The 144179-nt window shown below is 41.3% G+C and overlaps 4 protein-coding genes across 5 annotated transcripts in view; 3 read left to right on the top strand and 1 right to left on the bottom strand.

Annotated features, from left to right (window-relative positions):
* The first annotated feature begins 32956 nt into the window (after positions 1 to 32956).
* On the top strand, positions 32957 to 73724 carry ERR (estrogen-related receptor). Of its 2 annotated transcripts, none has more exons than XM_080275691.1 (9): positions 32957 to 33096; positions 60815 to 60958; positions 64903 to 65025; positions 67353 to 67477; positions 69634 to 69728; positions 69944 to 70105; positions 70820 to 71004; positions 71907 to 72079; positions 72649 to 73724. In XM_080275691.1, the coding sequence occupies exons 2-9, from the start codon at positions 60863 to 60865 to the stop codon at positions 72809 to 72811; spliced, it is 1122 nt and encodes a 373-aa protein (XP_080131817.1). In that variant the 5' UTR covers positions 32957 to 33096; positions 60815 to 60862; the 3' UTR covers positions 72812 to 73724. The 2 variants fall into 2 exon arrangements, with proteins under 2 accessions (XP_080131817.1, XP_080131816.1); XM_080275690.1 differs by lacking the exon at positions 32957 to 33096 and adding an exon at positions 33288 to 33434.
* Positions 73725 to 93178: 19454 nt separating this feature from the next.
* LOC145403970 (solute carrier family 33 member 2-like) lies at positions 93179 to 96934 on the bottom strand. Its single transcript, XM_080275568.1, has 4 exons — positions 96778 to 96934; positions 95694 to 95827; positions 94707 to 94855; positions 93179 to 94207 (listed from the first exon to the last, which is right to left on the bottom strand). Exons 1-4 carry the CDS (start codon positions 96915 to 96917, stop codon positions 93179 to 93181), a joined length of 1452 nt encoding a protein of 483 aa, XP_080131694.1. The 5' UTR covers positions 96918 to 96934.
* A 1748-nt stretch (positions 96935 to 98682) lies between these two features.
* Mvd (mevalonate diphosphate decarboxylase) lies at positions 98683 to 108235 on the top strand. The gene is made up of 9 exons (XM_080275530.1): positions 98683 to 98745; positions 99653 to 99791; positions 102202 to 102248; positions 104642 to 104779; positions 105033 to 105232; positions 105965 to 106087; positions 106837 to 107022; positions 107463 to 107627; positions 108059 to 108235. Exons 1-9 carry the CDS (start codon positions 98694 to 98696, stop codon positions 108233 to 108235), a joined length of 1227 nt encoding a protein of 408 aa, XP_080131656.1. The 5' UTR covers positions 98683 to 98693.
* A 25515-nt stretch (positions 108236 to 133750) lies between these two features.
* hzg (CTD small phosphatase herzog) overlaps positions 133751 to 144179 on the top strand; it is an 86826-nt gene continuing 76397 nt past the window's right edge. The window contains exon 1 of the mRNA XM_080275689.1: positions 133751 to 133898. Coding sequence (XP_080131815.1) covers positions 133823 to 133898 — 76 coding nt within the window. The 5' untranslated portion in view covers positions 133751 to 133822. The remainder of the gene's footprint in view (positions 133899 to 144179) is intronic.

Raw genomic sequence — 144179 nt, 5'->3', positions numbered from 1 at the left:
TCATCAACGGTTCCCTAAGGAGCGTAACGAGAGGGTGGGTAAGCACACCATGCCTCTCTCTCTCTCTCTCTCTCTCTCTCTCTCTCTCTCTCTCTCTCTCTCTCTCTCTCTCTCCCCCTAAGGCACAGAACCTCCCCAGATGCTTGAGTCTGGTGCTAACTTTCAGGCAGGGCGAGGGCTAACTTTCCTCCCCGCTATTTGTCTTGCTGGCGGAGGCAGGCGAGAGACATGATGCTACTGAACAAAGGCGCTGCAGGACAGGTGGAATGCACAGTTACAACTTAGTCTGCCCAGCACGCCTTTGACGCTAATGGAGCAAGAATGTGACAATACTGGTTACGAGTGTTGCAGCGTCATTACTCAAACCACCCACACTCACGATACACTTATTTAATCCATGACGTACTGTAGACGAGGGAGCATCTCTAGGAGCGGTCTGTTCGTCTGTCATTAACTAACATTTTTCGGATACCAGGTGTTTCATTCCTGTATACTTCAGCGACTTCTGCGAGGTTCCAAACTCGGACCCTCAAGCTCCTGTTTTTGTGTGCTTGGTCAGGTTCATTGTTGCTACTCAGACAGCTTTATTCGGCTCAGGAGAGGCTTTTCGAACCGGATGAGCTAGATCTACCGTTGACAATACATCCTTCAGTACCAGAGGCCTTTCCTAAGCTGAATAAAATCGTCGGGAGGTAGCAGGAAAAAAACTGAAATCACCTCCCTGAACTGAAGGAGTAAAATCTTAACCTCATGATTAAATACAGAATTACTACTTATAACAGTTACACATAATCCTATACGAACACTGAAAACGCTTAAACCCTTTGTAATCTGGAGGACACAAGAATGAGGAAGAATTAGATGCTTTCCTTGTTTTGTGCGTCAAGTGTAGGTACAAATTTACTGGTGCAAAAAAGTAATGTTCAGCAATACCTACACGCCTAAATAAATTTTGCAAAGCTGATCAAGTGGATAGAATGAGAGACTGACTAGGAGAGTGTACGTGCGTGAGATGGAGTGGGAGACCAAGGGCGTTATGCAGGGATGGGGTGAAGAGCTACATGACTGAAGGGGAGAATGAGAGACTGACCAGGAGAGTGTACGTGCGTGAAATGGGTTGGGAGACCAAGGACGAGATGGAGGGATGGGATGAAGAGCTATATGACCGAAAAAGGTTGCGAGATCCAGAAAGACCAGCCTGATAGTGGAGGATCGAATGAAGTGAAGGCAATTCATTTCGTTTATAGCTATCTCTTCCGCATCTGGCTAAAGATAAATGGATAGAAAATAAATCAACAACAATCATACGGTCGTGCGATTTGCTTCTTTAGTTTGGAACCCCTGTAGTGTAGCGAAATCACTGAAAATATTTTATGGTTTATGGTCAAGTATAAGACCTCAAGGAAATAAAAACGTCATCTTGAGAGACACGAACTTTCGCAGTTGTGAGTTTTATGGTCATATATAAGAAACTCAAAAATACAATAAGCTTAGTATCTTGAAAAACACTAACTTTTCCAGTCTGGAGTTAATCCTTATCACCCTTACCTGTTCCTCTGAGTTATTCCTAGCATATACACACCGTTACAGATGCATGAATTTTACACATCTAACAAGCTGTCTGGCTTTCTCCTGTACAAGAAACTCAAATAAATAAATGGATAAATAAATACTAACACTGATAATCCTGTAAACATATGAACCATCACCACACTTACCTATTCCACGTTTAGTCCCAGTTATTAGGTGTAAATACGTAAGTTATCAGTATATAAAATTTGCAAATAATCTTAACTCCCCGAATCCGATGACCTCTAATCTTTAAAATATAGTCTTGCCACCTAGAAATAAAATTCAAGATTAGTTCTCTATTGTAGAAGAGGTTAATGAAGGCTAGATCTAACCTTCCCAGTTCGTAGTCCGGATATTATTATGAAGCAAAAAAAATGTCATCGGACTGAAGGGGTTAAGAATATCATATGCAGCCAAAAAAAAAAAAAAACGCTAATCCTGAACAAAATCAAAAATACCCAGAAAAAAATGAAAAAAAAAATCCAGACAAAAACACAAACCCCGAAAAACACACACACACACACACACACACACACACACACACACACAAAATCATGGACGAAACGCAAAAATACTAAAAAAAAAAAAACACTAATCCCCCCAAAAAAAACACTACCGGTAATTCCGAAAATAAAGCACAAATCCCGAACAAAACAAAAACACACAAATAAAAAAAAGCACCAATACCGAATTAAAAAAAAAAAAAAAAAAAAAACGCTGATCCCGGAAAAAAAACTCATCCCAAACAAAAAACACCTAAAACGCTAATCCTCCCCTCAAAAAAACACTAATTCCGACAAAAAACACACAAGAAAAACACACACACTTACCGAGGCCTTCTGGTGGACACAATCAGGAGGATATCGTTGTTTTCAGTCCCTTCTTTCTGAACATGTGTCCCTGTTAGAGAGAGAGAGAGAGAGAGAGAGAGAGAGAGAGAGAGAGAGAGAGAGATGGATGCCATTAACGGGGTGAATTTCATAAGGCGTGAGGGTATTAACAACAATTGTTTACACTATATACACAATGCCTTGAAATAACTGGGAAAATAGCGAGGAACTAGTGAGGCGGAAGTATGTGTGTGTGTGTGTGTGTGTGTGTGTGTGTGTGTGTGTGTGTGTGTGTGTGTGTGTGTGTGTGTGTGTGTGTGTGTGTGTGTGTGTGAGAGAGAGAGAGAGAGAGAGAGAGTCATCGAGTGGCAGAGACAGCGAGGGGAGTATGGTAAAGTGGAGTAAAGATGAGTATGAGGGTGGAGGGGGGGAGTAGGGGAGGGGAAGGGAGGGGTGTAAAAGTGTGTGTGAGTGGGGGGGGGGAGGGGTTCAAGTCAGGCCACACACCAGTTTTGGCCACAACCATCGTGTTCCCGCCTGCCAACACCACACCAGCTAACACCAACCACACCAGACACCTCTACACCAAACATACACCATCCACACCAAAAATTAATACAAGTACAGTAATACCACCTACACCCCAACAAACCACACCAATCACACCAGACACACACCACTACATCAAACATACAGCATCCAGAACGCCAAACACTAACAAATAACAGTACTACCACCTACAACACCAGCTCACCTCACCAGCCAAAGACAATCACACCAGACACACACCACTACATCAAACATACAGCATCCAGAACACCAAACACTAACAAATACAGTACTACCACCTACAACACCAGCTCACCGCACCAGCCACAGACAATCACACCAGACACACACCACTAAGCCATCTGTAGCGCCAGTTATTAACACCAACACATATATAAAACAATATAAAACAACAGCCGCCTTACCAACAACACACCACCACACCACACCATACACATCTCGCTATACCACACACACACACACACACACACACACACACACACACACACACACACACACACACACACACACACACACACACACACCACGTACGTTGAAACAGTGATCTATCAACCTATCTGTCTATCGATCGATCGCCAGATGCCTTATCTCGGAAGGGGTGGCCGTAAACGAATCGACTCCATGTCACTCTGTCCTCCGCCATCAGTCATCACGCTGCACTCTCCCCAGCTCACACACACTTTTTCCCATATACCTCCACTCCTTATGCCACCCCTCTACCTCGTCCTCCCCCTCCCTCTCCCCCTCACTCACACACGCTCCTAGTCAGCCTCTCATTCTCCCTCCTCTCCACATGGTCGAGCAGTGATAAGCAAGATGCCAGACAGGTGTGGACGAAGCAGGTGGCTATGACCGGAATCTCAGACTCAGGTAGGGCAAGTTCAACAGGTGACCGCACAATAAGCCTACCTCAAGTTATACTGTACACCTTTACCGAATGTGCAGGTGGAGCAACGGAGAGCATGGTATATATGTGTGTGTGTATGTATGAAGGAATGAATGTAGGTAGGTAGGGGAAGAAAGTAATTATGTTTATGCATTGATGTGGAGAGGAAGAAAGGCGTGTACGTCTGTATTTATGAATGTATGTGCTACAGAGCAAAGGAGGGTATGGATGTATGTAGGTAAGCACTGTATCGGAAAGGAACGTTTGGATGTATGTACTGTACGAGCTGCCACACACAGGAGGGTATGTATGTATGCCTGTACTGTGTGTGTGTGTGTGTGTGTGTGTGTGTGTGTGTGTGTGTGTGTGTGTGTATTCTCTCTGCCACCAGACGATTTATTCAGCAATTAAGGGGTTGGAAATACACCATCAAATCCTCGCAGAAATATGAAAGTTTTTGTTATATTCTCTCTCTCTCTCTCTCTCTCTCTCTCTCTCTCTCTCTCTCTCTCTCTCTCTCTCTCTCTCTCCCTCAGTGACCTTTATTCAGTTCTACCTAGGAAACCATATGTGGCGATGGTGTTAAAGGACCTGTAACCTAGCTGGGATCTGAGACTACCTCCTCGACATCAAAATAGCAATAGACTTCCCGGAAACCATCCCATCTAACCCACCTCCACGGAAGCTTTTTAATCCTTTCAGAACGATGACGCCTGATCCATTTCTGCTTCCGGCATGCTTTAGTCAACATAGGGATGAGAACCATATTAACCCCATCATTATACATTTTAATCAGTCTCTTTTCGCCTGACAGAACTGGGTCACTCTCACAACTTTAATACTAAATCAAAGTTGCAGAAAATTCGATGTCTTAGTTATGAGGTGTGAATGAGTCTCCTTGGTTACTAATCGACCCTCCAATCTGACTACACTTGACCATACAGTGGAAATGTTGGGTGGGAGAGAGACACAGGTGAGAGCTTGAATTCTTTATCTTTTGTAATGTTTTGGGCTGCACAGAACTCTCTTAAGATGTGTTCTGTGTAGTCCCAGTGGTTAGGGAAAATAAAAAATTCAAGCTCTACCAGTGTCTCTCCCACCCTACATTTACACTTGACCACCTTCAGAACTGAAAAGGAAATATCTGCAAGGTTAAGTCAATGCGATATAATACTGCATCTCTATCATAAGGAGTAGCAGTTGTCTCTAGGTCAATAAACCCTAACCAAATATCACTCAGCGTGCTCTGGTCCCCTAGTCAGCCTCATCGGGCCTGCCACAAAGCCATAACCTGTATCGGTCTGGGCTGGCATCATGGGAAGGTCACATGATGGGGTCCCGAACCTCAAAATACTGTCATGCACCGCCGCCGCCGCCTCGCCTCATATCTCCCTCCTCTGGCTCGAGCTTCGGTCAATAAGGCTGGTCGTGTGACAGTAACGTTAGGGTCGTATGTGTAACCCCCTTCAACCTCATGACGTACCTTTTAAATTACATTCTTTTATTAAACAGACGCTTTATTTTCAACTTGGAACAGACTTCTAGTGGTGAAAGGGTTTTAATGAAGGCTGTGTCCAACTGCTGACGATAATTTTTCAAGTATGTGACAAACAAAGGAACGAGTCAGGTGCCTTCTCTATCACTGCAAACTGCATTCTGTAATGTGGATTGGAGGCTGATCAAAAACAACACCTACACGCGCCACAAACATGCTCTTGAGGAGACTGGGGATTACTTTCTTCGCAATTCAACCCATTCACGGCGATGACGTATTATTTCCATTATTCTGCCTACCACTGGGCGATTCGATGCATTTTGGAAGAGACGCCTTTCAATTAATGGTCATATCTAACTCCTCACGCCAGAAAAGTCTCTCGTAATATAAATATGACCGTCTGGAGGTGCTAGATTAACGTGAACAAGTGCTATAAAATACTGAAAAGAGACAGCCAGAAAAAAACTGAAGAGACTGCTAGAAAAATGGCAAGAGATAGTGCGCATAAACTGAAAAGAGTTAGATGGAAAAAATGAAAAGAGATAGCGAGGATAAACTGAAAAGAGAGAGCTAGAATAAACTAAGAAAAATATATCCACTGGTTTTGAAGGAGTTAAGGTTTTATATAAGGTAGTAAATCTGTTGAGGCATCTGGATGGGGCACAGCCGGCTACCACATCGGATGCTTCACTCCACATAAAGTATTTGGATACTACTATTACTACTACTGCTGCTACTACTACTACTACTACTACTAACTACTACTACCACCAGTATATTATTATTATTATTATTATTATTATTATTATTATTGCTGTTGTTGTTGTCCTTGCACATGCCAATACCTTATGCTCATGACTTCTGCTATAGGGTATTTGAAGTCAGTGTGCACTAGGACACGACTAAGCCTCACACACACACACACACACACACACGCACACACACACACACACACACACACACACACACACACACACACACACACACACACACCTCATCTAAAGTGGAAGTGGTGAGACAGTGACAAGAGCATGGTTGACAGTAACGATGACTATATAACGATGAAGATAACGGTGAGGAAAGGCGAGCAGAAGTAAAGAGACACTGTATATTATGCTGAGATTTAAGATGACTTTATAATGATGATAATGATGATACTAATGATGACGAGAGAGTTGACGATGATTGTATTATGATTATAGTAATGGTGATGAAACGCTTGACTGTTATTTGATGTAAAGAGGTGTTGCACAGTTCATTGGGCTGTATTTAGCAAAGTCAAAGTGATGTTATATCCAAATTAGATATAGCAACAAAAGCTAATGATATAATATTTTAGACAATTTTTTTACTGTCTCAGCTAAAAAAAAATAAATCGTCAAAATATCACCCTGCATAAATACTCAAGTAGGAAAGTTTTTAATGGAAATAAAAAAGACTGGTTGGAGAGTAGACAATAAATAGATAGACAGACAGACAGATACATATATAGACAGATAGATAGATAGATAGACAGACAGATAGATAAAACAATAAAATGAAAGTAAGACCGTCTGGGTAGCTAGGGAATCATCTCTCCTCTCGCAGGCTTGAATACGTAACTTTCCCCACTATTAGTCAAATGGGTGGGGTAGAGGGGGGGGACGAGTGAAGGGTGGGATGGAAGGTAGGGGGGGGATGGGCGAAGGTTGGAGTAGAGGGGGGAAGGGTGAAGGGTAGGGGAAGAAGGTAGTTGGAGTGAAGGGTGGGGTAGAAGGTAGGGGGACTGAAGGGTGGGGTAGAAGGAGGGGGAATGGGTGAAGGGTGGGGTAGGGGGTTGTTCCGGTCCTGACAGCTGGGATAAACAACAGGGACCTTAAACACGCTCTTACCTTCCTTATCCACCCATCACCTAAGGGCGGAAATCCCGTGTGATGCCCCAGACAGAAAGTTTTATTTTAATTTTGGGCGAGTCACAAGGGCGATTTTTTTACCTTGACCTTGTGCCATGTAAGAATTCTTAGGTAATTTTTCTTCCCTTCCCTTCCGCTCACATTTGCTAACAGGCATCACACCCCTCCTGACTTGGCGACAGACGGCGAGACACACCAGAAAGTGAGACTGACGAGGAAGAAGGAAATGAGGGAGGAGCGAGAGAGTGCGATGACACCTTTTCTTTCTTAACGACGACGAAAAGTTAGCTATTGTGGCCAAGGAGGTTTTTAATCAACGCCAAAATATATCATCAAAGCCAGACCCAATCTGAATCTAAACTGGCACACAAATTATCTGTGCGTCTGGAAATTAGTGATTCTACATCGGCGCAGGTCGATAATATGTCAAAGATCATGGGTCAGGGTTAAATTTTAAGGTGATGTATCTTTTAAATGAGTGATCAGATGTGGATCAAATTTCGCACAAACATTGCGTGTGGGTGGGGAAGAACTATTTCGAATTAGGAGCGGATCAATCAAAGCAGGGTTTAGGATATGGTGTCAGAGTTCAGGGTGTGGTGTCAGTTCAGGGTGTGGAGTCAGTTCAGGACGTGGTGTCAGAGAGCAAGATGTGGTGTCAGAGTTCAGGATGTGGTGTCAGAGCTCAGGGTGTGGTGTCAAAGATCAGGGCCTGGTGTCAGAGATCGAGGTATGGTGTCAGAGTTCAGGGTGTGGAGTCAGAGTTCAGGACGTGGTGTCAGAGATCAAGATGTGGTGTCAGAGTTCAGGTTGTGGTGTCAGAGTTCAGGTTGTGGTGTCAGAGCTCAGGAAGTGGTGTCAGAGCTCAGAGTGTGGTGTCAAAGTTCAAGGTGCGGTCTTTGTTCACGAATGACCTACCCAATTCAGATTTTTAGTCGCACAAATTATGTTTATGAGACTGGGAAAAATTCTATGATTTTTTGCTGCGTTGTGCCCTCTCATTACCCACTTAAATTCTCGTTATTCTGGCTATCAAGACCACCACATGATTTGGTTCGCATAGAGACAGACCCTTGGTGGTTACAAATAAGCTCTATAAACCCCATTAACTACCATGATGTGTTTTTATTCTCCGCGTAGCTGGCAGGGAAAGACTTTGGTCGCCTCTCTCTCTCTCTCTCTCTCTCTCTCTCTCTCTCTCTCTCTCTCTCCACATGGCAGTCTCTGTATACTTCCCTTTGACACAGTCTTGAGCAGTCTTGTTTCTCTCTCTCTCTCTCTCTCTCTCCTTTAGTAAACCTGTACAGTACATTCATAAGTAAACACCAATAAATTCTCACCAACTATAATTAACCTAAACCTGCCTAAACCCAGCTACCATCATCAGTAACCACCACAACCAACTACGGAAGGAGTTACGTAAACCAGAAATGTATAAACAAACAGCAAAACACACATACACACACACACACACACACACACACACACACACACACACACACACACACACACACAATAAATTCAGTTAAGCTTTTTCTCTACCGCAACGGCGTCTTTTTTTTTTATGTAATTATTGCTACAAACAGACGGCTTTATTTACGTTAAAAGATCCCCCTTGTACTGAAGATAGTGCAGACTATTTTTCTCCCCTCTAGTTCAAGAAATCAGAATAGCATAAAGCCGATCAGAATTAGCAAAAATATAATAATAATAATAATAATAATAAAGCGTTATGGTAGTGAAGAGGATTTTAAATAATGAGTTTCTCTGAAAATCTAAAAAATGAAAAACCTGTTACCAAAGAAACGGCAAAAAAATATATATATATTATTCACTTCAGCCAGAGGACGATTTTGTTCATATTACAGGTGTTCTCCATACCCTTGACGATTTAATTCTGATGATTCTCGCTACCAACATACATTTTTTTTATTTAACCTCGGAAGGCTCTTTAACACTGGAGGGGTTGATTACTAGAGGGGTTAATTAAGGGTTATATCAAGACCTGCCACTTCAAGCAGACCCTCTTAACTAAATAAAATCGTCTGGAAATAGCTAGAATAATAAAATGTCAGGGAATAAGGGGGTTAATACTCAGTCAATATTTTCAGCTCTGGAAAGAAGTAAACACATGACACCGTAGCCTAAGTACGGGTCACTAAGCATAAAAGGGCACGGGGGTTGAGGTGTGTGTGTGTGTGTGTGTGTGTGTGTGTGTGTGTGTGTGTGTGTGTGTGAAAGTGTGGTTGTGTAACAGTACTATACAGCCAGACACAAAAAAATTCACCCAATATTTCACCTCATCTCTTCAACTTTTTTCCTTCCCTCTGCTGCCCAATATTCCTAAGCTGAGAGAGGCTTCGTATGTTTCTCCCCCCAATCATTCCCTCTGATACAATACAGGAAAGTGACGGATTCCTCCCCCCCACCCCCCTCTCTCTCTCTCTCTCTCTCTCTCTCTCTCTAAGTGTTAAGTGGGAGCACCAGAATACCAGGCAGAACTTTTTTGTCTCTTAAGTGTACCTCGTTTCATTCACTGTCCCAGAATTCGAGGAGTGAGGGTGTGCGATGCGGCTAACATGGTACACAACCCTTTCACTACGAGTACTGTAATCTTATTCGTGCAATCTCCAGACGATTTTATCCAGCTTAAAGGGGATTTGTCGAACTGGAGGGGTTATATCTAGCCTTCATTAACCCCTTCGCCACTAAGGGTCTTTTCCAAGTTTAAAATCGTCTTGAGAGAGAGAGACAGACAGACAGAGACAGAGACAGACAGAGACAGACAGAGAGACAGAAATAGACAGACAGAATTAAAATAAAACTGTGTCGTCGGACTGAAGGAGTTAACCAGTTTCTATGACCAACGCCAGACGATTTTATTCAGCCGAGGGACAATTTTTTTTTATTTTTTTAAGCATGGAAGAAGGAACTGCGGCTAAACGGTGGAAAACTATCTCTTTTAAACTTTTTTTTTTCCTTTTCCGTGATAACAGATTTAACCCTTTCAATTCGGCGGGGTATTTTTTTATGCATTCGTGCTGGAGAGCAGATTTGACTAGTAACCAAGGAGACTCATTTCCATCTCTTAACTTAAGCCCACTGAATTTCGCGCAACCACGACTTAGCATTCTCTTTGTGGGAGTGGCCTGGTTCCGTCAGATGAAAACAGACTATACCAACAACAAGAATTAAAAAAAAAGAAAAACACCACCAGGATTCAGTGAGTAAACCCGGGAAGATCTCATTCAGTAGCAGGAAATTCGCACGTGTAGTAACAACGTGACTGATTCTGGCACCTCCCCGGACTCCCAGATACGATAGGATCACGTCTTTTCTGTTTTTTTTCTCGCTGGGCAGAACAGCGCGAGGTGGAGGGGTGCTGTCATGTGAACCCGTCAGACCTACGCTGAATACTGTACGTGGTTAGAAAGTCTCCATCAACCCCTTCTATTTGCAAGCGTTTTTCAGTGTCGGTATATCGACCAGAAAGTCTCTATTAACCCCTTGTATATGCAAACGTTATTCTCCAGTCTTTCAAAAGCAGTGTGTCCAGGCATCTCGAAATGAACGGATCTTGAATTTGGCTCTCTTTTGTACTTTTTTTTTTCTTGGAAGGAACGGTTTGTGGGCTCCTGACCTTTGGTTCCTTCTTCCTTGCATAAAAAAAAATTGGTTAGAAGGCCTCCATTAATCCCTTCTATACACAAACGTTTTTCGGTATATTCTTATCACCCAAACGTTTTTATTCATCTTAGACCAGGCCTCTTCTAACCTGTCTTCGAGTACTAAAGTGAGACACCTGACTCTAGGAAAGGGTGGCTACAAATATATCATCTCCAGGTCATTCTATCCTTTGCCATCCCGCTTCCTTCTCTCCTGTTTACACCCTCCTCACTCATCTATCTCTCCACCCGATCCCTCCATCTCATCCTCGGTTTCTCCCTCACCCCCTCCACCTTCACCCCACTCACATACTCTCCTAGTCAATCTCGCATTCTCCATTCTCTCTAAAAACACCAGCACATCCACAGCGCCACCACAACGTTCCATATCTTCTTTTTTGTGCCACTCAGTCTGCAGTAGTGAAGGAAATAATGCTCAGACTGATGGGATTAAGGCCTGTATTCTCGTCGGTTAAGTTGGCTCCCTGACACCTTATCCATAGCGAATTATTTTCCATAGTGTGCCTTACTGCTCTCCTGTATGTTGCGTATATCTTTTAAACACCATCATGGAAGGCAAAAATAACATGCAAGGAATTATTAATGAGATGCAAGCAAAAATAAACCGGTAAGGAAAAGGTGTTAGGGAGCTTACTTACCTGACGAGAATACGCGACTAAAAACATTATTCCGAATCCTAACTGAAGCCAAACTTGAGGATGCACCGATGAACCCTCTGACCGCGACATGTTCCCTCCGCTAAATAAAACCCTATGTTGTTTGCCTCAATGGAATACGTAGGTGAGTCAATGGCAGCGAAACACACACACACACACACACACACACACACACACACACACACACACACACACACACACACACACACACACACACACACACACACACACACACACACACACACACACACACACACACACACACACCGCTCGCTGGCTCAGTGGTAGCGTTCTCGCTTGCCATCTGGCAGACGGGAGTTCGCGCCTCGCTCAGGTTGCGAAAAGTTTCACTGATGAAGTGGGCGGTTACTGTCCCCCTTGAGCAAGGGGACGGGTGTGTGCGTGTGTGAAGGTCACAGCCTTGCCCTTAGATCGGACTATATGAGCTCTCAGCTCCCTTCCGGGAGGGTAAAAGCTGACGATCACGACCATCAAGTGATCCTGACCGACCCGGTGAATTACACTTAGGTCCGCCTGATCAACCCTCTGACCCCGGGGATGCTTTCTTCATTCCTTAATATTTTCTTCCAGTTTTATTCAGCACAGGACAGACTTTTAGAACAGGAAGAGATGACCCCTTCAGTACGAGAGACCTTTCCAATGCTGAATAAAATCGTCTGGTAGCAACAAGAACAAATAGAACGTCACCTGGATGCTGCAGCCAGGATTCAGTATTAAAACTGAAAGCGCAAATGTTAAGACAGGCTCCTTATTGGTTACGACAATTTTTGAAATACCTGATGAGGACAGGACATGTCTCACCTTTCCATACCTGCAAAGTGGGATGTGGGCTAATCACCTTTAATTACAGGTGTCCCTTTAATTACCGTCAAATCTTAGGACAGTACTTGACTTCCCCTTCGCGTTCCCAATTACAATACAATGGTCATGATCCTCTTTAACCAGAATTTACGTTGCTTTATTTTCTAAAATAAAGCCTCTCCTACTGAAAGGATTATTCCAGCTGAAAAAAGCGAGAAACAAACAACAACTTTCCTAATAACATCCAGTAAGAGGCCGAGGTGCAATACACACAATAAATCGCTGAGAAGAGGGAGCTCCGAAGTCTACACTGCAACCTGTAATATGGAACAAAAGGCGACATCACACTTACAAGCACACCAGGGAAATATACCGTAACAAGGGCTATACTGTAGACTAATGATGGTGGATTTTGGCTCGTACGCTACCACTGTCATTCAGAGTACCGTGACCTGGAATGTAGGTGACCGCGAAAAGCTTCAATTCGAGGTCATCCTTCCTAAGCTGAATAAAATCGTCCGGCGGTAACAAGAAGGAAAACTGAAGTAATGTTCTCGGAATGGCTATGACGGAGACTATATTGCTCTAGGGTAGAAGGGGCAAACTAATCTTCTTTGCTCATCTATCTATCTTTCTATCTATCTAGGGTATAAGGAGAGATAGAGATTACCTTCCACTTTACGATGTGAGATATGGAGCCCTCTCTCTCTCTCTCTCTCTCTCTCTCTCTCCACCAGCCAGATAATATGATGTACTCGTCCGTGCCAAGTAAAGACAAACAGCCGGGAGAAGGCCGGCCACCTGCACCACTAGGGTACTTTTTACGAGTTATTTTTAGAAGTTTAATTTATAGTTACCTTAAATCTCTCTGCTTCAAATATTTAACCTTTTCCTCAGGTTGTTTTTTTCTTGGGGGATTATTCTTGCTGGCTCCAGACGATTTTACTTGGCTTAAATTAGAGCCTTCGAACTGGAGGGGTTTGATCCAGTCTTCATTAACCCCTGCAGTACACACACACACACACACACACACACACACACACACACACACACACACACACACGAGAGAAGAACAATGATACAGTCTTCATTAACCCTTGCAATACACACACACACACACACACACACACACACACACACACACACGAAAGAAAAAAGGGACAAGAAAAAGACAAAAAGGAAAGACAGAAAGAAAAGTAAATCCCTCTTACATCCCTACTTCTTCACGGTCAGGGGGGGAAGAGACGAGAAACAGGAAGAGTACCGCCGCTGGCACACGAAGACAAAATGTTCAAGGAGAGACAAGGAAGACTAATAGTACTGTACAAGGGCAGCAGCTATCATCCCTTAGCTTTTAGAAGTATAATAATTAGCTTAGGTCATAAATTTAGGCTGAAAAATTAACTATGGGCCAAGTCAATTTAGTGAGGTCTTGGCTACAGAGAGTGGCACTAAAAAACAGAACTCTGACTCAGAATAGGAATAATTTATGTGAAGAATCGACCAGGAGATGTGTGTGTGTGTGTGTGTGTGTGTGTGTGTGTGTGTGTGTGTGAGAGAGAGATAGATAGAGAGAGAAATGCATCAAAAGTACAGACAAAACAACCCCTCATCAAACAGACTTGGAAATAAGCGGACAGAAAAAACACAAGAAATAACAATAATTCACCATAGCAGTCATAAACGCTTTCAAATCAATACAGCAAACCCAGGAAGTAAAATCACAGAGGAATCCACCATCAAGTTACAATCAAAGAGGAATACATCACGGGCGAAGTTACAATCACAAAGGACGCCAACATGAGTGAAGTTACAATCACAAAGGCGATTCGTCAGGGAGTCCATCGCTGCTTCTGTCCGCGTCCGCATTCACGACTGACAGAACCCGTCCATCCTCCAACCAATAATTCTTTGCACCTCCGACTGCCTGGCGGGGAATGAGTCATGCCTGATACATTATTTTTTGTTCTCACATACCTAAGAGGTGGAGGAGGTGTCAAGGTGTCGTGCAAGGTGTGACACGAAGGAAAGTGTCATGTCACAAGCTAAGTACCATGGGGTTGAAATATACGGCATTTCCATAGTGACTGATATTCACATTAACTCTACTCTTTCTCAATGACCGTGAACTGTGGCAAATGCTAGATAAACTCTGCTCTTTTTGTCTTTATCAGTGGCTGTGGACTACCAAAAACACTACATGAAATCTGCTTGAAATTTATTCGTTCTGAGTGGCCGTCATCCTTTGCTAATACAGGCTGATAACTACTTTTCAGTGGTCATGAACCATGGAAAATATTGCTTTGAAATATGCACAGTCTTGGCTGAAATCTACTCCATCTACTCTTCCCAATGGCCATGAACTAAAGGCAAATATCGGTGGGTGGGTGTGGGCCAAAGATGCTGCAGGCAAGTCAAGTAGTGGGTCTTGGCATGGCCGGGGCATGGCACGGGGCCACAGTTGCTCAGCTGATCTGTCCAGATGCTTGGTGTTCTTACAAGAGTTTTCAGAAATATTCGCGGCGCTGCTTCTTTCTACCCCTAGGTGAATCACTCCCTCTGTTCCTTCACTGAGGGTATTTGTTTGACTCAATTAGCACTGACAGCTGAGGTTTGTTGTCGTAGCTACGGCTTTATTCTCTCTCATCCGTTGTTTACCATCAGGCCAATTCAACAGGCTAATTATAATGGCATCCGAGCAAGACAGTCACACCGGAAGTACGCCAACCATGAACGCTTCTTGGCACATACCATCATTATTACCTTGTTCGGTAATAATAAAATTTAAAAGCACTGAATTTAACACACACACACACAATCAAAGAGAGAGAGAGAGAGCATTCCAATATACCCTTGCAGGCAGTGTAGCATTCAGCAACCACGACCATTCGAAGTCCAGCAAAAACAAAAACATAAAAAAAACACGAACTAATATGACGGGCTTAAATCAAATGAATTTTACTGTAGCAGCCGACCAAACGTCTTCAATTATACCGTATCAGTAAACTTAGGAATTAGTATATATAATTAGGCATAAAGGTCAATCATGATCAATAACGTTAAGTGCGAGTCGGAAGAAATAACGCTAAACAATTTATCTACCATAAAAAAAATAAATACAGTAGCTTTTAATATACTGATCTATACTAAAGTTTTTTTTTATTTTTCCACCAGACCCCATTATCACTGCGGTTTACCCCGACCGCTTTGCTTCGTGTCACACCAGACTCATATTCTCGCCGGTTAAGGAAGTTCCCTAACACCTTTTCCTAAGCAACTTATTGTGCCTACTGCGCCTTACTGACCATCTCCGTATTACATAAATCATGCTAATATCGCCATAGTCTGCATAATAACGTACGAAGATATATTAATCAGTCATATCCAAAAATAAATCGCTAAGGAGGAATTGTTAGGGAGCTTCCTTATCCGACGAGAATACGGGCCTGAGTCCAGTCAAGACACATGACTCTCTCTCTCTCTCTCTCTCTCAAACCATATCACCTAACACACAGACCTCAGATACTCCATTTCCAACACCCTTTCCTAGTTTCCAGCGTACACACCCCACGCCTCGCATCCATACAGCATACTTGGCATCGATATTACTTCTTAATTATCCGTCTTCTAATCAGACATTGAACTTCTCTTCCACATACTTCTCGACGCCCCGGATGCTTGTGCCTTCTGTTCACACCACACCATACTACACCACACTATACCACACCACACCACACAACAGCATACCACACTACACCACACCACAGCATACCACACTACACCACACCACAGCATACCACACCACACCACACCACACCATACCACACCACACCACACCACACCACACCATGCTCTATCCTCCCTAAATACTGTACCATAAATACTTCCCATCTTCCCGATCTTCTCCAGTTGGACTTATTCTCAAATCCTTGCGTCTTTTCACGCATATTATCACCTTGCTTTTTCTCATATTTCCTTTCAGTTTCCTCTTCTCACATAACGCTTCTAAGTCATAAATACATACATACATACATACAAGCATACAAATATATCGTATCTCTGAGTACTATGGAGAGAGAGAGAGAGAGAGAGAGAGAATGCAGAGGAGGAGGAGGAGGACACACTGGGAAGAGAAAGAGAGAAACGAATAAAAGCAGACATAAGGGAAAGTGTGTGTCAGCGGGTGGAGATCACGAGTTGAGCAGAGATGGGAGTGAGGCTGGCCCTGTGCCACCGTATGCCCCGCAGCAACGACACGGGGAACACCACCACAGGGGATCGTGCCCCGGAAGAGAAAGACTCGCCACGTGCTTGCCATTAAGTCACACGCCTGCCTTTTAATGCCCTCCTATAAAGCCCTCCTAGTTTATTTTTCTACATAACGAGGTGGAAGAACGCCAAGCATGATTATAATGATGATGATGAAAATGATCCGCTTTGGTAATGGGTCTAAGTCGAGGTCCTTAGGAAGGTCAAACTAATTATCTTCAGCTTGTGGAAGATCACGGCCGATCATTTTCCACAGATAAAAGACCGACCACGTGCCACTTGCTTCTCACTGATTCACATACCTGGATTTTGGCTCGTATTCTCGCCGTTTAAGGAAGCTCCCTAACACCTCTTCCTTAGCCATTTATTTTTGGATATGGCTGGTCAATGTCCTTCTGTACGTTATCTATGCAGAGTATGAAGGTATTGGAAGAATTTATGTAATACAGAAGGGGACAGCAAGGTGTAACAGACAAAATGAATCGCCTAGGAAAAAATGTTAGGGAGTTTCCTCAATCGCCGAGAAACAGGCCTTACTCTCCTAATCGTAGGTTGTGTAAGACTATCTGTGTATACGTTTGTCTTCACGTATACAGCTACTGACTCACTCTTAATCAAATATGGAGTTAATGAAGAGTGATGACGGCGATGACGCTGACACCGATGCATTTTTATCAGTATCCCGGGGACATAACTGGTAAATTCTTCCGTGGTAGTTTCAATATATCTTGAACTAAAACCATGAGAAACAGAGAATAATAATAATTTTAAAAAATGGGTTATTTAGATTAGGCTCCCCTTTATTTCTAATGTAGTGAAAAAAAAAAACCTAAGATATTATAATAATGATGATGATAATGATGATGATGATAAAAGGAAAATCTGTGACGACATAACTGGCCAGTACTTAGAAATGAACTGGAAAGTCTTCAACACTGGTCACTGGAATTAACACCTACTCGTAAATTAATAAACACTGAGGGAAAACAGTATAAACATGGAAACAAAACATTTAAAGCGTACTGAGCCGGATGGGTGAGGTGCCAAAACAAAAACAGAAATAATATAATTGTGAATAGTTTATGGACAAAAAATAATAAATAGATAAATAAAATAAATAGATATCATTCACATCTCCTCCCTACACCCTTTCTACCACCCAAGTAAAGGAAGAAGTAAAAATAACTCTTTAATTACACGTAATAATTCCAGGACAATGTATGATGAAGGGAAGAATTTGGGAGCTACCTTGCTTCAGAAGTTTCAGGTACCAAGTCACACCTGTAAGAATAATGAAGATAGTACGATTAATCCTACTAACGCCAGACGATTTTTTTCCAGGTGAGTGAGGCATAGGAGCCCGAGTGTTAACCCCTTCATCCAGAGTAAGTACTTTTTCATTTTTTTATTTTTTTCCGTTGCTCTCTCTCTCTCTCTCTCTCTCTCTCTCTCTCTCTCTCTCTCTCTCTCTCTCTCAACCTGATGCTTTTATTCAAATTAAGAGAACCCCCATTAGCGAACGATTTAATAATACAATGTATACAAACTCTCACGGGATTTTCCGAATGCAGTTTACGATTCATTCATTATTTGCGGAAGTAAAGACTTAAGCCAAATACCTTCCTTATCTCCGCCAGCGTTTTATTTAAGATTTCACCAATCAGCAGCGTTGTTGAATCAGCTGGAGAACAAATCCTACATTCACCCAACACAGCCTCAAGCGATTGTATCCGACGTCAGCGAATTCAACTGCTGATGAGGGGATTTGATGTGCCAAGATCCACTTTTTGCCTGAACCATTATGAAACTCAAGCACAAATTCTGAAAAGTTAATTGGATTCTAATGATCGCAATACAGGGTTTCGAAAGTCATCGCTCAGTCTCGTTACTTATCGTACGAATGTGGATCAATTCACAACACACCCTCAAGTGACTGCATTTAGTCATAATGAATTCCGTTGCTGATGAAAGGATGTGAAAAATATCTCAATCAATCTCTTCAGTACAGAGGCTTATTTTATGCTATGTTTGGACGATTTGCACACGATTTTATTCAGCATAGGCGAGACTTAAATTAAGAAAGGGCAAACTCATTAATCCCAGGGAAGTCTCCGGGACGAAATAAAATCGTCTCACGGTAACAATTAAAAAAACAAAAAACAAAAAAATCCCCTGGAAGAAATGATCGCGATTTCCCTTCCCTCTTTGACTGCCTGAGTGCGGTATCTCAACACTCCAGGCATTCTTTGATCTTCTTCCAGCCTTACAGCACTCTGTTTTGCATTTCGAGACGCGCCATGTTGTTTACCAGTGATACAGAAGATGAATGCTTTGCACTTTTAATTTCGATTATTTATCGCTCAACGTATAATATTCTGTGCTGAGAATGTAAAAGTTTAAATAAATATTATTGGGTATGAGCCCTGGAACGCTTTTCTAACACGTGAGGGAAACAACATGGCGAGTACATTGACGGAATTGTCGCAACTCTATACAAGGCGCTGAGAGCATGGTATTAACGCCTTCACAGTTAAGTATTTTTCTGTATATTCAGCTTAAGAGAGAGTTTCCGAACTGGAGGGGGTTAGATATAGCCTTTACCCGTTAAGCTGATTTATTCCCCTCCAAATTACGTAAAATCGTCTGGAAGTAGCAAGAATATATAAAAAAAAATGCACAGTACGATGAAACAGACTGAAAATGCAATGAAGGCTCTAGACAGAATTCCTCTTGTTTTATCTGCCGATGAAAGAAGGTGACTCAACACTTAACCACCCCATCAATTGCATGCAACATACTAATTGAGGACCATGCAGCCTTCCCCTTCCCTCTGCCTCGTCTCTTTAACCCCTTCAACCCCTTGCTGTATATATTCTTGCTACATAACCCTTTACCCTTATCTCATGAAGTATTTTTTTTTTACTTTACTCTTGCAACATGACGATTTATCAGACCCATGCCGTATTTCTCCATTTTAGTCTCGCTACTACCAGACGATTTTTTCTCTTCATTTTAGGCAAACTCTCTAGTAGCGAAAAGGTTAATGAAGGCCACAGGAAAATGAACAACAGGAAAAAGACAGTATAAAAGGGAAGATGGAAAGGAGGAATGGATGAGGGACGAGGCAGATAAGATGGAGAAGAGAGGGGAAGAATGAAGGGAAGTCAAGGTGAAACAGGAAAAACACAGTATCAACAGGAGGATAGAAAGGCAGAAACAGAGGTGAGGAAGGAATGATAAAGAGAGAAACACGAAGAGGATATAAAGACAGGAAGAGAGGTGAGGAAGGAAAGATGAAATTAGGAAGAAAGGATGGAAATCAAGGCGAAACAGAAAAAAATACAATATCAAAGCAAGGACATCAAGAAGGCATGGAGGAGATGAGATAAAAGGAGAGATGCAACATTAAGATGGAAGACAGAAGATATAAAGAGAGAAGTAAAGATAGCAGAATGGAGGAAGGAGACAGTGATGATGCTGAAGCTGCCAGAGAGAGAGAGAGAGAGAGAGAGAGAGAGAGAGAGAGAGAGAGAGAGAGCTGAGAGAACACTGAGAGAGGGGAGTAGAAATGAATGAGATAATCAGATTGAGGGAGAGTTGAAAGACTAGGATAAATGAGCTAAAAATAGGGGAAGTGAGTGCAGTGGTGGGGTAAGCAGACAGTGATGAGGCTGAGACAAACTGAGATCGAGAGAGCATGAGACACAAACGAGATAGCAAGAGGGGAAGGAGGAGAGGAGGGGGAAGGAGAGAGGAAGTCGTGGATTGGAGGGGGGTGGCTGGGGGAGATTGAGAGATGGAAGGAGAAAGGGGAACTCGTGGATTGGAATGGGGTGGTTGGGGTGGAGGGTGGAGGGGAGGGGGGAAGGATAGAGGGGAGGTCGTCCAGTGAAGGGGATGGTTGGGGTGCAGGGGGCAGGGAGAGTCTTAGGGACGTATTCTAAGTAGTTTTGGAGTTTCCGTAACACCTCTTCCTTAGCGATTTATTTTGTACTCTAATTTACACCTTCACATTCTCTTCTATGTTACTTACTGAGCACCATTTCAATACTGAGGTGGATTTCATAAGCAATATTCAAGAAAGAAATAAGGTGTAACATGCATAACAAATCGCTAAGGTAAGGTTGCTAGGAAGCCTCTTAAGACGCCTGGAAACCCGCACTTACGCTCTTCCTTCCAATGGCGTACTTTCTCTTATTCTAGCTACCTCCAGACGATTTTATTCAATTTAGGAGAGAGATTTGTACTGACGATGTAAACGAAGACTTCACCTCTCCAGTGTGAAAAATAAAATTTCCCATGAGTAAAATCGTCTGGTGGTAGCAAGCGTAATTAGAGAGAGAGAGAGAGGGAGGGAGGGGGGGACGTGAATCAGGCAATAGGGGGGTAAATCCCAGGTGATAGAGAGATGGGATGGGTAGGGGGGATGTGGGAAAGAGGGGGTGCAGATCCCTACTACCCATCAAGCCAAGTGTGCCCTGACCTTGATGCTGAGGAGGTAGTTACTGTCACTTGTTCACTGGAGATTCATGCATATATAAGCGAGCAGAAATAGACGCATTGGATGGGTACGAAGATATAGGGATCCTTCTCGAGACATTAAAATATTAGCTAATCTTTATACACACACACACACACACACACACACACACACACACACACACACACACACACACACACACACACACACACACAAGGTATACTCGTAAAATCACACTGGCATAAATCCACGTAGCCACACACTGCCAACAACAATAAACATACACAAGCACACACACACATGCATACACTGACACAATAAACATACATGGCATACACGCATTCAGGCACATAAAACCACACATGCAAACGCTAAATCATCAAACACACATGCACATAAACTTACAAATGAGATAAACACCGAAAAAGTTACAGACACAATGAGATATAAAGCACACACACGCACACACACAGACACAGACACACACACACACACACACACACACACACACACACACACACACACACACCAATAATGTCATAAATATTGGGACAAAAGCGAGGAGAGCGTCAGTCTGTCACCGAAACTGGAATAAACTTTCCAAAACTACCACTGTGGGTGTTTTTCTCTGGCAGACTCGTACATTTACATACATGCATAAATAATTCAACGCACACACCCACTACATCAACGTACACACACACACACACACACACACACACACACACACCAGCCACCATTTTTCGCGGGGTTCAGCTTGGCATGAATAAAATTAATATCAAATTCAGTTAAGCTTATTAGGCAGTCGGTGGAGGGGAGAGGATTCAGAGGAGAGAGGGGAGGATGGGAGAGAATATGATAGGTTAGGAGGGGGAAGAGGCAGGAAGAATGGGGGGAAGAAGGGAGGAGGGAAGGACAAGGAAGAAGCAGGGTGGAGGGAAGGATTGTGAAAATTAAGAGGGAGGTGGAAGAGGAAGGGAGAGGGAGGAGGAAACAAAGGGAGGATGTGAGAGAAGGTACGACAGGGAGGGAGAGGGGAGCAAGAGGCAGGGAGAAAGGGGAAACTAAACTCCTTTTACCTCAACTTGATCCAGATTATCGTTCTTTTCCAGGTTATTTCATGTACCTCAATGACAGAAAACGGTGGTGATGGTTTGGGGATGGATAGTGTGGGTAGGAGCGGGGGGATGGGTCGAGGGATGTTACGTTGGGGATATGGGGGGGGATGGGAACTGACGGGAGGGATGGGAAGGTCTGTGGTGACGTAATATGCTGGGTCAACATAAGTACTGTATAGTGAGTGTGGAAGAAGTTAGTATCCCCCGTATTTTCAGTACCCCATCAATCACTTTTCTTTCTTTCTCATATTTCTTTCGTTCTTTTTATCTCTTTCTTTCCTTCATTTTTTTTTTCTACCTCCGGCCAACTTCATTCAGCTTGAGATATTTCCCCCTCCCAGAATTAGACTCCACTGTCCCTAATCAGTAATGAATCGACGAAGGGGGTCATTGCTAAGTAGGGATAGAAACGCCTGGGTCTTTCTACTGAGGATGCGGTGTCATCAGTAGTTAAAAAGACAAAATTTAAAAGAGGACAGTTTCTAATCCCGTCACTACCAGGTGTCTCCTATACAAAGTGGATTTGTCTGGCAGTAAACAATCAAAAATATATCTCCCTTTCTAAATTATCCATGGAAACAAGGCTATAAATCAAACTTGACACGAGCATGCATGTGTGTGTGTGTGTGTGTGTGTGTGTGTGTGTGTAATTCACCGGGTCGGTTAGGATCACTTGATGTTCGTGGTGGTCGTGATCGTCAGCTTTTACCCTCCCGGAAGGGAGCTGAGAGCTCATATAGTCCGATCCAAGGGCAAGGCTGTGACCTTCACACACGTACACACCCGTCCCCTTGCTCAAGGGGAACAGTAACCACCCACTTCGTCAGTGAAACTTTTCGCAACCTGAGCGAGGCGCGAACTCCCGTCTACCAGATGGCAAGCGAGAACGCTACCACTGAGCCAGCGAGCGGTGCTCTATCACACACACACACACACACACACACACACACACACACACACACACACATGTACGTACGTCCCATAACTACAAACTTTTTTGACCTTAAACTGCATATAAGACTGCTTGTCATACCGGTATATTTTTCTTGCATCCTTACTCCTACAATTACCAAACAACTCCCAATCAAACTCAAATGAATATTAAAAACACGATACACGAAACTCTCCGACATTATTAAACTATTATGGAAACTTCTTTATCTTGAAAACTGCTTAACCCACTCATACTAAAGACAACTCTAGTGGCTACCCTATTCAAGCTGATAACATAAAGCTTATATATATAACTGATAATGAGGTAATTTTAATACTGTTATCATTAACCCTCTCACGAACGGGACAGCGCTAGCATTCAAGATAACGCATGACGATCATAGTTGCTATCGAGTCTTAACCTCTTCAAACCGGTGACGTCTTTTACTGATTACCTTTCATGTCCACCTAAGTTTATACAGAGCAAGTGATGACCTCTTAAAGTGTAAATGAAGTCTATACCTAACCTTCGAAGATAGCAAAGTCTCTAAGATTATGTTTCTTTCCAGATCATAAATTCTCAGATTAAATTATGTCGTCTGGAGATAAAGTGAATTAAATGACAAATCCACCATCGGAGTGGAGGGTTAAAGAGTCTGAGTGTTAAAATTCTTGCCAAACACGAACCCAGGTCTGCCACTGATCCGATATAACGGTAGTGTCAAGTTTAACATGAGGCAGCCAACATTCACCCCCTACCCCTAACCCCTCTCCCCTCCATCTTCACCCCACCAGGCAAGGCACAGCCACAACCGAGATTCTAGAGATAGCTTTAATGGCAGACCTACTCTCTCTCTCTCTCTCTCTCTCTCTCTCTCTCTCTCACACACACACACACACACACACACATTTCATAAGTTACGGGAAATACACTAGATTAGATGTACAGCTATGAATTGATATTACTGAGAGAGAGAGAGAGAGAGAGAGAGAGAGAGAGAAAAAAAAATACCTGTCATAACAGCCTGAGACAATGAAGGGTGGCAGAATAAGAACTTACACAGGGTGGCCACGACAATGAAAGAACGTAACTAACCGAGAAAATAACCAGGGGAAACAAAGTGTGTGTGTGTGTGTGTGTGTGTGTGTGTGTGTGTGTGTGTGTGTGTGTGTGTGTGTGTGTGTGTGTGTGTGTGTGTGTAAAGAAATAAACTGTTACAATTACGAAAGTCACGTAAAATTATAAGGATTAGGAAAAAGAAGTCACGTGGAATGCAGAAATCAACAGCTTAAAATTAGGAACCAGGGAGTCGGCTAAGTCCACGAATATGTAGTCCCGTGACTGTAAACACAAGCTGCAGCTGGCATATACCGACACACTTCTTTACCCCAGCCTGTTCGTGCCTAGACACCGAAATAAGGACCTGGACTCTATGGCTGCGTCCATACCATATGCTTGCTGGTGAGGGCGGGCGTTGTCGTGAGTTCCGCATTACTGTAACCGATACAAGTGGCCCCACCAGACGCGGCCGGGTACAGACGGGAGCTTCGAAGGGTTAGTGTGATGCAGAATTCCAACCTCCGACTGACCGCGCCTGCATGCTTTAGGTGTGGACGCGACCTAAATTCAATGACTGCGACGTCGTCCGAGCGAACGATTCCTTCCAGTGTGTGCCATCAAACGGGTAAAAATGTAGCACTAACAGAAATACCTTAGATTTTATTTAACCCCGCCCTAGGGTATCACTTCGTGCTTGTGATAAGGTATGGCTGATACAACACAAACACTGAAATATTAGCTATACAGGCAACCCCAGCTCTGCGTATCACCGTGTTCTAGCGTGACCAATATAACACAAACATTAAGATATTAGCTACAAATACGCCCTCATCCTTGCGTATCACAGTGTCGAGTGATAAGGTATGGCCGCGTGAAGGATGGACGGCAAACGAAGCAAAAAAGGTATGCAATGACGTCTTCTCGCGTTTTACTCCCGCTACCGTCAATTTCAGCAAGGTATGTGGATATAAATCATCAACGGAGGAATGTGTCAGTGTGCAGGGAGTGAGTAAGAAGGGAGGTGGATAAGAAAAATAAGCGAGAAAGTGGGAGAAATGGGAAATAAAAGAAAAAAAAAACAAGAAGGGGAAATAAGAGAGAAAACAGAAAAGAAAGGAAAATAAGAGAAAGTGGAAAAGCAGGAAAAACAAGAGAAGCTGCGGAAGAAGGGAAACTAAACGAGAAAGTGTGTAAGAAAGAAAATTAAGAGAAAGTGGGGAAGAAGGGAAAATGAGCAAGAAGATGAATAAGTCAAGAGAAAACAGGCGAGAAAGTGAGGAAGATAATAAGATAAAATGAGAAAGAGGTGGAGGGGAAAATTGGTTTGGGCAGAATGACAGGTGAAGTGTGAAAGAAGAAAAGTCAACAGTTACAGAAGGAACAGATGTGAGGACAGAGCATGCATAATTAACAGACAGGTGTGGGTGCAAAAGGTAACGCCAACAATTAGGGAGTGAAGAGGTGGGCGATAAAGTAACAAGGTAGGAGGATTTAAAGAGACAGGTGTGGGGAAAGAAGCTGAAATTAGCCAGGCAGGTGTGGGGAAAGAGAGTAAAGTTAACGAGTCAGGTGTGGAATATCGAAGGTAAAATCAGCAAGACAAGTGTGGGGTCAGGACTGCAAAGTCAGTAACTGTGGAATCTGCAGGTGTGGCGTATGGGAACAAAGCAAGCAGATTAGCGGACAGGTGAGGGGCAAAGCAGGTAAACAGTTGTGGAATTAGCAGGTGTGGAACGAAATGAGATCAACAAAGATGAAGTAGGTATGGAGTATAAGGACAAAATCATCAGAAACAGCGACAGGTACGGACTGAAGGGGAAAAATGGTAGCATGCAAAGTCAACAGGTATGGACTCAGCAGGTTTAGGGTAAGCAGAGAACAACAAAGCAAAATTAGGGACAGTTATGGTGTGCAGAGGAAAAAATAAACAGAAATAGCAGAACCAGGTGTAAGGTACAGCAAGCAAAGTCAACAACCAAGGCATCTGCAGGTGTGCATGGAAAACAAGCAGAAAAGAGAAACAGGTGTGGGATGAAGATGGCGATGGAGTGGGAAGAGAGATAAAGAGGAGCAGAATATACAGACAGGTGTGAGATGAAGATGGAGATGGAGTGGGAGGGGAGATGAAAAAAAAAGCACAGTTTAGTTACAGGAGTGAGATGAAGATTGAGATGGAGAGGGAGAAGTGATGAGGATGAGCAGAATAGTGACAGGAGCTAGATGAAGATGTAGCGGGATGAGAGGTGAAGAACAAAATATAGTGACAGGAGTGAGATGAAGATGGAGTGGGAGGAGAAATGAAGAAGAGTTAGATGAAGATGGAGATGGGGTGGGAGAAGAAATGAAGACGAGCACAATATAGTGACAGGCGTGAGATGGAGATGCAGTGGGAGGTGAGATGAAGAGCAGAATACTGAGACAAGGAGATGAAGATGGAGATGGAGAGGAGAAATGATGAAAAGCTAGATGAAGGTGGAGGTGGAGTGGGAGAAGAGATGAAGAAGAGAAGAATGCAGAGACAAGGAGATGAAGATGGAGATGAAATGAGAGGAGAGATGAAGAAGAGCAGAATATGGTGACAGGTGTGAGATAATTATGGAGACGGAGCGCTAGGAGATAAGGTAAAATGAGACGAAGTGTGAGAACAAAGGCATGCAAAATTAGCTGGGACGGGAATGGGTGGAAGGTGAGAGAGCGGCTATAAGGCAGGTCAGGAACGCCGTCTATCCACAAAACTAGACAGGTAGAAGGAAAGGTAGTCGCTCTGCCAAAATGATACGGACCTACCTGGTGGGGATTGGCTGAGCGTAAAATCTGTGTCACGTGACTATGATTATGACTCTCTCTCTCTCTCTCTCTCTCTCCCCTTGTAATTCAGTGCCACACTCCATATCCCTCTCCTCCCCAACTTACATCCTCTTTAATTTTCTCTCTTCTGCAGTTACACTCAATCTTCCTAAGGCATCACAATATTTCAGCTTCATCCCCTTGTATAGTCATCATCCACGCTCCAGTCTCTCTCTCTCTCTCTCTCTCTCCCTCTCTCTCTCTCTCCCTCTCTCTCTCTCTCTCTCTCTCTCTCTCTCTCACACACACACACACACACACACACAACATCCCTTTTATTCCATTCAGTTCACTATATTCCCCCACACTATCTCCATTCCCCCCTCACTCCTCTCCTGCCCAAGTCACTATCCCCCCCCCTCGATTACCCACTCCCTCCCCTTCCACCACATCCCCTCCATCTTACTCACCTTACTATCTTTCTCCCTCCCCCTCCCATTTCCTCCTCACTTCACTCTGCCCCCCCACACCCCTTATAATCTTATCAGTTCAACATCCCCCCCCCCCTCTCTCTCTCTCTCTCTCCTATTCACCTTATTCTTATCCTACCCCCTACGATCCTCCAATTTCCCTCTCCTCCCTCTCCCTCCGATCCCCCAGTTCACTCTTCGTGCCCTCTCCCTTCCCCAGTACATTCTTCTGCCCATGCCCCTCCTCCTCTATGCACGTGCCCCTTCATTCTGGCTATCTGCCCCACTCCACCCCCTACCGCACCTCCCTCCCTTCCCCCCCCGGAATAGCACGGGTCTGGGACGTGATCGGAAGCTGTGAAGTAGTGCTGCTTCTGAGTCACACCAACTATATATAGATTCATACACAAAAACACGCCATAGTCAGTGGTACACATATACTCCTCCACCACTTGTCCTTCATCCCTTCCACACCTAACTGTTCAGTATTTCTGTATGCTTATATGCCACACTAAATATATACATACATTCATATACATAAATACATTATAAGATCAGTCTTCCTCTTACACTCCTCCACCCCGTCGTTCATTCCTTCTGCATCTCACTGATCTGTATTCTTATAGGTCTAAGAAGCACCCTAGCGCCTCTTAATTCCCTGCCTCATTTTTAGTACACACACCATTATATAAACCGGTATATATATATATATATATATATATATATATATATATATATATATATATATATATATATATATATTCTTCTCTACCACTCGCCCTTGATCCCTTCTACACTTCATTGTTCCGTATTCTTATGGGCTTAGTTGACATCCAGCACCTCTTCTCTACACGCTGTATCTTAGTATATGGTATGTTTTCCCTTGAGAGGCCAGGTATCCATTTACGTATTTTATCCTGGCTACTGACGGGCAATTTTATGCACCTGAGGGAAGCTTCTAAGACTGCTTCTTCTCTTCCTCCTTTCTTAACTTCATAACCACTAGCAACAGGATCTCTGTCACTCTTAATCAAAACATTTCAAACTCCTTATCCTCGAACCTATCTTTTCTCATTGATGGTACCACCAGATGATCGTATTCACCTGGATATGAAACAGCCTCCATTAAAGGTTCCAGTCATTAAAATACACCAGATTTTATTCAGCTTGAGACCCCTCGTAGTCAAGAATTTAAAAACATTCACCACTAACCCTTTGAACACCATGACGTCTTTTCTGTCATATTCTTGCTACTGCCAAACTATTTTACCCAGCTTAAAGGGACTAGACCGGGAAAGAGGACACCTTGTTGCTGTTGCCCCAGTCCCATTTGGACCCAGTGCAAGAGATAGGTTGATTCAAGTACAAAATAGACACGTTCCCCCTTCCAGGTTTACCTTTCCCTAAATTAATCCGTGAACTAAACTTTCTCCACACACACACACACACACACACACACACACACACACACACACACACACACACACACAGAAAATATAACCAAGTGTCTCCTTTCAAATATACGTCGTCGCCTTGATAATATACTCCATGTCTCATCATTTTCTCCTTGCTTTGAATCTGATGTATTTAGGAAACTCGTGACGATTTCCCCTGCAGTAAGGACAAAACACACAGGTCTCCCCTGGCCAAATGTCCCCATCAGCTTTAGAGTTATGACGAGTAAATGTTGAATTTCCCCCATTAGGAGTAATATAAGGTGCATCTTCCTCTTTCCAACACACTCGGAGTTTCTCTCTCTCTCTCTCTCTCGCTCTCTCTCTCTCTCTCTCTCTCTGTTTCTTGTCCTTTCCGTCAAATCTAAGCTACAAGAGGAAAATTACTGCTTGTCATTTGGATGCCTTGTAGTTTAGTGGCTGGAACGTCCCAGATGGAAGGAAGGCAGAGGTGACTGGAGGCTAATGGATCACGTAACGTCAAGGAGAGAAGCAGGCTGGTCTTTACCCTTAAATGCACTGAATTACGGTTAGCCTTGGGACCCTACACGTCGCAAAGGGTATGATGATGAGAGTGGCCGTCAATGTATTTATTTTGTGGAACTCTGGGTTCTGGCACGCGTCCGGCATTTCCCTTCACTATCAGGCTCATCACTTCACTGCACCTGGCCAAGGCGAACCGCACTTCCCATTCACGTCTACAGCAAAAAGCACTTTAAAGCCTGGGATGCCTTTTAAATTTATTCTGCCAACACCGGCGATTTTGTTCAGCTTAGGAGAGACTTCCAACTGGAGGGCTTCATGGTGGTGGTGGTGGTGGTGGTGGTGGTGGTGTGGTGGTGGTGTGGTGGTGGTGATGATAATAGTAGTAGTAGTACAAGTAGTAGTAGTAGTAATAGCAGTCCTAAGTTCATCTCAAATGTGAACCCAGTGGACTGCAGACAAGTTGCCTTCCTCTTGCAGTCTTCCATCCCCCTGTTGGGGATGCTGAGAGGGAGTTGAGGGAATCTGTATAACCGGGCGGCTCCACAACCCAGTTATATCAGTGCCACCACAAGAAGGCGTCCCTCACTAGCACAGGAGGGGTTGGATAGAAAAATAATACAACCCCCTCAATGCGGGAGAGGTTTCTCAAGCTGAAAAAAGTCGTCTGGTAGTAGAGACTGATACTGTATTAACAAAGACGTCGCCCGAAATCAGTGTTAAATTTAGAAAACAAACCGGAATAAGCACCTGCACTGAAGTTAATTAAACCACTGGACAAAAATGTGTGCTTTATGACCGTGGACTTGTGTCAAAACATGTGTCTTAAGTCTCTGTGTGCAGTAGCCTCGACTTTATTGTATTATATATTCACGACGGCAAAACTAAGATAAAAGTATGGGGACTTTGGCCTTGAAAATCTGGCCATGATTAGAAGAATGTGAGGATTGTTGTCTCCAGTGAAGTGCAAGGCGACAAAACACTGTACAATAGAAATATGGGAACATAAATGCTGATGCGTTCCATTAATATCAATGGTGGTGCTGGAGAGGTAGCTTCCCTGCGATGGCACCGATAACCTGCTGGCTCCGTTGCCCAGCTACAAGACTGTCCCTCACTTTCCTCCCCATCGCCTGAAAAGAGGATGGTGGACGGTAGCCGAAGGATAACTTTACTATATGGCCCATTGAGTTCACGTTCGACAGAACCTGAGGCCACAACAACAACGATAAGCAGTAACAGTGAGTAAAGTTTTTGGAAACTCAGCAAGGGACTTTCCGTAGCTCAAGAAACTAAACTGTTCAGAGTATCACATACAAGTTACATGATACTTCAACTATGAAGAGGCTCGAAATTATTGTTTGTAAATGAACAATGGGTCAGATGTTCCTTAACAACCTTGAAAGTGTCTAAGCCTTGGAATCTACCTAAACGAGTGGTCCGTGTTCTAGTCAGCTTAGGCGGCTTTCTAGCAAACCTTCCTAGACGATTTACTTACCATATTTCTGCTTCATGTATGTTATTTATACGGTATTATTCTTTTACATCGACACAGGCGACATGAATTACATACAAAAAAATAGTAACGTGGTAGATACAGAAATATACTAGTAGGGAAGATGTACTAGGGAGTCTCCGTAACCATCAAGAATAAGGGCTAATAATTATCCATCAAACGGGTTATAATATCATCTCGTTTATCAGGAACAACAATGTGTGTGAGGAAAATACTGGCACAGAATATGCAAACGTGTAAAGCAGGAAGGGAGGATAGCTTACGTGTGAGAGATGCCGGGTGTGTGTGTGATCCCTTGCCCAATACACACACACAAACACACACACATACACACACACACACACACACACACACACACACACACACACACACACACACACACACACACACTTGCCTCTCCCCATATCCGTCCTCATACAACCAATACAAACACACGAACACACATACTTTCTCCTCCCCTCCCTCCACATCGCCATCCCTCCCCCGTCCAAACACACACCTGCCTCTCCCCGTATACGTCCTCATACAACCAATACAAACACACGAACACACATACTGCCTCCTCCCCTCCCTCCACATCCTCATCACCCCCTCCCACACACACAATTTTCCCTCCCCTTCCCCTCACACGGTCCCCTCTCCCCATAACACACACACACACACACACACACACACACACACACACACACACACACACACACAGTCCCACCTCCCTCTCCCCCTTCCCCTACTCACATCCCCACTTGGCCCGGGGGTGTGTGCCAGCAGTAGAGAGCAGTCGTGCCCCAGACTCTCTCAGTGCCACACATACACACACTCGCCTCTCGCTCTCCCAGTTTCCAGCCAGCCACACCTCCTCGCTCTCTCACTCGCCCCACCTCACGCGCACATCCACTCACCCACCCACCTTCACACTTCGCCACCGAAAACATACCAATTCCAATTCGAGTCAGCTTAAAATCGAAACTAACCGCAGTGATACCTTGTAAAGAAAAACGCCAAGAACACTAATTCCACTCTCTGCCTGTTTATAATCGGTCCATACCTCAGTGATAACAGTACAAGAAATAGGTCTGTTATCCACCCACTAACCCACCCTCACCTCGCCGTCAAAATCTACCAGTCCCAATCAGTGTATGCAACAAACCACAGCGACCTAAGTTCCAGAAGCAGATCTCCCACTCACACCTCGTCATCAGAATATATTAACCCCAACTAGTGTCTGTCTATACTCGTAACAAACCCAAGTGCTTAGCGTTCAAGCAGCAGGTCTGTTAGCAAGGGAAGTGTGGTGAGGTGAGGTGAGGGGAGGGGCGGAGAAACCTACCTGCAGGGGGAACTCTTGGGGGGTTGACTGGCTACCTGAAGTGCAGTGGGGTTTAGAGGGTGTCTATAAGTGCAACAGACAACCTACAGTCCTTAAAGTGCCACAGACAGCCTACAGTCCTTAAAGTGCCACAGACAGCCTACAGTCCTTAAAGTGCCACAGACAGCCTAAAGAATACCATATACGTGCCACCTCAAGTCCCTAAATGAAGCAGACAGCCTAAAGGGGTCCCTAAAGTGAAACAGACAGCCTAGAAAATCCCTAAAGTGACACAGACTGCCTAAAGGGTCCCAGCCACAGACAGTCCACAGAATCCCTGTAAGTGCCACAGCCAGACTTCCTCGTCCATATAAAAAACAAAACTCTTAATAGCACAGTACCACTCATAAAAACAAGGTGACTGTCAAAACAAACAAGTGACATCGGTAAACCTTTTTGCTCGTCTCTGCGAAAAGTGAAGCCAAATTCTTCCCATCGTTCGAACTAATTTGGTGACCTACGATTACAACTGTTGCTACTGTGCGTGAACTTGGTGAGCAAAGGATTATTTTCCGGTACTTCGTGTGGACCGAGTGAGCATAGCACTGAACAAAAATAGTACTGAGTGAGCAAGACTACCTTTTGCCACTACGCCTGTGGACTTATTGAGCAAAGGACTACCTCCGGCTGCCTAGACTGAACTGAGAGCTCAGACCACAGCTACTATATATTCTTGTGGACAGACTGAGCAGAGACTACCTACTGCTACCTATTGGTAACCGAGGGAGACTGTTACCGCGTCTGGTACTAAGTGAGCACAGGCTACCTACCGCTGCTTCGTGTAATCTGACTAAATAAAAAACTGCTACAACCTATTCGCGTGGACATTATTAACAAAAAATTACCTACAACAACCACTTAATTCGTGTAAACTAAGAAAACACCAAACAACCTACCAGTCCTGCGCGTGGTGGGGTGGTGGTGGTGAGGTGCAGGTGTGGGGTGGCGGTGGTGATATAGGGGGTGGCTGGGTGGATGAAGCACATGAGGATGAAGCAGGAACTGGAGGACTTCCTTTCCTTCACCTCCGACTCGCAGGACACACTGGTGAGGGAGGATGTTATGATCGTCTCGTCCTCGCAATGCTTGGTACGTCACATGACAAACCTAACTCTACAATCAGTGCTAATCTAAGTCTTTAATCACTTCTTTAATATCTAATTCTCTCAATACACACAGACAAGATATCAATACACCAGTACTGCTTTTAAACCATCAGACAGCAAATAACCACTTCGGAGTTCTGATTCTGGTGGCCAAAAGAAGATTTTAATATGCTCATGGAAACCCGTGTATTCTAAAAAGTTACCTTAATCTTCATCTCCAAACACTGATACGGTAGCTCATTCATCCATGTATTGACTCCTCATTCATTCATTCATTAACATATGTCATCACGTCACAATATTAACGTCTTCATGTCGAGACATGGAGGCGACTTGTACGTAGCCAACCCTTACGGATTAAGGCCTCTAGCTACAGACAGATAACTAGATAGATAGACAGAGAGATAAACGGATATATTTCTGATGTGTGTGGCAGCAGAAAGAACGAACGAAACGTCATCGTACTAAAGAAGCTAATACAGAGAGCTTACAACCTATTCATTACGTAAGGTCTCTCCATAAAAACATCAGACGGTAGCACGAACGTAATAATAAAGGCGTCAGAGTACTGTGCTGTAGGATGAACCCTGTGTAGCAACGCCGTCACCATAGCAACACGCTGACTTGGCTGGAGTACCGACACACGCAGTCATAATCGTTAATCATTTCTACCCAGCATCATTGGTGCTCCAGAAGGACGCCTTCACGTGATGGCACTGGTATGAGCAGGTGGTTCCACTGTTGGTCATACAGACGTCCCTCAATTCCCTATCCCCCAGAAGGAGGATGGTGAACTGCAGAACAAGGGTAATTTCAGCCTGCGGTCCACTGCGTTCACATTCAGATGAGCCCGGGATTGCAACTACTACCCAACCTCATTCATCCATTTCATTACCAAAGCGTACATTGTTCTTGATTTTACTCAGGTTACAGGAGACGTTTCTGAACTGAAGGGCTGAGAAAATATACTTTACTCTTTTAACTCCAACTTGGCCTAAAATTGCCATCTCTCCATCTTCAGTACAGAATTATCACACTAGATTAACGCTAGAATGTACGGCAGGTCATGAACAAGTGTTATGGAAAGAAAGTAGGGCCACAGCACTACCATCGAACTTAGTGAAATGAGGAGCAAAAGGATGAAAATCTGGGCCATGTTAGCGTGAAAGAACGATAGTAACCGTAATTAATCACTTTCTTACTAGCGGTCAATCCTCAGTTGAATAACGGTCTGGAAACAGCAAGAAGACAATGCTAAAGACTAAATGGCATAAAAGGTGCTAAGTTGCTTCTAAAGTCCTTGAAAATACGAGCTTAGGTCAATGCACGGATTTACTAAAGACGCCATAAATATAAGGCGATTCACTAAAGGCGCTTTAAATATTAGGCATTACACACCGCCTCTTGCTGATGAAAATTATTGACAAAAGAGAGTAACAGATTGTCACAGTATTAGGAAGGGACATACGGTAAAGAAAAGGTATTTTGAACCTCTAAAGCCCAAGAGAACACGTCCTTAGAAGATCAAAGCATGGATTGACCGTAAAGAAGCCACAACACCCTTCACCCTTCCTGTTACACAATATCAAGACACAGAAAACAACAACAGTAAGTCAGAAAAAGAAAAGAGGTGCTACTGATCATCTTAACTTCACAAGAATACGATCCATGTTGCTGCTGTAGATCAATACATGGATTAACTCCCAAAACGTTAAAAATAAAACCCAGTACACTAAATTCTCGTTGCATAAAATTAAGATAGACAAGAAAACGATGTGTCAAAAATAGAATAATAAAAAAAATTGCTATGGAGACTTTAAAAGCCTACAAGATCAAAGCAAACGGACTGACACCTGACGTCGAAAATACGTCGCTAAATTACCCTCTTGTTGCTACCTGTCCATCTCGTTAACCTTGTTAGTGTGGTTACCAGCGAGGCCAGACCATGCCAGAGAGAGAGAAAGAGAGAGAGACAGACAGACAGAGAGAGAGGGGGGGATGGCCCAAATATCACTGTGGAGAAAATGCAGCAGAAGGGGGGATGTTACATAAGGACGCTAAAAACAGTCAAGTGGAATCGCAGTTACGGTGATAAGGAGAGCACCCCCAACCCTATCCCATGCTTATGTAAGAGGATGGTGTGGCACTCTATTTACTGTAGTGTGTGTGTGTGTGTGTGTGTGTGTGTGTGTGTGTGTGTGTGTGTGTGTGTGTGTGTGTGTATCTATCTATCTATATGTCTATCTTTAACATACTCTTCTTACGCAAAACGACTTTACTCAAACCGGAAGGGATCCCTCAGTCAGACGAACAACCAAACGCACAAAAACGTCAACACAAACGAGGGAAGGAAAGGTGTGAGGATGAGGGAGCCAGCAAACTGACGGAAACTAAGCCAACCCACAGCTAACCCCCTAAGCCAACCCTCCTCTCTCTTAGCTAACCCCTTCTTAGCCAACCCCCCTTCTCTCTGCAAAACCTTAGCAAAAACCCCTCTCACGTAAGTTTCCCTTGGCCAATCTCCCCCAACACAGCTAACCCTTCCTCATCGAACCCCATAAACCAACCCCTCTTCAACTAATCCTACTATAGCCAACCCTACTTGAGCTAAACCCCCTAAATCAACTTAACCAACCCCTTCCCCCTTTCTCAACCCTCCCTTAGCTAGCCCCTTCCCCCTAAGTCAATCCTCCCTCAGCCAAACCCCCCCTTAGGTAACCCTCCAGCAGCCAACATTTATTCCTTCCGCCTTGGACGTTTTGTTCGGTCTTGGCCTTCACTGCAGGTGGCCGGGGGAGTGGGAGGTGGGAAGGGGAAGGTTAAGGGGTAGGGAGAATCGAGAGGAATGGGGAAACGGGGATGAGAGGAAGGGGGAGGGGGCGGAGGGGTAGAAGAGTGTCTAGTGGATGGAGGGAGGGGGTCTGGCAGATGGGGAAGGGGGGCCGATGGTTAAGACGGAGGAGGTCTAGGGGTAAGAGGGAGGGGGGCCGAGGGCTAGGAGAGATGGGGGTCCAACGGTAAAGGGGAGGGGAGTTGAGGGGTGCAAGGGGGGACTGAATCTAGGGGTAGGGAGGGGATGGGTAGAGGGAGGGGGAAGTCTAGCGGTAGGGAGGGGTAGGGGGAATGGGTTGGGAGTAGGTGTAGGAGAGAGGGGAGAAGAGGGGAGGGGGGTGATATTGGCAACAAGGGAGTGTGTGGGTGTACTGTGTCTAAGCTGGTGGTGAACTTAGTGCCAGATGGTAGGCGAGAGCACTTTCACTTAAACTGTTCCCTTTTTACCCTCCTTAACTTACATTTCAACAACTTCTTGAGAAAAGTGAACGAATACATAGCACTTTATTTTTCTTACCAACAGACGATTTCATGCTCGAGAAAAAAAACGTATGGTAAGGAAAACGATCATAAATGGAAACGTATGGAAGGGTAAACGTTCATTACTGGAAATGTCTGGTAGGGAAAACATTCATTACTCGAAGTCTGGTAGGGAAAACGTTCATAGCCGGAAACGTCTATTGGGGAAAATGTTCATAACTGGAAACGTCTGCTAGGGAAAACGTTTATTACTGGAAACGTTTGGTGGGGAAAACGTTCATTACTGGAAACGTCTGATAGGAAAAACATACATTACTGGAAACGTCTGGTAAGGAAAACATACATTACTGGAAACGTTTGGGAGGGAAAACGTCCATCACTGAAAACATCTGGCAGGGAAACGTTAACTACTATGCATGGCACGTTACGAAGAGCAATCAATTGAGAGGTAATGAGGCCAAATACCTGCTGACACTCTTCAAAGGTTTAACGAGAGTGTTAGTAATTAAGGGTTTACCTAATCATTCGTTCTCGCTGGTTTAATAATATGATCAACAGCTATCTCTCTCATTCACCCAGCAGCAGCAGTACTAAAAATGTAATGGTCCCCCCTGACTCATTACTGTTAGGCTACCCCATTGGCACTGTTCTTACTCTCTCTCTCTCTCTCTCTCTCTCTCACACACACACACACACACACCAACACAATGGCCTCCTCTCATTATTTACCCTCTCCGGCCACCCCAGACGCGCTGTTGTTAAGCTACCAACACCTGATCAAAGCCACACAGTGCTTACGTTGGCTCACCCCCTGGCAATCATGAACAGTTGTCCATCACCTACTGTGCACTCAATCACCTCTTTACACAACTCACCTAGGTCGCTTTCTTCCTCTCTCTCTCTCTCTCTGTTCCTTTGATCTCTTCCTCTTACAGCCTATTTCTCTACTCGATTTCTGCAACCCTCCTAAATGATCCCTATTCTCCAACACTCAAATTTCCAACTGAGCACTTCCATATTTCGATAATTCAACCTTCAGACTTTCAGTAACTAACGTTAATTCACCGATGGCGTAAAAAAAAAAAAAAAAAAGGTATTTATCATTAGCTGAATAAGTCGCATGGGAGTACTAAGGTTATAATAATAATAATAATAATAATAATAGTAATAATAATAATAATAATAGTTTTGAGAGTAATCGTACTAAAGATACTACGAGATCTTTACTGAGCTGAGCGGGTATCATCCAGCAGTTTCCGGAATTAGAAACCAGCACAGCAAAACTATTCAGCAACATTTCGCAGCAGGCCATTCTGTGAAACTTAGAGGTCCACAGCAAACGCATATAATACCATAAGTAGACCTAAAACTGTGGCCGTAACGATAGCATGGTCAGCACTTAAAAACGCCCTCTGTAACAAGACGCTCCCAGTCGCTAGGCAACGCTTTCTCCTAAGTATCCTCTCCCCCCCAAAAAAAGAGAGGGGGGGAGGGTAAAAAAAAAAAAAAAGAAAAACCGGTGCACCTTGTCCCATTCCTCGAGCACGTTGTTGAGTAGGAAATATTTAGACCACACTAGCTAACATTTCTCACTCATGTTCCTTACCTAACTCACCTTCACACATCCCGTAACTCATCTTTTAACTTTCCACCTAACTGGCTCCTATGATTCATCCCTGACTCACAACCAAAACTCGCATCCAAAATTCCCGAACATTAATTTGATTCCGTGCGTGCCAGGTAGAGCGAGATGATATCGGCACACCTGCAGCTGCAACATTCCTGCAATATAGCCCGACTGCTGCTCACTCCAGACTCAAAAGCACAATTAAACTGTCGCCCGTGCTGCTGCAATTGTACCATCACTGTCACCCAATTACAGGTGCAAGGACAGGTGCCAAATATTCAGCTGAGGATCCACCCCTTCATGATTCCAGCAGTGCAAAAATATTCAACCTATTATTTATTTGCACTTTCACGGTCGGTACAACTCTAGCAATTAATTCCAGCAGTGTCAGACATTCGACTAATTAATTAACTCCCATGATCGGAAAAGTTCTAGTCTATTATTCAAGTTAATGTTTGATTATATCATTCCAGTGCAACTGTTAGAGATTTTTTATGAATGGAGGACACCTGTAATCTGGTGTACGAGTTATTTTTCTGTTTAATTTATTTTTCCTTCCACTGTTCAACAAATGTGCAAAAAAAAAAAAAAGTGAGTCAAAAAAAACTGAGAGTGGTAATTCTGTCACCATAAATTCTCAGAATGGAGATATCAATAGTATTTCATTCCAGCTTATGTCCATTTTTCATGAGCCTGAATATTGACGTACCAACAACTCTCTCATGAACGTGACAGCTCTAATACAGTACTTTATTCCATCTTAAGTTAGACGATTTTATTCAGCTAATAGAGATTTATAAGTCTGGGTGCATGAAAAATCGTTCTGTGTTAATTTTTATTCCCCAAATGTACGACACGTTTTGATAATATGATGCCAAACCACGATTAACCCTTTCAGAACAAGTTTTTTTCTAAGCTAAATAAAATCCTCCATAAGAAGCAATGATGTGGTAAAAAAAAAAAATCTTGTCGCAAAATTATGAGTAATGGGCAAAGGTCTCTCTCTCTCTCTCTCTCTCTCTCTCTCTCTCTCTCTCTCTCTCTCTGTGCATACCTATCATCACTGTTAGATCTGCCAAGGTTGCAACACGGGTCGTTAGTCTTGCAACACTCGGGAACAGCCTTGCAAGACTAGGGGAATTCCGATGTGTAGTTAAACTGAAGGCAAATAATCGCCAGAGTGTATTTTAATCTTGTTGCTGTGTGTGTGTGTGTGTGTGTGTGTGTGTGTGTGTGTGTGTGTGTGTGTGTGTGTGTGTGTGTGTGTGTGTGTGTGTGTGTGTGTGTGAGAGAGAGAGAGAGAGAGAGAGAGAATCAAAGAGCGAATCACATACTAGGCTTGGGAATCTGCCCACACTAGACTCTATAATTATTTACAGCCCTTGGAGGTGCCACAGCCGACACACTCTCACCTGCACTCAGCCTCACTCCCTGCCTCTTTTTTTTTTTTTTTTCCCATACCCTGACCATGACCTTGCCCCTGACTCTATTTCCGGATCATCTCTAACCCTGACCTTGATCTAGCTTATGTTCCGGCCTTTACTTTAACCTCTTCACTACGAGGACGTGCTCTATCTTCCATTCTCCGGGTGTTTTCATGGAGTGTGACCTTGATCTCGGCTCTATTACTGGATCCAAACCTTGACCTTGATCCTAGCTTCTATTCTGGTCTTTAGTTTAACTCCTTCACTACGAGAACGTGCTCTATATCCTATGCTACTTATCTCCAGGCGTGTTCATAGAGCGTGACTTTAATCTTGGCTCTAAATCAGGATCATCTCTAACCCCGACCTGCTTAAAACCCTGACCCCGCTTCTAGTAAGGCTTTATCTTAACCTTTTCACTAAAATTACGTCTTGTTACATTCTAGTTATCTCCAGACGTCATTATTGGCCTTGACCTTGATTTGGCTCTATTTCTGGACGTTTTTATTGACCGTGACCTTGATCTTGGCTCTACGCCTGGACAAACTCTAACCCTGACCCTCGCTTCAATTCTGACTTCAACCTTAATTGCTCTTTATTTTTAGTTTTCCTTTACAAATTATGACAGAGTAAAATATATCTACCCAAACACAGACAGACAGACAGACAGACACACACACACACACACACACACACACACACACACACACACACACACACACACACACACACACACACACACACACAAACCCATGGAAATTGTTCGCAATGCTCTATCTCTGTAATTCATTTCCTTGCATACTTAGTTTCCATTAACCATTTCACAACGATGAGGTCCTTCCTCTCACCGTCAGTTTTATTTCATTTTATTTTTTATTAGCTTAGGAGAGAGTTTTCGAGCAGGAGGTGATAGATATTAAGAGAGACCTTCCTAAAGTTAAACAAAATTGCATGGAAGTAGAAAGACTAAATCAAATAAATGCATAGCCTAACTCAAGGGATTAACCCGATTCGTCCACTAAGGCAGAGTAAATCAGTCTTGCGTGTGACTTGTAGCGGAGTCTGGCCTTGAGAATGGGCTGCCTGGCACTCCATCATTTGATCACTCACACACACACACACACACACACACACACACACACACACCAAAAAAAAGAGCAGGTTAAAGCGTCAAAGTAGTGGCCACTGTAGTTCAACTCACACACACACACACACACACACACACACACACAAATGAAGTCAACATGTAGCAAACTGTAGCATTACTTTACAGGCTACTGGCAGGCGACGAGTTTTAAATCAGCTAAAGCTCAATACAGACACAAATGAAAGTAACATGCTTCTAAAATGAATATACTCCGCTGCTGTTTCGCTTAACCTGAATATTAATTAGTTTTAGACCTTCTGATGAATTCGTACAAAAAACAATGCCTGCTGCTAGTGACGGTATTTCGTGGGAACTGAGCGTCGAGAAAAGTCCCTGTAATCAATGTTAGTATTTCAAAGTATGAAATTTTCACGCTATGACGACGTTCAGTCACGCTATCAATAAGTGCTTTAAAAAAAAAAACCATAGCGTTGAGAGGCCGCTGTCATAGTTCTACCAATATAACACTGGTACTGACAAGGTTAACACACACACACACACACACACACACACACTGCGGGCTCATGGAGAAGTGGAACAGGAGAGGACCCCACACTTTCTCACGGCCATCCGGTGCGACGCGGGGAGCATAGAAAGACATCATTTTACTTATTTACTCTCAATTCAGTGCCGTCACACCACCAATCACCGCTTAAACTACAATTAAAAGGGACAGGGAGGAAGAGTGCGATGAGGAGAAAGAGTGAAAGAGTCTCCCAAGGTGGTATTTTCCAGGGCTAAAAAGAAATCGCTTGCTGGTGACAAGAATATAATGATGTAATTATATCTGAAGAGGTTAATGGGAACTTTCTGAACCCTTCACTTCCAAAGGTCCTTCCCAAAGAAAATAAAAATAAAATTATAAAATAATACCGGTAATAAGAAAAAATCATCATCATCATCATCATCATCATCATCATTAGAAGGTGAAAGGATTAAGAGCCTCCCGTAAACCTTTTCCTTAACACTGTATTTGTCCAAGATGGCATGTTGATGTCCTCTGGCACCACATGTAAAAAAAAAAATGATTATACGAAAGATTAAGCTTACTGGAGACATCAATTCCCTCTAAGATGTACGTGTGTTATCAATTCCCTCTAAGATGTACGTGTAAGACATCAATTCCCTCTAAGGAGTACGTGCAAGACATCAATTCCCTCTAAGATGTACGTGCGTTATCAATTCCCTCTAAGATGTACGTGTAAGACATCAATTCCCTCTAAGATGTACGTGTAAGACATCAATTTCCGCTAAGATGTACGTGTAGGACATCAATTCCCTCTAAGATGTACGTGTAAGACATCAATTCCCTCTAAGATGTACGTGTACGACATCAATTCCCTCTAAGAAGTTCGTGGACACCAGTTCTCTCTAAGAAGTACGTGTAGGACATCAATTCCCGCTAAGATGTACGTGCAGGACATCAATTCCCTCTAAGATGCACGTGTAGGACATCAATTCCCTCTAAGATGTACGTGTAGGACATCAATTCCCTCCAAGATGTACGTGTAAGATGGGACACGTGAAGGTGTGTGGCACGTAGGACACCTGGGCTTCAGGGAACGGGCTGTCAAGATTATGCCCAGAGTTGGATACATGAGAGAGAGAGAGAGAGAGAGAGAGAGAGAGAGAGAGAGAGAGAGAGAGAGAATAGGGAGCCTTCTAAACCCGAGATTATGACCCCTGGAGGTCCTGAGAAAGGTGTGTTGGGGGGAGACGGGAAAGAAAAGCTGCTGGAAGAGAACATGGTGTGGAAGGGAGGTAATGAAAGGGTTGGGGGGGAGAAGAGGGAGGGGAGAGGCAAAGAGGGTTGGATTGTGTGGGAGGATAGGAGAGAAGGAGGGAGGGTTGGATTGTGTGGGAGGAGGGCAGAGAGGGTTGGATTGTGTGGGAGAGAAGGAGAAAGGGTTGGATTGTGTGGGGAGGAGCAGAGAGAGAGAGGGAAGGAGGGTTGGATTGCGTGGGAGAGAGGGAGAAAGGGTTGGACTGTGTGGGGAGGAGCAGAGAGAGGGAGGGAAGGAGGGTTGGATTGTGTGGGGAGGAGCAGAGAGAGGGAGGGAAGGAGGGTTGGATTGCGTGGGAGAGAGGAAGAAAGGGTTGGATTGTGTGGGGAGGAGCAGAGAGAGGGAGGGAAGGAGGGTTGGATTGTGTGGGGAGGAGCAGAGAGAGGGAGGGAAGGAGGGTTGGATTGTGTGGGGAGAATAAGACAGAAGGTTGAATTGTGTGAGGAGGGAGAGACGAGAGGGTTTGATTGTGTGGGGAGAAGGAGAGAGAGAGTTGGATTGTGTGGGTAGGAGGGGAGAGAGGGTTAGACTGTGCGGGAAGGAGGGGAGAGAGGGAGGGAGGGTTGGATTGTGTGGGAGGAATACAAATCAAAGGCAAGAATGTCATTTCCTTTCAGACTGCACTCGCACGAGATACAATGACCGAGTCCCAATTACAGCTGAGAAAATTCTGAGAAACTAGAAATTTAACTTGTCTAACTGGACAGAAATGGAAGGCAAGTAGACGGAAATTTATATACATGTGATGGTTTCCGAGTCATTCACAGAGAATACAAGGACCGTCCCAATGACAGCTGAGCATGAGAAACCAGACAAAAAGGAAAACAGAAAAAATAAAAACACCTGGACTACCTTAACTGGACAGGAAGGTAATACTTTTAACTCAGCATGCAGCACGTACACATTATTTAGTCTCAAGCCAAATTTCCTTTTCGAAACTGAAAAATATAATCTTCAATACCTTAAACAAACTGCAACAGCCAAATATAAAATAACATAAAACATTGCAGTGAAACGCAATTTACATGTCTGATACAGCCTCCGATCTAGTCAGAAATTCCAAAACATATAGATACTGAAAAAGGAAAATTGCAAAAGCCTAAAAAAAAAAAGCTGCAACGGCCAAAAAATATAATGGGATATAAAATTGCAATGAAAATCAATATACATCCATTCGATACAGCTACCCATTCGCTCACAAGTCTGAAAATGTAAGGGAAATGGCCAAAGCAAGTTATTTCCTCTTGCAAACATCGTAATACCACCACAGCAATTTATTTCCTCTGGTAAACAGCGTAATACCTGAGAGAGAGAGAGAGAGAGAGAGAGAGAGAGAGAGAGAGAGAGAGAGAGAGAGAGAGAGTGTGTGTGTGTGTGTGTGTGTGTGTGTGTGTGTGTGTGGACAAGGTTTGGGTAATACTTGTCCACGGTGTAGTTTTTTTTTTTTTTTTTAGTCCACAAGCTCCCACTCTCCCCTCCGACTGTCAAACCAATACCAGTTACCAATACCAGCAATACCACGCCTGTTACCACTACTACCACCTTTACCACTGACACCACAAACCTCACCAATAATACCAGCACTACCACTATAACCGACAAAACACTCACTACCACCACCACCACCACCACCACCACTATAATATCACCGCTGCCACCATCATGAGCAATAATACCAGCACTAATACCACTACTCCCACCACTGACAACAATAATGCCACCACTCCCATCATCCCCATCACCAGCAATACCACTATGCCACTACTGCTTGCATCACCACGAACAGGAATAATACCACCACTGTCCCTACCACTAATACCAGCTACTGCCCTCCATTCCCACCACTAACACCAGTAATACCACCACTGCCACCACCAACACCAAATACACCACCAAACCACCAGAGAGAACGTGTTTGAGCTAAACCTGGATAATATTGTTCCACGCAGCAGTTTCAGTCTATTTTTGAACCGTTTTTACAAAGTTCCTCCACTCCACTTGTCCAACCAATAACCCTACCACTTTTACCACCACTTTCACCACCACCACCACTCACACCACAACCTTCACCAGTAACACCACCACTGTAATTATCGCTAGCATAATACCACCACATTAACATCAACATTAATACCAAGTCATCACCATTTCCACCAAAAATAAAATCATCATCTTCACCACTAAGACCACACTCTTCACCAATAATACCACTACTGCAAGCAATAATACCACCACTGACAATACCATCATCATCAGTAATGCAATCAGTCTTCACCATTACCAACAATCACACCATCTTATAACCACCATCACTACCACCACCGCCACTAATAATAACACTGCCACCAACATCTCCAAAACTAGTACCAACACCACTATACTCATTTCGCTCTAACCTGGCCTAAAACTGTCTTCTCTCCAACTTGAACGAAGAGTTGCTGCAATGGAACAACGCTAGAATATGATGCTAGCGTTGAGTAAGTGCCACGGAAAGGATATACAGCCATAGTATTGTCTTCTTCCGCCGCTGAGGTACGGGAATTAAGCTGCGAATGGAAAAAAAATCTGAGTCAAGTTGTGGTGAATTGCCTATAGCACAGACAGGCCAAATAGCACCACTGCCACTGATACCACGCACTAATACCAGCACAGCCACTAATACCATGCAGTAATACCACCACAGCCACTAATACCACGCAGTAATACCACCACAGCCACTAATACCATGCAGTAATACCACCATCAACACCAGCTATACCACCACAGTCACCAGGTAGGGCGTGTGTGGGCTAGGCTGGGGGAATATTGACCAGGCAGCAGTGTTTCCGTCTATTTTTGAGCCGTTTTTATAAAGTTCCTCCCCTCCACCGGCCGAACCAATAACCCAACCACTTCTACCACCACCACCACCACCACCATCACGACCTCTACCACCACCGCTACCCCTACTACTACCACCACCACCACCACCACCACCAGTTATTTAATCACTTCAGAGTCCTGTTCTTTGTGACTGAAATTTCGTAATATTTCCTTCGCAGCATGTTCTGCACATTACACACCTACATCCTTTGTGTGTGTGTGTGTGTGTGTGTGTGTGTGTGTGTGTGTGTGTGTGTGTGTGTGTGTGTGTGTGTGTGTGTGTGTGTGTGTGTGTGTGTGTGTGTGTGTGATGTGATGCAAACTTAATTAGTATTAAAACTATACAAATAACCCAAAAAAGTATGTTAGGTGTATTATGTAAAGTAAATCGCTATGGATGAGGTGTTACGAAGCTTCCTCTAGAATACTGCCCTGGAGCCGATTACGTTACCTTTTGTTCAAGCTGCCTTCAGACGCTTTTATTCAGCTTATGAGAGATTTTCTTTTCAACTGGAGAGGTTAAACGAAGCTTTCAGTAACCCCTTCAGTACGAGTGGCGTCTCTTAAGCTGAAATAAATCGATAGATAGAAATAGATAGATATTTTCTGAAACATATTTGCTGCAAACCCACTTCGACCGTCAACCACTCAGAAAACAACTTCCCAACTCGAGATCTGCAGTAAAAATTATATGGTACGGAACGCTGGCGAGGAGAGACAGAGAGAGAGAGAGAGAGTTCCCAGGTTGGCTCTCGTCCCTCCATGCTACAAAACCAGGAACTGCACATTTATTTCACGGGATGGGGTACGAGCGTAGGTCAGGGAATGGTTGCGAAATTGTACACGAAGCGATTCCCAACTAAGCACGTGCACTAATGGCCAAAAGTCCTCTACCCCCCTACGAGCACCGGGATTTGAAACCGAGAGAGAGAGAGAGAGAGAGAGAGAGAGAGAGAGAGAGAGAGAGAGACCTTGATATTAATATAGGATTTAACCCCTGACTCATATAACTTATTCCTATCTTTAGACAATTTTTTAAAGTGACAAGAAACTTTCCTTTTTTTTCCTTTATTGTTTTCCTGTCTTTTCCTTTACTTCCCACCCTTTCCTGAAGACATTTCCTTCCTTTCCTCCTAGTAACATCTGATTTAGCTAGACTTCACACTCATTAGCTGAAGAGATTGGGAAAGTGAAGTCAAAGGGAAAGTAAGCAAAGAGCCAAGGACAAGCCTGACAAATACTGACATATTAACCTGTGTGTGTGTGTGTGTGTGTGTGTGTGTGTGTGTGTGTGTGTGTGTGTGTGTGTGTGTGTGTGTGTGTGTGTGTGCGTGTTGCATGGACTACTCGTATGATATATATAAATGGATGCTAATGTGTGTGTGTGTGTGTGTGTGTGTGTGTGTGTGTGTGTGTGTGTGTGTGTGTGTGTGCGCGCGCGCTTTACACATCAGCCAAAGGCTATTCAAACTCTAAATATACGTGAATAAAAGGAAACAACATAATTCCACACAACTATCGTAAACGAAATAAAGTCGGCAACGAAATACCTGCGCCGTCCGATAACAAGACCGCAAAGGAGGAAAGCAAGTATATGAATGCAATATGTGTGTGTGTGTGTGTGTGTGTGTGTGTGTGTGTGTGTGTGTGTGTGTGTGTAATCTGAGTTAAGACGTAACATAGTGGCAAAAGATATTTATTCCACGTTTATATGGAAATGCAAACTATTTCTCTACACAAGGCTGGCTTTGCTTGCACATAATTTTCTTCAATCGACTTTTAAAAACTACCTACCTGCCTATCTATCTATCTATCTTTCTATCTATCTAAAGTCAGGTGTCTTAATCCCTGAGGAAATGGTGACACGTAAATCACCTCCACGTCACCCTCCCCTCTGCCATCAGACTGCCCTTCCTCCACAAAAGCCCTAAAAAGTTTCAAATTAATCCCATACCACCACGACCCCCCCCCACCCCAAAAAAAAAAATAATAATAATAATCAAGGCACAATTTTGTGGTAATTCAGAGGTTATATTTTATTCATGGAGAGACGACGCGAAGGGAACGACAGGAGGAAACTATTCGTGGAAAATAACATCATGGCAGAAATAACAACTCCAGCATTATCACTGTTCCGTGGAAAAACGTCTACATAAGGGGAGATAAGAAGGGTGTGTGTGTGTGTGTGTGTGTGTGTGTGTGTGTGTGTGTGTGTGTGTGTGTGTGTGTGTGTGTGTGTGTGTGTGTGTGTGTGTGTGTGTGTGTGTGTGTGTGAGAGAGAGAGAGAGAGGCGTAACGCAAGGGCCACGTGATGACTAACTGTAGGCTGACTAGGGTAATGATCGGTAATGGTTAGTTTCATGTTAGTGGGCTCTCTCCTCGCTGGCAAGGACGCTGCCAAGTGTCTACTCCTTACCATTAACTCCTTAAACTGGACGGAGGAGATGCCCTGATACACAAATGTCCCTCAGTTCCCTCCCTATCCCCACAAAAGGAGGATTGGAGTCAGCAGGAGAGAACAACTTAAGCCTGCAGTTCACCAAACCGATAATACAAGCCCGTATCTCGACTAAAAGTCTCGATCATAAATATCTCTGTAGATAATGGCCAGAACCTTAGTCACGGTAATGCAAGTGGGGAAGGCTGAGGACCGCATGAGTGTCACGTGAAGACTTTGGCTGGCTGGGTGGCGCAATGGTCCGTCTTATGTCATGTGGGATAATGTCTCCTCGCTGGTTAGGAGGCTCCCAAGCATGTCTCCTTTATACTGGTTAATACCACCGAATAACGCGTTTATAACATCTCTCTTTTATGCACGTTATGGGAGAGATCCTCCTCAAACTACGCAAAAGAATTTAGTGTAGCAAATACTAAATAAAAAAAAATTAAACTGCACATCAGTATGAACAAGCATTTCTCACAAGGAACGCATTCAGACCGACGAACGCAGAGTTCCCTGAGATAATGTACTGTTCTTTCATAATAAAAAGTTTTTCTGATAACTATTCTGTATAACATCATCTCGGGGTAGACAGACAGATAGATAGATAGATCGCTAAGGAAGAGGTGCTGCGGTATCTCCAAATCCACTTAGATTACGGCCCTCAAGAGTTTACAATATCATGGTGCAAAGTTAGAAGAGGAGGAGAGAGAGAATGCGAGGAAGGGTGGATGGAGGTAGGGAAGAGGAGGGATTGGTAATAATTTTAGATGGTGGTCTCTGCCAGCCGCTGACACTCAGACACACACACACGCACGCACACACACACACACACACACACACACACACACACACACACACACACACACACACACACACACACACACACACACACACACACACACACACACACACACACACACACTTGAGAACACTAGAGAGAGCATCTACAATGACGCTCACTTCCACACCACTCAGACATACATACATACGTGCTCCGTACACAGATGCACACGCTAGTCAAACGATCACACACACACACACACACACACACACACACACACACACACACACACACAACTTTCATCTCCAACAAGTATACACACACATGCGCACAGTGCCCTCTCTCTCTCTCTCTCTCTCTCTCTCTCTCTCTCTCTCTCTAGTGCCAACGAATGTACACACAAACACACACACTGCCTTGCCTGCCACAAGTCAACTCTTAGCAAACCTCCAGCTTAGCCTGATCTTTTTATTCGTAACTATTCTCTTTCTTCGTAAAAATCCCTCAGCAACATTCACCGGGTACCATCACGGACTAGCCATGCTCTACCCCTAACTCCTCCCCCACAAATAACCATGGCCCCACACACACGCGCAAACAACCGGTCAGTAGTTCCCCACCAATGAGCGACAATCATGACACTGGTTACCGTGAACAATACCCTTTTTACTCTAACTTGGCCTAAAATTGCTATCTCCCCATCTTGAGTACAAAGTTGCAACAAGAGATTAATACTAGAATATTATGCTTGTCACGAAGAAGTGCTTCGGAAAAGATGTGGCCATAGTATTACCTTACACTGTCACTGACCTACGTGAAACAAGCTACAACAGGACAATAATATGGTACAAGTTAGGGTAAAGGAACTATACCTTAAGTAATATGCAAACGCATTATAAAATCTGTACATATGGAAAGTTTACAAAATCATATGTAAAAAATATTAACAAAGACATTACAGATGTGGGACAAAGCTCAACATATAGCACTATACCACACACACACACACACACACACACACACACACACACACACACACATAAATTTCAACACAAGCACACAGAAAGCCGGTCTCCATTTCCTTCCAGTACGTATCTTGAAACAAGCTATTTCAACCGCTCCTCAACACACTCTCTCTCTCTCTCTCTCTCTCTCTCTCTCTCTCTCTCTCTCAATCCCCAAGCCTGCCTCTGCCACATTCCTTCCCGTCACAACCTTACCGTCACGCTGCCTACCCAACCTCCCTCCCTCCTCTCTCTCTCTCTCCCCAGTGACCTCTCTTTCTCTCCCTCTCTGCTCCTTTCTCTCCTTGCACTGTCTCTCTTCCTTTCCCTCTAGTATGTTTTTCCACCCTCTCTATTCCTCTTCTCTCTCTCCCCCGTGACCGCTCTTTCCCTTTCTTCTCTTTCTACTCTCCCCTCTCGCTCTTAGACTGTCGCTCTCTTCTTTTACTATGCTTTTCCACCCTTTCTTCCTCCTTCTTCCAATCTACCATCCTCCCTCTCTCCCTTCCTCCTTTCTCTTCCCACTGACCTCTCGTTCTCTCCTTCTCCTCCTTGTACTCTTTCTCTTCCTCTTTCTCATGCGCTTTCTCTCCCTCTTGCACTGTCTCCCTCCATCTCTTATGTAGCCTGTTCTGTCTTTCCCTCCCTTTTTTACTTTCTCTTGCACTATTTCTCTTCCTTTCCTGTTACAGAATCTCCCTCTCTTGCGGTTCTTCTCTCTCTCTCTCTCTCTCTCTCTCTCTCTCTCTCTCTCACTCACTCTCTCTCTCTCTCTCTCTCTCTCTCTCCCCAAAGGTCTTCCTTTCTTCCCTCTGGTATCGTTCTCTCCCTCCTAACTTTTATCTGTACTTTGTTCCAGGTAATCTCTCTCTCTCTCTCTCTCTCTCTCTCTCTCTCTCTCTCTCTCTCTCTCTCTCTCAGGAAGGTGCCTAGCCATACAGGAAAAAAAAAAAAATCCTCCATCTCTGCTGTACTGTCGACTGAGGCAATGTCGCTTAGGGCAAAACTCATGACGTCAGCGGCGACCCGAACCTAAACTCCTTCAACCCGAGCGTGTCAGGTTTCTATTACTCTTCCTACCATCAGAAGATTTTATTCAGCAAAGGCAAGACCGTCACTTTAACCACAAGACCACCAGCCACCTAAATATATATATATATATATATATATATATATATATATATATATATATATATATATATATATATATATATATATATATATATATATACAAGGAAATCAAGACACACCAATCGCGGGATAATCTTGATAATTTCCACAGCCAAGTCTTCATGGGAGATAATTCACATGAGATCATTTGCAGCTTAACTCCGATGACAGCGACTACACTCTGGAATTGCATACTAATTCCCGACATTTTTAATCTCATGAGGGACACTACACGCTATTATACTCTGTTTACTTAATCTTGGCCTAAAATTACCATCCCTCCATCTAGAATGCTGAATTATAGCAAGATATTAACACTAGATTACGATGCTAGTCACGAAGATGTGTTACAGGAAGGTTGTTGAGCCACAGTACTTTCTTCTTCAGCCCCTGAGCTAAATAATCTGCAGAAGGATGAAAATTTGGGCCAAGTTAATGAACTATAACAATTACCTCGATTAACCCTCTGAGGCTGGCTAACATTTATGGACTGTATTCTATTAAACACTAGGCATTTAGATTTAGATAAGAGGCTTCCAGGGCCCACAATGACCGTAATTCTAAACATACTTCAAACTGTGAAACTTTACATCAACATGATTTATTCGCACAGGTAAGACTTTTAAACACCTGTACGGATGGCACGGTCCCACCTGAACAATTTAGGCAAGTTATCATTTGACGGTTTTATTCAGCTGAGAAAACCACCGACCCCCTTTAAAGCTATATAAATGTACTAATCTGTTTCCCCTTATTTTACAGTTTATCTTACGGAATATTTAACCGTCTACAGTTACATGTACCATTCTTCTATCTTTATTCAACTTGCATTAAAATATCCACTCATGTATCCTAGTAGTTTTGCGGGATCACACACACACACACACACACACACACACACACACACACACACACACACACACACACACACCCATTAGCATCCATTTACACAGTTGTCAAGTCGAGAATAGCACACTCAGGTATTTCCTTTACCCACCAACCTCTTGTTCCGCAAGCCTTCCGCTTCGGTCCATCAAAATTGATAACCCTCCATACCTAAAGACCGCATCCTCACCCCTCTCCCCATTTTAAATTTCATTCTTGCTACCACCAGATGATTATACTGAACTCAGGACATATCTTTAGCAACGACGGGGTTAATGAAGGCTAAATCTAACCCCTTTCAGTACGAACTTCCTCCCCAAACTAAGCGTAATTGACTCATGGTAAGAAAGTATTTAGGGGTAAGAGAACTGTCCTTTGACGCTGGTTGCATTTTACACGACTATAAATAAATAAATTATTCACCGTCCCTCCTACACTTCGACAACCTTTTATTAAAGACTAAAGGAACACAGTGTATTCCTAGACTGTTAACGTCATGAAACACTAATCAATAGAAATATCATGTAACCAAGTCCATACCATCTATTATGCTGCTTTAAATTTCAAGCCGTCCTAAAATTACCGTCCACAGCCTCCATCACCCCAGCATTATCTCACACAACAAAAACCTTTATCGTACTGTACTCCATAGCATTATCAACCTTACCTAACCGTACGCTTTTTCTCTGCCTTTTCTTGCCACTTCACCACTTATGCTAAATGACTCGCTTTTTGTCTCTTTCATGGCTGTCTCAGAAGCAATTTTCTTCAGGTTATGGAGGACCCTTCGAAATGGAGTCATGTAAAACCTTCCCTGTGCCTTTCAATACTAGAGCCCTTCCTTCAGTTCAATAATACCGTCTGGAAGTGCCACGAACAAATCTCTAAGTCTCTGTTATCCTCTTCACTACGAAACCCTTTCCTAAGCATAGTAAAATCGTCTGGAGGTAGCAAGAATAACCAAATTCAACCGATCCGAAATATAACGCCGTTCAGCAAACAGAAATACCACATGTTCTACAACCACCTATTTCCTCTCTAACACTGATCTAAAATTTTCTGCTGATCTAAAATTCTCTCCCTTAGCTTCCATCACCGTAGCTTTATCCCTCTCAACCAAAACCTTTATCGAAATCACTCCACAGCAACATCAACCTTACCTAACCATACCTAACCATATGCTTTTCTCCCTTGTTATCTCGTTACTCAATCACTTATCCTTCATGAAGTAGTTTTATATTTCATTCTTGCAATTTCTAGGCAGTTTTATTCACCTTGCTACCTTTAGGCATTGACATTCAGGTTTGAGAAGACTTAGATCGGGCCTTCGTTAACACCTTCAGTACGAGAACTCTTCCCTCAGTAGATAAAAAAATTCTCTCATATAATGTCCGTAACTCATGTATTATCTCACAACAAAGACCTTTATTGATCTGCCCTCCATAGTGATATCAACCTTACCCAACCCTACGCTTTTTTAGCTCCCTTTCTTGTTATTTCACCACTTCTTCCTGATTACCTACATTATGTTCCATTCCCCCGGTAATCATACAATCAGCTTTTTACTGTTGTTTCATTGATTTAAAATTCTCCCTTACAGCTAAAATTCTCTCTTACAGCTAACATTCACTTGCAGCTAAAATTCTTACAGCTAAAATACTCTCTTACAGCTAACATTCTCTTACAGCCAAAATTCTCTCTTACAGCTAAAATTCTCTCTTGCAGTCATCCTCACCCTAGTATTATCTCACACAGCAAAGACCGCCATCGAACGACATTCCATAGTAATATCAACCTTATCTAACCCTACGCTTTTTTCCTCCTTACTTAACCACTTCAGTCCAATGACGTAATTCTTATTCCCAGACACATAAAAATTTGACAACACTTTTCCTCATTACTACCTTCTCACAAACATGAAGAAATAACTAAATTCTTGGAGCCTTTTGCTATCCTCATCTAGGAACAAGTGGTCACGATGCACATCATTATCATCATCATCATCATCGTCAACATCATCATCATCATCATCATCATCATGCTCTTACTCTGACCTTACAAACATAAAACTAGATCAGCACCATCACCACCACTACCATCATCATTATTTGCTCCTTGCTCTGACCTCAGGGAAAAAAATGAACTTAAGAATTTTCCCCATTACTCTGACAAAAAAAAAAAAAAGATAAAAGAAAGAAAAAAACACACCACCTACCATTAAACACAACATGCTTCCAGCCCTTCCTTATAGCCTCATCAAGGAAGAGAGAGAGAGAGGCCGCGATGTCCAGTACAGAGAACCAAAAAATCGTACCCTTCAAGGTCTCGTAACATCCACGTCCATCGAGGCCACTGAATTTATGCCAAGCTGGGTCGGCTCCTGTGGGGAAAAATTGCGTTTACGTCAGTTTTCTCCACGTATGTCGATGACCCAGTGCGACGAGTGGAAATGAAGGATGGAAGAGGGACACAGGCTGGAATTCAACCTCTAACCTGTGTCTCTCTCCCATCCAACACTTCCACTTCTCCGACACAGGCTACAATTCAACCTCTAACCTACGTCACTCTCCCACCCAGCTCTTCCACTTGTCCGACACAGGTTAAAAGTCAAGCTCTAACCTGTCACGCTCCTATTCAACATTTCCACTTCTCCGGATATAACTGTATAAGAGTCTGTGTTGATAATCAGTGTAGCGCTTGGAAAATACGTCTGGCTTACCGGATATAACCCACCACGCCGAGATCTACCATATTTAACACCTAATACACAGTTATCCCGTAGGTGGTCGAAATCAACACGCGTTGCCAAAGTGAAGGAAGTCTCGGAAAAAAAAAAAATTAGTCTGTCAGCAGCTAAAATACAATATAAACGACGACAATGTATTAAAGGATATATCCCCTTCAACACCATGGCGTCTTTTTATATTCTGTTCTTGCTTCCACTAGACGATATTACCAGCCCGAGTGAGACAATTGTGGTTGAGTATACCCTTTATTAACCTCCTCACTACAATGACCTACTCCTAAGATGAATAAAATGGACCGAAGGTGGCAAGAATAGAAAAATATGAGGCAGGGACATCATACAGAAAAATTTAAATCAGAAACTAGGTTAAAGGAAACTGGAAGCAGCAAAAATATATAAAAAAAAAAAGTACACGAGAGAGAGAGAGAGAGAGAGAGAGAGAGAGAGAGAGAGAGAGAGAGATGAGAGAGAGAGAGAGATGACAAGCTGATGCCGATAAAAAGTTTCACGTCCCTTAAAATATGCAGCCACGCCAGAATACCGACGAAAAACCCTGCTGGCATGAGACTTGTGGGTTTTTGCAAAGATCTGAATGGAGCCTGTGATGATTTGTTAAAAAGAAATCGGAGGCTGATGAAAAATTGCGCAGAGCCGGACTGGTGATGGTGAGGGTGGAAAGAGAAAAAAGGTGGCGAGTGTTTAGGATGAGGGAGAGAGGGAGGGGAAGAGAGGAGAGGGGGGAAGGAGAAAGGAGGTGGGGAAGGGAGAGGGGAGAGAAGGGGGCAAGAGGTGAAAAGTAAAAAAAAAAAAAAAAAATGTGGAGTGGATGCAGAATTACGGAATGAGATACGGGAAAACAGGGGGTGAAGGGATGGAGTGAGGGGAGGGGAAAGAGGGGAAAGGAGAGTATGTGAAAAAGAGACGAACTGTGGAGAGTATGCAGGATGAGGAGTGAGGGGTGTGGAATGAAAGATGAGGAGTGGGGAAAAAAGGAGAAAAAGGAAATCGTGACAAGTGCATTTGATGAGACAGAGGGAAAGTGAAGGAAGGAGGGAAATAAAAAAAGAGAAGGAAGAAGGACACTGAAGAGAATGAAGGCTGAGGGACAGAGGGGAAGGAAAAGATGGAGGAAACGGGAGGGGGACGGGAAGAAAGGAAGGTGGGACAGAAGAGCGAAGGGAAGAAAATGGGAGGAAGAGGGAAGGCAAGGACGGGAGAGTCAAAGTAAGCGGAAAGGTGGGAAGCAGGAAGAGGAAATGAGACTGGAAGGAAGGAAGAGAGAAGGAAGACTCAACGAAACGAAATATGGGATGGCCCAAGGTATGAAAGGAAGACACAGGGACGGGGACAACAGCAGCAGAGGAAGGAGGGCAGGGTAAAATGGTTTCATGAGAGGCATTACCTCTGATCTACTGAAGTTCGAATTACTGATATACAATAAAGAGCTAAAACATGCAGCGTAAGTACGACATAATGTGATCAAAATGCAGAATAAATTGATAAAATAGAAGTGTTTGCAAATCTCTAGAGCCACACTAGAAAACAACCCTTATCTCACACTCTATATGACAGAACCATCTCCGAGTCCTCTTCATGCATCGCATCATATCCACCCTCACTTCAAATACATCTTGTGACGGTGAAGTGATGGGGGAGGGGAGAATATCTTGAGAGAGAGAAGAGAATGTATGAGTAGGAGGGAAGAATGTAGTGGGAGAGGAGGGAGAATGTACACGCCAGAGGAAGGGGTGGAGAGGACAGGGACAGAGGAAGCAGGAAGTGAGAGTGGGGGAGAAGAGAGAATGCATAAGTGGGCGACGAGAAAGAGTATAAAGGCGGGAAAAGAGTGAGAATATACACATGAGAGTGGAAGGAGAGAATGAAAGTGAGAGAGGGTGGTAACAAGGGGGGAGGGAGAGAAAATTATCGAGAAACTGTAGAAGGAAGGAGGGGACCAAACTATCCCCCAGTCCTTCTCTATAGGTTTCCAGTCACATTCAGCCTCACTTCACATTCATCTCGTGACCGTGAAGTGATCTGGACAAGCCGAGAGGGAGCAATAAAGAGGAAGGTAAAAGTACGGTGGTATGCGGGGAGAGAGGAGAGAATGTAGAGGTGGGAGAGAAGAGAATATACAAGCGAGAGGGAAGGGGAGAAGAGGAGGAGGGGAAGGGATAGAATGAAGTGGGGGAGGAGGGAGAAAAAAACAGAAAACAGAGAGGATGTAGTAAGGGAGAAGAGGATGGAAGGAGTAGAAGAAACAACTATGGAAAGAAGGTAATGCGAGGAAGGAAAAAACCATCCCCGAGTCCTTCTCTTTATGCATTCTAATACATCCACCCTCATTTCACATACATCTTGTCACCGTGAAGTGATCTGGACAAGCCTAGAGAGGGTCGTAAAGAGGAAGGTAAAAGTACCGTAGTATATGGGGAGAGGAGAGAAGAGGCAGAGACACAATGGAGAATTAAGAGGGTAAATAAAAGAGGGAAGAGGAGGAGAAGGGGGAGGATGAAAAAGTGGGGGGAAGGGGAAGGAAAGAGACAATAATAAGATGTGCGGAATGATCATGAACAGAGAGACAGACAGACAGACAGAGGGAAAAACAGAAAAGTGAGTGGGCAAAAAACAGAATAATATATACCAAAGGATGGAGGATGTGAAAGAAATTAATCATCTGAAGAAAATGTAGATTTAGAGTATGACACACATAGCGGAGATGAATGTGAAGTGATTAGGTAAGATGTCAAGGGCACAAAATAAAACACATGGGAGAAAACGAAAAGAAGAAGAAGGAACATGAGGATAAACAGACAATACTGCCAGATGGAAGGAATGAAAGGGGGATCAGACGGACGAGGGAATTCAAGAGAATGAAAGGGCAAAGAATACGATGAGGAAGCATGAAGGAAGTAAAGAGGGGCAAGGCGTGGGTGTTAGTAAGGAAGATGCCAGGTGGTTGAATTTTCACTCCACGCGCACTGCACTTCTCATTTCACTTGGTAGCGTCTGAATACTGCCTATCTACTCTCTCTCTCTCTCTACTGGCCTGGGTTCCCTGCGTGACCGACCAGGCACCACAGTCGATTCTTTCTTCTTTAATCACAAGGCAAATATCAAGTCAGGTCTCGCTACTGAAACACGCAAGGGACGATTTACGGTACAGGGCGGACACAGGGAATTATCTTAGACGAGTAGGTGATTTCCTACACGACGGGGTGATTTCTTTGACGACAAGACTAGTTTTTAGACAAGTGCTTTCTAAAACAACGAGACTTCTTTGTTGATGAGTGATTGCTTAGACGACGAGGTGATTGGCTCAGTTCTGGAGTATTACCCGGCAAAGGAAAGTAATGACTAAGAAAAAAAACTGAAATTTTTAGAAGAATTTTTGTCATCAGTTGTACCTCTTCCCTCATCAGTTTTTTCTTCTCTTCTTTTTTTTCTTCCTTTGTTCACAGGGCACGTCAACACTCGCTTGTATGTTCTTGTATGTTATTCAGGCAAACTATATCGATTTTTTGAAACATACAAGAGAAGATAAGGGTGCATTATGTTTTTAAAAGCTGCTGTGAAAGTGCTATTCAACCCTTTAAGTCAACTGGAATATAACTAGTGATGGTGTCCGGTTTTACTTCTAGCTATAAACATACAAGAGAACATTAAAGTGTAGACTGTAATGAAAAAAATGAAAATGCTATGGAAAGTGCTATTGAACCTTGTAAGCCAGCTGGAATATGGCTAGTGGTGGCGTCCAATTATGAAACTATTTAAACGTACTGTATAAGAGAGCATCAAGATGTACTAATGAAAAAAAAAATGCTGTGGAAGTGCTACTGAACCTCTTAAGTCAATTGGAATATGGCCAGCAGTGGTGTACGGAAGCTGCCGTGCGTGCTACATCACAGTAATATCGATTTTGTTCGTGGGGCAAATGAGTTCCTGGAAAATATTGCTACGAGGGGTTTTAAAGGTGCATGAGTTACAGGTTTCTGAAAGTATTATACCCACATACTGAAATGGTGTTGATTCTGACGTTAAAACAGTTATGGTACGTCAGATGGAAAACTTTCAGCTCTATTTTAAACACCATTTCAGTATCTTGGTATAATTTATCCAGTGCAGTGAAATATGACACGTGGTGGGCTCTGTCACTCGAGTTATATGATTTACTTTAATATAATCATCCTGACCCTACTTCCTATCCATAAATGAGGCAGATAGGATCCAAAAACAGGAATAAAGCACACACACACACACACACACACACACACACACAAGAGGCAGGGGTATCTTACAAACATCTATTAACCTGTCATTCAAACTATTCCCTGCTTAACTCTCTTCCCACTGAAATCCATCATCCAATCCTATGCCACCCCATGAGTAGCATAGGAACCCTGGGCTAGGCAAGTTGGTCCAGACATTTATCATGACAGTGACCAGCCTCACTCATCCCTGAGTGGCATTACGTGAGCAATAAACCCCAACCACCCCTTGGATATAAACCTATATAGGCTCAATCCGATTGGAGCACCTTAATTACCCACTAAACCACCAGGCGCCATTATTTGGTTGTATGGTTACCACCCAGCATTGTAAATGGTTGTCTGGTGTACAGGAAACCATTTGGCTTGTCACTCAGTGTAGAGTCACCCATAGACAGAAAAATGAGGAAAAAAAGAAGGAAAGAAAGACGGAAGAGGGAGTATAAAGTCACCCAAAGGCAGAAGGAAGAGAAAAGAATGAAAGAAAGAAAGACTGAAGAGGAAGGATGGAAGAGAGGAAGGGGCAGACACCCAAAGCAGCTCACCATCCACTCACTCAGTGTAGTGCTGCTTTGGGTGTCTGTCCCTTCCTCTCTTCCATCCTTCCTTTTCTGTCTTTCCTTCATTCTTTCCTCTTCCTTCTGCCTTCGAGTGACTTTATACTCTCTCTTCTGTCTTTCCTTCCTTCTGTCCTCTTCCTTCTGCCTATGGGTGACTCTACACTGAGTGACAAGCCAAAAGGTTTCCTGTACACCAGGAAACCATTTACAATGCTGGGTGGTAACCATATAACCAAATAATGGCGCCTGGTGTTTTAGTGGGTAATTAAGGTGCTCCAATCGGATTGAGCCTGTGTAGGTTTATATCTAAGGGGTGGTTGGGGTTTATTGTTCATGTAATGCCACTCAGGGATGAGTGGGGCTGGTCACTCTCATCTTAAATGTCAGGACCAACTTGCCTAACCCCGGGTTCCTACGCTCCTCATGGGGCGGCATAGGATTGGATGATGGACAGATGGATGAAAAAAAAAATTGATGCAGCTAAGTGAGAGGAAAATTATTATACTGTAATGTGTGTGTGTGTGTGTGTGTGTGTGTGTGTGTGTGTGTGTGTGTGTGTGTGTGTGTGTGTGTGTGTGTGTGTGTGTGTGTGTGTGTGTTCTTATCCAATTCTTACCCAATTGTATCTTTACAGGAATGAGTCAAGCTCGTACTGTCCCGTGTCTTAAACCATACTTATCGTACATATCCTTAAATTTGTGAATTGTTTTGGCACACACTATTTCATTCGGTAATGCATTCCATTGATCAATTGCTCTGTTTGGGGAACTGAATTTCCTTATGTCTTTATCACCTCTCTTCTTATGCAGTTTTTTGCAGTGTCCTCTTGCTGATGCTTCCCCACATGTTAAGTAATCATTTATGTCTATTTTCTCCTTCCCTGATATGCACTTATATAGCATTATCATGTCACCTCTTTTCCTTCTCTCCTGTAATGTTGGTAGATTCAGTTTATTTAGTCTTTCTTCGTAGTGTGTGTGTGTGTGTGTGTGTGTGTGTGTGTGTGTGTGTGTGTGTGTGTGTGTGTGGATAAGGAAAGGAGACAAAGGATATTTTCCATCTCTGTCTCTTATTACATATCAAACTCAATAGAGAGAGTTGTGCTGTACAGGTAAGTAACATGAAACTGCCAATAAATATTTAACTAAGCATCGAATTTAATATATGACTGTTTAAATCCAACACTCATTCTTATCATGGTTACAGCCGCACTACAGTGAGTGCAGGGACAAGGGCCATCACCCAAAAGCATGAAGCTGTTAACCTGACACTGCCAGTAAACATTGAACCAAGCATCATATCTTGTCTATGATTATGTAAATCTAACACAATCCTTCTTTGTGGTTACAGCTGGACTACAGTGAGTGCGGGGACGAGGCCCAGCCATCACCCAAACACATGAAGCTGTTCACCGACTCCCCGCCCAGCCCAGACAGACAGTTCTGCTCCTCCACCACATCCATGACCAGCGACTCTGCCCACACACCCACAGAGGTAGGTCAGACTCTCTCTCTCTCTCTCTCTCTCTCTCTCTCTCTCCATCAACTACTAAATGTAATGCTTGTCAAAACCATTCAAAAACTTAAATATATGCTAAACTTGCACCAATTACCATCCTACACCAAAGTTAAAGGTATAAACACTCAGAAACAGACAAACACCTACACCTTTTTGGATGAGTAATTAATTCCCTCCAGGTTATTGAAAATAATCAGTTATCCAACAGCAGTGAAGGTGGAAATTTATGTTTCTCCATGTTATTTGAAGTAACAGCACCAAATTTAGATGAAATTCCTGGTTACCTAATTATTGAACTTGAGTGTGTTAAAGTTCAAGGGTTAATAGCAACTTGCAATAATCTGTTTAAATCAATGTACTTTATTCCCATTACTCTGCAAATAAGCAGGCTATATACAGTGAGATCCGAGGCACCGTAATAAATTACTGTAATAACAAAATTTTTTCATGCCCAAAAGCGCAGTTCCAATCAACATTGTTTCCATATAAAATGGGGTAAGTGGTTCTCTATTTTTTATATTTATATTTTTAACAAACATCACAGGCATGTTATGGCTCTTATGAATGGTGAATGGCAGAACCTTCGGATTCCCGATTCCTGCGCTAACCACTGTACAATTAACAATGTCTTGGTGGCCGTGTGTGTCTGTATTTGTGCAGTTAAGTAGGCATTGCGATTGCCCTGCACTGCTTACAGTATATGTATGCTGGCTGTGAGGAACATCTTATGGACATGTGTGAGGATAGAGACTTCGGCAATATGGTTGAAATAGTCGATGAAGAAGGTGACATGGATGCTGCTTGGACTGGTGGGAAGCGGCCCGCCATAATGGTCAATTGGATGATGAGGCGTGATCTCGTGCCTCTGAAAGAATCATGTGGATGGCAGTCTCTCTTTCAGCCACTTGTGGGGGTGTGGACCATCAAGTGGAGGCATCAGTGACATTCAAGGCAATAATATTTATTCCCCAGACCCTGGACTGGACCCAATTGTTCTCCAACCCTCAATCAGTCAGGGATGCCAATCAGTCAGTCAGTCAGTCATGGAACACACAGTTTCTGGGTGATGGATCATCTATGTCATTATAAATATGACAGCAGCCAACCCTAATTGCCTGACAAGCCAGAATCTCTTAAGACATGTGGACTATGGACAGCTACTGTGTATGCTACTGTGCCAGTCACCATGCTGACGAAGCCATCAAATTCGGGAAGGTTAGGTCTGTTTCCACAAAGCAGACACTGCAGACCTCAAGGCAAGGCTATGCCCGGTGGATATCGTTTCATCAAAAATACTGGAAGTCACTTGGATCCCTGTGTGTTTCCCAGCTCCCAGGCCTTCACCATTTTCGCAGAGGGCAACGATGTTGTATCAGAGCCCCTGCCATCCTGAGTGTTGAACAGCCATGTGTCATTCCCAGTTGGTGACTACACATGTCTGCTGCTACAGCTGTTACCAATTGGGCTATATGTGTCTAGACTTGCTACAGCAAGGTAATGTACATGATGTGTGCTGGGTACCACCCTTTCACATCTGGGTCAAGTGGGGAGCAGATGTGCTCCAGGGACCCCGGTTGCTACATGTGTGGAAGAGATAACTGGCCGGTATCAAAGATCTTCCCTGTGTACCAGAAGGTCAGCTGCATTTATGAGACTGTGGCATGCACTCAGATGAAATCAACAAACTTCTTTGCGAGCTGTATCCTGAAACCACTCACTCAGCAGTACATCCTGGGACTGGATGGTTGGTGCAACCTAATGCTCCTTGCTGCAAACGACAGGGAAGGAAGGAGCTATGCCACTTGTGTTATTACCAAATGCGTTGCCATGTTGGAATGAATCCGGAGGATGACTCTGTACTGGTTGGTAATTTGGTGAACATTTCTGATGACCCAACACAGCATAAGGCCCTGATCCATGCTTTTGACTCTGCTGCCAGTGTGCCATTCCACTCCCACCTGTTCACCTCATTGCCATCATCACCCATCCCTGCCTTAGAAGTGATCCTGCCATTCATGGGTATGCACTGCACCATCATCATCTGTTTTCCGTCACGCCCTTTTTGATGTGCTCCTGCTGTGCTGCCATTCACCAATCACCAGAGGTGCTTCCCTCCTCCGGCTGCTGGTCAGTGGTCATCATTGACACCTCCATACCACCCAACCCTCCTGCAATGCCTACCTGAGCACAGGATACACCTTCATTGACTTAGTTTCTGAGACATTGGATCTTCATCAACAAGGTGAGTCCTTCTTGTACCAGCCTGTGGCTAGAGCCTCTGTCGCTTTTATGTTGAACATCATGCAGGGCATAAGTGGACTTTGTTTCATGCTGCGGAACTCAATGTCTTTGCTGTGTAAGATGCAGGTTTTAAAAGTTTTGGTAGCTGACAGAAATCTGAGTGTGGTGGGGGCTTGTGAGACCTGGCTGCAGCCTCACCTGCTACTCTACATTGAAGACTACTCACTGTACAGGTCTGATCATCCTCAGGGGAGGGGCAGGGATCTGTTACTAGCTATACAGGAGGCCTTTCAAAGTATGCATCTGACACTCAACCCTTTTCACGGTGGCCTAATGGAGGCAATCATCTCACCATTTTGCGCAATGCTCGGGTTCCATGAGTGTCCAAGGTTTGTGCAACCACAGTCAGAGATTGTCATCGGACGTGGCAAGTCTGGAGCTGCTGCTGAAGCTGAGAACTGGGGATCAGTATCACCACCTTAACATCGTGTGCAACAGGACCAGTTGTTTTATGTCAGTCATTCAGCCTTATTAAGTATTAATGGGAAGATGAGCAGAGTGCTTAGTTGTGGTTCTGCACTTCTCATCATTACTCCAGCCTATGTGGTGGGAGAAACTGGGTCATCCATGGAGATGAGGACTGCCCTTCATGTGTGGTGTGTCACCTGCAGGAATGCAGGAGACATCTATGGAAGGACAGTCCCCATTGCTATGGGCATGTTTATCCAAGAACTCCATGACTACTTTCGTCCCTCAGGTGGTCATTATATCAATGTTACCGATGTTCATGACTTTCTCACAAAGATTTCTATGGAGAATGGCAAGCAGGAGTCCATGGGTGTCTGTGTCTTCTTCACTAATCCTCTTCTCCCCAAGGTCTTCTTCGGGCATGTAATCTACCCAGTCAACCTGTACTTCTTACCTTTCCTGTGCTGTTGCACTGCCACCTTTTGGGCCACAACTGTGTCACATGCCAGACCAAAGTATGGTGATCTACTAAGGGTGCCACCCATTTAAATCTAAAGGGGTGACCATATGGTTCTTTCTATGCTGTACGGTACCCTGCTTAGGGTTAGATTTGTTCCATCCATGCTCAAGCTATGAAGGGAAAGTCCACACTGCAAGAAGTTAGTCCAGTCACTACTGCTGACTCACCCTCTGCCCTCATAGCAAGTCTTGGTTGCTATCTACACATCACCTTGCTTTCACAAGGGTCAGAGTGGTGCATTAATGGTTTAGTGCAGTAAGAGATTTCTACTATATTAATGACAAAAATTAGCAGTAAAATGAAAACAGTTCCTTCATCATATTAGACTTATGCCTACATCGTGTTTCATAAATTAACGTTAATGTTGGAGAGTTATTTTAAACAACGGTTCAGTATATGCCAGCTACTTATAATACTAGTACTGTACGGTATACCCTTGGCTGCTGCAGTTCCCCACAACTTAGGGGTTGCTGGTGATGCACGGTCAGCACATCCAAATTGCAGGTGGAATAACCTGAGTTCAGTTTTCAAGTCAGACGGTCTCATGGACAAAGCTTACTTCTCCCTGTCTTTGTTAAACCAGCAGGGGACCTGCATGAGCACCAACTACTGAGACTTGGCAAAATTATATCCCTTAATGACTTCATGTAGTTGATAAGCATTAATGTAAGTCATCATCTTCTCTTTGCAGAGCTTACGTGAGGATGATGGTCCCAAGAGGTCGTGTCTAGTGTGTGGGGATATCGCCTCAGGCTTTCACTATGGAGTGGCATCATGTGAGGCGTGCAAGGCCTTTTTTAAGAGAACTATTCAGGTAAATCTCAAAGAATATCAGCTTGCGTCAGTTTTCTACAGGACAAAGCCTTCTCCCAGTTCTCTGTACTCAAACTTACTGGTGATTATCTTTTTCTTTCCCCATCTGCCATAAATACGATACAATTATACAATATTCTCCATTCATCTTGTCTTCTGCCTTTTCTCAGGTTTGCCACTGTTTTCCTAGTTTTAAGAGAAATGTAATCTGAGCATGTTCACTTCTGCTTCTGAAGTCTTGTATTTCTACCTTCTATTTCTTTATGCTTTTTTATAAAGCCTTCTTACTCTTCTGAATGATACCATACATTATACTTTCTATTCTACCATGAGCACTTGTAAGTTTTAGCACAAAGAAACTTCCAAGGAGGCCCCTGATGTAGAAATGCCTAAGGCAAGGCTACCATAGTCCACTTCCTTTAACCCCTTGTATAAGATGTTTTCCCCCCACCACACAATTGTATTCAACCTGAGAAGAAACTCTAGTTCTGAAAAAGTATAAATAAAGGTTGCTGGTATGTCCAACCCATACAGTTTGAAAAAAAGTATTTCCTAAACCAAACAAAACATTCTGATAATAGCACAGTTAAAGCAGAATAGATGTCCTCGGGTAGAAGAGGTTAAGGGTAAGAACTCACAGTGTGCCTCAAGCAGCATTTGACATACAGTACTGAAAAGTCAATAATTTTAATAATAGCATATAAATGCACAGCCATTGACTTAAGATTTCTACCAAACCACAAATGCTTGTATATGCACCTGTACTGTACCTAATAAGTATCAAACATAGTTGCATGGACATAAAATGCCTAATTCAGACCAAACCAAGAGATGATGAATAAACAGGATCTTGCAAAACTGCAAACATATAGTTACAGGTGTATCAAAAGATCATGAGTTTAATCCCAGCTGTGGCAGAGAAGTCTGAAGATTAAATTTCATCAAAAGTGACTTCATGGCCATTCCACAGACCCATCAACTTGCATTAAAAAAACCTAACAGATCTTAAAAACCTTAGCACACTATTAGTGCTTAACTGATGTACGAAGGTGTTTGGCTCCACCTGTTGGTGTGAGATAGGATTGCTGAGCCTCACAGAACAGGCTTCTTAGCCCATGTCCTGACTCAGATTTCATCATCATCATCCTGACCTTGATTACAAAATCATATATGCAGCATCATACAAGTAACATTGTAATTTAACTACCATAAGAAAAGCATGTTAAGAAACAGTTACAGTAGCCTGTACAAGGAACAATCATTAAGACTGGTTTGATAAGCAACTCTAAATATAATTGTACACATCTTTCACTGACTTTTACTTCCAACCTCACATCTAGGGAGCAGAGAAGAACCACCTAGATTATACTGAAATTAAGTAGGAGCAGCAGTTTCAGTAAGGCAGAAATACCAACCCAAAGTCATACACAAGGACAGTGCACAATGATGATGTTTATTTGGTCAGAGACAACATCTATTGTAGGTGGATATGCAACAGATACATAGGGTCATGAGAGACAAAGGATGTTAGGTCATTTTTCACCATTCACAGGACAAGAAGGGAGAGCAAAGGAACAGTTAGTGACTGAAAAACAGCTTTACATATAAAATATGTGGTTATTTGTATTAAAGTTACTGTATAGTGTACAGTATATGACAGAATTCATTTGGTAGGTGAATGGAACTGTTGCAGAAAAGAGCAGTGTCCATGGATGAGAAAAAATAATAATAATAAAAAAAAATAAAGTAAAATAACAAATCTATCTACCTATCTATTGCCAGACGCCTAATCCCGTAGGGGATGGCCATAAACAAATCGCCTCCATGTGGCCCTGTCCCCTGCCATTTCACTGCCCTCTCCCCAGCTTACACTCCTCACTCTTATACATGGGCAATTTTAGTATTTCCACTAATGTTGCTTATAAAGCTTTGCTGCCTATGGATAAGAAAAGAAATTTGCAGAAATGAGTTCATCTAAGAAAACTGGAGACTAAAAGAGGAGGAAAAACTGAAGATACAGAGCCATGTTTTTGCGCCATGAAAATTTGCTTGCTACACAGTATTTGCATAATACAGTTTCACGTTATAGCACAGTGACAGAGTCCAAGCATCACAATAATGAAAAAGACTCTGTTACCATTATTATATAAAGAATTACCATTATTACATAAAGACATAAAAGACTTTAGCAATACAAAGACATTATAAACTTTTCACCAGTACCCCAGTTCACCAACTTCACTCCTTACAAAGCAACAGTGACAGCTTTCTTAACAGCACTTGTCTTTCCATACCTTTACATATTTTGATATCAGAAATCCTCAACAGGGCAACATTGAGTACACGTGTCCAGCAGCCAATGACTGTGAGATCAACAAACGAAGACGAAAAGCATGTCAAGCATGTCGCTTCCACAAATGTCTACGAGTCGGCATGCTTAAGGAGGGAGTCAGGTAAGTCCTTGCAACAAAAGTAAGCCTGGGCCAACAAGTATTTCAATTTGGAGCCAATTTAGATATACAGTAAAAGCTTGCTAACTTAGACTTTGCGTTGTGCTGTTGTCAGACTTTGTCAGTGGCTCTGACCACTTAGCAGTAAGTTGATATCCTTCAGAGCTATGGTACCGCTAGGTGGTCTGGGCCACTGACAGTGTATACAGTATTTTTGTGTATTCGGAGGTAAGTTTAAACATTTGAAATTATCTTCATTTTAAACTTATTCCACTGTATGCTTGCTTGAATTTCTTTTACATTTTATTTATTTATTTCATTTTTTCTCAACATATGGAATGTGTTTAAGGTTCTTGAGTTCTGTGTCTACCCTCACGTCTTCCTATTTCTCCTATCTCCCCTGTCACTCTATATTACTCTTCTTCCCTTTCAGGTGGCTTTACATTGAGTGACATGCCTAATGGTTTCCTGTGAGCCAGGAATCCATTTACAGTGCTGGGCAGTAACCATATAACCAACCATACGTGCTGCCTACATGTTAACAAGGGGGTCAGTGGAGAGTTAGTGCCCCTTCCCTTAAAACAACGAACTCAAAGTTAAACAGCCACCCTTTACGGGATTGTAGCATCCAGTAATAGATATATAGATAGACAGAAGTAAGCTTTTATACTGCAGTACACTATGAAAATAAAATATAATGACCATTAGGTATATGTCGTATAGAGATGAATAAAATGATCTAGCAGTTGCCAATATCTAATATCTAAGTGAGTAACTGCCCCCTAAAGGATTAAATCAACAGGATTATCTTCTGATTACTCCCACGAATAAGAAGCACTCCACTCTTAAAAATTTAAACTACAGTGAATGAATGAAACTTACAATGTAGACATAAAGAATTCTAACTATGTATCATCCAATCCTTTTATGCCACATCAGGAGCATAAGAGCTCAGGGCTAGGCTACTCTGTAATACTTAAGGCAAGGGTGACTAGCCTTGCTCGCCACAGAGTGGCATTATATAATCAGTACACCCTAACTGCCTGTCATGTGGAAACCCTTAAAGGGCCCACCCATTTGGAGCACCTTATGGCAAGGGTGACTAGCCTTGCCTGCAACAGAGTGGCATTATGTAATCAGTAAACCCTAACCATCCCTTGGGTGTAAACCACTACAGGGCCTATCCATTCGGAGCACCTTAACCCACCAGACCATTAGGTATCTGTTTGGTTTTATGGTTTCCACTACCACCCAGTGCAGTAAATCATTATTCCTGGATTATGGGAAACCATTTGACTTGACACTCAGTGTAGAGTCACCTGAAAGTTGCTCTACATTGAGCAGTGGATGGTGGGCACTTTCACCTGTTTGTATGACACAGATATGAAGATACAGTACACAAAATATTGCATTTAAAATAATAATAATAATTTAGCCAGATTGCTGTATATGACTATGCATTGCTGAAGAGTACCATGACCAAAATCAAATTGGCCAAATGCAGTGGTGTAGACTGGTTCAGCCTCTGACATGCAAAAAATGCTGAAGAGGTTTTTATATGGCATAGAACTGACAAATATAACTACAGGTATAATAAATAAGGTAAAGTGTACACTTTGGTAAAATTATATAGTATTACAGTAGTTAACAGAAGTAATGTATGAATATGGTATAGGTATTTGTAATGTGTAATGCTTTACAGAATATAGTATGGAAAATCTACAAGACTTTAATGAAACACATCTGCAAGTTAGAATCCAGCACTAATTATGTCTCTTCCATAACAAACTATGAGTGAAAAGAATGTCTCATTTCTTTAATTATGGACTGGAATGTATTGGTGTTGTGATGAGGCACAGATTGAGATGGTTTGGGCATTTTGAGAGGACGGAAGGCAACAAATGGGTGTCGAAGGTGAGAAGTGTGAATGTTGAGGATAGGGTTGTGAGAGGCAGACCAAAAAAGACCTGGAATAGTGTGACCTCAGGGATAAGGGACTGAATAGGGAGGTTGCCAGAGATCGAGCAGCATGGAGAGCCAGCATTAGGTGACCATGGTCAACACATTCACGCACATTAGAGCCTCTCTAAATGATACGTTTAGACAGATACCATTCACAATCCATGCTCAGACATTCATCATAAATTGATCTTCCATAGGTTAGATCGTGTGAGAGGAGGAAGGCAGAAGTATCGAAGAACTACAGAGTCTCCCTTCCTGCATCAGTTACCAGTCAAAAAAGTTTCCTTGGAAGGTTTGTACCTGCTGAATATCCTACCAGTATGTACTGACCATATGTGATATGGATGACACATTTAGATAAAGTGCTATACATTACTGTAGTACATACAGTGCAGTAATGTACAAATACAATATACAGTAAGTCAATGTTTAGCCACATGAAAAGTCAACTTGTTCCATTTCTTTTGTCTCTTATGATAAAAATTTAATATACTTTGGCATTTGCAGATAACAAGCTGTTGAAGTCTCTGATCTCATGTGAACCTGAGTCACTGTATGCGCTAGCTGACCTCGCTGTGTCTGATGCAGAGTTCCTTACAATATCCACGCTAGCAGATCTTTATGACAGAGAGCTTGTCTCTACCATTGGCTGGGCAAAACAAATACCAGGTAAACACTTTCCCCCCAAAATGTACTTACCTTTACATACAAAGGAATACAAAGGAAAGCAAACAGCAACAGACTTGTTGGTCTTTTTACCAATTAAGTCAAAAAAGGACTTATACTGTTTAAGTTTAACAATATTTAAAAAAAAAATGTGTTCTTACTTGTTGTTAACTGTTTTTAAGCTTATTATGAGCTATTTCTGTATTCTTTTCAGTTTTGAAGCTGATGTGATTCATTTATGATAAAAAAATACACTTCTTTCCAATTGATCTTTACGAAAACTAAGAATTTCAGTTATAAATTCAGCCATACACTGTACCATAGCCAAAAGAACAGAAACATTTCTGTAATAAATGTCTAATACCTGTATCAGAAATGTCTTGGTTTCTTTTATGAAAGTATCATACATATACTGTTCATAATTCATCACTCATGTATGGTAGAGCTCATAGGTACAGTACAATTTTAATTAGAAGAGTACAAATAGCTGGATGTAATGTTACCTTTCTTATCACATTAAATAGAGATAATACAGAATTCTACATTAAACCTTATTTCCGGACTGATAATAACAGCATCATGCAAAGTGGGAGAAAGTTGATATGAATGGCTAAAACTTTAAAAACTTACCTTTACAAGTAAGTGAGATGAGGTTACAGACACATCACCACTGAGATGACCTGTTTTTTCCACACTGACTAAACTTCTGTCTGGCAGGGTTCTCCGAGCTAGCACTGAATGACCAGATGCGGCTGCTGCAGAGCACCTGGGGAGAGATCCTGACATTAGGTCTGGCTTATCGCTCCATGCCTGCCCATGCGCACACACTCCACTTTGCCCCAGACTTTACCCTGGATGAAAAGCAGGCCCGGGAGTGCAATGCCACCGAGCTGTTTACACAGGTGGGTAAAAAAAAAAAAAAAAAAAAAAAAAAAAAAAGCACCAGCCAATTTTATTATACTTCTTTCAAGTTATAAGAGCAATAGGTTGAGCTATTATAGTCCAGTAAATTGAAGGGAAGATGACCAGCCTATTTCCATGCATGCCACAACATGAATGTCTTAGTTTAATGACAGGTGGCTCAAGGTTCTGTGTGGAGACTGTAGTTCCACCCTCATACAACATTTCTGACAACTGGCCACTTCATATATCATCTGCAGTGGTCATCATCTATCCTACTACCCTCATATTCCCAAAAACTACTCAAGCACAATTCCCCTATGACCAACGTACAACTATCTCCACAACTTGACAACTTCACTACAATACCACACTTTTAATATTATTCTTATTACCCTCAGATTCAGCTTAGCAGACTTTTTGGACAGGAAAGGTTAGACAGCTATACAGTATTCATCTCTGACTCCACTACTCAGGCGCTCTTCCAAGAATGATAAAATCATCTAATAGTACTGTAGCATGAATAAAAATGTAAATGATGTTAGTGGTGCTGGATAGGTTAAATCGTACAACCACTCATCTCAATCTGCCTGTACATCTCAGGTGGGATTTTCAAACATACTTATGACTGATTCTCTGTCATAACTATGTTTTGTTTCTGCAGGAAAGACAACAATAGGAGAGTGCTGTACAGGGTAAATATAAATTTCTGCTACAAGAGGAAAATCAGTTAAGCTACACAATATACAGTATATATTTCCACAAGATGAACAAGAAAAGGATATGGCAGATTCTTCCCATGTCTCTAGTTCTTTCTGCAAAAAACGGTCTCAGTTACAACACTGAATTGTCCATAAATATGTTTGTGAATCCCTCCCATGCTTATATCAGCTCATATGACCAGGTGGTGGGTGTAGTGGAGCGCCTAGAACAGTGCAACATCAACAAGGAGGAGTTCCTGTTACTTAAAGCGCTGGTGCTGACAAACTCTGATGTGCGGCTTCAGGACAACCAAGCACTCCATCGATTACGCCAGAACATCCTTCAGTCTCTTCATGACGCCGTGGCCTCTATTAGGTAGGGTGTTTGCATGCATGTACCAAAGCAAGCAAAAGTTCACCAACAATTTCCTGCCAGCAATGTGTCCTGCCATCCATCTCTCTTTCCTTCCCACATGTCAGAGGTATCCTTCCTTCTCACATTTTTTTGGTGTGTGCTTCATATTGCTGTCACCTTTTTTTTTTTTTTTTAAATAAATAAAACAGTGGAAGATAAAATGAATAAAAAAAAAATCCATACTCTGGATTACCAGTGTCTTCCTACAAATAATTCGTGTAACATTTTCCACTGTGATATCATCATTCATGCTGGGCATAAAAATATGAGTCTAAAGATCTGCATTGCAACACAGTTACTGTTTTCAATACACAAATATAGTACTGGCATATCAGGTGCTTAATAACTAAGTACCAATGTACAGTAGATGTAACAAAGGAAATACAAGGGCATCATATACTGTAGTAGCTAAGAGCAATTAATTTGGCTTGTCCTCACTAATAGGAACTTCTCATGGCACAGAGCAGTGGAGTAGAAAATACAGTTATTACAATGGAGTACATTTACTAAAGTATGTGCCTGTGTTTCAGACTACGTGACTCTGTTGTGCAGATGCAGTCATTGCTGCTATGTCTACCCTCACTGAGAGCAGCTGATGCAGCCCTGCGCCGGTACTGGCTCTCAGTGCGCCATCAAGGTAGCGTGCCCATGAACAAGCTCTTTGTCGAGATGCTAGAGTCCCATATGAGGTGAATGGGAATCCGAGGCTTACCTTCATGACTTGTTCAGCAAAGAGGTTGGTTGACGCAGCAGAAAGCAAATGGCAGGGATGATACCCCCAAGTGCAGTGCGTGAAGGCAGTACTACAATGAACTTCCAACAATGTTAATATGGTGGTCTTATGGTCTACTTAGAGACCAAAAATATTTTCTTGGTTTTTATGTCTTCCAAGAGTTTAAGATGAAGTACAAGTTCTGCATGACAAACTACAGGTCTTACTCCCTCAAGGATTTGGCCAGTGGCCTCATCTGAGAGACTAATACTCTTAACAAGTGTTGCTTGGAAAATTACTTATTGGAACCTGTAATAGCAAGCAAGAACTAACGAAGAGAGCTACTATTTTATATTTTTTTGTAATATTGCAATACTTCTAAAAGCAAGAAAGCCTGCCATGTTGCCATACACTCAGGTATTGGTGGCACTAGTGTTCAGCCCCAAGACAGAGGAGGTTACTTCGGTCACTACCAGAAAACTGACCCTAATGTGAGTTTTGATCCTGTGTATATAATAATGTTCACGGTAACTCCCACCGAGCAGCACTTATGGTGATTAAGCCGTTGACTGCAACACAGTCAGTGAATTTGAGAGCTTCTGAACACAACACGAAAACAGAGCAAAATTATGAAGATGCAAAACAATGAACTAATATTGCAAAAGGATCAAAGACTCATGTTTCTTGATCTCGCCTCACTTGTTGGCAGTTGACTCAGGACTACACCACTCCATTTGTGCGTTTCAAAAATGTAATAAAAAAAAATAAAGGTCGCTGCTAGTAACCCATGTTGATAATTTGTACATATTCATCTCCATTGTATCTCAAAAAGGCGTAGGCCTGTGTAACAGTACAACCGCTTGTGTAAGAGAAATCAATAAAAAAATGTGTGTTGTCTATTTCTAATTACATGTGAAAGTTGTGATGTCTTTATATATGTTATCAAGTTTAGCCTTTTAGTCACCAGAGCAAATATTTATACCTGACTTAGAGTGGCCAGCCAGGGTGACTATATGGTGTAAAGTCTTTAGGCTACAAGGTGCTAGTGTTCCAAACTGTACTTTACTTTCCATTCACCCAGAAAGCAGGAACCCAATATTGTCGGATGTCAGAGTATGATGTGCTTTGTTCACAGTTTTTCGCATGTACCAGAATACGTTCTTCCTGTGTATAATCCAGGGGCCTGTAATTTTATGAATCAAGTTAGTGTATACTGCAATTGAGTGTGTCTTCTTAAATATTTGATGTGATGTCTTGTAATCTTTAAATTATTATATACTATAGCTTCACTACAATCACATTACTGTGTGTATTCTACAGCATTCAGATAATGTGATTTGTTATAAATGTTTTTTGTGTTTTAATTAGATATTATTATGCTACAGTGTATAAAAATCTAGAAGCTCTGATCACTGGTACCATACAAATATGCACAGGATTTTTTACTAATCAAATGAAAAGCTGTATTGACTTAAATTATGCATATAGACAACATGTTAACTGTTATGATTCATAAAACCATTCCACTCCAAAAAGGGGAAGACGTAACTCTGAGTAGTACATGCAGCAAAATCATTTACAAATCAACTGTCACTATGATACTGTACGACTTTCCTGAAGCTCCTTCCTTCCACAAATCTCCCTCCCTCACATAATATACCCTCTTTTCTCCCCTTCTTCAGTTTGTATTGTACAGTACCGACTTCTCTGTATTTAAACATTTTGTCTGCATTAACTAAAATACTCAAGAGGGCAGCTGTCATGACAATAATTTATTGTGATATTGAAAGAAAGAACTTACAAATTGTTCAGTAAGTTACATTTCACAAGATTTTCTGCATTCTTTTATAACCTTCAAGTATACACTAAAAACAGTTCATAAAGCTAATGAATAAAAACTTACAATACTAAGAAACAGTAACCTAAAATTTACCACTGCACACTGAGTATGTAATCAAGTATAGTAACTAGTTTCAACTGTGACATTTACTGAGCTACAGTAACTCAGTCTAATTTGTAATGTGTTCATCCTAATTATAATGGATGGACTGTGCAATGTTTTCCCAAACTAAAGTTCCTATGCCAAACCTTGTGACTAAGTGATGTGAGCACATGGCAGGGTTTGCCACACCAGGCCAGGATGTTCAGGGAACATCTTGTGTATACAGTTTTTGTATCCTTACAATAAGCAAGGTCTGGAAGGCTTTCCAGTTGGCAAACTCAGTATTATTTGGCTTCCTTATATTTTCTAATGAAGATTAATATACGATGGAACTGAATTTTACAGAGAACTTATTTCTGATGATCAAATGACAAGGCAGTACCACTGAGTAAGATTGGCATTTATCTGGGTCACTGATTTACTTCAGATTTTAAATAGGAAAAAAGTGCCTCTAGTTCTTTGCTCCTTACTTAAACAGTCAGTCACACTTATTCTATCAGTTTACTTCAAAGATTCTTATCTGACCTTTCTGACTTGTGAAACAACTCCAATAAAAGAGCAAGTCAACATCAGTCCCCTAACGATCTAGCTAATATCATACTATACTGGCAGTGTTAAAAGCCTTAGTTACATCTGTAGAATTTAAGCCTGAGTTTGGCTATTTAGAAAAGAAACTGTTGCAATATTGGTATACTATATGCAGCAAAACTATGAGGATATGGAATCACCACTCATGAGTTAAAAAAAAAAAAATACTGTAGATACCTTGGAAAATTCTACCAGTCTCCTACTGCTATAGTTATCCCATTTGAGTAAGAATAGTGATTTTTTTTTGCTGCAGTACACTGACATGTCAATGAGGAATTTAGGACCACACACCAGTAAGTCCACACCATATGATGAAAACTGTCATAACCATTCAGTTACAGAATTATCTGGAATATGCTACCAAGATTTAGCCAGCTCTGTACTGATGTGGAGGGTGTTAGAGCTCAGTTTCCACATGAAACTAAAACATCTGTGCAGTTCATGTTATAGACAGTTTAAAACAATTTAACCTACTTCCTCTGAAATGTTACTGCATAATAATGGTTACATCTCAAGTTCTCGTGATAAGGCACATACACTAATATGAAGTTACAACTTTTTTGCTGAATCTGAAGTGTATTTTGACAAACAACTCACAGTATTGTACTGTCCTATTCTGTTCAGTACAGCAACCAGATAATACAGCATTATAGTAAACTTGTTATTTACCAAAATACAAATGTGCTAATGTGTTCCTCTGACTACTGTGCATATATATTTTTTTCAAAAATCAGTTATCTCCCAACCTATGATAAATAAGACATTATTTAGGTGCAGTGTAAAATCTATTAACCCCTTCACTACAGTGATGTCATTTTGTAGTTTACTCTTGCTACTTTCAGAAGTTTCTTAGTTCTGGAATTATTGTACTTATAATGAAGGAGTTAATGCAAGCTCCCTGCTGTTTCAAGTTTCCCCAAAGCTGGGTAAAATCACCTGAATGTAGCAAGAATGAAATAAAAATTACTTTCTAATACTAAAAGGTTGATGAACTCAACACACTAAATAAACTTCCAACAGGCAATAGCAAGAATGTTTTTTGTAAAATGTAACTTACTCAGCAACTACTTAACATCAGGATACAGATTACGATAAGTTCATCCTTCCAACATCCAAATTGATCATGTATGTGCAGATACTTAAAAGTATTTCTAATTAGAATCACACTCAGCTTTGAGCACACCTACTCATACTCTCTCACTTGCATCTCCATCACCTGTAATGATGCTAATTTGGAAAGGACTACAGTTATAGTGAAGTTAGAGGGAGGGAGTATGGACAGGTGTGGATGTAGTTAAAGTGAGGGAGTATCAGCAAGTGTGAAAGGGTATGAGTCATGGCAGAGTGTAGTTCTAATTTGGATTTTTTTTTTTTTTTTTTCTAGTATTCACCAGCACCAAAGCCTCCATCCTCCTCCACTCAGTTCTCTTCAATATCCTCTCTAACATTAAACCTTGAATTCAGGTGACATCCTTTTCAGTTACTTTATTCTTTCTGCTATCAAACTACAGTATTTTATTCACTGTAAGGAAAGCCTCCCATACTGAAGGAGTTTACTAAGACTATTTCTATATCTCCCAGTTCAAAAAGTGTATCTTATGGTGAATAAAATCATCAGGAGATTGCAAAAATAAGGTGAAAAAGATATCACCTCAACTTATGTTGTGAAGTTGACACTGTTGTTGTTGTTTATATAAATGCATTGTGTTGTACTCAAAGGATATATTGTATTACAAATAAGAGCATAATAACTAACTGTAATATATTTTTTACAAGTTAATCAATTACAAGAATTTACAGAAAAAAAAAAAATAGTTTTATAGCAAATTCTTATTTGAAGGGTGTATAAAGATGAGTCATTTAAATCACCTTGCTGTAAATACTGTACTGTATACCATTTAAGAAATCTGGAATTTTAATGTGCACCAGAGCTATACACATCTAGAGTTTGGGTGTGTAGAGTGCATCACATTTTCCTTTCATCAAAAGTACAGTATTTCTCATCAGTGTCATATAGCAGATTCACCCAAATATACTGCAAATCAAATCAATACAGTATTAAAATTACAATATGAACAAACACTGGATTTTATAACATAATATAGAGTCAGGTACTGTACTGCACTAGTACATTCTCTAAAATCAGGTTCACAATGCTGAGCGAGTTTCTGACTTGTTCCGAGCACATCATGCTAAACATGACAGCTGGGTCCATGCAACACATCCCCTGACTAAATGTGTCCATTTAGACCATACATTTCTGTGTGACTGCATCACTGTGCAATAGACAAAGAATTCATCCTCATACAGTTTATCATCAAAATTACACATAACCTAGGGATAGATACAACCACAAAACCATAGTGACACTGTCCTAGGTTTAACTTATGCAGATCTTGTTTCATCAGTCCACAAAATGTGCTTTATTACATTTATCAGGCATTGGATTAAATGTTGCATAGCTGGCTTATAGACACATAACTGTAGGTCATCCTCATTCAGTGAGATTCCTGCCTCCAAGAAAGTTAAGGTACTACTTGTGGTAGATAATTATAGTCTACAGTCCTTAACAAGCTTACACACCCTTCCTGCTTAGCTTTGTGATTCTGACCAACTTCACAACGAGTTATAACCTGTAATAAATCCTGCTTATAGTCATAATACATTACCTGATAAATCAAACACAGCAGAGTTTATAACCCAGAGGCTATACTAGGATAGAAAGGAAAGGAAGCTTCCACCAACCTCCATACCTGAACTACTTTTAACTGTCCAAATTTCTTCAGAGACTGAAAATGGTATGTCTTGTCTGCAGTTGTGATACATAGAGCTATAGATATATATATACAAAGTTCTGTGCAATAATTATCCTAAATTCTGTTGTGTAGAAAACAGTGATAAAAAATTCTTCATAGAAGAAATCTCCTTGGGCATTACTATACAGTATTCCATTAAGAAGTAAATAAAAAATAAGATGTACCCATTATATAAAATGTGGTTAAAACTGGAATTTGTGATTTATCATAGTTCAAAATAATTATATTTTTTGTCACCTACCCATATAATGACTGTTGCTCTTGCTAAGAAAGCGTAGGTCAACAAACCGACCGCAGTGACCATACGATGGATGAACATAGAGCAAATTTGACATACCTACTGCACTGCATGTTTCATTCACACATCTAGTACAGACTCTTTGTGTGTGTTGTTCAGTGTTGCTACAGAAAAGGCATGTCCTGCGAGCCATCACTCACCTGGAGCAGTACAGTTAAGTCCTCATTATATGCCAGGGATGTGTTCTTAAATCTTACAGCTTCTTCTTATAACCAGTACTCAGAATAGGTGGCAATGAATGACAAATTGGCATTATACATAGCAATGGAATTTTTACTGATTTTTTTTTTTTTTTGTAATTTACTGTAGACATGATTGGGCACATAAAAAGGCCAGTATATAATGAGAACTGCTTATATGTGTGTATGTGCTCCAGGACACCCTACCTAAGTGTTGTATGTGTGACACAGCTACACTGACTGTCAATCCGTCCGTTGCGGGTGTAGTGGGTTGTAGAAGCTAGAGGCCCTGACACCTGCCTGTACTGTACTCTGTAGGTGGCACTATAAACTCAGCATGTCAGTTCAGTTCTTGACATATTTATACTGTTGAAAGCATTACTCTCTCTTAATCTCCTACTGTGAATAACAAAATGAACATATTGTTATGCTGTGTATTTTCAAATCCACAAAAATTCTGTACATCATACCCTTCAGCTGCACACTATAGACATGTAATCAAAATTCCAAGTAAAACATGTGGGTATTTTTGAAGCAATCAGTAATTTAAGGTACTACTTTAGGGATATATCAAATCACATCCATACAAAGCTTTACTTGTACTGGTATGTAAACTTAAACCATAAACAACAGCACTGGTATGTAAACTTAAACCATAAACAACAGCATAAATAAAAGAGGTCTGAACCGAGGTAATGCAATGGGTCACACATACCTCACTGACATGTTGTTAAGAGGATAAACAAGAGGTCTTTCAACACCTATCCCGTAGTTATGTTTTTAGAGTATATTCCAGTGAGTATAAAGCTTTAGACGTCCTTCAGTCAGGCGCACTTGTTTATCCTCTGTGATATAGTACAGAGGTAGATACCAGGGCTAGTATGGCTGCCAGTGTATATATATATTGTATCTTGTCTTGGGCACAACCCGGAGCATATAGATGATGTTATATTGTTAACTTTCGTCGTTTTCATTGTATGTGCATAAAGATAAGAGGCAATTATTTAATGAAAGATAAGAAAATTTGGCAAAGAATGCATATCACCATGCTTCATTTGTGTTGTTATACTCTCAGCACAGTCTGAGAATAAGCTATATTTTTTTATACAGTTTTCTACCTAAATCTACCTAATGGAGCATAACTATTTTGGCATCATGTCATTACCTACTTCAACAATAAATGTTTCACAAATGTCCACTGTGGTTCAAGTCCTAAGGAAGGCATCCCCACAGTGCCATGAACTACAATACCAAGGCTCGTATTCTCAGCAATTACGGAGGCTCCCCAGCATCTCGTCCTTACCAGTTTATCTGTGCATTTGGCCAGTTAATATTCTCTGTCAGTTTTTTATTCAACCTGTGTCAATAATAAAGAGGTGTTAAATGCATAGAAGAGAATACTAATATGGAACAAGCAAGATTAATTGCTAAGGAAGAGATGAATGACATCCTCCTCATCTGACAAGAATTCGGGCTCTTACCTACACCAAGTGCAGTATTCTCATAACCTTAGGAGGCTTACTAACACCTACCTTACCACTGTTTTCTGCATGTTGTGTATAAATATTCTCTTGTATGTTACTTATGCAATTCTGATACCACAAAGGCATAAATATGACAAGAGAGTAGTAAGCAGTAATATGTAATATGTAAAAACAACAACAAAAGCATAAATAACACAGACAAGAGCAGTGCAGTGTAATAAAGAAAATAAATTGTTAATGATGTGTTTCAAAGGCCTCCTAAGCCCTGGAGAATACAGGCCAAAGGGTGATATTCTCATGAATTTAGGAGGCTCCCTTGACACCCTTCCTGACCAGTTTACTTCTGTATGTGGGAAGTTGATATTTCACTTATGTTATTTCTGCAAATTATGTCAGAATTTAAAATACATAAAAACACTATGGAAGACCTTTAAGGATCACTATGCTAAACAAATATACGTATACAAAAAAAAAAAAAAAACATTAACAGAGAATATTATGATTTACTGAGTTCAATAACTGGCTAAGGAAGAGGTGTTATGAAGTCTTCTGAGCTGAAAAGAATACAGTTCCCAGGTTCTTCCTTGCAGCATCATACATCAAAAAGAATGTGGCTACTGATAATATCATCCAGGTAGCACAAGGACAGCATTCAGTGTGCCATTTAGGAATGGCTGCAATTATATTTCTGATGAATATCCTTGTCTGAAGTTTTCAGTAATAGCTACTGTATAGATACTGAAAGCAATGATAATACAAGAACAGATCACCAATACAGCATTGTAATAATGCTAATGGCACATAACCAGAAGAATCAGTACAAGGCTGACCTACTTTCACAATGTGTACCTTCAGTAAATGAGGGTAAATAAAACAGATTGACAGCATATGTGTCATCATTCATGCATAAAATCTACACAGTACTAATATCCATACTATTCTTTAATATCTTATGAAAGTGCAGGAGTTCCCAGGATCATGATTCATTAAAATACAAAACCTGGTTGACACTAATGTACAATACACCTAAACTACCAACCGATTAATACAATGGGATTTAATAGATGAAATTGTTAAAAGATGATAAGTAAATATACAATGGTTAACTACTTGTACCTGTGCTGTGAATAAGATGAAGATTATTGAATTTAAACAAAAAAAATCTTTAACCACAAAAACTATGTTTGCCATGGAATGGGATACTTCATTTGTGATAAATCTGTGAAATACAATTCCCGTTCCTTTGCAAGTGAAAATGTTCCAACATACTAAACGATAGGCTGATGTAAGAATAATACAATAGACTACAATAGACAACAGTTGAAAGATGATGATTACACAAAGTATGTAGAACACGTTTGCTTGTTGATGATGTGTGATAGCATTCTTAAGTACGGTTTTACCTGGTGAGAAGTAGCAGTATTTATTATACTGTATTACTGATTAATTTGTTAATATATAATAGTTTTACATATGGTTTATGAATGATAAGTTTATATATGTACTATAGTTGTATGAAAAGGCATAACAAAATTCAACATATCTCTCATTAAAATGGAGAGGCTTATTTAACACTGTATGTCTAATGTGTTCACCTGTGTGCCGAACATTTCCATTACTGTAATGGGTTGATGGGTGGAGATGAATATAGTGGGGATGATGTAAATGTTGCTGGTAGTTGAATGAGTTGGGTATGCAAAACTGTTAATGGTAATGCTTCATTGCAAATCAGTTAAGGGTAATACCACCAGCCCCACCCACTGTAGATAAGTATGGCCACAAGAATGTTGCCACTGTTATCTCCCAAGGTGTACATAAATTTCAGTTACATCTGTTCTGTAACAATCTGGCCTACTGAATTCCAAATAATTAAAATTCATCCCAGCACTTACAATAACAATACTGTACTGAACAGGATACAGTGCTGCATTAGGTATGGTTACTGTGCTAGTTACAGTACCAGTGTTTTCTTGTGGTCAAGTACAGAAGTTCAATAGCTATCTACGCTTGCAAATAAAGTGAACCTAGAGATTAGTTCATGCCTTGGCTAGCTGTTCACTATAAACTAACAGTTAATTATGTACAAAAATGTGATATTCAACTTAACTCTCACAGACAGACTATTCCATGGTGATATTAAACCCAACTGTTGAAGCCCTTGACCCTACCACTCGAGGAAGTCACAGTGCTCACAACAACTTTATCACAGTCTCAAGCTTTGCCATAAATTATAGCATAGCTACTCTCTCTATTCCAGAGCACCACTACATCTGTACCATGTGCTATGGGTAAGCTGTATCTCCCATGGGTAGCACCAAGGGTTCCACAAAACTATAGCAAAAAAGCTATTTCATACTATTGTGGTTGGATCTACACTTGTCCTAATCAAGTACTGTACTTGTGAATAGTTGGTGGTAGGCTTGGAAGTACTGTATTCTGTAACTGTGAGTTCAGGGACTTTCCGTAACTCCCTGACTGTAAATATCAAGATAAGTCTGGAGTATGCGAGTGATTGTGCACGTGCAAGGGAATACTGTGGCCATAAATGTCGGAATGGTCCAGCTTCCTAATATATTACTGTATCAGCCTATGCAAGTGAATATCTAAAAGTTTAATAAACTGCCAAAACTTGTAATTGTTATCAATGTTTTTCTTTTTGTTACTGTCATTGTCATCGTTCATTATTAGAGTATCATGAATCATTTCATAAGTTGTAACAATAAGGCAAATTCTGATGGGTTTAACAACCTAAAGTTGGCCTTCCAAGTTGTCATGTCTCTGGTCTAGGTTAGTGCAACGTTGCTGTTAACAAAGCAATAAATGGTCAAGGTTATTCTTCTATTATTCATACCCAACATCTGAGTCCCTACAGCCATGGGATGTCTTGCTTAAGTTGATTAAAATCATCTAGAATTAGTCAGCAATAAATAATTAAAAAGATGTCTCCAGGCTGAAGGGATTAATGGGACCATTTCTGAGAGGTGCTAGAGAGAGATGCTTTCACTTAGTGGCACCAACAGTTATGCAAATGTCCCTCAGCTACCTATTCCCCCAAAAGAGGATAATGGACTGCTGGAAAAGAGTAACTTCAGTCTACAGTCCACCAGGTTCACATCCAGATATGCCTGGGGTCATAAGAATAACAGCTTGGGGATGTCTCACCTGAGCTGAATGAAAATTGTCTGGCATTAACTTGAATAAAACAAAATAGATGTTCCAAGGCAGAAAGGGTTACTACAGCACTGTAGCTGATACTGGATTTCTTAACTATTACACCAGCATGTAATGTAGCACAGCCTTCTTCAAAGGGATTAACAGCAAAATTCACCCTACTGAACAATCACTTGGCATGGAATGATGCACTTTCATTTATTCAACTGTCAGACTACAGTAATACTATTTATATAATACAGTACTGTACGCTACTGACTGTTCTAATTTATAAACCAAATTACAGCCAACAGTGACTAATTTAACAGAGACAAAGCACCCATAATTTCATACTTTAACATGCCTAGAAATATTCAAAGAACAGGATGTATACCACTACTAGTTTCATTCCTACAGTTCAGCATCTGAATGACATGAACCAACATTAGCCACCAAGCACAAGCAGGTGGTAGTGAAGGAATCCTCTCCACACAGTAACAGCATCTAGGTAAGGTGATTACACCTGAACTGTAGAAACCATTCAAGGATTGTAGAGACTGCACCTACATACAGTAGAAACTGCACTGCAACTTTGTGTTTGTGTGTGTGTGTGTGTGTGTGTGTGTGTGTGTGTGTGTGTCTGACTGGGCATAGGCTTCACTGCCTGCTCCCAAGGCCCAGTAGTTCTCCTACATACCATACAGCTCTACATGTCACCACTTCGGCACTAACACCCACCGTCCTCATTGAATACATGCTGGGGCTGTCTTATACAGGACTGGTGTATTGGTATTAGCGGGGATATTTTTATGAACTCAGAGAGATGGACCAGACACACATTTACTGATCACCATCATCTAATCAGGTAGACCTTACAAGCACAATCACTTGCGTCAAATTTCACTGTCTTTTTATATGTGGCTCACATTACATCTGGCAAGTATATACAGTACATGCCAAACCCTATGTAATTTGCTGCTCCTGGCATTACCCTTTTTGTTGCACACTGAGGCCATCAGTTACCAAACTTAGTCCCACCTTCAAACTGTCTATACAACAGCCATCCTTATCTGAAGCAATTCAGTCCAAATAACAGAGCAGGTCTTCTACTAGATCAGTAAAGTCTGATTTTTATGAAATTCAAATCCTTAAACTGTTCCCTGCCGCAGCGGGGATTTGAACCTGGGTCCGGTAGGACTACAGGCCACCTCTCTACCAATGGGGCCACCTCCAACCAAAAGCTGCCAAACATGACCCCATGCAGTAACCCTAAAATGTCAAAACGTGACAAGTATCGCTCTCATACATGATTCAGTCATCCCTCCTTATGTGCAGATTCCAAGTGAAGTGATGAAAAAAGCAGCACCAAGTGTCATATGCACAGAAAAAGCAAGCCAATTATGTGGCATGCTCTTCACACACCATCCCTGATCTAGAAACCACCCTTCCAGTTAGTTTCCTGTATACTGCTGACTATGCCCTAAAGAAGCATATCTGTAGTCAAGTTGGTGTCACAGAGGGTCTTTAGTTGGCAAGTTGGGGTCTATCATGGTCAGTTTTTATTATTATTATTTTTTTTAACCTCTAATGTCACTTCATGTCTGCTTTACCTCTGTACAGTAGGCTATGCCTTCAGGAAGTATTTCTGCAGTATAGTTTAAAGCACAGAAGGTCTTAGTTGGCAAGATGTGATCACACCAGAGGATTGGTTATCATATTAGATACTGGATTTATAATGGATTACCAGTATGGATCTCTGAATGTATGAATTCTGAGTACACAGAACCCATGGTTAACAACTTTACTTATGCATACGAAGGTGTCAGAATACGAAGTTCATCCTCAGGGCCAAGAGGTTAATTGAGACCGCTTTTAACCACTCTGCCCTAATGAGTCTCGGCTATGTTGAATTATAGTCTGGCAGCAGCCATTATTAAATACAATGTACACCCTTTGACTGAAAAAGTATTAAATGTATAAAACCAAATACAGTAGATACAATTAACCTTTTTTTTTTATATACCTACAGCACACTGATTCTGATTATGAGTTCACTAGTTTGGCCTATGATAAAATGCAAAACTAGAGAACAAACCCCAACTTACCGGGGTTTTAACTACATACTGATATTCATTCATGTGCCCATTCCCGTAACACACCGGTATGTACAGTACTACTGCTACAAACCTTACAGGTACTTGATTTTAGTGATAAACCATATACAGGTATGATGTAATGCTGTGGCTACCTTGCACAACTCTGACATGAATGGGCAGATCTACTATGCATGCTCAAGCTGTGCAACTTAATGTGTCAAAGTAGATTAGTGATGTACCGTATGAGGAGAATCGAGACAAATTGGCCTACACACCATGTTGCTAAACTTAAAACATTATAAAATTCATAAATACAAACTGCATCTATAGCCTCAGTCCCAGAAAGGGTGGCCACAAGCGATTTTCCTTCATACCATTGTCCTCTGCCATCAGGCCGCCGTTATTCCAACCCACACATGCCTCACTCATAGACGTCTCCATCCCATCCCTGTAATTCATCCCCGGTCTTCCTCTTCCCTTCACTCCCCCCGTACATCTCACTAGCATACCCTCTGCAATCTCTCATTCTCCAATCTCTCCACACACCGTAGCCTAATTAAAGCATGTGAAGGGTTGAAGATAAGCTTTCTGTTAATATTCAAAATCAAATAACAGTGCAGTATATAAAAATTCCACTGCAACACTGTATCCTGCAAAATATTTAAATAATCATTTAATAAGTTACATGTAGCATTTATATCTGCTCATTACTGGATCTTCTGAGAGGAGGAGTAATAGCCAGAATGAACCTTTCCTCATGCTGGCGCAGCACGAATGAGGAACTTAACAGGTGGGAGCGATGTAAGTGAAATGGAAAGTGCTATATTCGCAGTTTATGTGCTTGCCTACTACTTCACCAGTAGGACCAAGAGGGAACAAACAAGCAAGCATATGAAAGGACATAAAGGATATATCAGCACCTGCATTACATGTCTGCCAAAGAGAAAGGGGGGGGAGGAGTCATACATCACGACATGGGCTCAGTACACAAACCACCAAGCTACCACGGGTCCATGTACCGTAGCATGAGGCATTAATGATTCCCCAGATCTGAATGAAGAATGCAGTTTCCAGGAATAAGGCTCAAAATTTAATGGGGAAACAACAAATAACTGCATGGCTAACACATGGAGTAAGCAAGTTCTCTCAGATTTTCATTAACTTGCGCCTGTCTCAAGAGCAAAATTAATCATAATCAAACTCACATTAAAGCTAACCCAATCACTTGTCACGTTTTTGCCCACAGACGCTACACGGATACTACATTTCCAATAACTTCGGCCTGCAGGTACGGTGTCTCCTTAGACCCCATACATTATAGCCTATTATGAGCAGCTGATATGGTTATTCCTGAATAATAATGTTTACACACACACACACACACACACACACATATATATATATATATATATATATATATATATATATATATATACACGCGATGAAAAAAAAATGGAGTTCCCCCCAGCTAAGCCCTGTATTGGACTATATAGCCCCGCTAGGGTTACAGGAGGGAGCAACCCCTACCGGCACGGCAGCCCGGGCGAGGTTCGAACTTGCAATCCCCCGATTACAGGGCCAGCGCGCTACCACTGTGCTACCGCGCCCCCATATACATGCGATGAGATATGGCTGGCAATCACCTTTTCACAAATCACAAATTAGGTCTACTGACCATATTCAGTCAGGCTGTCTGCTTCAGAACAGGTTGGATTACATTATGCATTACTGATTTAATTATAATTACCATATGTTAAACTTCAGTGGTCAATAGGCTGTTAGGATGTGTAGCCAATCTGCACGCTTTCCTGATCTTAGTTGATTAGAAGCCATCTGAGGCTCTATCTTCAACTAATAACACTATTATGTGCTCATGTCAGTTCTTGCTGCCACACTGACAGCAAAAGATCCTCAAAACATTAGTACTGTTTGCAGTTGGTATGAATTAAGACGCTGGATGGAAGCTTTTTCCCATCCGAGGTCAGCGTCGCGCCACTAAACTTTCCCGCCAAGAATGCCAGCTCGTCGCACATTCCCATTTCCTCTCAAATTGCGTCGGTAAGTTACATTACTGGCCATATTTAATCACAAATTGCCTCTCCTAAGTTAATGTAGCTTCTTTATGTAAGAAACGAGATAAAAGGCATGATCAGAAATACTGCCGCACTTACCTGATCTTGCTCCGTAGAATGTATTAGAGGGTTTATTCTTCCATTGATTATAACACTGGAATGTTCTTGTTGTAGTACTGAGTGCAAAGGACCCGAAAATGTTTATTAATACTGTATGTAAAAGCGTTAAAAGTCAGACACTGAGTGTGCGCACCTCACCCCTCTGTGGTCTGTGTCGCTCTGTCACTTGGAGTTTCCCGCCAAGTAGTTTCCAGAAGGCGCAAGAATGTCGACAAGATACACTGATACTAAAATCTCAAAAATATTGCTCAATATGGACAAAATTGTATTAGATTTTATAATTTGGTGCTAGATGGATGTGACTTTTTAAACAGCGCTAAATTGGCCACTCGCAACACACTCATTTTCTCAAGAACAGTGTAGATAAGTTACGGTCTTCCATATTCAGTCAATTTCTTTCCTAGATTAAGATAGCCTCTTTATTATGAAATGAGGTATAACACATATACAACACAGTGATAGACTACCTTTAATGGTATGGGACTGCCATTTGAAGTATCCCGCCAAGAAGTTGCCATCTCGTCACTCATCTTCATTTCTTCTACTGTATAGATCACAGAGTTATACATATAGAGTGCGCCACCCTGGTTTGAAAGTGACGCAACCGGAAGTGGCTCAGCGGCCATATTGGGATGCCCAGTCTCACGCTCAATTCAAAACAGGTAAGATGTTCTCGTTTCTCTGTGATCAGGAAATAAAATAGAATGGAAATATATTCAAGCACTGCATCAACTTCAAGAAGAGGAGGGCCTTCATTTAGGAAATAAACTCAGGGATATCCATCTTTCATGGCACACTCAAAAGATGAAAGTAAAACTTGCTGCGCAAACACTGAGTTCTAGTGTAGCAGATGCATTAATCTTCTGTCGGGATTCATTACATCTCCCACAGTTTTAAGGATTGTCAGGGTACAGTTAAATTTCTGCAAATGGCTGATAAACTTTTTGATGTACTGAACTCGAGAAACAAATTTGCTAGAGGAATGAAAGCAGCACTTCAACCTGAGACAGAAGTAGTTTCAATGTCATTCTTAGATCAAGCATTTGCTTATCTAATGACTATCACTAATTCTGATGACATCCTCATGTACAAAACTTCTAGAAAGACACCTTTCATTGTTTTTTTGGCTGCCATTAAGAGTGCTCAGGCACTTTATAAACAGTTTGTAGGTGTAAATAAGCCACTCCAGTACTTTCTAACTTATAAGCTGTCACAGGATAACTTAGAACTCTTTTTCTGTGCAATTCGAGCATCTGGTGGCTTTCGAAATAACCCTTCTGCGTTAAACCTCATGGCAGCATACAAGAGACTCCTTCTGAGGCATGAAATAAAAACGTCAAACGGGAATGTCTCTGCACAAGACCTCACTGAAGTGCTCACATCTGCAACATCTAGCAGTGTCATGAAGAAAACTTTAGAGGATAAAACTGAAGATATTATGATGGCAAGAAGATATGATATCATTCCTCGCAGTCTTGCCCAAGAAGATCATGATTATGTAGACTGTCCAAACTTTACAGATGTGTCAGATTATAAGGAAGCTGCAGTAGGTTACATTGCCGGATATGGTAAAGAGAAATATTTCATGTCCAGACTGCTTGTCTGCACTTACAGCAACAGAAATTAAGAACAATGATAAAAGTTGTGCATTGATACTGGTTAAGGACAAAGGCGGCTTGATAAAGCCCTCTATGAGTGCTGTGTCTGTCTGCAGATCAACAGAGAAAATATTTCAGAAAATGTTGAAAAGTCATGACAAAGAGCTACGTAACATTCCCAGAATTTCCTCTCTAGTTGCATATTCTGTATTGAAAGAGACTGGTAGCACTGCATTTAAAACACATAATTCCCATATGTTTGAATGTTCACCTGATAATAATCACATTTTTTCTCTTATTAAAGCAGTGGTGTTTGCATATTGCAAGATACGTTTGCATCATCTTGCAAAAGCAACCACTGCTAAAGTAAGAGGCTGTTATGTTAGGAAAACACTAAGTTAGTATTATTTAAGAACCAGTAAGTGAGGGCACTCACCATCCACTCAATTAATGTAATGCTATTAATAAATTGGTATATGTTCGCTTCTAATCGTTGATTTTTGTGTATCCAAAGTAAAATGGTGCGTAGAGACAAGGTAAGGGGACCGGGAATAACTTTTCTTCTCACTTCATTCAGAGCGCAATAGTAATGGAAAAAAGGCTTAAAATAGCTAAAGTAATTATATTGATAACTGCTCTATCTATTTACATCAGGATATAATGCAAAAAACACTCGGGAAAGGTTAGTATTTGTGAATTATGATGAGCTGTACGGGAAGGTCGGGACTCGGTAGAGTGGGCATCCTAAGATGGCCGCCGCGCCGGGCCCGCTGGCTTCACTTATCGCCCATACCACAACACAGGGACGCGCGCTCTATATGTATAACTCTGTGGTATAGATACATAACTGACCAAATTTAAGCCACAGTTTGCCCCTCCTGAGATAAGCTGGATTTTTCATGTTTGAAATAAGACAGACATAAGGAAAATTCGCTAGCAACCCTGAAAGTCACTGACAAGATAGAAGAGGTACATGGGAAAAGTTGACGTATGAAATTTGGAGAGTCGGCAATTCTTGGCGGGAAACTTCAAATAACAGTGACTTTTTTTTTTCCCTGGTAACCCTACCTTCATTTTCATGACAACGTAATGGACATACTGTAACTAGAACAGCTGCATCCTTCGTTACCACTGAGCTACCAGCAACCCTGAAAAAGCCATCGAAGATCAGTTGTGTGACATTTGTGACAAGTCCGCCATTATTGGCGGGAAGTTTGAAATGAAATGCGAAGCTTTCTACAGACTACTCATTTCACTTTAATTTGGCCTAAAACTGTCGTCTTCCCATTCTGAATGCTTTTAACAGTAGCATATTAACACTGAATAGGATACTGATAGTCAGCAGTGAAACAGACTTTATGGGCGATGAGAGTTAATTACTGTACGCTATTCTTCCCGTGGAACGAATTGAATTGTTTTCCTTGCAAACATGTATACAAAAGCCCCATTTTCTACCGTCACCCTCTTATTCCTTCAACTGTGCAACCACTAACCAGCCACTGAATTATGCAACACAGGGATTGTTCTAGACTTTTAAAAATTATCTTACACTCCCCTATATATATCTCTTGCTCATGCAAAGTGTACAATAGTCTCAACTTCCGATACACCTGACACCGTGAGGGAGGGTTTACCATCCACTCACTCGATGTAGTGCTGCTCTCGTGTGACTGTCCTTTCCTCTCTTCATTCCTACCTCTTGTCGTCCTTTCCTCTCTTCATTCTGTCCTTTCCTTCATTTTTTCCTCTTCTGTCTGTGGGTGACTACACTAAATGACAAGCCAAATGGTTTCCTGTAGGCTACACCAGGAATCCATTTACTGCACTGGGTGCAGTAACCAAATTATGGCACCTGGTGATATATTGGGTAATTAAGGCACTCCAGTTGGATTGAGCCTGTGCAGGTTTATATCCAAGGGATGGTTGGGGTTTATTGTTCATGTAATGCCACTCAGAGATGAATGAGGCTCATCTCTCTCATCTTAAAGGTCAAGACCAACTTGCCAAGACCTGGGCTCCTATACTCCTCATGGGACAACACAGGATTAGATGATGATGATGATGATGAGTCTCTTAGTAAAACCTTATGTCTTTGATAAATAAATCTGTTTCCTGTTACTTATTTCTGGAGCAACTGTTTACTTCCTATCCAGGTCTATACTATTCATATTGTCTTATTTTCTTTCTTGTCACTATACAGTACTTTCTGGAACTTCATCCCATTAACATTTATTTCATTCAAATTATATTTGTTTCGACAAAAAGACTGCACTCTCACCTCTCCTGCAAAACCAAATCATAGGCCTGGTATGGTTCTGATTTTTTCTTTTCCTGTTCCTGGACATTTCCCACCCCATGTACTAATGGAAAATATACTTAAAATGATGACGATGAAAATGATGATGTCAGATTTGTTGAGATGTGTACAAAAATATCAATTGCTCCCTAATTATCCAATTACCTCCTAATAAATGTGGTGGGTAGGATTAAAAAAAAAAAAAAAAAGAGAGAGAAGGCAAGACAACAATAAAGTTAGTGAATTATCAGTAAACTACCAAGTGATATGGATCATGGAAGCATTTACTAATCAATCATCATTATCACTTCGGTATTTTTTCTCACCTAAGAATGAAAAGAGAGTGAGAGAGGGATAGGGGGAGGGAGAGGGGGGGAGAATTATCAACAGCATGCCCAGTGAAATGTGTTACATCACCCAGAGCATGGAGGGCAAAAAGAGATGGTGAGGAAGGGGGGTTGGAACCTCCACAACTCCTACATCCAACTCCACCTCACTTCCCCTACCTTCGTCTCTGCCCCACCCTCGTCATTCCCTCACCCACAACCAAACCTCCTCTCCATTTCCCAAAGTTTCATATTCACAGTTATATTCCAAGTGAATGAAGATTTTGTAACTCCTCATTCTTAGCAATGTATTCTGCATACAACACCTTATTATCTACTTGAATGTTAATTGCTGCAAACTATGTAATACAGTGGTTTAGTGAGTAATTACGGCACTCCAATCGGATTGAGCCGGTGAAGGTTTATATCCAAGGGATGGTTCGGGTTTATTGCTTACGTAATGCCACTCAGGAATGAGTGAGGCTGGTCACTCTCATCTTAAATGTCAGGACCAACTCGCCTAGCCCCAGGCTCCTACGCTCCTCATGGGGCAATGTAGGATTAGATGATAAATAAAAATAAAATAATAAAATAAATGAAACAAATACAAGAGAATATCAGTCCTATGCTCCTCATGGGCAATGTAGGATTGGATAATGGATGGATGGATGGATAGAGAATATCAAGGAGATACTGTATAAGCAAAATCTATTGCTGAAGAAGTGCTATGAGGCCTCCTATGCTACCCAGAATATGGCCCTCACTCATGCATATTCTTTTCTCCTCCCTGTTTACTGCTGGAGAGGGATGTCTTTATGTGGTGGCACTGATATGACTGGGTGGTGGAAAGTTCGTTATACAAATCTCTCTCACTCACTTCCCTATCCCTCAAAAGAAGGATGGTGGACTGAAGAAGGGTTGCTTTGGCCTGCAGTCCACCAGGTTCACATTTACATGAGAATGGGGTTGCAGCTACTACTACTACTACTGCAACTACCTCCCCGTTCATCTTCTACAGTATGACCAATGACCATACCAATTAGGCATTTTCTTCTACCCCTTGTAAAAAAAAAAAAGTACACATCTTTAATCAATTTGCCTCTTTTTGAATCCAGTGTAATTAGGACTGGTTTCCTTTTCCTTTTGAGTTGCTGAGTTGTTGCTTTATTGATGGCCAGGGATATATGATGACATGTAAAAGTGTCAATGAAGGCATGTCAGGGCAATATGATGAAATTTCACAAAAATATGTCATATTTTGTACAGCTCACAGTTTCGGTATTTGATGGTTAATGGTATAGCAATTTGTAAATTACACTAATCCTTATAAGTTACATTTATTTAAGGCAAAACATTCAGACTATAAAATTATATATTTACTGTTTACCTTCTTAAATAACACAAGGTATCAGGCATAACCGTGAGGATCAACAATGGAAGGGTACAGAGGAAGGCAAATATATAGAATGTAATGACCATACCCTGGTGGTCTATGATAAAACCTGCCAGAGATGCAAAGATTAATTTACCAGCTACCTCCAAGGATGCTACCACACTGTAGTGACTCGCCTGGGATTCAGGGCTGCACTCTCGGCTCATCCTCATCATCAGAGTGAATGAGGCAGTGGAGATAATACCACTACTGTAACTCAGCCAACACATTGATGCAACTCCCATTATATAAGAATATGATACATTAATACCTAAAACATCCTCTTCTAATAAATACACAACTAAGCACTGACTTATAACAGAAATTAATCTATACATGGAATGCCTTATAAGTACACTTCTTATAGAAATGTTTGGCTTGGACAAAATCACTCCTCCATAGAAAGACCCAAATACAGAAAGCCCTTGGCAAACAGTTCCATTCCAAAATGCCAGTTCTTGTTTGGTAAACCCTTTGTCCAGGAAAAACAATGGCATGTTGTTAATGGCTCCCCTCTCACCCATTTTATACAACAACACATAACCACTTAACCACAGCATTCCTGGAGAATAAAATACCTCCTGTAATATGGATAACACATTTGCTCCTCGGCTCTGGTGCTTTGCCTCATCTGACTCTACCTGACATTTCTTGGCCCTGTTAGAGTCACAATCTGACAAATCAAAACTCTTGTTCATATATTCCTGTTGCTTTATACGGCTAGGTGATTTAAGCTGACATATGTTGAGGCTACTAAGTTCGTTCTTTGATGAATCCGAACTTTTCTTCACATATTCCTGTTGCTTCTCACAGCTGGATGTTCCTGATGTACTAGCCCCAGTGTGGGACTGAGAAGCCCAGACAGTTGTGAAGACATAAAGACTAGCCAAGAATGTGAAGGTGGTTGACCAGGAGGTAAGATCCAGCAGCTGCATGAGTCCTGCACCACCCACTAAGCTGCCAATCTTGTATACAACCACCTGTGGAGGTAAAACACCAAAATAGAAGTTTACTCACAGAGGTACTTTATATGTTATTTCATAATAATAATAATCATCATCATCATCATGACCTTTTCCCCACCTGTGGATGGTGTGAAATGGGATAAGAAAACAAGGAGGGAGAGAATTGGAGACTGGGAGACCTACGAACATAATGCCCAGTGATGTGCACCACACACTCATTCACATACCATTCGAGCCCGCAAACTCCTGGCTCCATCTCACAAACCTAATTATTTCCATTTGCATACTTGTGAGAGGGGGTAATTTTCCTCCTAGATGTACTTCACATACATCTTCCAGATAGAGTTACTGTAGATCATTGATTATCGGTTTTAAAATGGGTTGTCATAAACTTGTCATATGCTCCTCTTTACTGTGTATAATTTAACCAACCACATGAACTGCAGTGCATCACTTTTTCAGGCAGACATTTACCATATCCAATCACCTACATGTACAATCTAATATGTGTTACCTGGACAGTATTGGCAAGTCCCAAATGATGATCAGGGATGACCTGTAGAGCCAGACCATCCACAGCAACATCCTGCACTGCTGATCCCAGATTCAGCCCCAGCAGCATTAGGCCCACACTACCAACATCATCAGGTGCTATCAATGACCCTGCAAGGTCATCATGGCTTTTAAACTGTTATAGTACAGGTGCAGTATTAGATAAAGCTGTTGTGGTATACTGGTAGCTATTTGATTTACTGACGAGTTCCCTCCACCATATGGAACATACTGAGCTCTGGTGATAGCTACAGCAGGTTTTCAAACACAAATTTCCAACCATACTGGTGAGCTATATTTGCTTATTTTATCCTACAGCAGCCAATATCACATAATAAAATTCAAGGTAGAATCTTTAGCATAAAAGATATTTAATTATCTATGTGCATCACAACTGAAAATTCACTGACACTCTACTGGTTCTGGCAATGGAAGGTGTTACATAATACTGTACATGCTTATGCAACAGAAATATAGACAAATAAAAGGGCATGAAAAGATATAAAGGAGCGTTGTGGTGTGGATGTGGATGTGATAGGAAGCGTTATGAGGAACACACTGAGGTGGTTTGGCCATGTGGAGAGGATGGAGGGTGAGAGACTGACGAAGAGAGTGTATGTGAGTGAGGTGGAGGGGGGAAGAGGGAGGGGGAGGCCGAGGATGAGATGGAGGGATGGGGTGGAGAGGTATATGAGAGAGGCGGGTGTGAGTTGGGAGCAGGGCAGTGAAATGGCGGGGGACAGGGTGACTTGGAGGCGATTTGTTTGTGGCCACCCCAAACGGGATTGAGGCGTCTGGCAATAGATAGATAGATAGATAGAAAAGGAAGAAGACACACTGACCTTCGGAAAAGAATGAGAAATATGGAAGGCAAGACATGATGCTGGCAGGAGACTGTTGGCTAACTTTTGCATAAAAGAGCTGTAGCAGAGGATTAAAAAATACTTGCCTGTGAGAGCAGCAGCTGCTAGTACTAAGAGGGAGGCCACCAACCAACGCTGTCTCCCCCCAAACACTTCTATTATCGGGGCCCACAAACCCTTCAGCAGCCATGGCAGCAACAATAGTTTTAGCAGCGACACCCTAACACAAATTCAAATGTCATTAGTATGTGATCTTGCAACAAAAATCAAAGTTAATGTAAGATAAATAAAGGTGGGTGTTAATGGGTTATTTCATTTTTGTTAGCACAGCGGTTGCTTTGGCTCTAGTGAACTGTCATAAAAAAAGGGCAGACATCACACATCCAGCAGCACCACAGGATCATACTCTGAGATAACAGAGTAGTGACACTATTGCTGTTGTTGTGTTGTTGTGGCCCCAGGTTCAATTGGACATGAAATCAGTGGACAGCAGGAAACTGCCTGTTTAGGTCAGGTGCTCCCAATGATGTTTTGCTGAGATTATACTGAAGATCTGTCTGAGCTGTGAAGTGATATGCATGAGGCAAGTAAGTGTACTGTGGCACAGGGGAACTACATTACACTGAGAGCATAATGGACTGTCTGTGAGTTGCATTTTGTGCTGGTACTGGCAATAATGTAGGACTCTACCGTACTGTGCAAGCATGCAAACACATTCTCTCCCATCGATCTTTTTTTCTCTGTCTCCTACTTTAGCTCCCATTCCTTTCAGGATGCCTTTACAATATACAGGCTAATGTGGGAGGTAATGTTTCCCTCTTACTCCAAAGATAAAAACAACAAGTCATGTATATAAACACCATATATCCAGTAAAGCACTCTATAACACTTGTTTTTGACATCATTAACTCCATCAATCCTTTTTATTTTTTTTCACTCGTTACCTCAAGAAAATATTATTCACCATATAAAAGTCCCTTGTATTCTATGTATTAACGATGGTTGTATTTATCTCTAAGTTAAAGAAAAGAATCTCTCCTACTATGAATAGTGTCATCTGACGAACTGGAGATAGCAAAAATTGAAAACAGAATCTGTCATCAGAATGCAGGAGTTTTGATGAATGTAGGAGTTAAAAAAAAAATACAGTATCATAAATTGCAATCGTACCTTGAATACTGCAAGCCAAGTGATCGGAGCTGGACTGGAATAAATTTATCCTGTAGTCCATATGGAATTCCTTGAACTAGGTAGAGCCATCCGAGGTAGAAGAGTGGACTGACTGGAGTCAGGCTTCGCCACCATGCCATCTTGCACCAGATGACCATTTCCAACTGAGAAAGAACATAATAATGTCCACATGCACACAAACAGATAGACAGATTGATACACAGTTACATCTAGACAGACAGACAGATGGATGGACAGACAAATAAATAAACAGACTGGGATATGCATACAGATAGACACGCAGACTAACAGACAGACAAGGACACAAACAGGCATAAGTACGGATAAAATGACTGACATATAAATAAAAAATTAAAAATGTGAGTTAAAACGATGGATAATTAAAAGCAGTGGTTTCCAACCTTTTCTACTTCTCGCCCTCCCCTCACTGAATGACACATTCCCTGTGCCCCTCTTCCTCAAATACTGTATTTTACTGGTATAGTTAGCACATGTCAATAAATATCATTGATTCTTAATCTTTGAAATTGTTTATATATTCAGATAACTAGATTTCTTATTCATATCTGAAATATTTTCTCCATATTTAGAAATTACTGAATTCCATCATAATTCATAGTTTTCAAATATATTTACCTTCTTTATCAAGCCTTTGCGCCCCCCCGGGCAGCCCTTCGTGTCCCCCTAGGGGGGTGCACCCCATAGGTTGGAAACCACAGATTAAAAAGATTTAAAACTAGAGAAATGTCAAAATAAAATTATGAAAGGTCTATAAAGAAAATAAAAAAGTGCAAAGATATTATAACCACTTTTTTTTATTTTACTTTTCTCATACCAATAATCAAAATCAGGAGATCCACATAAAAACTATTAACTGTATCTGTAATAGAAAGCATATCTGTCAGTCACCATAGAGTGCAGAAATGGAATCCAAATAATTACTGGTATTTATTAACTTTTAGCTTCTAGACCAAGCTAAAACATCCATTGGCAATGGAATCAGTATTAACGTAAACTTGATTTCCAGGTTACCATCAATTGACCTTTCACTGCCGTCCAACAGACAGAGTCACAATACTGTACTGTATTTCACCATCGTATGCAGTTTTTGTTCTGACCTTAAGACATCTAATTCCTTTCAGTTAGCTGATGGCCAGGTATAGTCAGACTAATAGGCTGATACGAACAGTGACCAAGGAGACACATTCCTGTCTCAAAAATTAGGTTCATCAAATTTTACCTGGCCACAACTCAGTACTGTATTCAAGTTCCAGATGTCCAGTTCCGTCATATGAAAACGAACAGACTACAATGAGTGTCAGATGCTGTTTTTGCCTGGGAAATGTCAGTAATGGGCATTCAATTAAAAAAAAAAGGGGGGAGGGGGGTTTGGGCTGTATACTACCGGTACAATACTGTGATAAAGCTGTATCGAAACCGACTCTATTAAACACTTTGCAAGCCCCACACACATAGATTATTACCATACCTGATTTTACGTCAACATTACAGTGTTGAGTATATGTGGAAGTTCAAGTCAGGGCTTTCTCCTCTCTGTCCCGATAGCACTGTGTTTTTACATTCTGAACAGCTGACATTTGTTTATCTAGCCAGCAATGTTTATTTAAAGAGTACAGTCCTACCAGGGAATTATGCTACTGTACTTGATTCTCTGGTTAAATTCAACTAATTATATAATAAATAATAAATCTGTCGCTAAATGCTGGAAATATATTTGTGATTTTCTTAATCTGATTGGATATTTCTCTTTTTTAAAGGTACAACCCAAAATGAAGATGACCAACACGGAACTTTAGAGTGTCAGGGAGGGAGGTGGAAGGTGGCTGTCAAGTTTTATTCAATTTGCTTAGTTACTGAAAAAAAGACCTGCCACAATGAAGACTGTTACTTGCACAGCCCCGGTTAACATTGCAGTAATTAAATATTGTAAGTATAAACTGAGTTAACCATTATCTTCAGTATAGAAAGTTACACCCACTTCCGGAATAGGTTACATCCAAGTTATTAATAATCACTGTTACCTAGCTGGGCTTTCGGTTAATTTTAGGTCACAGTAGTGAAGGGATTAATCAGTTCTTCAGTACCTGCTATAGGGAATTCAAGAACATAGGAAAGGCAAACCACATAACGTCGGAATTTCTTCCACTGTATCACAACTTTCCCCATACAAGCGAAGATATTTGCAGGTTTGGACAGTCTTACTTATGTAAAATAGACTTATAGAGTGTAGACCATGGCTGGTAATCACGTTGGTTGAGGAAGCTCCCCAGTATCTCTCCTGTAGTGATTTGTTTATTACACCTTACAGTCCTCTTGTTTGTTACCTGGTACATACCAGAAATCTTTCCAACATGCCATACGCTGCTTGAATATCATACCAAAGGATCCTGACCACCAGTATCAAAAGATAAATCTCTAAGGAAGAGGTGGTAGGGAGCTTCCTTGAATGACGAGAATATGAGCTTCGGAATTATAGCTGTCAGATATAGTCTTCATCAGCCCTTCACAACAAGAAATCTCAACTCAAGTGAATTAAATGGTTGGAAATAAAGTGAAGTAAGCAAAAATTATATTACCAATTTGAATGACTCAACCACACCATGTTGATGATATCTTTTTATACTGTACTGTACTTTGCATTTGTTGGGTAATACAGTATATTAAATTTGGTAAGAGCTCTTAGTAATAAAAGGGTTAATGAAGGCTGAATCTCTTCACTTCAGTTTGAATTGCCTCCCCTGATTTGATTACTGTAATGTCATCAAAAGATAGCAAGAATATTTTAAAATGCTTCCTTGGGTTGGAGGGGTAAATATTCCCAACTTTGTTTCAGGGGGAAAGAGAGATGAGATGCTGATCCTGCCCTTGAATGACTCCATCAGCTTCACTCTGAGTCAGGATGAAATGTGCGCTAAGACCACCATATCCATCTCTCCCACATTTACAGAGGATAGATTCTGGCTCAATGGCAAGTAAGTAACTTCACAAGGAAAACTCATTCCAGCATTTAGGAAAGTTGTTTATTCAGAAGATCAGTTTCACCCGTTCTTGGATCTTCGTTAGGTAAATGTTGTATCTTCTGAATAACAGCATTTACCAGCATTTCCATATATAGGTATGAATATATAGATGGTGCTTTAGAGGGACACCTTTACATGCTGGCACCTTATCTGAATGTCTGTCAGTCCCATTCCGATCCCCCAAAAGGAGAATGGTGGACTGCAGAAGAAGGACAGCTTTTGCCTGCAGTCCACCAGATTCTCACTCAGATTAACCTGGGGTTAGAGCTACTATAGGTACAACTAGTAGTACCCCATATGTAGATATAATTCTTCTGTTTTAATAATAATTCATGGCATTGTAAAATTAAATAGACCTCTTCTTCCATTGCATACAGAAATCTATCTATCTGTCTATCTATTGCCAGATGCCTCAATCCCATTTGGGGTGGCCACAAACAAACCGCCTCCACGTCGTCCTGTCCCCCGTCATTTCACTACCCTGCTCCCAACTCACACCCCCCTCTCTCATATACCTCTCCACCCCATCCCTCCATCTCATCCTCGGCCTCCCCCTCCCTCTTCCCCCCTCCACCTCACTCACATACACTCTCTTCGTCAGTCTTTCACCCTCCATCCTCTCCAATGGCCAAACCACCTCAGTGTGTTCCTCATAACACTTCCTATCACATCCACATCCACACCACAACGCTCCTTTATATCCTCATTTGTCAGCCTGTCTCTCCATGTGACTCCACAGGCTCCTCTCAAATAACTCATTTCCATTGCTCTCACTCTTGACTTGTGTCCTTCCAACAACGTCCAAGCTTCCCTTCCATACGTTAGAGTTGGTATCACAATACTGTCATGTAGTAACTTTTTCACCTCCATGCTCACTTCCCTGTTTCTTATCACTGCTTTCAAAGAACCAGCAACCTTTCTTCCCTGCTGTACCCTTTCAAGCACTTCACCCTCCAAACCTCCATCCTTACTCATCACACTACCCAAGTACTTAAACGTACTCACATTTTCCAATTCCTCACCATCCAACCTCGCTGTACATTCACTGACTTCACCTCTCTCAAAGACCATCACTTTACTCTTCCCTACATTCACCTTTAGATTCCGTTTCTTACACACTCTCCCAGACTCATCCACCAAGCCTTGCAGCTTCCCTTTGTCTTCACTCAACAACACAGTATCATCTGCAAATTACAGTACAGGGAGTTTCCAAACACTATCCTCTCTCACCAGGGCCACTCCAACATCCACTACTCTACCTTGTACCTCTTTCATTACCCCATCCATGAACAGATTGAACAACCATGGAGACATGACACATCCCTGTTTCAACCCAACCTCCAAAGAGAAAAATTCACTTAGTTCACCATCCACACGCTCTGCAGCCTTAGCACCATCATACATACTCTTCACAGCATTCAACAACTTTCCATCTACTCCATATATTCTTAATACTTTCCACAATCCTTGTCTATCCACCCTGTCATATGCTTTCTCCAAATCCATGAAAGCCGCATACAACTTCTTTCCCTTCTCTAGAAACTTTTCCACTAAAGATCTAAGAATGAATATCTGATCTACACAACCTTTTCCCTTCCTAAAGCCTCCCTGTTCTTCTCCAACTAATTCCTCTGTTCTTTCTCTAACTCTGTCAATAAGTATTCTACCATACACTTTTCCTATTATACTAAGAAGACAAATGCCCCTATGATTACCACACACTTCTTTTTCCCCTTTTCCTTTGTACAAGAGAATAATTATACCTGACTTCCAATCCTCTGGGACTCTACCTTCCTCCCAGGCCAATCTGCACATCTTCCACATCCATTCTACTACTATCTCTCCCCCATGCTTCAGCATTTCACCACACACTCCATCCATTCCTGGGGCATTCCCCAATTTCACTTTCTTCGTTGCTTCCACAACTTCTATCCTACCGATTTCTTCCTGTCTTCTCACCTCCCTTCTTCTCCCAGCCATTCCCCAGCCACTTATACTCGCATTACTTCCATCCTCTATGTTCAACAATTCCTTAAAGTGTTCTCTCCATCTGCGCACTTTTTCTCCTTCTCCACTAGTAATCTACCATTTTTATCTTTCACTCCCCTGCTAACCTTACTTCCACCCTGTCTTACTCTCTTCACCTCTTTCCAGAACATTTTCTTACAGTCCCTCCACTTTACACTCAAATTCCTTCCAAATTCCTCATTTATAAATATACTAGAATAAAAATGTCTGTTTGATGATATTTATGTTAAAACACTTTTAAGATTGATTGTGTTCATACAGTAATGCAATCATCACTCATAAGACAGATACTGCTGTGTATCATATATTTTTTATTTATTTTTTATTATTCCAGAGAGGAGTCATTAGAGAATCCAAGAATACAAAATTGCCTGAAAGAGGGTGAGTACAGTATATGTTTTATATATCTCCCAGATTCCCTTGACACTGGGATGGGTAGAATAAGAGACAAGGAAATTAGAAGAAGAAGCCATAAGTAGCTAAATTACCAAGTTATTCTATACTGCTTTACCCATCATTCAAGCCCCATAGATTTTAATGTGTATCAGGAAACAAAAGTTCACCTAGTATATTACATCTGCTACTGAGTACTGGTACTTCCCATTTCCTTTACCAGGCTAATATTCCTTTGGCTCAACGTGTTTCTCTGCTTATAGATGATGCTTCTTGATATGAGCATCAGGGAGGGAAGTGACAGACCTTCCAAGTGTAAAGTTGATGCAGTGGAGCATTGGACAACCTTCATCCCTCGCTGTACACCCCACCATGACTAGAGTTAATGGGGAATTTCTGGCATAATGTAATAGAGTTCCTGACGGTAGTACCAGTATCAGTAATAAAGTGGAGAAAGGAGGGAGAAACTGAAGGAGATCACAGCCTGCCTATAATCTTCAGTGTTGGCAACAAACTTAAGCTATTGACATGATGATGGCCAATATGTTGTAAACTCTGAAGGTTATGGTGCCTTATGTAAAGGGTCAAGTCATGTTGCTGGAGTCTTAAAACAAATAATAATACAGAAACTGTGTGGGCTGGTTGAAGTGTTAAGGCAGTAGTGTTGACTAATTAGGCCTAGATTTGAATAAAATACATTAGATGTAGGTTCTGTTAACTCTTTGGGCTTGAAGATGTCTTTTTCATGCTATCCTTTCCATCCCCTGATGATTTTATGAAGCTTAGGAATGACATTTTGAACACAAGGGTTTATATATATTTAATACCATACTTATCCTCAATAAACATCTTCAGTACACAAGGCCTTCCCTAAGATCAACATAATCATGCAGTTAGAGCAGTAGTAACAAAAAAGGACACCATCTAGATTCAGGGATTTACCAGTAATCAGTTTTTGCTTTATGCTCGTCTTTTAGAAATTACTGTACAGTACTTGTGCTAGTCATTACAGGTTTTGTATTTTTTCTGATACATAGTTACTGTTTAAAGTTGTTTCATTATGTAGTTACTGGTGAATTACCGTAACACTTCTTCTTCATGTAAAACTGCTTTTGATAAACATTGTTTTGAGAAATGACAGTGTTTTTTGTGTTTTTATGTCTGCAATAATAAACCAGAGACATACCTCACTGAAAGCCATTTCATTTAAAGTACTGCATACCTTACAGTACAGGCTTTAACCTCCTCATTCCAGTGACACTTTTAGTTTTTCTTCTTCCCACCAACAGACAGTTTTATCCAATAGGCCATTAGTAGTTACGGGGTAAATGGAGGCTGTGTCAGGCCCTTCTAAGTAAGGAAATCACTTTGTAACCCCTTCAGTTTGGGTAATATATATATATATATATATATATATATATATATATATATACATGTATATATATGTATATATATACAATAAAAGTCCAATTCTTCGGCATCCAATTCCCCGGCAAATCTGACATTTCGGCAGTTTTGAGAAATAGTCCCATTTACGAAAATCTCTGATCGTTCGGCAGATTTTCCGAATTTTTTCGTCAGTCTTGAAATTCTCCATGAGTCCTTAGAGCCTGTTGCAGGACCTTCTACTGCTGGGGACTTCTTCCAGCAGTAGCAGACTCCAATCAACCCCTTCTATTGTACATATGTAAATAAGGAACCTACTATAAGTTTATGTAAGTGCATGTGAACTTGTAGGCCTACTGTACCATTATATTTATGTACAGTATGTTCACTAATTTCTTTATTTTTCATATTCATGTATAGTACTGTATTCATTACAGTATTGTACAGTATCAAACAGTATACAGTACTCCCTCCAAACACATTTGTAATGATATGAGTAGTAATGATAGTGTTCACCGAAACATGTAAGGTACTGAGTGGGTAGGGTTTTTGATAATTCGGCAATTTTGATTTTTCGGCTCTTGCCTGGTCCCATAGATGCCGAAAAATCAGACTTCTACTGTATATATATATATATATATATATATATATATACATGTATATATATTTATGTATTATATATATATATATATATATATATATATTTTTTCCAGCTTATTCTTGCTGCTGTCAGACAGTTTTATTCAACTTTGGATAGATTTCTCAAACAGGAAGAGTTAGATGGAGCCTTCATAAATTCCATCAATACAAGAGGTCTTTTCTATGCAAGAATAAAGGGCAGTAGAAAAGGACATTACCCAGATTCTAGGGGTTAAGCATAAAATTGTTTGGGGATATGAAGAACGAACTGAAAAATGTGACATGAGATGGACGAGGTTAAGTGAAGATAAACTGTACCTTATTTTACTTGTACTGAACTGTGCCTTGATTTCCAGTGCGTCGGCGAGCATCCAAGAGGAAGCTGGAGGACAGTGCCAGTGATACCCTGAGCTGGCACATCCACATCTGCTCCGAAAACAACTTCCCCACCGCAGCTGGACTTGCCTCCTCTGCTGCTGGCTATGCTTGTCTTGGTAGGTTTATGTTGTATTTATAGTGATGATCAGTATTACAACTGTATTCCTGGCTAGAGAGAAGGTGTAGCCAGGTTGTGACATGGAACACATACCAGTTGTCCATCGTTATGGTGGTAGTTTGAAGCTTCGCTAGATTGCAAAGGGAATAGTTCACACTGCGACTCCTACTTATGCAATCTAGAAGAGCTTGAAAGTATCAATAACGGATCTTTAAATATTGCATTATTCCATTGAAAGATTTTGGTTGCAGTGTATGCACTGGGTCAGCTGTATGGTGTAGAGGGAGACTTGTCATATGTGGCACGGCAAGGATCGGGCTCAGCATGCCGCAGTGTGTATGGGGGCCTTGTGCGCTGGTACATGGGCCAGGCAGATGATGGCACTGACTCCTTTGCAAGACCAGTTGCACCGCCTCACCACTTCCCGGACCTTAGAGTGATCATATGTGTAGTAAGTGCTTTATAGCAGAACTTTGCTTTGTTTCTCTGGATCCTCTGAAATTCTGCATTTTTTAAAATTATCGTTGCACTGGATACTATATAAATATTTCTGTGTTTTGGTCTTTGATGGTCTGTTTCAGTAAGATTTTGATAATTTTTACCTGGAAAACAGATAGTTTGTATTTTGGAGGTAAGAGTTCTGTTCAGAAAGTTCTCATTATTTTTGTACATTCTGTTTTTGTTGTTAAGTCCATTGTAATATACAGTAATATTGCCAACTAAAGTTCCGTCCATACCTGTAAAGCTGATTTGCCAGTCTCCCCAGTTTACAATACAAGTTGTATAGAAAAAGTTGTGATATTTTAGAACACATCCTCAACACATAGGACTTAGTTTCTAGCTGGCCTCGGAGACTTTATAACACTTCTGCGTTACAAATTTATTCAGCACAATACACTTGAGTACCCTATTGTATGTTGTGGATGCGAACTACGTTACCATATGCCTGTCTGTTATGAGTGACTTACAAGAGAATGTCAAGGTGTAACATGCAAAACAAAGTTCTAAGAAGTATTAAAATGATGCAAATAACATACAAAAGAATAATAAGATGTAAAATGCAAAATGTGTTGTTAAGAAGGGGTGCTCTGAAGCTTCCTTTGCCAACCAGAATACAAGCCATAACGAGGAATGTCCATGTTTTGAGTACAGTAATTATGAACTCAGTCTGTGATTTTTGCAGGCAAATGATAGTCGTAAAAAAATTGGAAGCACAATCGGCATGAGGCAGACCGTACAGACGTCACAGCTGATGCAGTACCGTATCAAAGAGACAGTTGTCTCCCGCACTGACGATATGATGAAGGTGAGACAAGAGTCATTCTGTACATTAACTGCTACAACCAGTGGGCATGAGCTGCTGCAGGAGATGTTAGCCAAATCACCAAGAAGTGCTCTGGAAATGGTAGAGGCCCGTAGCATTGTCTCATTCTGTCATTGGACTGAGGCATCTAAAGGATGTAAATCTCCACCAAGTTAAGGTAGATGAGCTGGACTAATAACTTTCCCAATGATCAGTTTTCTATAACCTTATTGTTTTAACCCCTTCAGTACTCTTGCTATCTCCAGGCACTTCTATTAAGTTTATGAAAGCGTTCTCAGACTGGAAGAATTAGTCTTCATTAACCGATTCAGTATGAGGGGCCTTTCCTAAACTGCATGAAATTATATTGTCTGGAAGTAGCAAGAAAGTATTTATAATGCATTGCCAGATTCAGGGTAATAGGGGTAATCATTTAGAACTTTCCATGTTTCATTATTATCATAATCATCCTGACCACTTTGACCACTTTTTTTTTTTTTAAGGATGTGGTGAGACAGAGTCCAGAAAGCAAAGAAAGAGAAGACAGATAGAGGGGAAACTAATCAGTCGCATGCTTAGTGAAACGAGTTGCACGCTCATTCTCTCACCATTCCAGCCCACAGCAACCTAACTCCACCCCACAGGCATGACCATCTGCTCATATTGATTGGTCATTGGGGTGGGGGATGTTTTTCATTATAGATGTGCTTCATATAATTTTTCAGTAAATAAAATCATATCTCATCTTCAAGGCAATTGAAGACAAGAACTGGAGTGAGTTCTGCGACATAACAATGACGGACAGCAATGAGATGCATGCGGTGTGTCAGGACACAAACCCTCCTTGTGTCTATATGAATGACACCTCCCATAGTGTTGCTGCTTTGGTTCATCGCTACAATGACATCAAGACTGCTGCTGGTGATGTCAGCCATAAGGTGAGAGGAGTTAGCTGTCTTGATCATGAATAGTAGACTCTGACTTAACATGGACACAAGTTATAGGCTTTGAGGACTGCCTGTATCGTTAGTTATTGTTGTTGCTTAACTCTGGTTTGTCTTGCCAAGCAGACCCGTCAGCCACATATAAGCAACTGCAGTACTTCTGTGTGACTGTCCCACAGATACCACTGAGTACGTAAATTGTGAAGGAAACTAGCACCCCCTTGTGATAGACATTACCTCACTAGGGTCAAACTTGGATCCTTCCTTGCAGCAGGGTGCATGGAAAGAAGATGAAGTTTGGTTCCTGGGTGGATGCTGCTGTTACTTAGCTCCACCCAGGGTACACAGTGTTACCATATGTAGACCCTTGTCAGTACCTGTAGTCTTGTAACTGTCGGTAAATAATGATGGTTATGTGTCTCTTTGGCCCACAGATCTGCTATACATTTGATGCAGGGCCCAATGCCTGCATTTTTGTACCAGGTGCTGTGGTAGAGGAGGTTGTTGGAGTACTGGTGCGTGCGTTTCCCCCCAGTCCCACTTCTAACTCTGTCCCCTACGTCACTGGCATCACCACACACATACCAGAGCTCTCCCGGGTAAGCTGTAATTTGCCTGCTTATGATGCATGCAGTACTGTATATAGTAAAGGGTTTTGCATCCTTTTTTAATTTGATAGTAGACATTTACTGTACTTTGTCTGGCAGGTGTGTGTGTGTGTGAAGTGCATCCAAAAAGAAAAATTCCAAAAGAGTATATGCGGACAGATAGCCCTGAAAAGTGCAGCGAAGATTCCAGGAGATTGAATATGCAAATGAGTGTGTGGCCCATTTCACTAGATATGGTGTTGATAATTTTCGAACTTCATACCATCTCTTTACATTTTTTTTCCCATCTGTAGGTAGTAAAAAAAAGTCAAGATGGTGATGATGATGATGATGATGATGATGATGATGATGATTATAATGATGATGACAGTGGTAAAAATGGTAATATGCCTACTAGTTGGCTCTGATCTCCACTCTACCAGGAACTGAAGAACCTGGCTGATGAAGATGCCCAGCCATGTGGCCATCTGAAGTACCTCATTCACACCAAGGTGGGAGATGGCCCTCGTATTCTCACAGACCCCACATCCAGCCTCCTGGACCCTGCCACTGGACTCCCAAAGCTGCAAAAGGAAGTGGAAGGAGAATCAAATCTATAGGAGTGGGTTAGAGCCAGGGGTAGAGTATGGAGCAACTGCAGGAAGGTTTTTAGTGAATGCATGCAGAAATTCTTGGTCATCACGTCAGGGGTTAGCTACAGGAGGATTCGTACCGAGAGGAATTAGTTACTGTGTGAGTGTTTTGCTCCAATTTATGTGGATATTTACTAATGTGATGCATATAGGGAAGTGGTTTGGGCATGTGAAGAGAATAGAGGCTGAATAATGGGTGAAAATTTTTAGAACTTTGATTGTAGAAGGAAGAGCACCAAGACCTAGATTAAGGATGAGGTCCTACAAAATGATATCAGAGTTAATGGATTCAACATCGGTGCTACCAGAGGTCATGTAGCATGGAGAGCTGCTGTCAGTGAACAAGGTTGACAAATACATGGATGTACAATCTATCTATCTATCTATAGCCCGACGCCCTAATCCCGCAAAGGGTGGCCACAGACAAAACGCCTCCAAGTCACTGTGTCACCCACCATTCGACTACCCTCCCCCCAACTCACCCCCCCTCCCTCATATACCTCTCAACTCCATCCCTCCACCTCATCCTCGGTCTACCCCTCCCTCTCCCTCCCTCCACCTCACCTACATACACCCTCTTAGTCAGTCTTTCATTCTCCATTCTCTCCACATGTCCAAACCACCTCAGTGTATTTCTCCTAATCTTTTCAACCACATCCACATCTACCCCACAACGTTCCTTCACTTCTTCATTCGTCAACCTGTCCCTCCACGTCACTCCACATGCTCCTCTCAAGTAACTCATTTCCACTGCTCTCACTCTTGACTTGTTCCCCTCTTGCAATGTCCACGCCTCGTACAAAACCTTTAAAAAAAAGTCAAGTACTGAATACATTTCTTGAGAATTTAATCACTTAAGACTGTCAAGAATTGGTGTAAATTACTGTATATTGAGGTAGTGTACTATGCCTTTTATTATTTGGCAGTTGATGGATTGACTGGTAGGTTATTTGGCAGTTGATGGATTGACTGGTAGGTATACAGTGTGTGAAGTGCATCTGTAAAGAAAAAAAAAGTGCTGATGGTACTGTGAGGTGGAGCCAGGATTTGGGGACTTAAATTATTGTATGGCCCTTTGTATTAGGCATGCTGTAGATTGTGCTCCCACTTTTCTACCTTCTCTTTGTTTCAAGAATCACCCTATCCTTTTGATGGCGGTACAAAAATGAAAGAATGGCCAGGATGATGATCATGATAGTAGTACAGTACCAATTGTCAACAGAGTTCTGCTGTGTGTCTTAGGGTTGCAGTGTAAGAGAGAGGAACAGATGAATGCATAAATGCAGAGGCAGGAGATTGAGAGAAAATCTACAAAGGAACAAAAGGGGAAAAAGGCTGAAGAATGATTTTTTTTTTTTTTTTTTTACTACTGTAATGTAAAAGTTATACAGCAAAAATAACAGTACGGTACATTTAGGCAAAAGACACTAAATAAGTTTAGGAAGAAAGCAGGGGAGAACAATTTAGAGCATAAAGTGAAGAAATGGTCTGGCTGTGATTATTATGTGCAAGTCTGTCTTGTAGGATCTCTCAGCATTGGCTCTAGAATCTCAACTGCTGATCTAATAAAATAAGCTCTGGAAATTAAGCTTACTCTGTGATTGGCCAGGACAAATCCAAATATTCATTCTTGTCTGCAAAAAAAAGCAGTTAACATGACCACAGTATACTTTTTAGTTCTCTGGTATGACTATTCTTAGTTTTCTGATTATTGTATATTGGTAGAGTAATATATGATCATGAGAATCTTTAAATCTCAGGTGAAAAGAAAACAGAGTTTTTGACAAACAAGTTTGATAGTTACTGCACAATATTCATTGTAGGATGATCCATGGAAATATTGCTTGTACTCCTTATATAAGCCATCTTCAGTTAGATACTGTAATGATATTAAGCATCATGCTGAAGTAATGTATGTCCATGGATTATACTGTACTCTGTTTACAGTCTATAATTAGCTCTTAGCATACAGAATGCCTGTCTTTCATCTGGGACAGCATCAGTGTGCTGTGTAGGACTGGCTACACTTTACGACATTCATGTGCAACAATTGCTTGGCTGTATCAGTCAATAATTTTCAACCCCAATAATATTTGCATTAGCAGTTAAATGTTTTTTACTTACTGGTACAGACACATGTATCTTCCCAAAGTTTGACAAATACAGGTATATAGCGGAAAAATCGAACCACATAAAACACTCCCTAGTTGAGATAGTGTTTTCATTACTTTTACCAATTGTAAATTTTCGTCAGATGGAACATGGAAAATAGTTGTTTCTTTGACTGTAGATGTAGTTTTACTTTCTTCTGTTATCTTAAGATTAACTTAAGCGAACTTCATGCTGAATGGAAGCCTACCTTACAGTATGCAATATAAAGTTTATTGTATGCAATATAAAGTTTATTGTATATATCTGAGACCTGGTATGTGTGACTTATTTACACGTCTTCCATTGTCATCTGTCCAGTCGACTCAGACCAGTAGTGGCCTCCATTCATACATTTCATGAGATGTATGATGTTTTAAGTACTGTATAAAAGTTGAATGAGCACTTGTTGCCTTTTGCCAGCTGGTTTGTATACACATAATAAAGATATAAATGTATATCACAGGAGAGGGATCCAATGATAGCCTTGATGATAAGTGTGCTACAGTACTTCAGAGGAAAGGTATATGTTTTTTTTGTGAGTATGCATATAATAGCAGTAGTTATTCTTGATAAAGCTGAAAATATCACTTGAAAGCATTATTGTATTGTGCTCCATCATGAAAGCAGGACTAAGATTATCAGCTATTTTGCTGTAATCATTGTCTGTGGGTGGTTTCAGATTGCTTCACACAGAATGTGAACTAATAAGCTTGTGACTGAATGTACATCATGGTAGTGCATAATTCTTTGACACTGTAAGTCTGGAGTGGCAGTGCAATGATGCATGTATTCTTGCAAACAGAAAAATAGCAAAAAATAATAATAAAACAATGTAATTTTTTGTTTTGGAAATTTTGTTTAGGAAAACCATGTTTCTGTGTATATACAGTACAGTATACTGATATACCTGAAATATTCACTCATGTACCTGACGCGTAAATCATACTGTATGTGTTTTATAGTATTATTAAGAAGAAACTATATGTCCACTTGTTTGTATTTAATTTCTGAAATTTTTGCTACTATCATGCATTATTCATACCGTTGGTGGCTGCTAAAAACCAACCGGATTTCAGCAGATTGTCTTATAATTGTAAAGTTTTAGTACCATGTCATTATTCCCTCCATCCATCATCCAGTTTTGTATTGCATGTCAGCAGTATACAAAGTCTGTTAAGAAATTGTCCGACTTTTGGCCCTAAAAAACAATACTGTAGCTTATCTGTAGAGCATGGACACTAATCTCCCTCAAAGTAGGCCTCTTGTGACTTAATACATGTAACCCAACATTCTTTCCACTGCCTGAAACATTTTTGAAAACCAGTTTTTAGTATCTGCAGGTGTTTCATCGCACTCGTCATAATCTCTTCTCTCGGATGAATGTTGCTTAAGACATGTTGGAGTGTGCAAATCGTGATCCAGACTTTCTATAGACTGTTATCACTGGAGAACATGGGAGATGAGACTTGGATGGATGGGTACGACCCAAAAACCAATGCACAATTGCCCTAGTGAAAGCATGCAGGGTCGCCTCAGCCAAACAGAAAAGCACAACCGGTCCACAACAACGTAAAATGCATGTTGACCTTTTTTTTTTTTTTTTACTACCATAGTGTTGTGCATCACAAATACACACCAGAAGGTCAGACTGTCAGCAAACATTACTGCCTTAACATTATGCGTCATCATCGTGATGTACTTTGGCAGAAGAGACCAGACCTTTGGAAAACAACAAGTTAGAAGCTGCACCATGACAATGCCCCTGCCCATTCTTCTCAACTGATGTAGGAATTTTTGGCCAAGCACAGCATCCCGCAGGTCCAGCAGGCTCCCAGCCCGCCAAACATGGCTCCGTGCAACTTTTAATTATTCCCCAAGCTCAAAACTCCTCTGAAAGGTTTCCAATTTGAGATGAGAGAAGAGATCATGACAAATGCAACGATGCACCTGCAGGAGATACTGAAAAACGACTTTGAAAAATGTTTCAGGCAGCAGAAAGAACACTGGGCTATGTGTGTCAAGTCAGAAGGGGCCTCCTTTGAGGGGGATTAATGTCCTAGCTCAACAGGTTGGCTACAGTATTTAATTTTTTACAGCCTAAGGTCGGATACTTTCTGAACAGACCTCGTAAACGTCCAGGACTAGGTTATGTAGTCCAGTCTTTGATTTTCATAGTACAGTGCACCATTACTGTATACAGTATCCAGATTATGGCTGAATAATGCACATGCACAGTAAAACCTCGCCATAATGGACAAATTGAGGCCCAAGCCATTCCATAAAAAGCAAAATTCCGATAAAACCAACATCCAGACTTCCCCCTACTAACCCAGACTTTTTCCAATTTATCAGACATTAGTCTGGATTGCACCAACGATTTTTAACCCATTAACTGCTCTATACAGCCTGGGCTGTTCCGAGTGCGACTGCTCAATACAGTCCTGGCTGCGCAGGTGAATTTTGAATATAGTGCCATGGTGAGCAAGGCCAACCCATTCAAGCATGTTTGAGCCTTCAAAACCGAAACCGAAAAAAAAACAAAAACTATACATTCTAATTGGAAATCAGACACTTCGATGTTCATCCATGGCTTTACCAAGGTAAATATTGAGCTAATATTTCGTTACTAAATAACATTGGGATGTGTTCTCTCAATTCCTAAGACAAAATTTGGCCTTTGGGAAATTTCATTTTTACCCCTATGTCTGTGCACCACGGACACCTCCAAAAAACTGCCGTGCGCAGTTAACGTGTTAAACTGTTTTCACTACCGTTGCAGTACTGTACTGTATTATAAATTCACTGCAGAAATTAAGCGATATAAATATATACTGTATATTAATACTGTACTGAGTGCATGGTGGTTTAGTGGGTAATTGCTGCGCTCCATTCGGATTGAGCCGGTGAACGTTTATATCCAAGGGGTGGTTGGGGTTTATTGCACATGTAATGCCACTCAGGGATGAGTGAGGCTGGTCACTCTCATTTAAATGTCAGAACCAACTTGCCTTGCCCCGGGCTTCTACGCTTCTATGGGGCAATGTAGGATTAGATGATGGATAGATGGAATACCGTACTGCACACTAATAAACATGTCTTCTGTTTACCTTATTGTGGTGAACATAGTAGAAGTGGTCAGGCAGTCCGGACTGCCTCTGGCTTTATCAGACTTTTTCTGATATACTGTATAAGAATTTAGTCCAGTAGCTCTTCAATTCCAATGAAGCAAATTTCAGTCTATTGAAGTCTGTTATATAGAGGTTTTACTGTACATCACTGTAATTTGTACCTAGTATAATTGCCACCCCATAAGGGATTAAAGCATCTGACAATAGACATATGATATAGTTTGATATTCTGGTTCCTAGTTAAATTTGTTTTTATGTCGGTGATTTATTACTATATCTCATTTACTCCATCAGCTTGAGTATGTTTTTATGTACTAATTTTTCTCCGGCCTCCAAAATATTTTATGCAACATAGGGGAGACCATTCAGGCTGATGAAATTATAAGCAATTTTTATACAGCCTCAGATGTCATCTTAGTTTATTTTGACTGCTAGCTGATGAATTTATCAGGGTTGAGACTTGTCAGGTTGAGGAGATTAATCTCATTTATAAGCCAGTATTTAAATTTAAATTCTTATTCTTTTAATTGTCTCAGACTTGCATGTGAATCACCAGATCTGATTTGTTGTTATATTTAACCCCTTGAATCTGAGTGGCATCCTTTTTGATGTAATCTTTGCTGGCTTCAGATGAGTTTGTTAAGCATAGGAAAGAGGTCTCGTATTCTTAGGGTTTTATTAAAGATGTACATTATTTAAGCCCTCCAGCTTGAAGAGTATGGCTAAAGTTCAATAAATTTGTTGATACATGAAAAACAAACTAAAAAGGACATCACTTAGATTCAAGAGGTTTATTTACTGAAGGCAGAGTCATATACAGCTGCATTGCATATACTGTAGAATGTTTTTGTTTGCCACCAATTCTATATCACTGACAAAGTTTGTCCTGTCTTTTAAATTTTTTTTGTAAGTGAATATGCAGCAGTATTGTGCTTTTTGTCCTTAGCTATTTATTGGAATTTGTGAACACTATAACAATTCATATGTGTTGGGGTACTGTGCATGAATGCATGCACACATATATTCATATCTGAGTGTACATGCATGCATGTATGCTTAATTTAGGCAGCAGCATCAAACAGTATTGTGTATGGATGGCCCTTTCCCCTCATCAAAGAAACCGTATACATTGGGCAAGAACTTCATGATGGTACCATACCACTAAATCAGTCAAAGGCTTTATGTCAAGTACTGTAATGGTACGGACAAACAGTTTTTTGTGTAAATGAAAACATGCTGAGCATATATGTCTAGCAAATGTTTAATGTCCCTGTTAACACCTTGAATCTGGTGACATATTAATTTGTTCTTCCTACTTCCAGACAGTTTTATTCACTTTGTGGCAGACCTTTTGTATTGAAAGAATCAGAGAAAGTTGTGTTTATCCTCATTAGTTCAGAAAGTCTCTGCCAGTCTTAATAAAACAGTCCGGGATAGCAAGACTAAAATACTGTATGGTACATCACTGTGAAGTACAGTACAATAGTTAACTTGCCTGTGAGTGATGCATTACTTATATGTTAGAGGTATGCACATTAATTTTGTTACTGTATTATCTGATGATCAGTAGGAAAGCACTTACTGTATGGAAGAATAAATGACTATACTCTTTTTATATTAACTTGGCCTAAACCTGCCATTTCTCCATCTTGAATGTTGAGTTGTAAGAACACATGAGCAATAGAATATGATGCTTGTCAGCAGAAATGCCATGGAAAGGATGTAGAGCCATATTATTATCTTATCCCACCATTGAACTACATGAAATATGCCACAAGAAGACGATAATCTGGGGCCAAGTTAAGGTGAAAGAACTATAGTATATTGAAATCCAGTATCACGTTCTTCCAAACCAATCAACTATCATCTTTAGTACAAAGTAACAATATTCATCTGTGCCTTCGTTGTCAGCCTAACATACTTCCACTCTAACTCAATGCTGTAACAAATTTAGAAGGAATCAGTGAGACTTGTTGACAAAAGCTGTTTGAATGTACTGTATACTCAAACACTAGAACCTCATACATACAATCATCACCTATTAGAACAACTGAAGTAAGGATAATCAAATATTGTAATGTTAATGTTGACCACTAGTGGTGCTTATACTTAAATGCTATTGTTGACTGTTATGACCTTGCTTGTGACTTAACGAAAGATAGTGTATATACCAGTATTATAAACCTATATTAGGATGTTATTAATGCAGTGCAGAAACAAATTATAATTTTTGTTAGTTACCAAATATCATAGACATTTTCTGGTCAGTCAAGTTTCTGAATAATCTGAGCATCATTGCTTCATGACTACAAAGAATGTGAAGCCTATTAAAAGAGATGATGAACAAAGAAAGACATGGATGGTGAAAGTTAATATAGTTGTTATGGTTCATTTTAGAATTTTATTTTATAAAATATTGTATATTTATCCTGTATTGTAATGTACAGCACTCATTTTTGCTATTTTGCTCTGTGATTGGTAAAAGTACAGTTATGTACAGATTCCTAAAAGGTAGAGACTTACACAGATTGCATTATACAAAAATTAAGTTCACTAATAATCTTAAAATTTTAAAGACAACTTTTCATTGTTTGCCAGAGGCTAGTTTTCATAGCAGTTAGTATTAAAGGTGTAAGGAAATACGGTACCTGTATTTATGAAATGTTTCTCTCTAGATTTTTTACTTAGAAATCAAGAGAACAGATTATACAATTTTTATCATGTTATTTATGTATGTACAGTAGAAGCTTGATATAACAAACACCAGTTTAGTGGAAGCCTGAGGTAACGAAATAATTTTTGTCCACAGAATGTGGTGAAAGTTTTTTGTGTATCAGATAGAGCCAGGATTCCAGGGACTTGGATGATGAGTGAATGGAAGCGTGGCCCATTGGATTGGGCAAATTGGGCCATCTGGACGTTGCGACTCCTCACCCTGCCCAAGCATGGGAAAGGAGGTCCGGATGATGATGATTTTTTTGCCCAATGTAAAGGAAAATTTCCGTTAAAATGAGAGATATTTCATTAAGGAAATTCCGTTCCAAAAACCACCTAATTACCGGAAAAATCCCATAAATCTAGCACGTCATTTAGCCCTTACCGGATTCACTCCCCTAACCGGCAATGTGTGGTGTTGCCACACATCCCTGCCAAGCATGCAGTCTTCACGTGATCCCTCAACTGTAAACAACTGTGTGCAGCTTTGCCTTGGTATTGTGGCCTCATTTGCATTTTTTTTTTTTTTTTTTTTTTTCCCCAGTGAACCAAAGCTTTTATGAACCATGCCTAAGGTTCAGGAAAAGAAGGAAAGGGTGAGGCTTTCTCTTGACCAGAAATTGTAAATAATTGAGAAAATGGAGCACCAACCTTGATGCTCCCCAGCCTCTCTGTCACACCTGTACCACCTCGAGTGCTGATGAAGAGTGACTCTGACATTGGCAAAACCACACCCATGCCAAACACTGGTCTGGGGGGTCCAGTATGGCTTGTGTCAGGCATATTTCTGCAACAAGTGCAGAATCTCTACTTTCGGAGATAAGCCTTACTGTAGTTTACCATCTTACCATACTATTTGGTTCACTACTATCCTCACATTATTCTATATGTGTGCATATTTTATTACTAAGTCAGTACTGTATTTATCACTGTTAACATGTACACTATAATGCATTTAAGTGGGGATATTTATTATGGGTTCAGACTGCTGTGTGTAGCATTGATGGTTAGCATAGTCTGCCAGCTTTGGGTGCGCATTGTCAAGAACTCGGCTTGACTGTTGGCTTCAAGGATTTAGCGGGTGGTACCTCAAAGTATCAGAAAAGATTCCTTTATATTGAACTTTGGTTACAGAACTTGATTTAGTGGAAAATTTGAGATAACGGAAAGGAGGTTGACTGAATTAGTTTGTTAAATCGAGCATCTACTGTATTTATTATTTATTAATCATATTTACCAATTTTTCAGTGCTTAAATTAAATACACACAGCTCTCTCTCTCTCTCTCTCTCTCTCTCTCTCTCTCTCTCTCTCTCTCTCTCTCTCTCTCTCTCTCTCTCTTTCTATCTGTATATATATGTATATATATATATATATATATATAAATATGGTTAGATGATGATGATGTATTATATTACATTTTTGTAAATGATGGTTTAATTGTCTGATGTAAAGCTGTACTGATCGTACAGTATTGTCACCCAGTTTAGTAGACACAACAGATGGTACCTGTACAGTACTGTGTTTTTGGCAGTGGTTTATGTGTTTAAAGATGGTAGTACATTCCATGTGTCATTATGGTCTTGTATTCTCCATTCCAGTCAGGGAATAGATATTAATTTTTCAGTATTTATTTACAGGGCAGTATACATGACATCATTATTGCTGTACCATATTAGCCCATTGAATCTGATTTCTATTACTGGTTTAGTCATGTTATATCAAGACTGTATTGTTTAGCTTGGGAGAGCCACATAGTGAAGGGATTAATGAAGGTTATATATAACTTTCCATCCAGTAAAATCTCTCTCTCAAGTACAGTATCATCTCGAGATAGCAAAAATACAGTATAGCATAAAAGACGTCATTGAGTAGGAGTTAAATCCTTCAGTCTGATAACATGCAGTATAGTATTTAGTTTGATATTATTCCTGCTGTCACCAAATGAGTTTATTCAGCCCATTTACGACATCTTGCAGCATAAAAGACGAACATAGATTGTATCTCTCACCATCAGACATTCCTAATCTGAATAAAAATTAACTGGTGGTAGCAAGAACAAAATACTGTCTAAAACATTATTGTACTGAAGGGGTAAATATATATATATATATATATATATATATATATATATATATATATATATATATATATATATATATATATATATATATATATATATATATATATAACCTGCTCATACTGTTATTTCAGTATTATTGGCTATCAGAGAGAAGTCACACACAGATGCAGTTTGGATTATTCATAAATAACTGCAGTTGTGAAGGCATTATACATGGGTATATTTATTCCATTAAGTATAAGATTTCATACTGGTACTCTGCCAGATTGCAATAGCATCTTGTAATTTTAATAAAAGCCTTATGGTGGTGGGGTAAGTAGAAAGAGATTTATTAATTAACGCTGTTACTTTAGCATGGTGATGGGAAGTTAGTAGGTTAAAGTTGTTGATCAAGTGTATTTGAGATAGTGGATATTTAGAAGGTTTTATTTTATGCATCCAGTGCATGCTTTATGGTTCAGTGTTTCATATATGTAGATGGGCGAATATTTTGTAGTGTAATAAATATGAAAAGAGTATCTTTTTTAAATATCCATTGCTGCATTTACATAAAACTGTTGTCACTATCATCTCAGCCTAAAAGTACAGTATGCTGTATTGTACAAGAAAACAAAATGGCAATACTCTTGCTGCAGTTTGCATTTTGAAGCTCTTAACAAATAGCTCTGAATTGATTAGTACACTTTTAAGTATGGGTATGTTGTAATACTGTAACTGTAGGGTAGGGTTATCAGTGGAGATGAAAAATTAACCCATGTAGAGGCACTGTGTACATCATAAAAATTTCAGTGAAGAGAATAACTACGTAGAGACCTAAATGGTGTCAATAATACAGTATTTTTAATCATCATGGTACGTGTATCTTAACCTAGTACATTGCCAATGTTATATCTTTGTTTTAGCATTTATTATGCTGGGTGATAACGTTATAACCCTGTAGCCCATGCAGGTTTAGGCCAAAGATTGGGGCTGATAAGGAGTATTCGTCCATATTCTCAGTTTCACTCCCTGGCAAAACTACAACCTCGGTACCTCCCAGAGGCTGTCGAACCAGAAGAGGAGGACAGCATGGGGGCCAAACCACCGCAATCCTCCCCCCCCCCACTCCCCCCGGCTCCTCACGGGGCCCAAGAACCTGGGAGTGGCTTCGGTCGGCCGGGCAAGTACATCTCTCAACACACACAGCAACATCGTTTTTTTCTACACCGAGAAATGACTCCCTGGTGGTCATTTCTCGACGACTTCTAGCCGGGGACATTGAGAGCAACCCAGGACCCACTGACAAATACATATATCCAACGTGCTCAAAACCTAGCACTTCGAGCCGACAGAAAAAGGGTTCAGTTCAGTGCAATTCCCGCAAGAGCTGGACCCATTACACCTACACAACATTTGCATCGAAAACATTACACAAACACCTGGACCTGCTCCTTACCCCCACCAACTAACCCCCCCACCAACCCTACTCTTACTTCCTCCACACCTCCTCAGCCTAACCCATTGATCCTTCCCATACCATCCAATCTCCCAACCCCTCTCATTCCACCCCAACCTAATCCACGCCAACCCTTACCTCCATCAACTTTCTTCTACCCCTTCCCCTCCACCCACACCACCACCTCCCCCACGTGCTGCAGCAGCCAACACACATCGCACACACAACATAAACATCCTTCAATTAAACATAGATGGCATAAACACCAAAAAACAAGAACTCAAACAACAAAACATACACATCGCAATCTTACAAGAAACAAAACTACACAGAACACGAAAAACACCTACATTTCATTATTTCACCACCATTAGACAAGACCGGGTCGACGGCATTGGCGGTGGACTCATCACCCTGGTACACAAATCCATCAACTTTTCAGATACCAGTGCGCACACAAAGTCACTTCTCCACCCACATGACACTACAACAGAAATACAATCAATTAAAATACGCACTGGTAACAAGTCAAATGTAACAATCGCCAACACATACAATCCGCCCCCCCCCCCCCCGAATACAAATCTAACATACGCAACATCATCTTGGGTGGTGATTTCAACGCCAAGACGTCGGCCTGGCATATCAACAACCCTGACACAGACAGAGGGCTGGTACTACAGTCCCAAACAGATCATCTTTTCATACAAATAATCTCCATCAACATACCCATATCCCACACCAAGCCCTTTTCATCCCATCATCCCCAGACATCATCTTTTGCTCTCCAAACCTTGCCCTCACATCATCTTAGAGAGTGGTCAAAATCCTTGGATCTGATCACCTCCCAATCATCATCACTACCAAAACCAGAACCACCCCAGCTGGCCACAGACACACACACACTAATTATAAGAAAGCCAACTGGGAGGCCTTCATAACTGAAACAGAACAACACTTTGAAACATTAAACAGTACATCCATCACAAACATCAACACCGCTGTGCACACTTTCAATACAATTATACAAAACGCAGACAAAAGACACATTCCTAGAGGCAACAGAAAGAGACACAACCCCCACTTCACACCAGAAATTCAAAGCCTCATCAGCCAACGAGACACACTACGACACTCCTCAACGCCCCATACACAAGATATTGTACAACAAATACAAGAACTCAACACTCAATTAACAATAGAATATCAGAACAGCAAACTCTAAACTGGAATAATTATCTCCAAACACTTGACCACAAAACAAACACCAGCAAACTCTACAAAACACCAAACAGCATCACACTCCCCAACGGTAACACTACACAATCACACGCTGCCATCACAACAACAGACACCATTCCTTCGAACAAACAACAAGCAAACATTCTCATCAATCACTTTTCACATGTCAGCCATCTAAACCCCCATTGCGAAGACCGACGTATCATCCGACGTAAGAGACAGTTCCTCACAGACCCAGACTCCGCACCTTTCACTTACAACCAGACGAGGCACATCATTAGCAACCTTAAGCACTCATCTGCCTGTGGACCAGACAACATAAGCAACATACGCGTTTAACGCCTTGGACCACAAGGCATACAAGCACTTACCAACATATCAAACTATAGCTACTCACACAACGTAATACCCAACATCTTTAGCATGGCGTTATCATCACCATCCCCAAACCCAACAAAGACCCCACGTTACCTTCCTCACACCACCCCATCACACTCTTCTGCATTCCCTCCACTTCACACTCCCCTAGCCCCATCACAACATGGTTTTAGGCCACTACACTACACATTCTTCTTACACAGAGAGTTTTTGATGGCATGAATTCAGCTAGGCCACCACACAGTCACACTACACATTGGCAAAGCTTTTGGTGCCATCCCTCGCCACAACCTAACAAAATATTCAACTCAAACATGCACAATAACACAAAAAGATGCCTGGCAAACTACTTAGCAGGCAGATGTGCACATGCAACATTTGCCTGTCAGTCTTCGAACATCAGAAACTTCATAAATGGCATCCCCCAAGGATCTGTTTTGTCCCCTACGCTCTTTAGCCTATACATGCATGACATACCTACATCCCACACACCACAGATACACATAGCTTCCTATGCAGATGACATAACACTTACATGTACACACCAAACCGCAAACACAGCTGCACACATCCTCCAACCTTACCTCAACACATCACACTAATGGTTCACCACAAACAGGCTCAAAATAGCCCCAGCCAAATCTACAGTGACCCATCTCACAAAATGGACAGCAGAACACAGTCACATTCCACACCTCACAATAAACAACACTCCCCTAACACACACACACACACACACACACACACACACACACACACACACACACACACACACACACACACACAAAATCCTTGGTGTAACATACAATATATCAATGTCATTTAAACAACACATCACAAACATTAAAAATAAATTAGCACCATGCAAAACTCAGTGCCTTGAGGTCACTTGCCCATACAACATTTTAACACAACAAAGAAACCACCACCACAGTATACAAACAATATATAGATTCAGTGCTGAATTATGAAAGCCGTGCTTGGGCTCCTAACCTCACTAAAACACACTACAACAACCTACAGACCATACAGAACAAGGCCCTAAAAATAATCACAGGCTGCACTGTTACTACACCCACAGACCACCTACATCAAGAAACCAAAGTCCTCAAAGTCAAGGATCATCTAGAAATGAGAGGCACACAAATGCTCTCTGCAGCCTCCACGAACCCGCAACATCTACTACACTACATGGCAGCACATCCACACACACCAAGGAGCATCAAAACAACACCCAGCACACGATATTCCCCGTCGCCCGTCTCAGACCAGCTTCCAGAACCATATCCATATTCAAATCACTCGCCGCTCCATTCAGTCACTGAAAGACAACACACAGCTGCATCCACGGCCTCCTGATATCCACCCTTCTGAATCCTATCTCCTTCTTGAGGGCAGGGTCCACCTGGCCAGGCTGAGATGTGGGCATCATCCAGCCCTCTTAAGTTATCAGAAGAGGATGGATGACTCCGTCGTTGATGCCTGTCCAGAATGTAACACAGTACCCCATACCATTAAGCACATTATGGAAGACTGCATTGCACACAATCACCTACGCCAACAACACAACATACACTCCTTGAGAGCTCTGTGGGAAAGCCCGGTCTCGGCCGTGGCCCCCATTAAGGACTCTGGGCTGTTCGGCCAGACTGCCTAGGAAACAACAACAACTACTACTACTACTACAACCTCGCCCCATTCTTAGGTGAGAAAAAAATTCTGGAAGATGATGATGGTGAAGATAAGCAAGAATATCTGAAAGGCATCTAATGGTCGTATTAGCCAACCTTTTTTCCCCTCTTTAGGAGAGAGGGAGGGCTGGAGAACAGGCCACAGCATTCTAGATCAATTAAAGCATAGGAGACCAACCCTTTCATCTTTTCACCTTAACTGGGACTAGATTTTGATTCTTTTGCAGCTTATCTCACATAACTCAATGGTAGAAGAAGGCAATACAAATGTTCTGCCTCGTTTCTAATACTTTTTAAGTGAACAGTATACTGTATTGTACTGTACGATTATAGTGTTAATATATTGTTACAACTCAGCATTCAAGATTGAGAGATGGTAATTTTAGGCAGAACTGAATTAGTTCCTGCTGAGAGAATGGTTATGACCATGAGAATAGTTCTGGCCATGGGAATTGTTCAGGCTGTAAGATTAGTTTCAGCCATGAGATTAGTTCCGACTATGAGATTAGTTTTGACTGAGATTATTTCAGGCTCTGGGATTAGTTCTGACCAAGAGATTAGTCCCGACCATGAGATTAGTTTCATCTGAGATTAATGCCGACCACGAGGTTAGTTTCGACCAAGAGTTGAATTCCGACCTTTTGATTTGTTCTGGCCATGAGATTAGATCTAGTTGTGGAATTAGTTTCAGCCATGAGATTAGTTCCGACCTTGAGATTAGATCCGGCTGATATAAGTTCCGACCGTGAGATTAGTTCCGACCTTGAGATTAATTCCGGCCTGGCCTTGATGGAGGTGTACTGTAGCGTGTAGGGTAGTGTACTAATACGTTGGGTATTGCGCTAATGTAGTGTACTGGAGTACAATGAGCAGTAGTAATGGAAAGAGCAGAGACACGGAAGCTGTGTGCTGAGAGAAAGAGAGAGAGAGAGAGAGAGAGAGAGAGAGAGACAGACAGACAGAGAGACAGACAGACAGACAGAGACAGACAGACAGACAGAGTACGGCTGCACTGAACACCGCCTGTATTCTCATTGTTTTAAGATATCGTAACACCTCTTCCTTTGCGATTTATTTTGTTACTTTCTTTATCCTCTCCTGGTCGGCACAATGATAATTTTCTCTTCCAGGTAACTCCAGACGATTTTATTCAACTGAGATTGAGCTACAGGAGCCCTGAATGTTAATACAATGGACTCTCTCTCTCTCTCTCTCTCTCTCTCTCTCTCTCTCTCTCTCTCTCTCTCTCTCTCTCTCTCTCGTTTGCTTTGTAAATCCTAGTTTACCTCATCTTTAAGTGGGGAAAAAAGGTCATGATGATGATGATGATAATGATTACGATGAGGATGACGGCGATGTTGATAATGGTGATGATGATGATGATGATGATGATGATGATGACGATGTTGATAATGGTGATGATGATACTACTGCTGCTGCTAATGATGATAATGATGCTCGGGTAACAATGGATTTCATAATGTATCTGTCAGCGTTTACTCGGCCTAGGTCTTCAACTTTGACCTTCTGATTTGCTTTCGAGAGCGGTAGTCACTTTCTGTTGTGTGATCCCTCAAGCCTAATAACCTCTAACAACTCGTGCATAAGCTGAACTTGACTTGTAACCATTTGAAATTGGTAGTGGTGGTGTTAGTAGTAGTAGTAGCAGCAGTAGTAGTAGTAGTAATGGTGGTGGTGTGGTGGTGGTAGCAGCAGCATTAGCAATAGTAGTAGTAGTAGTAATTACAATCCCAGGCTCATCTGAAACGTGAACCTGGTGGACTGCAGGCTTAAGATGACCTTCTCCATCATCCTTCCTTCGGGGCATAAGAAAGTAGTTGAGGGACATTTGTTTAACCAGACAGTTGAGTGTCCTGGATATCGTTGCCACCACATGAAGGCGGTCCTCCACAGCACTTCTACACGGATTAGATATAAAAGAAAAAAAAAACTTCCCAACGTTACACAGAATGCCTCAAGAACATCCTCCCTTCTCCACGCAGCACAACACCTCACAGACATGGACAAAAACACAGTCATTGCAACCAACCAAAACCCCCAACCAAACAACAACACATCTCCTCCACCTGCACACTACACTTCTCAAACATAAACACACACACACACACACACACACACACACACACACACACACACACACACACACACACACACACACACACACAGCAGCAGCAGCTTCAGCCATTCGAAGACCCCAGCCAAGCAACAGTTCCATCGCCTCCACCCAACAACACAACTTCCTTTCCACTACCACCACAACCACCCAAAACCTTCAGCCAAACAGCATCGTTCGTGCGCCACTCAGACATTCACCTCTCAATAACAGCCCTGCCCAGAGAGACACGAGTGCATCTAGCCAGACTACGATGTGGAGGTCACCCTTTCCTGTCTCAGTGTCAGTATTAAATGCAACTCACAAACAATCCATTATGTCCTAAATGTATTCTCTGCAGACCTCCCCACCTACACATACACACACACACACACACACACACACACACACACACACACACACACACACTTTTTCACCTCACGCTCTTCACTTTCACAGCACAGGGTAGCCTTCACCGTAACCTCCACAAAAGGTCTCAGGGCGCGTCCGATTGAAGAGGCCAGTTTCCTGCCGTCCACTGGGTTCACGTCCTGAGGCTACAACACTTACCTAGGTCATCTTAAACCCCGTCAGTATAATGCTCTATCTCACTTTGTTCTCGCTAAACCCAGGTAATTATATACAAATCAAGAAAGGTCTCATGCTGCAAGGCGCTATCTCCATTTAATTTTTACCGTGCGATGACGTTCATTATATTCATGTTACCATTTTTTTAACTATTTATTTATTTATTCACTTTTTGCTTCTTTCTTTTTCTTTTTTCGGCTTAAAGAAGACTACTCCAGTCCTTCACTACAATGATATCTTAAAAATGTTATTCATAATACTGTCAGATATCTCATTTACCCCAAGACTCCTCGTAGACTTGATCTGCCCCCCGCCTCACACACACACACACACACACACACACACACAAAGCTCAGTTGATGGTCGTGTAGTCAGATTGGAGGGTTGATCTGACCACTCATCAAGGACCCACGACCTAGCATTCAAGGTGTGGGAATGACCTAGTTCCGTCAGAGGAAAGCAAACCGACTATAATAAGGTCCCCATTACACTTTGTGAAATTAGCTTGGGATTGGTTCGATGACTCCTTCATAATTGATGTTTGTTACCTCCAACGTCACTCTGTTCAGCTTAGGAAAAGCCTCTCGTACTGGTGTGTTTAGAAACAGTCTGTGGAAAATCTTTCATTACTATGATGTCTGGTTTAATTTACTTTTGCTACCTTTAGATGATTTCCTCCTCCATGTTGAACGGAAGACCTCTCGTTGTGAAGGGGTTATTTATTTATTTATTTATAATTTTTTATGCAAGTAGTCTATTTACAACAAGTCTGGCGAACTTCAATACGTTTTATATGAGATATACCTGTCATTAGATTTCAACAGCATCATAATTCATAATTCTAAACTACACACGTTGCTGCAAGGGTAGTATTGATTGTAAATACAGTGCGAACTTCAATACGTTTTATATGAGATATACCTGTCATTAGATTTCAACAGCATCATAATTCATAATTCTAAACTACACATGTTGCTGCAAGGGTAGTATTGATTATAAATACAGGTAAAATTAAACACAAGGTACAGGAACACATTAATGGACTTAAATTTTGGTTGTGGCGTAAACCCGGTAGGCCTTTTCTTGCGGTCCATCTTCCTCCTTGAAAATGGGGGATTTCAGTTACGTTTCTATTACAAGGTGCTCCGCCGCTCGGTTATATCGGTACCACCGCGTGAAGGTGTCCCTCTGTATGTCATGTTTATATTGGTACAGTATAGTGGCCTACTTGTGAAATTTGTAGGCTATTGTCATATTAGCAAAAGCACGACACGTGCTTCGACATATGGCGCGTGTCATAGTAGGCTACGTAGTAAAAGTGCAGCAACAGTGAACGTAAGTATGTGCACTCGAGTGTGTGTGTGTGTGTGTGTGTGTGCGGGCGGGTGTTCACCTGTGTGGCGCCGCGGGTCAGTGAACGCCCACAAGTCTTGCCACTAGAATATATTTACGAATTTCTCCTCCTCTCCTCTTACACTTACTCCAACGTCCTTTTCTTCCACGTTCTCCATCACACGTTCCCCCGGCCTTCTGTGTGCCTTATAGATGCCAGTCATGTATTTCAGAAGTTATAAATATGGACGCCGAAATATTCCTGCGCAGCATCAGTGCATGGCTGACTCAGCAGGCTACCTTTCACCCGGTCCTCGCTTTTTCACCCCAGGCCACTCCGCTCTGTGCCATTTTACTCCATCTGCCTCAGCATGTTTAATTTTCAAGCCAGTTCCATCCCTGTATTAAAAATGAAATGTGTATTAACTTAGGAAACAGTATGGATGTGCAGTGCGGGAGATTAGGGAAAAAATAAATATAAGGATGCGCGCGTTGCCAGAGGTGTGATGACTCCTGCATTACCGCTCAAAATGTCACCCTCGATCTCCGGCCTTTTGTGGTTACTGGCTTCTCAACGCGACATCGGCTGCCTCCATCTCTCTCTCGCTCTCTCTCTCTCTCTCTCAAAGTTATCTCACTCCTCCCTCTATCTTTCCAACCATCTCTTCCCGTCTCAGCTTCCCTCTCCTGTCTCTGTTATCCACTATAGCCCCGTTGATTTTGGACTTTCGTAACATTACTGCTTTAACGATTAACGCCAGCTATTGAACCTTAACATCCTCTCGCACGTTAATGGCTGAAACTGTGATATGATGTGAATCCAGGCGCATCTGAATGTGTGGGCTGCAAGTTGAACAGTCTAGGTCCACCGTCCTCCTTTCGTGGGACAGAGAGTAAACTGTGTGACGTTCGAATAGATATCTTATTTTAAATAGGATGAAGGTGACGTGTAATAATCAAAATAAATGGCTAGGGAAGAAGTGCTTAGACTCCTACTGTGTCACTGAGAACAAGGCGGCTTATCTTTACGTCACAGCAATTATACCCGAAAGGAAGAAGTGTTAGCCTACCTTGTTACTGATTTTAAGACAATATGTTTCCCTTATGTCCCTGTCCCTGTTATTGATTTTAGGACAATTTCTCTTAAGTCCCTGTCCCTGTTCTTGATTTTAGGACAATTTCCCTTATGTCTCTGTCCCTGTTATTGATTATAGAACAATTTCCCTTATGTCTCTGTCCCTGTTATTGATTTTAAGACAATTTCCCTTATGCCTCTGTCCCTGTTATTGATTTTAGGACAATTTCCCTTATGTCCCAGTCCCTGTTATTGATTTTAGGACAATTTCCCTTATGTCCCAATCCGTGTTATTGATTTTAAGACAATTTCCTCGATGTCCCTGTCCCTGTTATTGATTTTAGGACAATTTCCCTTACGTTCCTGCCCAGCAACATAACCAGGAATCTCAGTGGAAATCTGATGTTGCCTGTCGGTTTTAGGGATGACTGTGACGGCAAAAATTGATTCCCTGGTGAAATGACACACCTGTATCCGATAAACATTAATCCATAGCATTTTCCAACATACTGAAATTGTTTATTGTCTGGAGAGGGACGCCTTCATGGGGTGACACATATATAACTGGACGGTAGAACTGCCAGGATATCCAAACGTCCTTTTACCCTCCCTATCCACTGAAAGGAGGGTGACGAGCTGCAGAAAAGGGGCATCTTAAGCCTGCAGTCCACTAGGTTCTTATTCAGATGGTCTTGGGTTGGAACTACTACTATTCTAAGTGGCTTTGAATGTTCCGTGACACTTCTTCAATAGCGATTCATTCTGCACATTACACTCTTCGGGAGTTAGGGGGGATATGAGGGATGTATGTAAAACTGCGTAGTGGATCCGCCGTCATATCTGTGCCACCACGTGAAGGCAACTCTGAAAGATGCAGGAGAGGTACGCCTTCACGAGGTGGCACCAATGTAGCCGAGCGGTGGAACTGCTAGATTATACAAACATTTCTCAACTCCTTATTCCCTGAAAGGAGGATGGTCAATAGCGGGAAGAGGAAGCCTACAATCCGCTGGGTTCACGTTCAGATGACCCTGGGATGACCTACTTATGCTACTACTACCACCACCACCACCACCACCACCACCACCACTATTATTACTACTACTACTACTACTACTCTGAAATTAAATTACGATGCTGGACAGTTTTGTGTAATGATGATGACGACGATGATGATGATGATAATAACGAAAACGATAATGATGATGATGATGATGATACTGCTTCTAATAATGATGCTGATGAGTGATGGGTAATTAGGATACAACAGGAAATTCACCAGGTAGTCAGGTAATAGCACTAATTAAAATGACACCAGGTACCTCAGGTAAATTCACGGGCCAGAGGGGAAGTGCAATTAACCCGTGAAAATGTATAACTTAAATTATGGAATGTATGCTATTTAACTTTAATATATTTCGTATATATTTCTAGCGATTTATTTTGCGTAATACCTACACCATAATCACCTATAGTGTGTCATTGCAGAAGAGTATATGGCAATAACACACACACACACACACACACACACACACACACACACACACACACACACACACACACACACACACACACATACACACACACACTTAAGACTGTTAAGTTCCAATCTTCAAAATAAATAACTCAGGATGAGATGCCACGCAGAATATATGTCAAAAATACACACACACACACACACACACACACACACACACACACACACACACACACACACACACACACACACACACACACACAAACGAGAATGTTAAATCGCAGTCTCTAGAGTAAATTGCTAAGATTCAGGTACCACGAAACTTTCTATGCCACCGAAAACGCAACTGTACAGGTGTGTTTAATCAATGACTTTCAATCCTTTTCAGAAAACACCTATTTGAGAAAGAGAATGGCCGATATTGGTGTGGTGAGAGGAGGGGTATCGCAGACTTTGAAATAAATTATGATGTTGCATTCCACTTATTCTATGTCTATTATCTAATTTTCCGTGTTAGAGAGAGAGAGAGAGAGAGAGAGAGAGAGAGAGAGAGAGAGAGAGAGAGAGAGAGAGAGAGAACAGAGAGGAGGAAGGCGAAAAATAAGAATAATAAGAATAAGAATAAGAAGACGAAGACCCTCCTCTGCTTCCCCTTCATGTGCATTTTTCTTTTTGTGAATTTCCGTGAGGTTTCTGGTGAGGGTAAATAAAGGAAGAACAGTGCATCATATATCTGTTTTTTTCGTTTCTACCTCTCTTCTTCCACCTCCTCCTCTTTTTCCTCCTCCCTCTTCTTCTTCATCTCCCATTCCCCCTCTTCGTACTCCTCCTCCTCCTCCTCCTCATCTTCCTCTTTCTCTTTTGCTTCTTCGTGACTTGCTTAGCATCAGCGTGGTGTTGGACTGTGACGCGTTGGTGGGTAGGATGCGTCAGACAGGTTTGAGAGAGAGAGAGAGAGAGAGAGAGAGAGAGAGAGAGAGAGAGAGAGAGAGAGAGAGAGAATCACTGCAAGACGGAAATGTAGTGGATGGATACTGGATAGGGCAATGGAGTGTGTTGAGTGGATAGGTCCGGATAAGAGATCGTAGGATTCGTAAAGATAGAATGGAAGTCTATTGATAAGAGGGTAAGAGAGATAAAGGATGTAGATAGGATGGTGAAAAGGGTATATGTGAAAGAGCTCGAAGGCTGAAGGAAGCGTTCTTAGCAAAGGTGAATAGATACGATAAATGAGTGTACGAGAAAGCGAGGTTTGAAAACTGATGAGGCTAGGGAACGAGCTGGCTGAATGAATTTATGTACGGAGGAGCACATCTCTCTCTGTCTCTGTCTGTCTGTCTGTCTGTCTGTCTTTGTCTCTGTCTGCCTGTCTGTCTGTCTGTCTGTCTCTCTCTCTCATTTGATCGTCGACTAGCCGACTCTTACGTCATTTGAATGCACGTCTGTAAAACTTCTTCACTGTCGAGCAGCCAGCTATAATTTGTAAGAGTCATGTGCGCTCTCAGCTGGAAAAATGCTCACCCTTGTGGAATGGATGTGGAGAGTTGAACTAGAACAATTAGACAAAATTCAGAATAAACCTATTAGAATTATTAATAACCCTACTCTTACAAATGAACTATAGTTCCCCTACAAGTATGAAGGAATGTTGTCTCGCTTGCATTATTTCACAGATACTTTTATGGCAAATACTCAGACGAAGTTGCACCCATCGTGCCACCTCTCCACGGCTGGATTAAGCATGTGGGAGGCCCGGGGCGCGCTTGGAAGAGAGGCCCCCTTTCCAACTCCCCCAATGGCATACACCACAGACTGGTAACCTAAATCCTAATATATAAATAGGACACTTTTAGTTAGGAAATACTGAACGGGGACTATTCATCCAATGCTGTAATATGTAATGCATAAACACGAAATGAAATGAACACAAGTTGCTCTGGTGGGAGGCCCCCTCTTGGTGGGTGGCCCAGGGCCCGGGCCCCTTGGCCCCCCCCCCCCTTAATCCGGCGGTGCACCTCTCCATGTCTTCCCCCGTGCTACGCGGGCATCTGGTTGAGCTCATGAATGGACTGTCACACTGCCATATTGCAGAACTTCTGCCTATCAGAATTCTTTTATATCCCGAACTGCATCTCTCTGGAACTCGCTTCCCCAGAATGCCTTCCCCCCAATGTTCAACTTACGACTGTTCAAGTCCAACTGTTAAAGATTTTTTTTTTTTTTTAATGAATGGAGGACACCTGTGATCTGGTGTATGGATATTTTAAGTTGATTTGTTTTTCCTTCCCTTGTTGTTAAAAAAAAAAAAAAAAACTAGAGGGGCACTCAGTGGAGCGAATCTCTCCGACAGTGACAACGTAATTTCCAAACCACTCTTCATAATGAGTTAGGTTTTCTCATAATTGATTAGGGTTTCACAAAAAATGTTTTCAGGATCCAGAATCTGTAATATGATCTGAATCAGTCACAAAAGTTAATCGATTGTTCCCTGAGACATGGGCTATCTACCCACCATACTTGGTCCATATCTCTCTTTTAGTTTTTGAGTAATCCTGCTACAAGACAAACAAATATCAAACAAACAGGGGTGAAAACACTCTCCTTGTCGGAGAAAAAAAAAAAAAATGTGCAGATGGTTAGGCTCAGGAGGTGGTGCTAGGATTCCGGGGGCTCGAGTGATATGTTAATGAGTATCTGGCCCTTTTCACCGAGCGTGTTGCTGATCACTTTCTTACCTCCCTTTTCTGAATCCCGTCTCACCTCATCGTTAGGTGGGGAAAAATGTCAAGATGATGGTGTGTGAGTGTGTGTGTGTGTGTGCTCCATCAGATGTTGATAATTGAAACATTATTTTATTACTAACTGCTTTGTTCGGCAGCTGAAAGATCAGAAGTGTATAATTATTATCATTCATCACGTATCTTGTTACCCATAGGCAGTCTTTGGTCGCGGGCTGGTTCCCCCTACCAGCTTCTGTATGATGTAAAGAGCATCAAGCGGCGCGCCTGGCTGTCATCTGTGCTTTTGCTTGGCCATATTACTACTCGTGCTCTCCCACTGACACCTGGCATTCCAAGCTGTGAATTAAAATATTGTCTAAATTTTAAGACCGTATTCAGGTCGGGGTTGGTTTGGTTCAGCATAATAAGTGATTCATACTGTTATGTTACATAAACAAATTGTATTCGTACCGGATATGAGAGCTTCCTCAGCGATAGCGTCAATGTTTTAACTAACTTTGTTAATCATTAAGGAATATCATGCCAGGGACACTTTAAAAGAGCTGCACTGAAAAGAATTTTGTAATGCTAATGAAGGCACTTATTCACATGATGACCATTATTTCATTAAAGATTGCAGTCAGTACCTTCTGTAACTTATAAATTTAGAACAAAAAGATAACTAGATTATCTAGCAAGTCTTATACAGATTAATTAATGCTACAGTACAGTGGCATAAAATCTCAGTTTCGCTTACTACTATCAAGGAAATGCAAGGTGAGATCCATCTATCTTCGCTCATTGTTATTTATCTTAATTTATATTCTTTCATAGTGCCATCTTTAATCTTTATAGGGTAAACATTATAATGAAAAACTGTATCTGACCACCATTAAATATTTACGCCGAGAAAGAATAAGAAGGGCCTTTCTAATAAGAGTAATATACTAAGATAACATTCTTTAGGGTGTATCATGGCGCGCTAATAGCTTCAAATATTTCTCAGTGTAGCTATCCAGTTATTACCCTACAGACACATTGGCCTGCTGGTAACCCAATCTTGGCCTTGAGGAGAGAGAAAACGGGAAATCTCGAACTCAGCTGAATATCCTGTGTACTTTTAAATTTATGGCAACAAAATAGATTTGACCTTACTTTCAGCAAAATATTTTGTGTATATACAAGAATTGGCGGCCAAAAAATATACAAAGACTAACTGGGAAGTTTAAAATTGAGTAGAAGGACTGTGTGAAGATATTTTTGTTTTGTTTACACTATCGCCGAGTGAGTGTATTACTGGAACGTCAGACTTAGAAGTTCAGCTGCCATATTGGTTTGGTGGGATGGTACAGTGTTCTACGTAATTTTAAATGTTTTCGATGCACTTGGACCTTTACACCCCGCGTTATCCCTAAGCAAATGGTTCAATGGATGCCTCGTCGATTATTACGCAAGTGTCTCGCGATGAGGAACAGTTGAACTCCTTCCCGCCGCCGGACAGAGGTAAGGGCCCCGCGACAGGTGCAGGAGGTCGTAATTTTATGGTAGGAGGGGCACTGCTTCGTTCCATTGCAGTTTTAAGACCTTTATTCGCCCTTATATTGGCTTGTATGGAGGATTTAGGCCTGAAATATGATGTTTGTGTGGGTATTGTAGGAATTCGGGCATGGGAATTAGAGATTTGAGATGTGAATTGCGGAGATAAGAGATGAGGGCACAGCTTCGCACCATCGCAGTATTCGTACCTTCACCCTTCATTATATTCGCAAGTATCGTGGATATAGGCAAGAAAAAGGGTCATCGTTAGGAATCTGTAGTAGTTTGGGTACAGTGAATTAGTGTAGCCTAGTCGTGAATGTGCGGCAAAGTGAGATGTGCGGCGGAGATGCGGCCTGGCTTGTTGATATTTTGACCCACGGAAACTACTCAGACCGCGATTTGCATTTATCTCAGTAATTACGTATGACGACGTTTTGCTCCTAAGTGATGTGGGCATACAGCTGAGATATAGCCAGAGTTAAGTAGTGATATACTGCATAATGTTAGTATGAGGAAGTTTAATAATAGTGTAAAGCAGTTTTGTCTCGCCTGGGTTATACAGTATTGTAGGCATTGTCAGCATTTATGTTTCATTGGGTGAAGTAGTTTGTCCTGTAGGTTGAAAGTTTGAGTCTAATTTTAAGTAAGATGAGCTATTTTTATCATACTGTACATTGTCATAAGTGTTTTTATACAGGTTTCGTTACTCATATAGGATTTCTATGGAATTTTTTGAAGAGTAATAACCAGAAAACAGTTACCTTTTCATTTTAGTACCATATTTACTTGCATAGGTATGCTTGAGTACTGTACAGGGCTCTTGTTTGGCGAGCCACAGCTCGCAAATGCGAGTATTTTTTCCTTTTGGCGAACAAATTTTACATGCAAGTCGCCTTTTGGCGAGGAGAAAATACATCCACATCAAAACCCAGTAAACTACAGAATAAGTAAATCTCACTTAAATGAACAGAAAAAACACGTGATCGATTATTGTGTCTTTCCATGTCGAGATTGTGAATGTTTAAAAATAGACAATGTGTAAATAAATAAATAAATGTACCATATTTATTGCTTGTAAAATATTTCAGCTCGTGGTCAGTTTGGCTACTAAAAATTTATATGGCTCCTAAATCTGAAACTTTAGGAGTCAAATGGCTCACAACCATCATCAGTTAGCAAGAGCCCTGCTGTAGTTACTTTAATACCATTATCAGCTTGCAGTGCTGTGGTAGGTAACAATTATAGTTTGATATAACTCCTTGTGAAACAACTCCCGCATTACTGGTATGTTACTTATATATTGAAGTAAGAATTTCCAGTGATATATAGTAGTTCAGTGATACCAGTCTGGCTGTTAATCCTGAGATGGTTAGCACATGACTTCATTTCATTCTTTTATCCTATATTTTCCATATTTTCTTTAATACAGTCGATTCCTATTGTGTACTAGGTTTTATTCCTTTTTCTCCATGGATGCATAGTTATTAATGTGCACTGTGATAAGTCCTGTGAAAACTTGCCTGTGAGTTTACAAACAGTTGACCAAAATCTTAGCGAATTAGAATTAAGCCGAAGTTAGATAAAATTGTTCCTTGATTTGGTTAGGTTAAGGTGGATTTCAGTAGATCCACTCCACAGTTATACATGAAAGAATATATAGAGGGAGAAAAGAAACGGAAGTAATGGGAATAAAATGCAAAAGTAAGTACCAGTAGAAACAAGTCTTATAAAGTCAGGAAATAGAAGTACAATATTAAATTGAATACTAAAGCTCAAGCAACTACTGACAGTCTTATTAACATTTAGCCCATTGTGGCAATTATTTGTTATAGGTCAGGGTTCTCATCATGAGCATTAAATTTGTTGGTCTTGTGTTTTTCTGTATCCTGTACAAATTTACCTTCTTTTCTTTGATAGTTGTATGATTAAACCCTTTCACTCAGAGAACATATTTTTTCTATTAGCTATACTAGCTACTATCAGAGAGTGTTGTTTAGTTTCAGGGAGTCATCTTGCTGTGAAATGGTTAGGATTTTTTTTTTTTTAGCCTTTTTTGTTTAAAAGGTCCATACTGAGGAAAAGAAATAAGTGGGGATAGCAAAAACAAAATTTAAAATGTTATTGGATGGAAGGCATAAAGGAAATAATCCCCCACCCATTCGAGAATTTTTTGTTGCAGAAGTGGACAGGGCTTTGAAGTACTGTACCTACCAATATAGGGATATTATGGGGGTAAAACTCAGCTGTTGATTACTGCACAGGCTCTTTTAGACATTTTCCAAGCAAACCTAACCTAAATAGCCATACAGTATCTTATCAATTAATCTAGATGTATGCCTCCAAATTATCATGAAGTTTGTAATGGAATAACATACTGGTATATGGTATAGTGTAAAAGTATTCTAAAATGAGGAATATCCCATGCCCTAAGGTGCAAACAGTCTTGCTGTAGCATGCTGGCTATGATTGCATTGTCATTGAGGCAAGGAGATTGTACAATTAATATGTAGGACCTGCAGCTCTGGCTTCATTCAGTCATTGATTTAACAGCTCTTGCTTTTAGGTTCAGATACCAGTACAGGTAGCACTTGATGCAAGTCAGGGATGTGTTCAAAATTGTGAAGCTTTTCCATTTAATTTTTGCTGTAAATTTGGGGCTATGGGCAAATCATCATTATTGGTACAATACTGTAGTGATGGAAGTTTCATAGGCAATATTTCTGTAGTTTTCTGTAGACTTACTATTAAAAAGAAAAAAAAAGAAAAAGAATGGCATAATAAGGAATTACTGTGAGTAGACTGTGCTGTGTAGTGTGGTACAGTATCATGATGACAGCCAGTACCGGTACCGGTACTGTACTTTGTGGTCCTGAAATGTGTGTCATTTCAGGACATTTTCCCAGAAATATGCCTTAGTTGCAACCAAAATGTGTACGGTAGGTTTTCTATTCAGGTTAGAAGCAATACCTCTTATTTTAATGTTGTATATTTCATCAGTAGCTAAATGTTTACCTGATCAGCTATATGTCTTCATTTGACTGGAGAATGATTTCAGAGGGGTATACAATATGCAGTATTTGTTTCTCCATCACAGATAAAAGGAAAAAAAAAATCTTTATGGAGTTTGTGTATGTTTTCCATATGCTTTGCATCCTACTCTCATCGCTGTCAGGTAAATCCCCACATTAAAAAGTGCAATTACCTTTTTTGTAAGCCCATGTCAGTTTTGTCATTGCAGTGGATAGGTACCATACTGTACTGGGGACCCATACTTGTAGCAATAGTTTGGAACAAGTACGGTATGAGTATGGAATGACAGCCGCTTTGAAAAGTCACACTTCCTACCTATTATGATGGGTGTCGTGAATTCTGGTGAATGTACTGTACTGAACTTTGCCGTATTATGGTAGAATGTAAGGAACTTATTTTCATTTATTAAAACAGTAAGCAAGTTGATTGGTGAATAGAGAAAATTTAAGAAAAAACTACACAGGAGCAATCCCATATGTTTCTTACAGACAAAATATCAGAGGATTTTTGTAACTTAATACTGTATATTCAGAACTTGCTATGCCTGTGTTCAGTTTAGATTTTACTCAACCTGAAACAGACTGCATTTGAAGGAGTTAAGGGAGATCTAGTCCCTTCGCAACTTGGGGTATCCCCAAGTTGAATAAAATTGGCAGTAGCAACAAGAAGATAAACAAGGCATCATTATTCTAAAGTGGTTCAGTACTTGACCTTTCAGTGGGGAGTGTATACTCTGACCCACTTGAACAGTAATAGCTCAGTGGATAGTTCACGTTTTCTATTTTTTCCATTCTGTAACTGTTGCACTGGTTAAATGTTTGCCCACAGCATAATAAATCTTGTTGACAGTTAGAATGGTGCTGTCCTCTGCTTTCGTGCGCTGGTCTGTACTGAATGGATATGGAGTCCTGTAGCAGCTATTCTCAATCTTCCCAAGTAATATGATGCAAATACATTATTAGGTGTGGTGTATACTTATGCACAGAATAGGCTGCATACCATAATCAAGATTGTGCAATAGCTACATAGCAGAAGAATCACAAGAGCTGTGATCTAGTAGAGATTATCAGGTCTGATTCACTTCACACCATCTGGCACACAAAATAGGTACTGGTATCCAGTAATCGAGTTTGTAAATTACACACAGTTATATTAACTGTGATAAAAGTAAAATGATAAAAATCTTCACTGGAATATCTGCTCAAACCCCTAATTTCAAACCTGAAATGTTAGTGTAAGTGCATCATTAAATAAGCAGCTGCTCTAAATTTATTTGTAGAAGATTGTACAGCCTCACTTATCCCTGAGTGGCATTATGTGAGCAATAAACTCCAACCATCCCTTGGATATAAACCTGCATCAGCTCAATCTGATTGGAGCGCCTTAAGTACCCACTAAACCTCCATGGGCCATAATGTGGTTATATGGTCTGGCTTAGTAAATGTCCTCCTGATGTAGCTACAGGAATCCATTTGGCTTGTCATTCAGTGGAGAATCACCCATACTATTAGGTAGTGTAGCTGAATCAGCAAAACTTGAGTCGTGTATTGTATAGGACCACAAAACCATTCACTCATCATTCAGGCCATTAAAATTCTTGGCTCTGCCTCACAGATCATACACTGGTGCCCTAAGTTGTACTTCTTAGCGTAGATGAATCACCAATCATTATTCTATGTGAGATTCTAAGTACTGTATATATATTGGAGTCAGAGGGTTAAAAATAAAGATGACACAGTAAAGTATATCAGAAATGTAACCTATGGTGATTGTACAGGTAGATGGGTTACAGTGAGCTTCTCGCTTTCAACTGTATACCTTTTCATATTGCATTACCATCATGCAGCTTCCTTCAGCTTGAGGGAGGTAATTTGTAGGTGAGCAGTGAAAGAAATTTGCCATGAACTCCATCACTACTGTTATAACCTAGCCCAATACTTTATGGTACATTCTTGCTACTGCTGTGTGACAGTATTAATCTTGGGGGAGACTTCCCTGTGAACAAGTTATCTCCACTGGCATGGTAATACTTTATTGTCAAGACGTTATGTGCTATTAAGGATAACATTTGCTGTGCTTGTAGTCTTACATTTCTGAATTTCAAGCTGTTTCAAGCCTTGTCTTTAGTGAGTGTGGGTATCGTCACTTCATCTCCCATAATTCAGTTGGTCTTAAAAAGTATTTAGACCATATGGAATACTGTACTGCACACTGGAAGAGCATACTCATGATTGAAAGGGCTAACCACTCCAAGAAAAGTTGGCATTGCAGTTGTAGCCATCGTACCGTATTTACTGGTATATACCAAAAGGGCATTCCCTATTTACAGATGGGATACATTTCCTGAAAGTGTTTTTTTTTTTATGATGGAACACGAGCTAAACCAAACAGCAGACTTGTATTAGTCCTTTAATTACGAGATGTCACCCTTAGATTGAAAAATTTGTCTGTCTATAGGAATCTGGCTGTAGCAAGGGGTAAAACAAGTGTCATTATGCTGAAAAAGTTGGATAGGATGCTACATTCCTGGGAACCTAGGCTTGGATTCATTTGTTGGTATAAATACTCTGATATATATGTAATTAACTACAAAACTTTTAGTGTTGCTCTCCTGCATGTGAACTTTTTGAGTCACCGGGTATGAACATTTAGAGATTCAGATGTTTTTGAGAAGCATACTTTGTTATTTTGAGTAATTTTAACATAGTGTACCATACTGTATATAGTGGGTAAGAAGACTAAATGTTGATGGTTCTGTGATGATCAGCTTTTCTTGAAGCAGTTGGTACAGCGGAGGTATTGCATTTTTGTCTTAATTGATAATGTTCACCTATGATTTGTACATATGTGGCCTTGGGTAGTAGTGAATTTCAACTTTAAGAACTTTCAAGATTACTGCAAATCGTATGCCAGTCCTAGATAAAGTTATCACTAGGTGAGCAGCTGTAAATACCATACTAGTATCAGTCTTGCCAAGTGCTGCCTAATCACAGAGTTCATCCTGTGCGGCACTGGCAGATATGACTTGATGCTCTTCCTTCACCACTCCTTTCCTCGCTTTGCTCTCCAGTCATACCACTTTCTCTCTTGCATTAATTCACTTAACACTTCTGTTCCAGTGATGTATGTCTATATTTTTTCATGCAACTGTCTAACACTTTCATTCAACTTGTGACAGACATGTAGCAGTGAAAGGGTTAATGAAGGCCATGTTTAGCATCCAGTTCAGAGTGTCTCTCTGATTCTGAAAAATTTCTGGTGGTTGCAGTAAGATATAAAATAGGTACATTACCATATCAGAGAGTGAAGGGGAAATTCATGCATCTTATCATTAATCTTCCCCTCATTTACCCATTAGCTTCGCTTCTAGCCTATACGCCATTTAACACTGTCAGGCTGATATTACATCCTCTTCGTGGCATGAGACTGTCTGGTGTAGGCTGGAAAGGTATACCAGTACTAGAGTTGCCCCAGCCATGAGAAGGATAGCCTAACGGTACTAGTATTAACACCCAGGCCTGTATTATTGTCGGTTAAGGGAACTCCCTAAAACCTTTTCCTTTGCAACATATTTGCTTATTACACCATACTGCCTGTTAGTGTGTTACATAAATCATTCTGATATTGCCATACTCTCCATAGGTTACTTGCAAAAGGATGTTAATCAGCCATTCTTGGTACTGAAAAGTAAATTGCTAAGGAAGAGGTGCTAGAGAGCTTTCAAAAAAATGGATGAGAATATGGACCTTAGTCTCCTGTGACTCATTTTTCGCTGAAAAGCCGAATAAAATCATCTGGTTTTTGCTGGAAGAAATTATGAGAAGTGTAGACTATGATAGAGTCATATGTATTCCTTGTGTGCAGATCACCTGCAGAGCTTTCCTTCTACCTAACTACACCCTTTCACAGCCACCATCTCTCTGTGTCATCCCATTGCCCTATCAGCCTATCTCTTCAGGTACATGCACGTCTAGAATCATTTAGGCCATCACTGCTGTCATCATTCGTGGCTTTTGCCCTTCTTGTATTGTCCACATCTCACTCCAGTTATTCAAAGTTTGACAATAATATTCTAATCAGTGGAAATCTCTATATGCATACTGTATATACATACACTTCCAGTATTTAATCTTGTCACTCCAGTGCCATCTTTTGCGTGGCATTTTATTCATGCTGTCTGTAGATTTTGCAGTCGTTTGTAAGATACTGTATGTTTTAATTTATGTGTGATAACGGTGTCACCACTGTATGTAAATTATGTGTGATACGGTGACACCAATAAGATAAATATCCCCCCAAAGGGTCAGCTCTGGGATGTCTGGCGATGTAGGCCTATTTCCATTTAACCCATTTTGTAGCTACCCAGTGTAAAGTTAAACTCCCATGTTATACTTTTTGGATAACGCATCCCAGTCATGAAGTGGGGATGCCTGCATTCAGTTTCAGAATGCCAGGCAGTGAATTAGTTCGTGAATGCTACATCAAACCATCCCAATTCAAAAGTCATCCCTTAGTTGAATAAAACTGCGAGGTAGTAACAGGAGGTAAATACGGTATACCTGATTGAAAGAGTTAACTGCTGTTTTCATTATATATTACTTTTTTTTGGCGTGTTGGATCCTCTCATTGCCTAATTCTCTATGGACTTATTAATCCCATCTGTACAAGAGGTCCTATCCCTTTCACTACAGAGGTTACTACTGAGCTTATGTAGAACTTTATTTAAATCATCTGTTGGTGTACCACCACCTCAGTATTTCAAGATGTATCCTGTCTGTTCTAAAAGTCTTTCCCAGCTGAAATTTCTCAAGACCTGCTACCACTTCTTTCGAACTGCACAGCTTCTTCCCATTCTTCTCTACACTCCTGCTGCATCTAAAGATACACTCGAAGCATTTATACTACTATCGACGATATTATATGCACCAGTTTTATCCTCTGGAGCCTTATTTCCACTCGTCTTTACCTCCTTTACATCCACTTAATATACATCCTTATACTCTTTTGTCTTTCCCGATCATTTCATATTTTCTCTCTACTTCGCACTTAGTTTTCAGCTCCTACCCACACAGTAGTGTGCATACATATGTCTATCTACACACACACACACACACACACACACACACACACACAAACGTAACCAGTTTATAAAAATATATTACGGTACTACAGTATCCCCATGGCGCGGCCTTGTTACAAAATTTCACCCTTGCATCTAACAGGATCGGTCGTGGCCTTTGCTTAGCGGGTCGCCATTACTCAACAGGATGCAGGAGTACTTGGTTTTGTTGTTAGGACTCGCAGTGTTCTAGGAAATATTTGTTACTTGTCTGTTACCAAGTCGTTAGTGTCTCTCTCTCTCTCTCTCTCTCTCTCTCTGTCAGACAAGAGTAATTAATCGTTGTTATTTCGCACGTTGTTACATTGTGGAAGCCTTTGATAGTGTTCCTTGCTGCCAGGATAGCGCTGTTTCCATTTCTCCAATCCTACAATGCGTTTTTCTGGAAAAGATGTGGAGCAGTAGAGGCTGCCGAAGGACGAAAATCTGGGCCAAGTTAACGTGAAGTAAACTGCCAAAGGACGAAAATCTGGGCCAAGTTAACGTGAAATGAGCTGCCGAAGGACGAAAATCTGGGCCAAGTTAACGTGAAGTAAACTGCCAAAGGACGAAAATCTGGGCCAAGTTAACGTGAAATAAATTGCCAGAGGACGAAAATCTGGGCCAGGTTAAGTTGAAAAGGGTATAGGGGTCTGTCCCTAAGCTAATCCAAATGACATGGAAATAGCAGGTATAAAATATAAAATCATTGCGCGGGATTGAAACGGCTAATATCGATATAGTTTTCGTCAGTGATATAAAACGATATAGAAATATAAAAGTATACTAGGCAAAATATATCGCCCAGAAGTAGGAGGAGGAGGAGGAGGTCGGTTTACTCCTCATAATGTATTAATGTGACCTCGTGGGATTCCCCTTCTCCCTCCATCCCTCTTCTCACCTTCCCTCCTTGTCTTTTTGTCTCCACTCCCCCCCCCCTCTCTCTCTCTCCCTCATTTCCTTCCCCTCCCTTTTCCCTTCCTTTCCTGTCCCTTCCCTTCCCTTCCCTTCCCTTCCCTTCCCTTCCCTTCCTTTCTCTTCTCCCTTTCTCTCCCCCTTCTCTTCTCCCTCCCTCCCTCCTACCAAACCAGTCTTGGGAGTGTGGTTGGTCCGGTATGTGCAACACTCAAATACCAACGTGTAAATACGGCGCGCAGCTTTTATTTTGCCATTACACCTGCGCAATTATAAATAGATTTGCACGCGAAAACAGATATAGGTGTAGGGGTTGTAGATGTAGAGTTTTTTCCCCCCAAGTTGTAATTTGTTTGTTGATGTACTGGGCGTTTCTCGGGCGTTGTGGGGGCAGCTCAGTGTTATCAAGTGTCTACCCTGCATCATATATTCATTCCATACTCCCGCTGCCACACCCACGCCCACACCAGCAGCCTGAGCCGTCCCTATAAACTCATAAAATACTGTAGTGTGTGTTTCAGCTGCAGCGCTCTTTACAAACCATCCTGTATCCCTTGTTATTCCTAGATGGTTGTATTTCTCGTTTGTTATTCTTAGATGGTTGAATATTTAGTTTTTGTTATTGCTAGATGGTTGTATTTTTCGTTATATTCCTAGATTGATGTATTTATCATTTAGCCTAGAAATACAGCGGGCAAAGTATAAATGGATTTCCTTGAGGGATTAAACACATTTTAATAAATTTATTTTTTATTATAAGCTTTTTACTAAGACGACGCTCTCTCTCTCTCTCTCTCTCTCTCTCTCTCTCTCTCTCTCTCTCTCTCTCTCTCTCGACATCTCCTTTCCCGCGGAAAGGGATGAGGGTCAGCTTTCTTTTCCTCTCCTTGTTTGTCCCTCAGTTCCTTCCCAGAGAGAGAGAGAGAGAGAGAGAGAGACTTTCCTGTCCTCGTTTATGTCTTCCAGCTCCTTTCCTGTTTCTCTTGCGCTTGCCGGGCTACAGATAACGCCTGCAGTAAATAATAATAATAATAATAATGATGATGATGATGATAATGGTGGTGATGATGATGATGATGATGATAGTAATAACGGTAATTAATAATCAGCATAATACGTACCGTACTATAGTTACCCACCCATGTTGGGTATATGCAAACCTCACGTTACAACACACACACACACACACACACACACACACA

This window comes from Coenobita brevimanus, chromosome 62 (genome assembly GCF_032717465.1).
Source record: "Coenobita brevimanus isolate Jiangsu-jjx chromosome 62, ASM3271746v2, whole genome shotgun sequence".
Lineage (NCBI taxonomy): Eukaryota > Metazoa > Arthropoda > Malacostraca > Decapoda > Coenobitidae > Coenobita > Coenobita brevimanus.
Note: the sequence above shows the minus strand (reverse complement) of the source record. Positions and strands in the feature narration are given on the sequence as shown.

Bases quoted from the DNA above. Each gene is read 5' to 3' on its own strand.
- ERR (XM_080275690.1), top strand. From the start codon at position 33,321: ATGAAGCACATGAGGATGAAGCAGGAACTGGAGGACTTCCTTTCCTTC. The intron at 33,435-60,814 runs GTACGTCACATG...TTGTGGTTACAG, and splicing joins TCTCGTCCTCGCAATGCTTG to CTGGACTACAGTGAGTGCGG. The intron at 72,080-72,648 runs GTAGGGTGTTTG...CCTGTGTTTCAG, and splicing joins GACGCCGTGGCCTCTATTAG to ACTACGTGACTCTGTTGTGC.
- LOC145403970 (XM_080275568.1), bottom strand. From the start codon at position 96,917: ATGGCATGGTGGCGAAGCCTGACTCCAGTCAGTCCACTCTTCTACCTC. The intron at 95,828-96,777 runs GTACGATTGCAA...AATTTGTGTTAG, and splicing joins CTTGGCTTGCAGTATTCAAG to GGTGTCGCTGCTAAAACTAT. The intron at 94,856-95,693 runs GCAAGTATTTTT...ATGACCTTGCAG, and splicing joins AGCAGCTGCTGCTCTCACAG to GGTCATTGATAGCACCTGAT.
- Mvd (XM_080275530.1), top strand. From the start codon at position 98,694: ATGAAGACTGTTACTTGCACAGCCCCGGTTAACATTGCAGTAATTAAA. The intron at 107,023-107,462 runs GTGAGAGGAGTT...TTTGGCCCACAG, and splicing joins CTGGTGATGTCAGCCATAAG to ATCTGCTATACATTTGATGC. The intron at 107,628-108,058 runs GTAAGCTGTAAT...CCACTCTACCAG, and splicing joins ACATACCAGAGCTCTCCCGG to GAACTGAAGAACCTGGCTGA.